Source organism: Equus quagga, chromosome 8 (genome assembly GCF_021613505.1).
Source record: "Equus quagga isolate Etosha38 chromosome 8, UCLA_HA_Equagga_1.0, whole genome shotgun sequence".
Taxonomy (NCBI): Eukaryota; Metazoa; Chordata; class Mammalia; order Perissodactyla; family Equidae; genus Equus; species Equus quagga.
In genome coordinates, this window is record NC_060274.1 from 76,548,773 (window position 1) to 76,692,951 (window position 144,179).

General features: G+C 36.3%; 2 protein-coding genes across 2 annotated transcripts; both read right to left on the reverse strand.

Annotated features, from left to right (window-relative positions):
* Positions 1-37,440: 37,440 nt before the first annotated feature.
* Positions 37,441-48,248, reverse strand: POLR1F (RNA polymerase I subunit F). The gene is made up of 4 exons (XM_046670671.1): positions 47,968-48,248; positions 42,689-42,830; positions 39,476-39,684; positions 37,441-38,196 (listed from the first exon to the last, which is right to left on the reverse strand). The coding sequence occupies exons 1-4, from the start codon at positions 48,219-48,221 to the stop codon at positions 37,791-37,793; spliced, it is 1,011 nt and encodes a 336-aa protein (XP_046526627.1). The 5' UTR covers positions 48,222-48,248; the 3' UTR covers positions 37,441-37,790.
* Positions 48,249-62,361: 14,113 nt separating this feature from the next.
* TMEM196 (transmembrane protein 196) lies at positions 62,362-113,632 on the reverse strand. The gene is made up of 4 exons (XM_046669038.1): positions 113,486-113,632; positions 70,525-70,581; positions 66,351-66,605; positions 62,362-62,421 (listed from the first exon to the last, which is right to left on the reverse strand). Exons 1-4 carry the CDS (start codon positions 113,630-113,632, stop codon positions 62,362-62,364), a joined length of 519 nt encoding a protein of 172 aa, XP_046524994.1.
* Positions 113,633-144,179: the final 30,547 nt, after the last annotated feature.

Sequence of the window (144,179 nt, forward strand, 5' to 3'; positions counted from 1 at the left end):
ACAGCCCAGAAATAGATGCACACTTACAGAGTCAACTGATTTTGGCAAAGGTGCAAGGCAATTCAAAGGGGAAAAGGTAAGTTTTGGTGCTGAAATAATTGGATGTCAATAAGCAAAAAAATATATACCTAGACACAGACATTACACAAAATTAACTCAAAATGGATCATAGATAGAAATGTAAAACACAGAAGTAAAAAACTTATAGAAAAAAACACAGGATAAAATATTTGAGTTTCAACTTGGTAGTGAGATTTCAGATGTGTTTACCAAAAGCATGATCATGAGAAAGAAACGCTGGACTTTATTAAAGCTAAAAGTTTCTGCTCTGTGACAGACACAAGAAAATGAAAATATAAGCCACAGATTGGGAGAAAATATTTGCAAAACACATATGTAATCAAGGACTTTTAGCTATATGCAAAAAAAAAAATCCCTTAAAACTCAACAATAAGAAAAAAAACCCTCTCAATTAACAAATTGGCAAAAGATCTAAACAGACAGCTCTCCAAAAAGATATACAGATGGCAACTAAGCATATGAAAAGATGCTCAATTTTTTTATCTTTAATTGAAAGTTTGTACCCTTTGACCACCATGATGACTACAGTTAAAAGTACTGTGGAAGTACTGTGTTGTATATTGGAAAGTTGCTAAGAGAGTAGATCTTAAAAGTTTTCATCACAAGAAAACATATTGTAACTATGCGTGGTGATGGATGTTAATTAAACCTATTGTTGTAATCATTTTGCAATGTCAACAAGTATCAAATAACTAAGTCATATACCCAAAATTAATACAATATTGTATGTCAATTATAAATTCAAAAATATTATGTCTGATATCATTTGTCATGAGGGAAATAGAAATTAAAATAACACTGAGATACTACTACATACCTATTAGAATAGCTAAAATAATAAAAAAAAAAAAAAACCTGAGAGTACTAATTGCTAGTGAGGATGCAGAGCAACAGGAACTCGTCCTCATTGCTGGTAGTAATGTAAATTGGTACAGCTATTTTGGAAGACAGTTTGGCAGTCACTTACAAACTTATATATAGTCTTATCACACAATCCAGCAATTGCACTCGTAGGTATTTACCCAACTAATTTGAAATGTTGTATCAGCCTTATTCATAATTGCCAAAAGTGGAAGCAACCAAGATGTCTCTCAAAGGGTGGATGGGTAAACAAACTATGACATATCCATACAGTGGGATGCTATTCAGCAATAAAAAGGAATGTGCTATCAAGCCATGAAAAGACATAGATGATATTAAAAGCATATTGCAATTGAAAGAAGCCAGTCTATATATTGTATGATTCCAGTTACAAGGCATACTTCATTTTATTGTGCTTCACTTTATTGTGCCTCCCAGATATTGCATTTTTTTTACAAAGTGAAGGTTTGTGGCAGCTCTGCATCAAACAAGTTTATTGGTGTCATTTTTCTAACAGCATTTGCTTACTTGGTGTCTCTGTGCCACATTTTGGTAATTCTCACCATATTTCAAACTTTATCATTTTATTAAATTTCTTTTTGTGTGCATGAGGAAGATTGGCCCTGAGCTTTTTTTTTCCTTTTTCTCCCCAGAGCACCAGCACATACTTGTATATCCTAGTTGTAAGTCATTCCAGTTGCTTCTGTGTGGGATGCCACCTCAGCATGGCTTGATGAGTGGTGCGTAGGTCTGCACCCAGGATCTAAACCAGTGAACCCCGGGCAGCCAAAGCAGAGCCTGCAAACTTAACCACTTGGCCACAGGGCCAGCCCCATATCATTTTACTATATTTCTTATGGTGATATGTGATCTTTGATGTTACTATTGTAATTTTTGGGGGGCACCATGAACTGTGCCCGTATAAGATGGCAAACTTTTTTTTTAAAGATTTTATTTTACCTTTTTCTCCCCAAAGCCCCCCCAGAACACAGTTGCATATTTTTAGTTGTGGGTCCTTCTAGTTGTGGCATGTGGGACGCCACCCCAGCATGACTTGATGAGCGGTGCCATGTCCGCGCCCAGGATCCAAACCGGCAAAACCCTGGATTGCCGAAGCAGAGCACATGGACTTCACCACTTTGCCATGGGGCTGGCCCCTAAAATGGCAAACTTAATCGATAAATATTGTATGGGTTTTGACTGATTTACCAGCCGACTGTTATGCCATCTCTCTCCCTCTCCTTGGGCTTCACTATTCCCTGAGACACAACAATATTGAAATTAGGCCTGTTGATAACTACAATGGCCTTTAAGTATTCAAGACTAGCACATCTCTCATTTTAAATCAAAAGCTGGAAATGATTAAGCTTAGTGAGGAAGGCATGTCAAAAGCCGAGATAGGCTTAAAGGTGGGCCTCTTGTGCCAGACAACTAGCCAAGTTGTGAATGCAAGGAAGTTCTTGAAGGAAATTAAAAGTGCTGTTCCAGTGAACGCACAAATGATAAGGAAGCAAATCAGCCTTATTGCTAATATGCAGAAAGTTTTCGTCGTCTGGATAGAAATCAAATCAGCCACATTCCCTTAAGCCAAAGCCTAATCCAGAGCAGGCCCCTAACTCTTCAGTTCTGTGAAGGCTGAGAGAGGTGGGCAGGCTGCCGAAGAAAAGTTTGAAGTTAGTAGAGGTTGGCTCATGAGGTTCAGTAAGAGAAGCCATCTCCATAACATAAAAGTGCAAGGTGAAGCTGCAGCAAGTTATTCAGAGGTGTAGGTGAGATAAACCATGAAGGTGGCTACACCAAACAACAGATTTTTGATGTAGACGAAATAGCCTTATGTTGGAAGAAGATGCCATCTAGATCTTTCATAGCTTGAGAGGAGAAGTCAACACTTGGCTTCAAATTTTCAAAGGACAGTCTGACTCCCTTATTAGGGGCTATTGCTGCTTGTGACTGTAAGTTGCCGGAAAATTCTAGGCCCCTTAAGAATTACGCTAAATCTGCTCTGCTGGTGCTCTATAAATGAAACAACAAAGCCTGGGTGACAGCACACCTGTTTACAACATAGTTTACTGAATATTTTAAGCCCACTTTTCAGACCTACTACTCAGAAAAATATTCCTTTCAAAATATTACTGCTCATGGACAATGCACCCGGTCACCCAAGAGCTCTGATGGAGATGTTCAATGAGATGAATGTTGTTTTCATGCCTGCTAACACAACAGCCATTCGGTAGCCCATGAATTAAGGAGTTATTTCAACTTTCAAGCCTTATTATTTAAGAAATACATTTTGTAATGCTATAGCTGCCATAAGTAGTAATTCTTCTGACGGATCTGATCAGTCAATTGAAAATGTTCTGGAAAGGATTTACCATTCTAGATGCTATGAAGAACATGCATGATTCCTGGGAAGAGGTCAAAATATCAACACTAACAGGAGATTGAAAGAGGTTGATTCCAGCCCTCATAGACGACATTGAGGGCTTCAAGACTTCAGTGGAGGAAGTAACTGCAGATGTGATGGAAATAGCAAGAGAACTAGAAGTAGAAGTGGACCCTGAAGACGTGACTGAGTTGCTGCAATCTCATAATAAAACTTTAACAGATGAGGAGTTGCTCCTTAGGGATGAGCAAAGAAAGTGGTTTCTTGAGATGGAATCTACTCCTGGTGAAGATGCTATGAAGATTGATGAAATGACAACAAAGGATTTAGACTATTACATAAACTTAGTTGATAAAGCAGTGGCAGGGTTTGAGAGGATTGATTCCAATTTTGAAAGTTCTACTGTGGGTAAAATGCTATCAAAGAGGATCGCATGCTACAGAGAAATTATTCATGAAAGGCAGAGTCAATCAATGCAGCAAACTTCATTGTTGTCATTTTAAGAAATTGCCACAGCCATCCTAATCTCCAGTGACCACCACCCTGATCAGTCAGCACCATCAACATCGAGGCAAGACCCTCCCCCAGCAAAAAGATTATGACTCACTGAAGGCTCAGATGACAGTTAGCATTTTTTAGCAATAAAATAATTTTTAATTAAGGTATGTACATTTTTTTTTAGACATAATACAATTGCATACTTAACAGACTACAGTATAATGTAAATATTACTTTCATATGCTCCGGGAAACCAAAAGCTTCGTGTGACTCACTTTATTGCTGTATTTGCTTTATTCTGGTAGTCTGGAACCAAATTGGCAATATCTCCAAGGTATGCCCGTATATGACATTCAAGAAAAGCCAAAACTATAGAGATAGCAAAAAGATCAGAGATTTAGGGGTAGGGGAAGTGTTGCATAAGCGGAGCACAGGGGATTTTTCTGATCAGTTACACTAGTTTTGTGTGATTCCATAAGGGTAGATACACGAAACTATGTATTTGTCAACACTCAAAGAACTTTACAGCAAAAAGAGAGAAGCTTAGTTTCTGAAAATTAAAAAAAAAAAAATCATTTTGGGGGCCGGCCCAGTGGCACAGCGGTTAAGTGTGCACGTTCTGCTTCAGCGGCCCAGGGTTCGCCAGTTCGAATCCTAGGTGTGGACATGGCACCACTTGGCAAGCCATGCTGTGGTAGGTGTCCCACATATAACATAGAGGAAGATGGGCATGGATGTTAGCTCAGGGCCAGTCTTCCTCAGCAAAAAGAGGAGGATTGGCAGATGTTAACTCAGGGCTAGTCTTCCTCAAAAAAAAGAAAAATCACTTACCAGTTCAAAGGAATCCTAGGATAGAATGCAGAATGTGACAAAACAATCTAAGTCTTACAAATGTATGAAACAACTGCATTGAAGGAGTGGAGAAAATGTGCTGACCTACGTAACTTTGGAGGTGAGAGGAACCTATAACACTTAAAAAAATAAGAAGCTGCACATAAGCACTGTACTCTAGTTGATAAAGTTGTTTCCAACAGTCATACGGGTTAACAATTCTGAAGCTACTGTATATACTGTACATGTATGCTGAAATTGAACAGTTAAGTAACTAGGCAGTGGAGTGAGGTTTCTCAGGTTGGAGAGGGAAGGTATAGAAAATACCTTCAGTACCACATAGTTTGAATACTATAGTGTTATATTAAGTATTAAAATGCGGTAGTGTCAGTTCTCCAGCAATTTTCTTCCTTTTCTATTTTATTTCCTCTGTCTTACCATATAAATTTTAAAATCAGCTTGCCTATAGTTTCAAAAAATATCCTGCTAGGATTTTTAATTGGATTTGCATTAAACTATAAATCAATTTGAAGAACTAAGAAGCTTATTTTTTAATTTTTCATTATTAGTATATAGAAATAGGATTGAATTTTTTATGTTGGTATATCCTGTAATGTAGTAAACTCAAATATCAGTTATATTGGTTTCTTTTGTGAATGTCTGGGGATTTTCTATGTAGACAATAATGGTATTTTCAAAAAGGAACCATTTTGTTTCTTCCTTTCTAGTTTGTACGCCTTTATGTCCCTTCTTTGCATCATTATTGCGCTGACTGGGACTTCCAGTACTATACTGATTAGGAGTGGCCAGAGTAAACATCTTTGCCTCTTTCCCAAACTTAGGAGGAAAGCATTCTCTCTTTCATCGTTATGTAAGATGTTAGCTGTGAGTATTTTGTAGATTCCATTTATCAGGAAAAGAAAGTTCTCTCTTCTTCCTAGTGTGGTGAGAGGTTTTATTTTTTGTAAATCATGAATAGATGTTGAATTTTGTCAAAGGATTTTTCTGCATCAACTAATAGATCATGAAGCTTTCTTTAGCTTGTTAAAATGATGAATTACATTGCTTATTTCTCAAATATCGAACACCTTGCATTCCTGGTATTAGCCCTAGGTGGTCATGGTGATCAGACTTTTTTTTTATATTGCTTGATTCAACTTTTCCTATTTCGTTGAGGATTTTGTATCTACGTTCATGAGAAATATTGGTTTGTAGACTCGTTTTCTTGCACTGTCTTTCTCTGGTTTTGGTACTAGAGTAAAGCTAGCTTCATAAAATGAATTGGAAAGTGCTTCCTCTTCTTCTATTTTCTGGAAGAGATTGTATAAAATGTATTATTTCTTCTTAAATGTTTGGTGACATTTGTTAAGTTGAAGCAATGATTCTTACCCACCTTCCATGGGCTATAATTTCAATGTCAGTTTCGTTTCAAAGTGCTACCCAATCACCAATATGAGATGGGAGTGGTAGTCTAAACACATAGTTTGGTTCTTGAAGCCTTTAGCATGCTCTTAAGGGTCAAATCCACACAGTAGTGGCTAGAGGGAAAGTGAAAAAAAGCTAATACAAAACTTTAGGGTATTGCTTTCTTGAGCTCCCTCCTCTCTGCACACTCCCAATCATTCCTGACTCTCAGAGGCCCCGCTTAATGGCCCCCTTTATAAAAAGCTGTGGCTTTAGTTTCCCTCCGCTCCCATGCATTCCTAAAAGTCTGTCTGCCTCCAGAGCCAAGTGGTGACGGGGATAGAGAGAGAAAAATAAAGCAACGGGAATTCTCCTCATGCTCTTGAGACCACAGTTCCTCTGGTCAAAGGAAAAAAATCCTCTTCCTTTGAGTTTTAGGCCCTTGTCCAGTCACCATGCTGTTGCTGCTACTGCCCTCACAGGCTTGCTTGCAAGTCAGAGCCAGTGAATTAAAGAAAATCAGGATTTCCTCTACTATCTTACAGGGCCCTCCTTTCCCACTCTTTGGATGGACCAAAAATAGAAATTTTCTCTTGCAACTCTTTTTATCTGCATCCAGTGCACAGTTCTGCATTTCAGGGTTATTAAGTCTAGATCAGGAGATACAAAGGGAAAAAGATATGGGAAACCCACCACTGGTTCCATGGCACATGACTTTCTGCTTTCCTTCCCCAGTCCACCAGCTACCATTACTCTCCAAAGTCATCGGATAGCTGCTCCGTGTATTCTTTTCGGGGCTTTTAATTAAATTCAGACAGGATGCATCTTCCTTATTTAATCTTGACGGTTACCAGAACCACCACTAAAAATGAAAACATCTAATTATTTTTAATGTGGTAGCATTTTGGTCAAGATATATTCCTGAAAACTTGGCATGTACTTCAAGAGCCAGTTTTTTGTTGTTTGTTCATTTTGTTTTTCTTTTTGTTTTTTTTCCGGTCTGCTAATTCTAAGGACAGAAGAGACAAAGTGGAAGTAATATTTAATTTCTCAGCAAAATTACATTAAACTTCCACATGTATTAAGGGTTTAGTAATGAAACATTAATAAACAAAACAATGATAAGTTCATTGCACTATGATTTGCAGGTGGAAAGACTAATCCAAACAAAATAACATGAAATAAATGAATAAATGAAGAACCGATTTGTACTTCAATTCTCCAAGTGAGAACAAGAGAGGAAAGTAGGAAGCTCTCATCAAGTATATTAGCATTTATCTATTGATTTTTTTTCCTTCGTAAATATTTCTTTTTAATTTTTTAAAAGACTATTTTCCTAGAGCAGTTTTAGGTTCACAGCAAAATTGAGGGGAAGGTACAGAGATTTCCCATACACTCCCTGCCCCTACACATGCATAGCCTCCCCCGTTATCAACATCCCCCACTAAAGTGGTACACTTGTTAAAATTGATGAATGTACATTGACACATCATTTTCACCCAAAGTTCATAGTTTACTTTAGGGTTCACTGTTTGTGTTGCACATTCTATGGGTTTGGACAAGTGTATAGTAACATGTACCCATCATTATAGTATCATACACACTATTTTAACTGCCGTAAAAATCCTTTCATCCCTCTCTTTCTGCTCCCACCCTAAACCCTTGGCTACCACTGATCTTATTATCATCTCCATTGCTTATCCTTTTCCAAAATGTCATTTGTTGGAACCACACAATGTGTAGCCTTTTTGTATTGGATGCTCTAGTTTAGTAATATGCATTTAAGGTTCCTCCATGTCTTTTCCTGGCTTGATAACTCATTAATTTTTAGCACTGGATGATAAGGATATTTTGAGTTCTTTCAAGTTTTGGCAATTTTGAATAAAGCAACCATAAATATCCGTGTGCAAGTTTTTGCGTGGATATAATTTTCAACTCCTTTGGGTAAATACCAAGGAGTGCAACTGAGCATGATTTCTATATTCTATTGTAAGAGTATGTTTAATTAAATAAGAAATGTTCTTTTTTAATATATGCATTCCATACTTTAAATTTCCCTTTAAGAACTCCTTTTACTTCATCCCACAAATTTTGATAAGTTGTTTTTGTTTCCATTTAATTCAAAATATTTTTAAATTTGTCCTGAGATTTATTCTTCAACCCATGTGTTATTTATAAGTCGGTTGTTTAATCTCTACATATTTTGGGATTTCCAGTTATCTTTCTGTTACTGATTTCTAGTTTAATTCCATTGTGGTCTGAGAGCAGAAATTGTATAATTTCTATTGTTTTAAATATGTTAAGATGCATTTTATGGCCCAGAATGTGGTCTATCCTGGTTAATATTCCATGTAAGCCTGAGAAAAAAATGTGTATTTTGCTGTTGCTGGATGAAGTAATCCATAGATGTGTATTATATCCAGTTGATTAATGGTGCTGTTGAGTTCAACTATGTCCTTACTGATTTCCTGCCTGCTAGATTTGTCCATTTCTAATAGAAGTATGTTGAAGTCTCCAACTATGATAGTGGATTCATCTATTTCTCCTTGGAGTTCTATCAGTTTTTGCCTCATGTATTTGGATGCTCTGTTTTTAGGCACACACACATTAAGTTATAACTTCTTGGAGGATTGACTCCTTTATCATTATGTAATCCCACCCCCTTTTTGTTTTTTGCTGAGAAAGATTCACCCTGAGCTAATATCTGTTGCCAATCTTCTTTTTGCTTAAGGAAGATTTGCCCTAAGCTAACATCCATGTCAGTCTTCCTCTATTTTGTGTGTGGGTTGCCACTACAGCATGGCTGCTGACAAGTGGTATAGGTCCATGCCCAGGAACTGAACCCAGGCCACTGAAGTGCAGCATGCTGAACTTAAACACTAGGCCATAGGGCTGTTCCCATGTAATGCCCTTCTTTATACCTGATAACTTTCCTTGCTTTGAGGTTTGCTCTGTCTGAAACTGGTTTAGCTACTTCTGCTTTTGTTGATTAGTGTTAGCATGGTATATTTTTCTCCATCCACTTACTTTTAGTTGATATGTGTTTTTATATTTAAAATGAGTTTCTTATAGACAACATACGCTTGGGTCTTGGTGTTTGATCCACTCCAACAATCCCTGTTTTTTTATTGGTGCATTCAGACCCTTAACATTCAAAGTGATTAGTGATATAGTTGGATTAATATCTACCATATTTGTTACTGTTTCTGTTTCTTGCCCTTGTTTTTTGTTCCTAAGTTTGTCTTCTCCTCTTTTTCTGCTTTTTGTGCTTATAAATGAGTGTTTTTTTTCTTTTTTATTGAGTTCATAATAGTTTACATCATTGAAAAATTTCAGTTGTACATTACTTCTTGTTTGTCATCATATAAGTGCTCCCCTTCATCCCCTGTCCCCATCCCTCACTCCCCTTCCCCTGGTAACCACTGAACTGTTTTTTTTTTTTGTCCATGTGCCATGTGTTTGTTTATATTCCACATATGAGTGAAATCATATGGTGTTTGTCTTTCTCAGTCTGGCTTATTTTGCTTAACATAATACCCTCCAGACCCATCCATGTTTTTGCAAATGGGATGATTTTGTCTTTTTTAATGGCTGAGGAGTATTCCATTGTGTGTGTGTATATATATATATATAATATATATATATACACACACACATCTTATTTATCCAATCATCAATCAATGGGCACTTGGGTTGCTTCCATGTCTTGGCTATTGTGAACAGTGCTGCAGTGAACATAGGGGTGCATATGTCACTTTGGATTGTTGATTTCAAGTTCTTTGGGTAGATATCCAGTAGTGGGATAGTTGGGTCATACGGTATTTCTATTTTTAGTTTTTTGAGGAATCTCCATACTGTTTTCCATAGTGGCTGCACCAGTTTGCATTTCCACGAGCAGTGTATGAGGGTTCCCTTTTCTCCACAACTTCTCCAACACTTGTTATTTTTAGTCTTAGTGATTATAGCCATTTCAACAAGTGTAAGGTGGTATCTTAGTGTAGTTTTGATTTGCATTTCCCTGATGATTAGTGATGTTGAACATCTTTTCATGTGCTTGTTGGCCATCTGTATATCTTTGGGAAAATGTCTGTTCATATCCTCTGCCCATTTTTTCATCAGGCTGTTGTTTTTTTGTTGTTCAGTTGTGTGAGTTCCTTATATATTATGAAGATTAACCCCTTGTTGGATATATGATTTGCAAATATTTTCTCCCAGTTGGTGGGTTGTCTGTTTTGATCCTAGTTTCTTTTGCCTTGCAGAAGCTCTTTTGTCTGATGAAGTCCCACTTGTTTATTTTTTCTTTTGTTTCCCTCTGAGAAGATATGGTATTTGAAAGGATCCTTTTAAGTTCGATGTCAAAGAGTGTACTATCTATATTATCTTCCAGGAGTTTTATGATTTCAGGACTTATTTTCAAGTCTTTGATCCATTTTGAGTTTATTTTTATGTATGGCATGAATAATGGTCTACTTTCACTCTTTTGCAAGTGGTTGTCCAGATTTCCCAACACGATTTATTAAAGAGACCATCTTTTCATAATTGAGCCTTTTATGATTCCATTTTCTCTCCTTTCTTAGCATATCAGTTCAACTTATTTTTTTAGTGGTTACTCTAGAGTTTGTAATATATGTTTACAACATATCAAGGTCCACTTTCAAAAAGTACTACACTGTCGGGGCTGGCCCCGTGGCCGAGTGGTTAAGTCTGTGCGCTCCGCTGCAGGCGGCCCAGTGTTTCGTTGGTTCGAATCCTGGGTGCGGACATGGCACTGCTCATCAGACCACGCTGAGGCAGCGTCCCACATGCCACAACTAGAAGGACCCACAATGAAGAATATACAACTATGTACTGGGGGGCTTTGGGGAGAAAAAGGAAAAAAATAAAATCTTTAAAAAAAAAAAGTACTACACTGTCATGCATCACTTAACCATGGGAATATGTTCTGAGAAATGCATCATTAGGCAATTTCATCATTGTGCAAACATCATAGAACATACTAAGGGGAACAAAATTTCCCACCCAAAATGTTTCTCTTTAATATGAGGGTTATTTTAGGCTGATTATTTTTCAGAAACAAAAGACTCGGAAAGTTTTTCTCATTTCCTTCCCCTTATTAAAAAGAAAAACCTGTCTCAGGAAGTGAACTATCATCTTAGCATGACATGAACTAGGTGCTAGACAGGGAGGAACCCAGAAAAGCCCGTTTGTGGGGCTCTCCTCTCTGTTCTTCTATTTCTGTGTGGCCAAACACTTGTTTTACAAATGTTTGCTCCTTTTCATCTACCTGTTAATTGGCTTCCTTCCCTTTGAAGTCCCTGACTCCCTCCACCCCCAAAATCTTCTTTTGTCTTTAGCTGAGGAAGTATTTAAGGTGAGGGCTTAAGCCATTTTGGTGAGTTACTCAGTTTTTCTCAGTTTCTCCTGTGTATGTGTGTTATTAATCTTTTGTTTATTTTTTTCCTGTTAATCTGACTCATATCAATTTAATTCTTTGACCAGCCAGAAGAACCTAGAAGGCAGGAGGAAAATTTCTTCCTCCTCAATAGTCCTTACACAAACTTAGATGGTATAGCCTACTACACACCTAGGAAATATGGTTCTAATCTTATGGGACCACCACCATATGTGAGGTCCATCACTGACTGAAATGTAGTTATGCAGAGCATGACTGTACTAATGCACGGGTATGGTAAGTAGCTTATAATAACAAAATAATTCTAATTACTACTTCCTATCCCTGTATCATTGTTTTCATTCATTTTACTTATGTATAAGCATATTTAAGTGTGTGTGTATATATATATATGAACAATAATAACATAATAATAATAGCAACAATGTATTTTATTAGGCATGCTTATGTTTTATATAAGTGAAATATTTATATATATGCTTACAAGTATTATATATAATACATAAGCATAGCTAATCAAGTACATTGTTGCCATTATTACTTTGAGCAAACTGTTATCTGTTAGATCAATGAAGAGTACGTAAAGTAAAAGTTTCATTTTACTTTCACTTATTCCTTCTTCAGTGTTCTTCCTTTCTTTATGTATATCGTCTGACCTGTATTATTTTCCTGCTCTCTGAAGAACTTCTTTTAATATTTCTTGCAAGGCAAGTCTACTGCCAATAAATTTCTCCAATTTTTGTTTCTCTGAGAAAGTTTTTGTGTCTCCTTCACTTTTGAAGGATAATTTCACAGGATGCAGAATTCTAGATTTGAGGTATTTTTCTCTCATCGCTTTAAATATTTCATTCCACTCTCTTCTTATTTGCATGGTGTCTGGAGAGAAATTGAATGTAATTCTTACATCTGTTCCTTTATAGGTAATGTGTTTTTTTCTTCTGGATTCTTTCAGAATTTTTTATTTTTCTTGGATTTTCTGTAAATTGAAAATGATATTCCTAGGTGTTGTTTTTCTGCATTTGTCCTGCTTTGTGTTCTCTGAGCTTCCTGGATCTGTGCTTTGGTGTCTGGTATTAATTTGGGTAAATTCTCAGTTGTTATTGTTTCAAATATTTCTTCTGTTCATTTCTCTTTTCTTCTTCTTCTAGTATTCCCATTACATATATCTTAGATTTTTGTAATTGTCCCACAGTCCTTGGATATTCTGCTTTGTTTTTTCAGTCTCTGTTGTCTTTGCTTTTCAGTTTTGGGTGTTTCTATTGAGACATTCTCAAGCTTTGAGAGTCTTTCCTCAGTTGTGCCTAGTCTCTAATAGGTCCATCAAAGGCATTCTTCATTTCTCTTAACAGTGTTTTGATCTCCAGCATTTCTTTTTCATTCTTTCTTTGAATTCTACCTCTCTGCTCACATTGCCCATCTGTTCTTTTGCTCTGTCTACTTTATCCATCAAAACTCTTAGCATATTAACATGGTTGTTTTAAATTCCTAGTCAGATAATTCTTACATCCCCGCTATGTCTGGTTCTGATGCTTGCTCTGTCTCTTCAAATTGTATTTTTTGCCTGTTAACATGCTTTGTAATTTTTTCTTGATATCTAACTTGATGATGTACCAGGTGAAAGGAACTACTGTAAATACGTCTTTAGTAATGTGGTGATAAGGGGAGAGGGGAAGTATTCTATATTCTTATGATTAGGGCTCAGTTTTGGTGAGCCTATGCCTCTGGACTATGAACCTCACAAGTTTCTTGGATTTTTTCCCCTCCCCTTAAATGGGACAGGATGGCTCGGGTGGGCTGGAGTTGAGTATTTCCCTTCTCCAACATGGAAGGCTAAAGCTGACTAATGTTGCTTATTTTCCTTCTCCTAAATCACTTAGGCTCTGATTATACCCCAGCAGATTGGGGTCTGGTTAGCTCATTTCCCCTGAGGGCGGGCCTTGTTAAGAAGAATAGAGTGCTCTGGCCTGTTTCAAAGTGGTTCCTTTTCCCCTCCCCCTACCAGAAGCATGAGGGGATTTTACTCTGATATTTACTGTGGGAACTTGGTCAAGCTCCTGAGGTAAATCTCACAATATTGTGGGGCCCCCTGTTTAGAACTGAGTCTCCTTGAAGTTTTTAACTTTCGGACTTATCCACACTGAGCTTCCAGCAATTCATCAATTACAGTTCAGCTTTTCTTACCCCAGTACTGGTTTCCCTGGGTGGTATGTGCTCCCGAGTCTCTGCTCCAGGAAGCCAGGAAGCTATGGCTCCCTGTATTCACCTGCCTGTCTCTCCAATCTTGGAGGCAGCAGGTTATCCTGTGTCCTCCCATCTCTTATGAATCCAAGAAGAATCATTGATTTTTCAGTCTTTTCAGCTTTTTACTTGTTAGGATGGAGTGGCAACTTCCAAGCTCCTTATATGTGAACCAGAAACTGGAAGTCCTCCCATTCGTTTATTGATTTTCAAGATTCTTTTGATTAAGTTTTTCATAATTTAAGTACATTTATGAGAAAGAGTAAATTAATGGGAAGGATATTATGAAAGAAATAATTATATTGTAGATTTAGTAACTAGAAGGAATTTCAAGGGATCATCTGCAATAAGAATGATTATTTCCTATCACAAAATGATTACTTCCTATACAAAAGATTCAAATGAGAAGAAGTGAAGGAAAATATGGGCGAGGTGGAGAAGTTGATAAAAGAGAGTAGCAATGGAAGAACATGAGAAAATGAGAGGCGTTAAGAGACAAGAACAATGGGAAAGGTGTTATTATTGTACCCTAGGAATCGTGAAATTGGAATGTTTATTTAAATTCTCTACAGAAGCAAACAATTAAAATAAAAATAGTGGAATGCATTCTTTCAAGTGCAAATATGAGAAATTAAAGACCCCTATTAATGTTCTCTCATCTTCATTCAGTGATAGTGTTGGGAGGGCTCAAGCATAGTTCTACTTCCTCAGCCTCATTCTTTTCACAGAAAACATGAGTTATTAGGACTTGTTTGCTGGTTACTTTCAAGAAAAATTGTACGATGTCTTATTAAATTTATTTCAGATCTTAAAAAGGATAATAATGGAGTTGACTTTGCATGAATAAAATCACTTCTTCTGGAAGATGATTATCAGTACAGTTAAATTTATCATTATGTTTTTACCTAATGTTTCATGTAAGTTTTTTGTCCAATTTTATACTATTATAATCAATTTTACTTCTGCCTTAATTTTTACATGTTCAAGTTATTTTAGTGATTACTTTTTCATCCACTTAACTGTAATTAAGTATTATTACTGAGTTATTAAGTTATTTTAATTGTGCATAAATCTCTCTGGTCCTTGATTATTTCTATTCTTCTCAAAATAAACTTCAATTTGTTAACTGTATCCATATCTTTGATATATGGCAACATACTTTTTACCGTAATAGCATGGCTTTTACTTTTAATTATAACTTCTTGAAAGTTTTTAAGATCTTTTTCATATTGACTTTTAAATTTGGACAGAGTTCTCATTAGGAAAAAACATATATAGATAAGGTCAAATATCTTCCCCACCCACATTCATCATATCATAAATTTGCAATCTGAACAACAAAAAGTTAGGACTGGGGGCCAGCCTCATGGCTGAATGGTTAAAGTTCCACACACTCTGCTTCAGTGGCCTGGGTTCACAGGTTAGGATCCCGGGTGCGGACCTACTCCATTCATCAGCCATGCTGTGGAGGCATTCCACATACAAAGTGGAGGAAGATTGGCATGGTTGTTAGTCAGAGGTAATCTTCCTCAAGCAAAGAAAAAAAAATTGGGACTGAAATTTAATTATGTTACAGACTGTCTTAGAGTATTGTAAGTGAGGGTAAATATTACTATAAGCATTGTTCCATCTTACAAAATAACTCATTTATCCTTCACTCCAGAAAGCATACAATATTTCTACAGTATCACTTACTAAGCCAATAATTGACTGATTGATGATTAAAAGCATTGTTAATCCCTTCCCTCCTCCCATATACATGTTTTATCTGTTTTTTGGTTTTGGCTTTTAAAAGACTGACCTAAATCTTGCTACTGGGTGAAGAGTTTCTTAGTTTCTTTGAGAAATTTATTAAATGTTTTATAAAAATAATATAATGAGTTTCAGATTTGTTCTACAAATCTTGCCCATTTTGTGAGAAAGGTGACATAATCACCTTTCTAAAGATGGGTCTCCACCATAAGAGAATATTAGCTGCTCTGCATCATTTGGCCATCATAGTGGAGCAAAGTTTGAGTGATAGTCACACAACCCAGAACACGGATCATTGCTTTTCAAAAGATTTTCTTTAGTTCAAAAATTCTTCGAGAGGGGAAGGAACAATGTGGATATCACCTGTTAATCACATTTGTAGCCCTCTTTATACTTAACATAAAACCTGCAAATAGTAAGCTTTTAATACACTATTTTTAAAGTTTTACAAATAAAAGGTAGTACAAAGCTTTGTCTCTCATTAATGTTCTCCATATAAATTTGGTCAGTCGGTTATCATAAAATGAGGAAAGAAAGAAAGAAAGGAGGTAGTTAAAAGGCAAATTGTTATATTTTCAAGTTGCTAAAGAAATGAGGCCCATTCACATCTAGATGATGGTAGTTATAAGTGTAGATAGTGAACATGCTACACACTCACAAGTGTAACTTGACAATGCCCAAATGCAGCAGAGTAGTAACTCAACTCAACTTTATTCAAATGAGGACAGTGAAGAGAGATGGCTTACTTATTTTTATTTCAGTTAAGGATATCTATCAGATATCTGAGCAACTTTCTATCATACTTAAACAATATTTTAAAGGCTGGTTTAAACAATGCAACAAGCTCACTTAATTAACATAAGTCAAATCCTTTCAAGAACCAGTTCCTAACAATAGTAAAGGGCTCTTTGGTTGCAAGAAACAGAACCCCTTCAAAAGGGTTCAAATTAAAAGGATGTTTATCATAAAGAGAATACTCTCATGGAAGCCAACAGCAGGAAATATAGCCAGACGGTACATGAAGTAGAAATTTGGCTGGCAGCCAGTCTCTCAAACTCTATTCTTCTGGGGACATACAATCTATCATCTTCTCACAGAAAACCAGCTCTCTTTGCAAGGTCCTAAATTTTGCTTGTCAGTAATTTTAGCTTACACTAGGATCTAGCTGGTTATTTTTTGACATTATCTCTACTCTCCATGAATTTACAGCTCCAATCTCCAAAGATGATAATTTAGTCTCTGTTCATATATCCCAAGTTCTTCAGAAAGAGAACATGATTATTTCAGCTTGGATCATTGTCCATCCTTGATCAAATCAACATGGCTAGAAAAGTGTAGTTGTATGATTCAAAGACTCCCCTTATTGAGACTATGGGCCAGACTTGATTGGGTTAAAAATGGTATACATGGGAAGAGAGGAACTTCATTTCTAGTTATACCTGAAGTGCATTTCTCTTACCCTTATTTGTGATGAGGATTTTAAATTACATACTCACTTCCTTATGCTATTAATTCATATCGTTTCATTGCAATGCTCACTATCAGACTAGGTATTTTTGTAGATTTTTAAGTATCATATATGTCTAAGAATATAAAATGAGCAGACCTGAATCAATAATTTAACTTATTGGAAGATAAAATAACCCAAAATTGACATCTGGAAGTTACTACATCATCTGTTAAACAGCAGTGATGTTATTTTATCTAATTATGGTATACAAGTTGAAACCCATGAATATCTATCTATTTATCTATAGATAGATAGATTTTTTTAATTTGAAACAAAAACAGATAAAGCATATTTAATGTGACACTTAACATTTTAAAGATTTTTTCAATTATAGGTTTTCAGTTATCCTGCAATAATTGATATTCAAATAATTATTAAGCAAACACCAATAATTCCTTCAAAGTAGTTTCTTTAATCTAGATTATTGACCAAGGTTAAATGATGTCAAAGATACAGAGATGTAAAATGAAAAATTAACTTTTTCTGAACTCATCATGTCTCATTCTCCACCTCGCTCACTCTGCTGGAGCCCCACAGGTAGGCTTGGTCTGGAAAACGTTCAGAAATCTGAAACTCAGGACATTCCTCCCACCGTTGGGTCTCTTCACTGACTGTTCTAACTCTGACATTCTCTACCTCTAGAATCCATCTCCTTCAGTATTTGCTCTAATTTCACCTTCTAAAGAGGCCTTTATTCACTATCTTATTTAAAACATTGTAACACTCATCACACTGACATGTTGTCTGCCTTATTTTTCTCCATAACATTTATCATCATCCAACATACTGTGGGGGGTGGGAATTGGCCACCCCAAGGTATGTCTCTTTGGCATGAGGATTATTTTAGGCTGGTTACTTTTAATAAACTGCAGAGAGGAAAGGAGGCTCTGAGAAGAAGAATTTACTTACCCTTTGTTAAGAGACATTTACATTGTAAAGGAAATCTCCATCTGTAAAGGTGTCTCCCTCTCTGTACCAGGAAGAATTGGGGCAGATGATCATATCTCTAGAAACTCTTATCAATGCCAAATATAAGGACTTAAATCTGCATTTGTTTACCGTACTTGAGTGGTAATCTCCCATGATCGACTCCCCCCCACCCCCAACATCCTCCTTTGTCTTTAGCTGAAGATGATATTTAAGGTGGTGGCTTCAGCCATTTTGGCGAGTTGCTCAGTTTGCCTGAGCCTCTCTCATATATACATGTTATAAAGCTCTGTTTAATTTTCTCCTGTTATTCTGTCTCATGTGAATTTAATTCGTTTTCCAGCCAGAAGAACCTAGGGAGGGTAGAGGAAATGTCTTTCTCCCCTACAATACCATCTATTTACTCCTATTTTCGTCTGTCTCTTGCAACTAAAATATGTCTTCCATTGACAGGAAATTTTGTCTGTTTTGTTCTCTGATATAATTCCAGTGCTTAATTCAGAGTCTGTCACATAGTAGGCATCCACTAAATATTTGTTGCATGAGTAAATGGCTCAGAGGAAAAAAAAAAAACCCTAAAAACTATCTAAATATAACAAAGCAAATGGCTTTTAAGGTGAGGGTATATTCACATTCAACCTCACAAAATAACTTGGGGCCACCAGACAGCTAAGTCTAGACTTTATGGTACACCATCACATGATATCAAATAGGATACGTAGCTTGAAACCAAAATTAACAGAAAATACAAGTTTTGGTTTAAAAAAACATATATTTACATGACAAATTAAATACAAAGCTCTTCAATTTTATTGGGATTATAAATATGCTCACAAGAAAAATTGAAATCAAGAAATCAAAACTCCTCAGTTATGATTTGTAGACCCATACTGCTCTCTATTTGAGATTAGAGCTGTCACTTTTATGATTTCAGTTGTTTCAGTCCATAAATTCTATTTGGAAAAAACTCAAAATCCACTTTAGAATGTAGTTGGAGAAATCTTACTTATTACTCCAACCTTCTCTTTTCTCTTCTCTTTAAATCATAGTTGATGTTCTAACAGCTAACAGAATAAATTGGGAAAGAAATATATGCATAGAAAAGACATTTAAAAATTTGTCTCACTACATAATCACTTTCAAGACATAAAAAAAAAAAGGTGTCCAAAAATAAAGTTTGTCATAGTCTTTTTTTTTTCTTTAAGCTTTAGCCATGTCTAGTCCAAGTCTGCTTTGAAGTGTTCATTTTGGACATTTTGGAGACCAAAGAGAAGTTTTCACCATTTGTTTTTTAAATGTGTTGGCAGTACAGGTTTTCCATATTTTGAAATAAATCAAGCTCAAATGTAGAGACAGTTAAGAAACGAAACTAAATTTAGGCTGCGTGCACATATTATTTCTCTCTCCCTGTCACATGTGGATTGGTAAAATATACAGAATCTCCAACATTTAGCTGGATGAAAACAATACCTCTCTTGGCTTTCTTTAATCTGCTGACTACACCCACAAAGGCACTTTGGCAGCCCTCTTTATGTTTTCATTTGTTTTTCTTGTACAGAGCAATAAACAGTGTGCCAGCACCGCAAGCCACAGCCTCCAGGGCAACGAAGGCGGAATCAAACAATTGAATGGGAAGACTGGAATAAACTGCACTGCCCCAGGGCTGGCTATAACTAATGAGTGATTTAAAAAAATAAATGGCTTCTTTGCCATTTTTTTAAATTTAGGATTTTTGAAAGGAGGAAATGGATGAGCCATGTATTTCATACAATAAAATACAAACGTTGAGTACTACAGCTTAATAAATGCCTCTCCTAAGCGTCCCACCACTTATGACTCCTTGTGATGACACAGGTATATCACTTCTGGGTTATAAAGACAGAACATACATCTTCTCAAAGCAGCATGCTCCCAATTTTACTGATTCATTTAGTCATAGCCTGAGCTTGCAATTTGCTGGTAGATTCAGATGCTAATAATATATGGATTAGGATGATTGTCCATGACTCTGCAATGTTGCTACTTCCATCTCATGCCTTTTTTTTTTTTTTTTTGAAAAGATTAGCCCTGAGCTAACTGCTGCCAATCCTCCTCTTTTTGCTGAGGAAGGCTGGCCCTGAGCTAACATCGGTGCTCATCTTCCTCTACTTTATATGCGGGACGCCTACCACAGCATGGTGTGCCAAGCGGGGCCATGTCTGCACCTGGGATCTGAACCAACAAACCTCAGGCCTCCGAAGCAGAATGTGCACACTTAACTGCTGTGCCACTAGGCTGGCCCCTATCTCATGCCTTTTTAACTGAATACAAGATACAACTCAGTCAAGAACTCTATAGGCAAAGAAAAGATACAAAAGAAAATTTCATCATTTCAAAATGCTTATTAAGATGAAAATATTATGTTTATTGGGTACGAGGGTATAGAAGTCAACTTTTAGAGTATCTGCCAGATAACAATGATCCCCTATTTTCTGGGACATGTTCTTACAAGTCCTCACAAGTCCTAACAAGTTCTCACAAGTCTGGGTACCACGCAACCATGTTAGTACTACCAGGAGTAGACACCTCCCCCTAACTGGGCCAGATTATCTCTCTTGAGAATTTACCATTGAGACTGAGAGCCAAGAAATCACTCTCCATATGGTTGGGACTGCAAAATATCTGTAAGGAATTCCCATGAGTGATCAAGAGAAATTCTTGGTACTTTCCAGTAACTTCCAATCTTTTTTGAGGTCAAGCTGGATTCTTGTCTTGAAATTACTATGGCATCCCTAAATTTTTATAGCGACTCTCATTCCCACTTTTTTTTTTTTTGAGGAAGTTTAGCCTTGAGCTAACATCTGCCACCAATCCTCCTCTTTTTGCTGAGGAAGACGGGCCCTGAGCTAACATCCATGCCCATCTTCCTCTGCTTTATATGTGGGATGCCTACCACAGCATGGCTTGACAAGCAGTGCCATGTCTGTACCCAGGATCCGAACCAGTGAACCCTGGGCCGCCGAAGTGGAATGTGCAAACTTAACCACTGCACCACTGGGCTGGCCCCCCAACTTTTTTTTTTAAGCTTAAGTAAATTCTAGTAGTCTTCATTCACTTGGGAAAAATTAATTCTAAATTATAATATCAGATTATGGGGAGATAAGTCAGTATGCTGTTTGTGAAACTTTTCTTTGCTCCAACAGAACCTGTCAAGGTGGAAAATGTTAATTTGATGGGATAACACAATGTGGCTCTGAAAAAAAAAAGCAAAACAAAAAATGTTTTTGTTGTTTTTATTGGCATATAGTTCAAGAGAGAGTAAAGCCTAAACCATAAACTATATAATATTAAGTAGACATAAGAAGTGCTCTTCTCTCCTAAGGGTAGATTACTCAGACACTTTGCCTGCGCTCCAAAGGGGAACAGAACAAAGATTCTACCCATTGGATCTCCTGGACTAAAGCAGTACACTTGGTTTCATGACTGTCCTTTGTACTTCCATAATAATTCAGCCTTCAAGTGCTTAGAGGTTACAAGGAGAGGAATTAGAGTGTAATTTTTTTCATTCATTCAACAAATATGTATTGAGTGCCTAGTAGGTGACCAGCAATGTACTAGTGCTTGGGATTCAGAGGCAATCTGGATCAACCATGTTTCTGCTTTCATGGAGGGAGATAGGCAATCTTCCTGCTCTCATGGAATAGGAGAGGGAGAGAAGTGAGAGGGGATTTCCTGGTTCATGGACTCCAGAAGCCCAAGATGGTTCTGGCTTCAGGTTGACTAGCTGTAGGAATTCAAAGAATATTATCAGTTCTCTCCATCTCTCTGGCTCCCTTGACCTTTGTCTTTTCCTACTTCTCAATAGGCTCATTCTATATAACAGTCAAAATAGTCACTATCAACTTTAGATCCTACTAACAGCTAGTGATATATCTTAGTCAGGTCCTCCAAGAAAAATACATCTAAACATGATTAAACATGCAAGGATTTTGTTAGGGGAAATGCCCGAGAAAGAAAATGGGGAGAGAACTAGAGAAGACAGGGTAAGCTGTCAAACCACAATTAAGTCAGACCCAGAAGAAAAGAGAGAGGAAAGGAAAGTTAGGCAGAAAAGTCCCAGGTTTCTGTGTAATCTAAAGAAGATTCAGGGAAAGGCCATCAGGATGTCCTTAAGTCAAAGTCAGTTGTTTAGAGAAGTCCTCTGTCTCCCAGGAATGAGTCTGCCTTAGTATTCATGCACCATGCTGTCACTGACTGGGAGCAGCAGTAGAGAGCAGGGCCTTGATGCAAATGTGGGGATGGATTTCAGAGGGCAACAGCTAGGGCACATAGCTAATTAAGCTCCCTGTTTTGGAGGTCTGTGAGGTATGTTCTTACGGAGGTTGAATGATTCCAGAGATAAGAACACAACCACCTCTCCTACAGGATCAAAATTAGTACTCCCAAAGCTCCCCCTGCCATTTATTTAATCACTTGGTCTTTTCAGAACCCATGATTCATGTGGGGTCACATGGGGCCCCAATACTGGGTCCCATGATTTCACAACCCCATGTGAATCCATGGAGTAGAGGAGAGCTGGTTTCTAAAAGGGATGTTAGAAAAATGAACAGATATCCACTAATAGGTGTGAGTGAATATGTGTTTAAATGTATGTATGTGTGGGTATAGCATACCAAGATGTTAGCACTTTATTTGACGTGTATTAGTTTCAAAATAAGAAAAAATTACATAAATATAAGCAACTTGAAGTTTTCTAAAGATAAATCTAAGAAATAAAAAGCATTAGTGAATAGTGAATAGTTTGATATTAAAGTTGAAATAATGGATTCTATAATATGAATATATTATTATATACATTAGCATAGGTTGTATCAATCTGTAGTGATATATAGCATATATAAAAATTATTTAGAGGATGTTAATTGACCTTACCTTTTGGGATGAGGTGATGTTGGGAGACAATTTTCCACAAATTTCTTGTATTTCTGCCCATCTTGTGAACAAGAGGCACTCACAGCTTTTGCTCCAGACTAACTTTTCAAGGATGTTTATATAGCTCAAGCTTTGGAAAATAAAAGTAGTTTCTCCCTCCATAGTAGTGGCCAGGCTTGTTTACTCTTCAGTGTAATAAAGATAATGTCTCCCTCTGGGGCAAAGGTTGGGCAGGTTTGCTTACAGCCATTATAAGTGATTAGTTTCCCAAAGCATAGGGATTCTCAGCTGTGACACAGGCTTGCTTCATGCACAGCATGGGGCCCTCAGTATTGTCCCCATGGGACTTGCAGGGCAAGGGGAACTCACACAAACAACAAGCTCATGCTGCTTGGTGTGCCATGAGTAATAAAAGTCCTGTGTCTCTGACCTAGGAATCTCATGTCTTATGCCAAAATCCATGAAACTGTGGCAGATAACTTATTAGCTTTCAAGTAGGTTAAAATTGCCGACTCTTCACAGTTCTCAATATAGATGCAAGTAAGTGAATGAGATTTCAAGTATGTAAATACACTATGTACAATACACAGCAGTATCAATGACATTCAGGATTTTATAAGTGAAAAAAATCTTTAGATCACCTAGCTCCCAATTGAATGTTCTCATTTCGTAGGTAAAGGAACACACCCTAGAGATAAGTAAAATTGTTTAAAGCAACAAATTACTAAGAATCAGGAAGATTCGCTATCAAGTTTGCTTTACTTCAACCCCATGGGATAAACCACCATCATTTAATACACAAAGGTTAAAAGTAATGAATAAAAAATTGGGTATGAATATCTTAGAACACTAGGCATTGAAATACTTTTGTATAATTATTCATTTTGGAGGGTTAGTATTCTTCTAGGCTCCCTTGTACATATGCATGAATACTCATGCTTACAAAATAGGATGTTTTTTGATGTTCACCCTAACTGGTGAACTGGCCTTCAGACAACCAAATCTGAAAGACATTAGACTGTAACAAAATACAGTGAGTTGGAGAATTAACAGGAACTTCCTTTCATGCATCAGACACATTGTGTTTAGATTTCTTTCCTTTCTTGCTCATTATCTCATAAATTTCTGGGTCATTTTATTTACTAATATATTTTAATTTTAAATTCTAAATTATGGTCCTCTTTAGTGGATCTATTACCTTGTATTTCCAACTGTTTACTAAGACAAGAATTGGCAAGATATTCCATTTTGTCTTGGTTTTCTCTTGAGTCAATAAGTACCAAAGAATTTTCTAATTATGTCCAACGAATGTGGAACTAATTACCTACAAGTATTCAGACTGCAGCTTATTTGCTATTGAAATCCTGGTTGCATTTGTATTTGCTGATTCTGCTTCTATTCTTAATTATTTCAATTTTTTAACTTACTAAATTTTGCCTTACTAAAACTTTCAAATAAATTCAGGATGAGTTATCAAATTAATGGGAATAAGTGGGAACAGGTTTATCAGTCTAATGTCCGAGGAAAGGCAACAGGGCTTTAAGATGACCCAGTGTCCTAAATATTTATTTGAAAAAAGTAGAAGACAAAACAATACCATGAAGTAATTTACTGCAGCCAAAGCAGAAGTTCGAGAGAAAAAACAGTTTAGACCAAATACAGTACCTGACTATGTTTGTTTTCAGTAAGAAGAGCCAATGACATACTGAATTGAACATTTATTGAAATTTCCATGAATTACCCAGGAGAAATGGCAGAAAAAAGTTAGATCATGTGCAAAGTTATCCACTATTTTTCAATTTTTTTCCTCAGTGATTTAAAAAAAGATATATATTCTTTTCAAGTGCCTAAAGAATATTTTTTAAACCTGCTAATGTACCGGGTCCCAAAGAAAATCTTAATTTCCAAAACAGAAATCCGAGCTTACCTTTGAAGACCACAACACACAAAACAGTTGGGAACTAACAATTAAATGATACCAATAAACATCAACAACAACCACAAAACCTCTTAGAAATTCTAACAATACCCTTCTAAATAAATCTTAGGTCAAAGAAGAATTCAAAGACATCTAGACATTAGAAACAGTGAGAACACTACGTATGCACCCTTTAGGATACATACAAGGCTGAAATCAGAGCAAGATTTTAGGGTCAAATGCTTCCAATAATAAATGAGAAAGCTTGAAATTAAGCGGGAACTAAGAATTTAACTTAAGAAGCAAAGGACCAAAACAGTAAACCAAAATATAGGATTTAGTGACAAGCAGGAATTAACAAAACAAAAATTGGCAAACCTGGTAAATAAAACCAGTGGTGGTTTGAGAAGGACAATAACATAGACAAAACTTTGACATATCTGGCCACGTAAGTTAGTATATAAAATCAATTACTTTCTTCTATGTCAGTGATTACTAGTTAGGAAATGTAATTTAAAAAAAACCATTAACAAAAGCAAGAAATACCATAAAATTCCTGAAAATAAACATAAGATATATAAAAGGCTTGAACAGACAAAAATTTAGTGCTGCTGAAGGATGTAACAGATTTAAATAAATGAATACCTAACATGTTTATTGGCTAGGAAAACTAAGTATTATACAGAGCTCAATTGTCCCTCAATTAATCCCTCAATTTAGAGCAATTCCATTAAAATCCCAAAAAGCTTCTTTTTCTACTTTGACAAAATTGATTTTTAAGTATATCCAGAAGACAATATGCAAGAAATGAACCAATGCAATTTTGAAAGTGCATAAATAAAGAATATTTTAACCAGATATCAAAATTTACCATAAGGCCATGTATATTAGTTTTCTATGGCTATTTAACAAGTTGCCACAAATTTAGTAGCTTCAGACAACATCCATTCAGTAGTTTACAGTTCTGTCAGTCAGAAGTCTGGCAAAATGTGGGTGAGTTCTCTGCTCAGGATTTTACAAGACTGAAATCAAGTGTTAGTTGTCTGAATTCTCTAGGACTTGAGGAAAAATCTGCTTCCGAGATCATTGGCAGAATTCAGTTTCTTGTGGATGTAGGACTGAGGTCCCTGCTTTCCTGCTGGCTGTTGGCCAGGAGTAGCTCTCAGCTGCTCAGACTTTTGCCACATTCCCCATCCATCTTCAGTAAGACAGACTCTCCCTACAGTCAAATTCTTCTCATGCATCAAAGCTCTCTCACTTCTGCCACCAGCTGGAGAAAACTCTGATTTTATAGGGCTCATGTTTCAGGTTAGGGCCATCCAGATCATCTCTCTTTCTTAAAGCCAACTGTACAATGTAATAATAATATAACATCTCTTGGAGGTGAAATTCATCATCTTCAGTTATGAGAATGAGGGTGGGAAATCTCAGGGGTCAGCTAAGAATTCTGCCTACAACAGGGTAACAAACAGTGTGGCCCTGTACCAGAATACATAAGTACATAAATCAGAAGAGAAAAAGAACCATTAATAGTATGTTGAAGGTAGTACAAGCTAAGATAGTTCCTCAAATCTATAGAGAAAATATGGATAAATTAATAGTTTGTGGTCATATGAACATCAATTTGAGGAAAAATAAATCTCTGCATCAAACCACATATCAAGTCCAGATGGATTAAAACTTTAAATGTAATATAAAAGTACTGGAAGAAAACATAGGAATATTTTATAATCTTGGGATGGGAAGAAACTTTGTAAAAACACTGAGACAAAACTCAAACAAAAGAAATCATTGATTACAGAAAAATAAACACTTCTGAAAAGCAAAATAAAAAGTTCAAATATAAATGATAAATTACAAAAACTGTTTGAATATGAATAGAGAAAACGTTACCATCCTTAATATGTAGAGAGCTCTTTTTTTTTTAAAAAAAAAAAAGAGCAATAAATGGAAATCCCATAAAGAATGATCAAAGGACACGAGAAATTCACAAGAAAACAAATTCATAGACAATAAACATACAAAAGTGATTCAAGTTCACTAATAACCAAATATAAATTTCACAAAATAATATTTTCACCTACCAGATTGTCAAAAATTAACAAAGTAATTCTCCATGTTGCCAACTATACATTACTGATAGGATTGTAAATTGGTACAACTTTCCTAGAAGACAATCTATACCAAAAAGTAAAATTATGCCCTTTCATACAGCAATTCCACTTCTAGGACTTTATGTCAGTCAAATAAGGATATATATACATATATAATTAATGCGTGTGTCTAATAAGAGGGAAAATATAAGGAGCCTAAATATTCAACAAGCCAGCCCTGGAGATCTAGTGGCTAAGATTCAGCCTTTTCACCACCGCAGCGTGGGTTCATTTCCTGATAAAGGAACCGCATCACCCATCTGTCAGTTGTCATACTGTGGTGGCTGCATGTTGCTGTCATGCTGAAAGCTATGCCACCGCTATTTCAAACACCAGCAGGTGGACAGGTTTCAGTGGAGTTTTCTGTCTTCTAGGAAGGACCTGGCCAACCACTTCTGAAAAAACTGGCCATGAAAACCTAAGGTGCAAGAGAGTATTGTCTGATACAGCACGAAAGGTTAGATGGCACAAAATGACCCGGCAGAGGACACAGTCACAAAGATTCAGAATTGACTGAATGGCACTAACAACAACAAAGTACTCATCATTAGGAAATGACACAAATGATCTACACACTGAAATTCTGCAGACATTAAACAGCATAGGAATCTCTCTCCATATTCATATGGAAAGTCCTCTTTCCATATGATGAAAGATGAAAGAAAGTAGATCCAAAGAGTATGAGCAGTTTGATTCCATTTATATTTTAAAATATTTTAAAATCCATTTAAAAACAGAACTTCAGAACTGTATACAGAATTGACAATAGTAGTTATTTCTGGGAAGTAGAACTGTCACGTGGGTGTACATGTCAGGGAGGGGTGTGTGGAGGAAGGGTAGGGAGATACTTTTGCTATCTGAAGTTTTTTTTTAAAAATGTATACACATTAACACAAAATGTCTTCTTTTTGGAAGAAAAATCTCCAAAGATGATCCATGTGGTGAATGTATAAAGTAAGTAGAGACTCAATTTCCACCATTTGGAAGTTTTTCATCTAAGTCATCACTGACACATTGCCGGGATAATAATACTTGCAAACCGCGTCATGTATAGGCAAAGCACTAAATGCATTTATTGAAATAATGTGTGAAAAGGTTAAGAATAATGCATCAGAGGTAAAGTGATACTATTTGAAACTGTGCTTTTCACTTTACCAATTTAAAAAGTATCCATTGATGCTTTCACTGTGCAAACAGCCCTCTGCTAAAAACTGTAGATATAGTTAAGGCATAATCTCAGCCTTCAGGAAATTTATTTGGTCAAGACAAATTTGATCAGGAGACAAGCTTTACAGACAGGTGAGCAGTTTGAAACAATAATGCAGAGTGCTACAAGTTAAAAAAAATCTAATAAAAACAATTATGATTATAAGGCAAACACATTTAGCCCACTTTAGTCTGAAAAAACTTTATGCACAAGGTACTGTCTGAGAAAGTTTTCTGAATTAGATACTTCTCAGACCTCTGCTAGGCTCTCCCCCTGGAATGCCACATCCCCTCCCCTTCTCCATGGGTCAAAATGCTGCTAATCCAGAAACCACCTCAAACATTACCTTCTGCCTTGATCTGCAAAAGTGGCATTACTCATGACTTGTCCCGCACTTGGTTAATACCTTTTGTACTTATCTTTGAGTCGCACTTAGTTGTGTATCTCACAGACAAATTTCTAAGTGGCCTGAGAGTAGAAACTGTTTAAACCATTTATTTATTTCCAATGATTAATGAAGTGCCTTGCAAAGCTGGTAAATGGCAGGAATTGGAGAGAGGATAAAGGGTTCAGTCCAGGCTAGAGGATTTTAACGAGCAAATTGAGATAGAAAAGATAAAATCTAGGTTAGCTGAGCATGTGACAAATGTTTTGAAGAATATATAGAGGACATCGAGTTTTTTGTATCAGATATAAACAACAGTTACTGTATTCCAGGCAAGGCATATGACTAGATCTGCCTTTTCAAAGCTACTCACATTGTGAAAAAACACAAATAAATCTAGTTTCAAGTACAGCATGCTGCTCCTTCATTTCTTCAAAGACACAAATTATTCTAAAATACAACACAATTGACAGAAGCATCAATTGAAGCAAAATATAAAAATATGGGAACTTGCTTACTGCACTAAGCTACAATATATTCTTCTATGAATAGCATAAATTTCACAGCTTTTTTGGTTTGTATGAATGGGGGTTTTAGAATTGTTTCACTAAAATTTTCTATATTAACCCAGACATGATTATAATTACGTATTCAAATTTAAAATTTTTAAGGAAGCATTTATTAAACATTTTCTGAGTAAGTCACTATATTAAGCCCAGAAAATATAACATAGCTCCTTGCAAACCTTTTTCAACTCATCATTCCTTTAAACCAGTGCTGTCCAAAAGAACAATAAAGTGAGCCTCATATACAATTATTAATCTTTTAGTAAAAAACTGAAAAAAAGCTGAACTTTAACATTTTACTTAAACCATCATAGGAAAAATATTATAATTTCAACATATACAAAACTGAGATATTTCACATTCATTTTTTGTGTATCTTCAAAATCTGGTATTTTATACTGACAGTACATCTCACTTGGGACTAGCCACATTTCAAGGGCTCAATAGCCATAGGAAACTAAACTAATGGAAAGACATTGCCCTGTACCCTTCTATTGTCTGGAAGTAGACAAACATTGTGAATGTCTGCCACTCTCCAAATTCTATATCCTATCATTATAGATTTCAATCAGAGATGTCGTCAAGATGGCAGCATAAGCAGACTCTGAACTCATCTCCTCCCATGAACACAACCAGGTTACAACTATTTTTGGAAAAATTACCCTGGGTAGAAAAATGAAAACTGGATAAAAAGAAACCCCACAACAAGGGACAGTCCTGACTAAGGCGGAAGAGGCAGAAATTCCTGCTGGAGAGAAAAAGCCACCTTTGGGAGCAGAGGAGTTTCTCAGCCGGCCAGGCAGGAGCCACTCTAAGGTTCACAGCCTTCCCTGGAGGAGTGAGGTCCAGTGTGTGGGCTGATACTGGTATAAGCATTCTTCAGACTCAGCATAACTGAGATGAGGGTCTTACTATCTGGCTTTGCTGGCTATTAACTGCAGCAGGGATACCCCCAAAAAAACTATTGGCAGAAAGCTGAAAAGACCCAGTTCTTAAAGGGCCCACACACAAACTCACTCACCTCACCAAACTAAAATCACCGGAGAGAAAGCTGACAGTTCTTTGGTGAAAAGAGACTCACATGGTGGGCTCTGGGGTCATCTTGGTGAGAGGAGGGACCTCTCTGGACACTGAGACATTGGTGGAGGCCATTGTTCTGACCTGGCCCAGGTGTGCTGACACAAACCCTGGCAGATGCTATTGAGGTTCTTCCCCTGGCCTGTTAGCCTGGGGTCTGCCACACCCATGAGAGTACAGATTTAATCCAGTTCAGCTAGGGCAGGCAGCCCACCCTGAGGACCAGCCCCACACAACAGCAAGCCCTCAAGGTACTTGTCACCCTGCATTGACTGGGTGCCTTGATCCTCTAAAGGCAGGCAAGTGTGTCTGCCTCTGTGAGGCAGGGCCTGTGTGAGAACCAGGTGAACTGTGGGGGGCATTGGTGTAGAGGAGGGGGCCTCTGCAGTGGGGTATTGGGGAACGCTCCAGGGGGTTGGGAAGTGTGCACCACCAGCACTGTGTTGACAGTGTCTGTAGTCCTGTGGGGGGTGAGGCTTATCAGAGGAAGAAGGCCTGTGTTTCACAAATAGTCATAAAAGGGATCAGCCCCACCTTCCAAAGCCTGAAACAATTGAGTGCTCCCAGGCCTAGGGCCAGCCCCACTCAGCTGCACTCCTAAGATAACTGACAACAGCCTTGTAGGCCTGAGGCCTACAGCAACTGTAAGCCCCTGAGCCTAGCAACCAGCTACACTGGGTACCTACCCACTTAACAGGAAAACTGCAACAGGAGTGTGCTGTCAGACCTTGCAGCCAACGGTGCTGAGGCTCCCCAAACAGGACTTACAAACAGCTCACCTGAGAAGGAAAGACTAAACTCCCTGGTTCCCTGCATTAAGAGCAATGCTGCTAGAGCAGAAGGACACAAGTAGCCCATAAAGGGGTCACTCCTGGATCATTTGGACTGGTGACAAGACAGAAGCACAATGCTGGGCACCAAACGCATTTCTTACATAAGGCCACTTCTCCAAGATCAGGAGACATAGTTGACCCACCTAATACACAGAAATAAGCACAGAGAAAGAAGCATAATGAGGAGACAAAGGGATAAGTTCCAAGCAAGGGAACAGGACAAAACCCCAGAAAAAGGACTAAATGAAACAGAAATAAGCAACCTATCCAACAAACAGTTCAAAGAAAATCTCATAAGGATGCTCACAGATAGTGGGAGAAGGCTGGATGAACACAGTGAGCTCATCAATAAAGAACTGGAAAATATAAAAAAGAACCAATTAGAAATGAAGTATACAATACTGGAAATGAAAAATTCACTAGAGGGACTCAATAGCAGAGTAGAGGATACAGAAGAATGGATCAGCGAGCTAGATGAAAGACTAGAGGAAATCAACCAAGCTGAACAGAAAAAAGAAAAAAGAAATAGACAGAAAGAGAACAGTCTAAGGGAACTCTGGGACAACATCAAGCACACTAACATTCATATTATAGGTGTCCCAGAAGGAGAAGAGAGAGACAAAGGGGCAGAAAATTTATTTGAAGAAGTAATAGATGAAAATTTTCCTAATTTAAGGAAAGAAACAGACATCCAAGTACAGGAAGCAGAGAAAGCTCCAAACAAGATAAGCCCAAAGAGGCCCACACCAAGATACATTATAATTAAAATGTCCAAAATTAAAGATAAAGAGAATCCTAAAAGCAGCAAAAGAAAGGCAACAAGTGACATACAAAGGAAAGCCCATAAGGCTATCAGTGGACTTCTCAGATGAAACCATGTAGGTGAGAAGAGAATGGCATGATGTATTTAAAGTGCTAAAAGGTAAAAAATCTACAGCCAAGAATACTCTATCCATCAAGATTGTCATTCAGAATGGAAGGAGAGAGAGGGAGCTTCCCAGACAACCAAAAATTAAAGCAGTTTATCACCAAGAAACCAATTCTACAAGAAATGCTGAGGGACTTATTGATGTTGGAAAGAGATGATCACAAATAGGGATAAAAAATTATCAAAACACTCCCCCAAAAAACCAGGCAATAAAATCACTGGTAAAGGTAGAAATATAGTAAAGGTAGCAAATCGACCACCTGTGAAGATAATATGAAAGTTAAAAGACAAAATTACTAATATTACCTATTTCAATGATAAGAGGGTAATGGATAGACACACCAAACAAGAGATTATATATGATTTCAAAAACAAAATGTGGGAGGACGGGAGTGAAAAAGTACAGCTTTCAGAGAGAGGTCAAGCGAAAGAGTATATCAACTCGATATAGACTGTAATATACATAGAATATTATATGGGATCCTCATGGTAATCAGAAACCTTCAATAAGTAAGCAAATAAGTAAGACAAAAGAAATCAAACATATTGCTAAAGAAAGCCATCAAACCACAAGGGAAGACAGCAAAAGAAAAAGAAAGGAACAGAGAAGAACTACTAAAACACCGAGAAAAAAAGTAACAAAATGGCAATAAATACATATTTATCAATAGCTACTTTAAGAGTCAATGGACTAACGCTCCAATCAAAAGGCATATGGTGGCCAAATGGATAACAAAATAAGTCCCATATATATATATATGTTGCATACAAGAGACACACTTCAGACCTAAAGCCACTCACAAACTTAAAGTGAAACGATGGAAAGAGATATTCCATGCAAATGGCAAAGAAAAGAAAGTGGGGGTAGCAATACTTATATCAGACAAAATAGACTTTAAAACAAAAACTATAACTAGAGACAAAGATGGGCACTACATAATGATAAAGGGAACAACCCAACAAGATATAACACTTGTAAATATTTATGGACCCAACATAGGAGCACCTAAACATATAAAGCAATTATTAACAGACATAAAAAGAGAAATAGACAGTAACACAATAAGAGTAGGGGAATTTAACACTCCACTTACACCAAAGGATAGATCATCCAAACAGAAGATCAATAAGGAAACACTGGCCTTAAATGACACATTTGACCAGATGGACTTAGTGGATATATAGAGAACATTCCATCCAAAAACCACAGAACACACATTCTTTTCAAATGCACATGGAACATTCTCCAGGATGGATCACACATTAGGCCACAAAACAAGCCTCAATAAATTCAAGAAGATCAAAATAATATTATGCATCTTTTCTGACCACAAAGGTATGAAACTAGAAATCAACTACAGGAAGAAAATCAGAAGAGCCACAAAAATGTGGAGATTAAACAAAATGCTATGAACAATGACTGGGTCAATGGAGAAATCAAAAAATTCCTGGAGACAAATGAAAATGAAAATATGACATGCCAAAATCTGTGCGATACAGCAAAAGCAGTTCTAAGAGGGAAGTTTATAGCAATTCACGTCTACCTCAACAAACAAGAAAAATCCCAAATAAACAGTCTAAAAGCACACCTAAGGGTACTGGAAAAAGAACAACAAACAAATCTCAAAATCAGCAGAAGGAAGGAAATAAAAATCAGAGCAGAAATAAATGAAACAGAGACTAAAAAGACAATAGAAAAAACTAATGAAATCAAGAGCTGGTTCTTTGAAAAGATAAACAAAATTGACAAACCCTTAGCCAGACTCACCAAGGAAAAAAGAGAGAAGGCTGAAATAAATAAAATCAGAAATGAAACAGGAGAAATTACAATGGACACCTCAGAAATACAAAACATAATAAAAGAATGCTATGAAAAGCTATATGCCAACAAATTGGATAATCTAGAAGAAATGGATAAATTCTTAGAATCAACAACCTTCCAAAACTGGACGAAGAGGTAGCAGAGAATTTGAATACACCAATCACCAGTAAGGAGATCGAAACAGCAATCAAAAACCTCCCAAAACATAAAAGTTCAAGACCAGTTGGCTTCCACGGTGAATTCTACCAAACATTCAAAGAAGACTTAATACCTATCTTTCTCAAACACTTCCAAAAAATTGAAGAGGAGGGGAGGCTTCCTAACTCATTCTACGAAGTCAACATTATTCTGATACCAAAACCAGACAAGGACAACACAAAAAATGAAAATTACTGGCCAATATCACTGAGGACCATCGATGCAAAAATCCTCAACAAAATACTAGCAAATCGAATACAACAATAGATTAAAAAGATCATACATCATGATCAAGTAGGTTTCATTCCAGGAATGCAGGGATGGTTCAACATCTGCAAATCTATGTGATACACCATATTAACAAAATGAAGAATAAAAATCACATGATCATCTCAATAGATGTAGAGAAAGCATTTGACAAGATACAGCACCCATTTATGATAAAAAAAAATCTAAATAAAATGGGTATATAAGGAAAACACCTCAACATAATAAAGGCCATATATGACAAACCCATAGCAAATATCATTCTCAATGGAGAAAAACTGAAAGCTATCCCTCTAAGAACAGGAACCAGACAAGGATGCTCACTGTCATCACTCTTATTTAACACAGTGCTGGAAGTCCTATCCAGAGCAATCAGCAAGAAAAAGAAATAAAAGGGATCCAAATTGGAAAGGAAGTAGTGAAACTGTCACTCTTTACAGACAACATGATTTTATATGTAGAAAAACCTAAAGAATCCAATAAAAAAACTTTTAGAAATAATAAATGGAGTCAAGTTGCAGAATACAAAAATCTGCTGCATGTCCATACACTAACAATGAAGTAGCAGAAAGAGAAATCAAGAATACAATCCCACTTGCAACTGCAACAAAAAGAATAAAATACCTAGGAATAAACTTAACCAAAGAGGTGAAAGATCTGCACACGAAAAACTATAAAACGTTGTTGAAAGAAATCGAAGAAGACACAAAGAAATGGAAAGATATTCCGTGCTCTTGGATTGGAAGAATTAACATCGTTAAAACGCTCATAGTTCCTAAAGCAATCTATATATTCAATGCAATCCCTATCAAAGTTCCAACAACATTGTTCACAGAAATAGAACAAAGAATCCTAAAATTTATATGGAACAACAAAAGACCCCAAATAGCCAAAGGATTCCTGAGTAAAAAGAAGAAAGCTGTAGGTATCACACTCCCTGATTTCAAAAACTATTACAAAGCCATAGTAACCAAAACAGCATGGTACTGGCTCAAAAACAGACACACAGATCAATGAAACAGAATCAAGAGCCCAGAAATAAACCCACACATTTACAGACAGATAATATTCAACAAGGAAGCCAAGAGTATACAATAGAGAAACGATAGTCTCTTCAATAAATGGTGTTGGGAAAACTGGACAGCCACATGCAAAAGAATGAAAGTAGACCATTACCTTACACCATGCACAAAAATGAACTCAGAATGGATTAAAGACTTGAGTGTAAGACCTGAAACCATGAAACTTATAGAAGAAAACATAGGCAGTATGCTTTTTGACATCGGTCTGAGCAGCATATTTTTAAGTACCATGTCTGACTGGGCAAGGGACAAAAGAAAAAATGAACAAATGGGACTATATCAAACTAAAAAGCTTCTATACAGCAAAGGAAACCATCAACAAAACAAAAAGACAACCTAACAATTGGGAGAAGATTTTTGCCAACCATATATGAGATAAAGGGTTAATATCCAAAATATACAAAGAACTCATCATCTCAACAACATAAAAAACCAACAACCCAATTAGAAGAAGGGCAAAAGATCTGAACAGAGATTTCTCCAAAGAAGATATGCAGTGGTCAACAGGCATATGGAAAGATGCTCAACATCATTAGCTATCAGGGAAATGCAAATCAAAACTACAATGAGGTACCACCTCACTCCAGTCAGAATGGTTATACAGGACAGGAAAGAACAAGTGTTGGAGACGATGTGGAGAGAAGGGAACCCGGGTACATTGCTGGTGGGAGTGCAAACTGGTGCTGCCACTATGGAAAGCTATATGAAGTATCTTCAGAAAATTAAGAATAGATCTACCATATAATGTAGCTATCCCACTGCCGGGTATTTATCCAAAGAACTTGCAACACACAAATACATAATGATACATGTACCCCTATGTTCACTGCAGCATTATTCACAACAGCCAAAACTCGAAAGTAACCTAGGTGCCCATCAAGGGATGAATGGATAAAGAACACGTGGTATACATACACAATGGACTACTCCTCAGCCATAAGAAACGATGAAATCCAGTCATTTGTGACAACATGGATGGACCTTGAGGGTATTATGCTAAGTGAAGCAAGTCAGAGGGAGAAAGTCAAACACCATATGATCTCACTCACAAGTAGAAAAACAACAACACACAAATACATAGCAACAGAGATTGGACTGGTGCTTACCACAGGGGAAGGGGGAGGGAGGAAGGCAAAAGGGGTGATTAGGCTCACATGTGAGGGGATGGACTATAATTAGTTTTTGGGTGGTGAACCTGATGTAATCTACACAGAATTCGAAATATATTACGATGTACATCTGAAAGCTATATAATGTTATAATCCAATGTTACTGCAATAAAATAAAAAGATTTCAATCAACATATACCACTAGCAGAATTTATACATGATAAAAAATTAAACAATGTGTCTATGTCTGATACTACATATATGGCAACAAAAATGGCTGACATGGGGAGTTCAATTCAACCATTCATCCATTTACAGATGCTAATACAACTAACAGTGAGTAGGCAATCTCCTTTTTTTGGTAGCACTTACCACAATTACTGATTTTCTTCCTTATACTGTGTGTATCTGTTTCTCCTATGACATTCCATGAGCAAAGGAAATACATCTAACTTGTTTGCCATTACATCCCTGGACCTTTGTAAAATGTGTTAGACATAGTAGATGGTCAAATACATGTGAAATGAATGAATAGGACATGTGATTATCAGCTCAAACCAGTTTGTCATTTAATTACTCAGTGTTTTTCAATTAGTTAAGACACAGTCCACATTTTCTCACTGAAAGCAGTGAACAGCTGTTTTCTCTTCAGAACAACTTCTAGTGGCCTAATCCAATTATTGAAAAGTAATCACATTATCCTGTCCTCATCGACTCTTTCTCCAACACACAAGAAAAGCAGAATGGCTGAGGCACAAATGAACAAGTACAAGAGAGCAGCCCTCTCCATCAACCTCTTAGACTTAAAGAAATAAGAAAACACCACCACATATGCACCTGGAAGAAAGAATACTGAATACTGCTTCTTACCACAGAGCAGTGGCAGGGTTCTCAAGAGCTCTGGAGACTTCAGAAGCTCTTTGGCAAAACATTCTAAGTCAAACGACAGCAATACGACGGTAGCCATGATAAAGGAAAATCTAAAACTGGTAAATGCTTTGAATTTTTAAAAAAGTGAAGTAAAACGGCATGTACTATCATGACTAAAGATAAAATCTATTATAAAAAACACAACAAACCAAAAACTCAAGCTCAAACTCATTCTTTAATGATATGAACAATACTGTATTATAAAGTCCTTTTGTTGGTCCTGACATTGTAGAAATAATTTTTTTAGAATGTAAAAACTGCAAGAATGCAAGAGTTGAGAGTGAGAGCAGCTCTTACCTTTTTATTCTGTGTACAATAAAATGGCACTTTAACAATATTGGTATTTCCCTAATTATCAGTTTTGTAATTTTAGCATCAAAAACTCAATTCCTAAGCAAATGTTTCCTGCTTTGCAAACTATGGAAATACACAAGCATTTCACATCATTCAAACACTTATTCATCTATTGTATATAAATCAATCATTTAAAAACACACTAAAGAAAATTACTTCTTCCTTCTCTTTTTAGGTGAGTGTTCCAAAAGTGGGCTAAGTTCAATCTCCTCACTGTGCTTTCTTTTCTTCTTTTTCTTTTTATGGTCACTCTGGTAACCACTGGAGTCACTGCCTTGGAAAACAGGGTCCTGGTCCTGAACTTCCTGGTGCTTTTTCTTCTTTTTCTTCTTCTTCGGCTCTTCTTCCCAGAGGCCATTCACATTATTAATCTGCAGGTCTGTCTTGTCTTTCACGGTGCCATCTGCAAAATCTGCTAACTCTGTGGTACCACCTTCCACCTCATATGGCTCTGGGTCTTTCTTCTTTTTCTTTTTCTTCTTTGGAGGTTTTTCAACAGCTTCTTCCATGCCCGTTTCTGTTACTTCTTCAGAAACTGCAGAGCACTTGGTTTGTAAACTATAGATTAACAGTTTAAAAATTTTACAGAGCAATAAGCAAAAATAAAAGAATAAAATGAGACGAAAAATATGTCAACATGCTAAGATTTTTCTAAATAATGGCAGTAGTACAAGATACATAACTATGGCATAAACTTCAAATACTCTATCCTATTATCCCTCACTCCACCGAAATGTCTTGGAAATGTTAAAACTTTTGTTTCCAAAGTACTTCTCCCAAACTGTTTTTACACATAAAAATGACATGAAAATTTTATCAAAACATGGCTTCTAAATTTTGGTTTAAGAAAAATTTGGGTACTCAACATTAAAGATCACAGTATCCAGGCTTATTAGCCATATCACTGACACTTGATAGAGAGAAAATATACTTCTGGTATCGATTAAAGTAATGGAGTTTCCCACCTACTCTCAATCCTTGTTTCAAATAATAGTTCATTGCTATTCTTAGCCTACGCTGACCAGTATTACTTCACAATTGTGAATTATTTTATATCACGAAAATAAAAACAAAGATCAATGAAGTAACCCTCTCTCTAGAACTGCACAGTCCTAGCCACGTATAACTATTTAAATTTAAAGAATTTCAATGAGATAACTTTAAAAATTCTGTTCCTCAAATTGCGCTAGTCACATTTGAAGTGCTGAATGGTGAGGCTACTGTATTGCACAAATACAGCACATTTCTATCATCACAGAAAGTTCTATTATCTGCTCTAGAACATTAACCCATACTCTTGTTACTTATCAAGGCAGAATCTAGAAAAAAATGTTAACACCAGCAGTATTCCAAGTTTTTTTCCTTCTCCCCATTAAACCTGGCTCCTGTGGAACCAAGCTCAAGATCAGAGTAATTCTTATAAGAATTTCAATACAGAAAAATATAGAAATTATCTACCTGGCAAACTGATAATAATCAAATTATTTTTGTTTCAACTGCATAAAAATAAAAGCAGACTAATAGTTATACAATATGATTAAGCTTTTAGTAGTTTCAAGCTCAGGGATCAATTCTTTAAAAACTTAACAAACTAGAAAATAGTCGGCAAAATTGAGTTATTAAAACACACACTGGTTAGTTAGACACAGAGCTTTAGAATATTTAATACATTGTCATAGCACTTAAGATTCCTATTTACACTGACTTTATGGTTTGAAAGCATAAATATTCTAATAAAAAAATTAATTTTTAAAAAGAGGGGCTTATGTTCTCTAAATTCAGAATTAAATAGAACTGATTAAGTATGAAAATGATAATAAAGTGATTAGGAACTGACCTACTGATATTCAGTTTTCCCCGAATGCAGAATACTCCAGCAGCATCTGAGTCTAAACGAAATACTTCAAATTCTAGTTCATCACCCACATTAATCTCCAGAGTCTGCCACTGCTCAGATGGCATCTGCTCAGGTTTAGGGATGGAGGCGTTGAAACACCCATGTACTAAACAGCCAATGTGGCTGGAAGACACTTTATTAACTGTACCCTGGGAAGAAGAAGGAAAAAAGAGAATAACATAAGGAAGAGATGCAACGAATAAAAAGTGGATCACACTTTAGGAGCTTCAAACCAATCTTCAAAGAGAAAACTTAAAAATAACAGTATAATTTGATATGGAAAAAAGTTTACCTCAATTAAAACTTACCATGTTATACTAAAACATCGTTTTATATGACCTTCTGGAAAACACAAAACTATGGGGAGAGTACAAAGATCAGTGGTTGCTGGGGTTTTAAGGGGAAGGAGGGATGAATAGGCGGCACACAGAGGATTTTTAGGGCAGTGACCAATTATTCTATAGGAGAATGTAACAGTGGATACACGTCATTATACATTTGTCAAAACCCACAGAAGGTACAACACAAAGAGTCCACTCTAATATAAACTACAGACTTTATTTAGTAACAATGTATTGATATTGGCTCAATAATTGTAACAAATGTACCACACTAACGCAAGATGATGTCAGTAACAAGAGAACAGTGTGTTTGTGTGTATGTTGGGGGAAAGTGAGGAAAGGTATATGAGAACACTACTTTCCACTTGATTTTGCTATAAAGCTAACACTGCTGTAAAAAATAAAGTCTTATCAATTAAAAAAATATTCTCTGGAAAGAAAAGTCTTTTCAACATATGGGTCCAGAACAACTGAATAGCTATATGGACAAAAAAATGGTTCTCCAGGGCCTACCTCACACTACACACAAAAAATTAAAGATTTATCACAGACCTAAATGGAAAAGCAAAAACTACAAAAACTCTAGAAGCTTAAAGAAGAATATCTTCACAACCTAGAGGGAAGCAAGTTTCTTAGATAGGATCCAGAAAGCAATAACCATAAAAGTGTACAATAAATTGGATCTCATCAAAATTAAAAGCTTGTTTATCAAATGATAACATTAAAAGTTAAGAGACACGTCATAGACTGAGAGGAAATATTCACAGTACATTTATCTGAAAAGGATTTGTATTAAGACTACAAAAAGTACTACACCTCAATAATAACAATACAAAAAGCCAACTAAAAATGAGCAAAGTACTTTAACAGGCCCTTATTATTGAAACACATGAAAAAGAGTTCATGAGGGAAATGCAAATTAAAACCATAATGAGAAACTACTATATGCCTATCAGTAACATTAAAAGACTGCGGCAGCCTGAGGTTCACCGGCTTGGATCTTGGGCATGGACCTAGACACTGCACGTAAGGTCATGCTGTGGCAGCATCCCACATAGAAGAACCAGAATGACCTACAACTAGGATATACAACTAGGTACTGGGGGTTTGAGGAGAAAAAAAAAAGAGGAAGATTGGCAATAAATGAATGTTAGCTCAGGGGCCAATCTTCCTCACCAAAAACAAAAAACATGCTGAACAAAAGAGGCCAAATTTTACAACAGTGTATAATGAAAAATTCCATTAATATACAAGTACAGAACAAGCAAACCTAATTTATGATAAAGGAAATCAGAACAGTGGTTGCACCTCGGATAGAGAGAAGTGACCAGGCAAGGGCATGAGGCTCATTTCTAAGGAGACAGAATGGTAACATGTACTTGTCAAAAGTCACTGAACCGCAGACTATGATCTGTGCATTTTACTGTACATAAATTATATCTTACACACTTCAATGCATGTAAATCATGCCCTATTACTAAAAATAAATAAAAATTGGAATAAACTAAAGGGTCAAATATATTTGAGGACTGCATTTTGTTGTAGGGGATAGAGTAAAAGGGATAATTTTACTTTTCCTTTCATACTTTCTGTAAAATTTGAATGTTATTTCCATGTACATGTTTACATTTATGATAATTTATCCAAAGCAGATGACAGTTAAATATGGGAATTTTTAAGTACAAATCTACTGCCAACCTTAAGATTATGGAGGCTGGTTGTAGGATCCCAGTTTGACAGGCCAAGGATACTATTTCTACCTGTTTAAGTGACACTGAAAAATTAAAAAAATTTTTCAAAGTCTTGTAGATTTTGTTATAGTGAAATCTAACCTACAGATTTATTAACAGTATCAACGGTTAGTTAACAGTTCTTATCTTTTAGATTAAGCAATTCCTATAAAAATTTTTCTTTTTTAGTTAAAGAAAAACTATATATACACACATAATATAAATATATAAATATATATGCACATATAAACATATATACACATAGAACTTCTGGCAGAAGAGAGGAGGAAGTGAAGAAGATAAAGGGATACATTTCAGTGGCCTTCACATCAGCTTCTGTATTTCTAGCTTCTTTTCAACTGAAAGACCTTCCCCGCAGGGCCCTCATTCCCATGGTATAATATGGGTTCCCTGATGCCCAAGCTTCATTCATTTTCTTTATCTGCCTGGTCCCACAACCATTTGAATTTGCAACTCCTGTTTTATATACTGCTATACTGTTTGAATCCTTTATAAAAAAAAACCTTTATTTGTGTATAATTGAGAAATTACAAAAATTGATCTTTTACCCCATAAGATGATTCTGGTGCTATACTAAGAAAAGAAAAATTAGATGGGACACATACTCTGTACATGCATGGAGAGGAGGATGCAGTTTAAAAACTTATCTAGGTTAAACTGATGGAAAATAATTTCTCTTTTAAAATTATTTTTAGGGGGTGGCCTGGCTGCCTAGCAGTTAAGTTCAGCACACTACGCTTCAGTGGCCCAGGTTTGGTTCCCAGGTGTGGACCTACACCACTCATCAGTGGCCAAGTTGTGGTGGCGACCCACACACAAAATAGAGGCAGACTGGCACAGATGTTAGCTCAGGGTGAATCTTCTTCAGGCAAAGGGAGGAAGACTGGTGACGGATGTTAGCTCAGGGCGAATCTTCCTCAGCAAAAATAATAACAATAATAATTTTTAATTACCCACAATAGCAATCTATTTGAGTCCCAAGGTATACAGTCTCTTAAAATTTTCTGAATTACACAATTATATAACTACACAAAGAAAGCTAGAAAAAAAGACATACATACCATAAGCTTTTGCCCCGGTTCAGGGCAGAAAATAACAAAATCTGCTTCAATGTTAAGATGAATGTGGCCTTGATCATCATAAATATCTCCCAGTTCACCCACCACTTTGATGTTATCATATGCAATGGGGACACCTAAAAGGCTGTAAAACAACAACAACAACAACAACAAAAAACCCAAAGAAAAAACACAACAGCATATGATTAGCCTGTAACAACTTCAGTAGTACAATTTCACCAAAGAGTTCCAATATTGGCTAAACTAAAAATGATTATTCAGGATAGGTACCCAGAGACAAAATGTCCTATTATGCAGGAGCAATAAGTTGACCTTCTTCCCTATTTGCTACTCATTTGAATTCTAGTCATGCTAGAATGAGAGAAAAAATAGGAGTTGGCAAGAAAAATGTCTGTGTATTTCTGTATGAGTGAATCAAGGCAATTTTGGTATTAGCCACCATTACCGAGTTTCTGTACTAGATGGTATACAGCAAGAGAAGCTGAAGCCCGTGAATATTAAAGCCAATGACTTAGTGGAGAAAAATCCTCAAGCTACAACTGTTGCTAGTCAATGAAAATGTTAAGAAATACAACTATACCAGTTATTGAGCACTGACTCTAACGCTTTAGATTAGTTTACATGTTTCACAGTCAAAATTAGCGGGCAACAACTATTTCAAAATGTCATTTCCAACCTCTTAAGGAATTACAACTACTAAGGAGGCAGACCAGGTGGCTTCACTACCACACCCCCTACTTGTTCCAGGAAACTTCCCTAACTCCCCCAGGAAAGGCTGAAATCACTCCTCCTCTACTCCTACAGCACTTCATGCACACTGTGATCACTGTTCTTAACCTCATTTTATTGAATCTATTGGTATATATGCGTGGATTCCACACACAACTCTAAGGGCCTGGGGAGCAGAAAACATTTTTGTTGAACTCAATTAAATTTCTAGAATGATTCACAAAGAATAAGAGAAAGAATTTACTCCTAAGAGTTGTTAAGTAAAACAGCTAGGAGCCACTGGAAAGGAACTTTAATAAGTACCAAATTAGGAAAACCAGAAATTCAGAGACTTAGTCCAGAAAGTACTCTTTTACTTTGTTAATTTCTGCTTGTGGCTTTCCTAAGCAGTAACTATACCATCACTAAGAAAATACTAGGGGCACAGAAAACACAGAGTTAGTGAACAAGAAGGAAGGGGAAAAAAGGTAATTACCATATTAGATAGAAAAATAAAATGAAGAATTTGTTTCTCCTAATCAACAATTAGAATCTCAAGTGGGGGGAAATTTGTTGTCCCCTACGAGGAACTTTGGAATCTGTGGTACTAATCATGGTTATCACAATCACTGGCAAAGGCCAAGGATGGGAGACATTCTGTCATGTACAGGACAGTCCTATACAATGAACAAATATCCCTGGTCTTACCTGACTTTTGAATGAGGGGACAAACCTATTTATAAAAAGCTGGGCATAGAATCTAACTTAAAAAAAAATCAATATAATGTCATCTTTGCAGTTTTACAAATTTCCAGGAATGTAGCTAATACCTAAATGCAAGGGTAGATTGTTCTGTGTAGAACTTTACCAAGAATTACTCATTATTTCAGAAAAGCATTTCACCAATGGAGATACTGTGTGTGTTATCTGTTGTCAACTCAAAACCCTTGCATCAATCCACACTGGGGACTGACACTTGCAATGGTTCTAGGTATAGGTACGGGAGGCATCTAACTACTTCAGTCTTCCCAGGTAGTCATACTTGAGCATCATCATATTGAAATATTTTACTGTATGGTATTAGAGCACTATACAGATTTCTTATTTTGCAATTGTGTAGGTAGCTTATATTAAGTTTCATTTCAGCACAGTAAAGAGTGTTTTCATGATAGTAAAGGTAGTACTGCTAAATATTTCTCATAAGAGGGAGGTATTGGGTTCTGGGGGTTCAGAAGTTCAGAACTACTGACCAGGGAATGAGACCATAGAGCCTAAGTGCAAAAGGATTGGTGTAAATCCATCAAAACTTTGGGAAAGCAACTCAAAGTATGAAACTTACTAAAAGTCATCAGATATACAAAGACAGACACCTCAACGCTACATATCTTTTCCTCTTTCACTTGTGTTTTTCTGAAACCATCCTAAGTAGGTTTCAGAGCAGGGTGGTAGCCTCACTTGAGATCTTCAGAGAACAATTAAAGCAAGTTTAAGAGATGCTTAGATTGCACACTTAAGACTTCTCTGGAACTACTGGGAGGGAACATATTTGCCACTTTCAACTCAAGAGCTGTCATATACAAGAGGGATAAGTTTTTTTTTCCCTAATGGCCTCTCAAAGGTACATCTTAGAAGTTATAATGTGATTTTAGAAAACTACTTACTTTCTCTAAGCAGATTTTCCAAAATCAAAATGGGATCTCTAAGTCAAATACTTTGTGATCTCACTCATCAGTAAAAGATAAAAACAAGGACAAATACACACATAGCAATGAAGACTGGATTGGTGGTTACCACAGGGGAAGGCGGGGGAGGGCAAAAGGGGTGATTAGGCTCACATGTGAGGGGATGGACTATAACCAGTTTTTGGATGGTGAACATGATGTAATCTACACAGAATTCAAAATATATTACGATGTACATCTGAAAGCTATATATTTGTTATAACTGAATGTTACTGCAATTAAAAAAATTTTAAAAAAAGGGATCTCTGTTTTTTTAGAATGATTGTTTTTTTTTTTTTTAAAGATTGGCCCTGAGCTAACATCTGTTGCCAATCTTTTTTTCCCCTTCTCCCCAAAGTCCCCCAGTACATAGTTGTATGATCTAGTTGCAGGCCTTTCTAGTTCTACTATGTGGGACACTGCCTCAGCATGGCTTGATGAGTGGTGCTAGGTCTGCACCCAAGATCCGAATCGGTGAAACCCCGGCCCGCCGAAGCAGAATGTGCAAATTTAACCACTGGGCCACAGGGCTGGCCCGAAATGGGATCTCTTTTAAAAAATTCTGTCACTGGGGGAAAAAAAGTGCACAGTCTGTCAAATAGGGGATATGCTGAGACAACTTAGACTAATGAGAGCCATTCTCAATACCTCTCTTCTCCTCATTTCTTAAATAAAGAGAAGCCAGTCCTCCTGATTCTACAGGACGGCCCCAAAGTCTGGAAACATGAACAACTATACATGATAAATGGTTTGATTAATATTACAATTCTTTACGTTCAATGTTTTGTCCCTCATTAGTAATGCATAGTTCAATGTGTGGTGCCTGATTTGCACTGAATAAACGAGAGTCTTTAGCACACCTCACAAGTAATAGGGGTTGGGGAATCCAGAGCTGTTCAGAATGCAACCTGCTCCACACGGCCACAGTGTCCAATTCAGTTATAGAAATTATCATTCAATCAGTTCCTCATCTCTCTGGTGTAACGGGTTCCTATTGGAGCCACTTCGGGCAACTTTCCCTTAGCTGTCAAGTGGAGGTTTTAATTGGTTAAAGAAAGTAGTAAAATAAAGCAAACAGTTGCCTACGTTTTCAGATTTTATGACCACCTTGTGTATCCTTAAATCTTTCAAATCTATCCTCTCTAGTCACTTTTCTCTTGGAAAATTACTTCCAATTTTCCAATTACTTTCTCTTGGAAAATTTCTCTTAACTGGTCTCTGTGTCTACTGTCTCACCCTCCTTAAACCATTATCTAATGCTACCAAGTGCTGGTTCTTAAACTGCAAATCTGATTATGTCTCAGAGATCAGGGACATATACTACTCTCTTAAGAGTATGCCAGTTTCAAAGTTGGAGGGTAGTGAGAGGATGAAATGCTAACCCTGCTTAAGCCAAAAACACACAAACAAAAAACTGGCACAGGTAGCAAGGGAAGAGCAAAATGGCTATCCTCTCTCAGTTGTCCCCTACCCCATCTTTGACCCACTGCCCTCCTCTCCACCTGCACCCAACATCTTTCCCTTGACATAAACCTTCCTCCAGTTACACAGTACTTCCACTTCTCTGGTCAAAGCATTCTATTTCACATCTACCATCCACTTGTTTATGCCACTCTTTTTGCCTGAAATGCCACCATCTCAAAGAACCCTCCTCCTCTCAAGTTGTTCTCAAAAGGCCTAGGATTCCATTCAACACTGCTTCTCATACTATAACTTACTTTAGATTTGTCAAATTTTAACACTTCATTGGATTTATTTAGCTTACACTGATTTATCTCTACTAGAGCTTAACGTTCCTCGAAACAGGGATCTTGTTTTTACTTTGTTTTTATATCCCAAATCCCTGGTATACAAAATAACAACTGTGTGTTGGTGCTTGGAGGAAGCTGTATACTCGATTTGCTTAATTCTTAACCTGTCTAGGGTTTAGAATCACTTGAGAAAGCGGTCAAAGCTTTGGATACTTTGCCCAAAAAAACTGACAGGAAATTTCTGCAATTGTCGGGGGGGGGGGGGGGGGTCATGAAATTTCTTAAGGGAAATAACAAATCCCTAGGGACTCCACTCACCCTAGTTCTGGAAGCCTTACCTTTGAGCTAAAGTAATCTGGAGGAGTATTAAGGCGCATCGGCCCCTGCTCCTCCACCCTTGTAATTCTGAGAGTTTAAGCTACTTTTGAATATCTTCGTTTAAACGCACCAGGTTTTCTTCACCCTCAAGAGCAATAGGCAGGCCAGTTAGACTAAACAAACTGCTCTTAAAAAGAAAACTAACTGTATTTCTCTCATTCCTGATTAGATCCAAGAAAAGAGAACCCAGGGAAAGTACCAGGGCCCAAACAAACAACAAAAACTGCCCTTTATGGTTTACAAATAAACGATTGTACTAAGGCTTCGTGCGCAATTTTCTACAGAATGAGAGAGAATCTACTGAAGTACTGCATTCCAAACTTTCATCATCTAATGAGAAACTGGTCCTACTGAGTCTCCAGACCCCTGGTCTATTCCCACCCCTACACCCCGGTTCGGGAGCAAGCTTCCGCACTCCGTCCGCCGACACAATTCATGCCACCTTTAAGTTTTCTTTCTTGCCTACGAAAGGGTCCCTATACAGATCTTGACCAGGGAAGTAGTGGCCTTTCGGGGAGCATCGCGCCTCCATAACGCCTCGGGGCTAAGCTCGCGGTGGCCAGTGCGACTTTTCCCTATCGCCCCCTTTCTGCTGCGCCATCAGCGGGTCCACTCGCTGTCCCCTCCCATGACCAAAAGAATGGACGGCAGGCTACTTCTGGCGTTGTCCGCTCGGCAAAACAAAAGGCTAAGAGGCTGATACCTCTCGGAATAGCGCAGGAGCTCCGCGTCGAGCTGTTCTCGGATACCGGTGCGTTTCCTGTTAAGGTAGCGCGGCGACAATGCGATGTGCCTTCGGTGCGGCCCCGCCACCAGGCAGGAGTAGCGGCTATTCAAAAGCGCACACGCGGCAGCGTAGGTCGGCAGCTCTAGGCAAGGCAGGACGCCGGCGGGGCCCACCACCGGCCCCTCAGAGGCCGCATTCGGCCGCGGAGCCTGTGAACAACCGGCAGCCATGCGGCTTGTCAGGTTTCCCACGGCGCGCGCCACTGACGCACTCATAACCACCTATCTCTCCGGACGCCCGGTTTCTACGTCATTCACCAGCTACCACGCCCCTAGGAAATTTCTCTCCTTGAGCTGCACTACCCAGTTCTGACCAGCAGCGGGCAACCGCTTTTTTTCGCACTTGGCCGACTTCAGGAGCTCGGAGCCTTTGGTCACGTACTGAGCATGCTCGAAAGCCAACCACCACCTGTCTCTTAAGAGCGGGCAAGCCTGTATTTTCGTAAATGTCCTGATAGGATTTAGTCTGTAGATTTAATAGAGGATCACACTTTGATCACTTCCAGTAGTAATGTGGTTTCCTAGACTTTACAAGCTTGGATAACACAATAAGAAGTTAAAAAATATTTATGGAATATATTTTCTGCAGGGAATCCAATCCTGAAAAGCAGCCCGGATGCCTCAAGTCTGAAAACGAACCCCTCCTGTCTCTCTGGTACTGCTCCTCTTCTCATTCCGTAATGACTAATTCAGGAAATCGTACCACCGCTTTACAAATGGCAGTCTAGCTGTCATCCTCGGGACCTCTCTTGTACCCCTAAACACCAAATCAGCCCCAAAGCCTGTGGGGCCCAAAGCCGAAACATCGCTCTCTTCGGACACTTCTCTCCTTCCTCACTTCCAAAACTGCAGAAATTGCCGCTGGAAGCCAGGTCATGAGGACGCGGAGGAGCAGTCAGATCTTCTGAAACACAAATATGACCAAGACTTGCGCAGTTTTAAGATTCACATAGGCGTCCCATTTTACTCAGGACAATTCAAACTCTAATACAAAATGGCTCTTAAATTACAAGGCCATTTTAGGATCCTCCCCCAGCAGCTTCACTGAGGGCACTCCCCACTTTAAGAATCCGCTAGCCACGACGCATGCTCATTGATCCACTTTCAGCTCGCGCTCTTCCTCTTCAGTCTTTTGCTGTTCCTTCTACTTGGGAATACGGTAGCTTCTCTTATATGAGAAAATTCTACTTATGGGTCAAATTTTAGCTCAGATTTTACATTATCTTCCTGGGCAGAGTTTACTACCGCGCTGCCCCTCTGCCCCCATAAGGGTTAGGTAGTTGTCCATCTTTGTAAATTACCACCATCAAGAGCTTGTTTTTATGTTAATTTTATGTTACTTGCCTATTTGTTTGTGGGTTCCTAGACTAGACTTCAAGCTCAGTAAGGCAGGGACCACGATATCTGCCTCATTCAGCAGTGCAACCTCCAAATGGCTCCAAAAAAAAAAAAAAAACCCAATGCATCTTGAATGAATGAATGAAATAACAGGTAATAAAGAGCTCACGGTCTATGTGAGGAAATAGGATCTAAAGATAAACATATAACATGGACTGCACTGCGTAAGTGACAAGAGAAACGTATAGCACGTGGTGGCGTGAGTACAAACACTCCTGCCTTCACTTGGTACCTGCAAAAAGCCTGTAACCTCTCTCAACCTGTTTTCCCACTTGTAAAATAATACTTGCCCTGCCTACTACAGAGATGATAGGAGGTTGAAATAAAATAAATAAAAAGCATTTTCTTTAGTATTCATTAATTGACTTCAAATTCAGCATGAGAGGATAATGGGATGAAACTGCTCCCAAAGTCCAATGATAAACATATTAAATTCCATACACGGGAAATGTAACAGCCTTACCTTGATGTTATTGCACAGTCCTGCAACAGATCTGTGCAATAAAACAATCAAAACCTCTCCTTGCAGTCAAGATGCATCGAGATTGTCTGCAAATGATTTCAATAAAAACAATTTGTCAGAAAGCAATTTAGTAAAACAAGCTGGACATGAGGACAAATCAGTCAAAACAAAACTTCACCTGAATTCAGGTACCCCAGTTATGATTTTCCACAAATTTTAAATATGGAGTGGTTTTGTCATCCTTTTTGTGTTCATAAGCAATTTAGAGATTTGCTTGTTTGATTTGCAAAGTATTTTCTACCTTTTAGTTTCCTAAGTTCTGGCTTGATTGTTAGCCTCTCTCCACACTCTGTGTGATTTGAAAGAGTGACAAGGTGATTCAGCCTCCTTGTAAGTGTTCACCATTGTGCAATTACTGTACCAAATTAACCTGTTCCTCCCACCACCCAGGGAAGAAGAAAATAGAAGTACAGTGAGATCCTTCCCACCTGTCTCCCATCCCACACACATACACAAAGCTCATTTGATCAGGACCTATAACTGGACTGCACCATTGTCTTTTTCTCTAAAAATTTGGTCAAAGTGCCACAAAGTCAGGCAGTGGTGGCCTCTGTCTCGTGAAAAGTCCTTGTCAAGCCAAAGGCAAGTAGGTACTAAGAAAATCCCCTTTCTACAAGGAGAAGAGAGAAGGTTAGAAATGACTTTGACCCCATGTCCACTGACCCCCAAGGAAGAGAGAAAAGTGTTCCCACAACTCTCTTTTTTTTTTGGACCCTTGTCCTCTCTCTTGCCAACATGCATGCACATACACTGTGTTCTGTTACTGTGTTTCTATTCCTCACAATCAGAGTATCACTGGAGCAATGTAACCATGCAATAATTGGTGGTTTGCTGAAATAAATTACAAAGTAATTTGTGCCGTATGCTCCGATTTTTATAGGAAATATGTACACTTTTATGATTAGAAGAGAATCTAGATGTATAAATGCCATATGTGAGTATTAGTTATCTCTTGAGGGTGGGTTTATGGTATTTTTTTAGTTGTGCAAATTTTCATGTGTTATTGTAATGAGTGTAAACTATTTTATGCTAAAAAAAGTCAGAAAATCAACAAAAGGATCACTATTGTTGGAGATTTTGGTTGTTAACAGAAATCCGCTATTTTTAGGTGGTTTAATATAGTACAAGGTGAAGAGCCGGCTTGCTAAAGTCACATTGTTTGAGTCTGAATCCTGACTCTACCACTTACTAGATGTGTGACATTAGGCAAATTTCTTTCTTTTTTAAGAAAGCTGATATTATTGGAATAGATTTTAATTAAAAAAACGGAATTAGGAAGTTTGTGTGAAAAGGTTTACGTAAAAGAGTTTCATGTAAAAGGCATTCCAGGTAAAAACACCATTGCATCAGTTGGCTTTTGCTGTGTAACAAACCATCCCCAAATTTAGTGGCTTTAAATAACAACCATTAATTTAGCTCATAATTCTGTCGGTACAAATTTGGGCTGGGCTCAGCTGGACTCACTCCTGTATCTGCAATCAGATGTGGCTCCATGTGTCTCATCTTTCAACAGGCTAGAGTGGTCTTCCTTTCCTGGCAGCTGTGCAGGTTTCTGAGAGAAAGAGGGAAATACATATGACCTCTTGCCTAGACTCAGGAACTTACACAATGGCAATCCAATGCATGAAATTGTTCTCATCTCAAGTATTTTGTCTTTTGCCTAAGAGAGGACCAGGGGCTACTTCTATCATATACTAAATGTGCATTGAAAGTCCCTAAAAATGCCCACCCTGGACAAAGAGTAATAATAGTACTGACAGGAAGAGTTCATCGCCCTTATGGGTTGATTTTTATCAAATTGGTAGAATGAATGATGATTTCATCAATATCACAACAACAACTAAGATCATCATAGCTAAGCTTTATTACAAACCTACCAGGCACTGTGGTAAGTGCTTTATACAAATCACCGACCAGAATCTTTATGCACTTATTATAATTATCATATATATTTACAGATGTGGAAACTAGATTCTAGGGAAGATCAAAAAATATCACACCCATGATGGTGGAAATCCTATCAGTATTGTTAACAGCTACAAGCCTAGTGCCTAACACATATTTCTTGAGTGAGAGAATGACTGACTTTCCCAAGGATACATAGCTATTAATCAGTCAAAGAATCTAAACCAGGCTAGACTTATTTCAAGGCTCACGCTGGTCACATGACCAAAGCTGATAAAGGAAGAAATTGTAAGAGTCAGGAAAATGGGTGGCTTATTTTATTTAGCCTTTGTCTAAAAAATGTTAAAGTTGGAATCAGACCAAACTGGAAAATACTACCATTTTAACAGGCTTGGGAAGATGTCAAAGAAGTACTGGTTTTGGCCAAAGTGTGACTGCTGATAGTCTTGCGGAAAATAATTCGGGCAATATGGCGTGGCTAGTAGGAGCCAGGTGCTAGAATCAGGTCATCTGGGTGTCAGTCTCGGCTCTGTCACCTTGGACATCTTGCCTAGTCTTTTTAAACTTCAACCTCCTAGTCTGTAGTGTAGAGATATGATGATATGAAGAAGTTGTGACGATTAAATGAAACAATGATCATACAATACTAAGCACAGTGACTGGCCTATATTAATTAAATACTCAGTAATATATCCTTTTTTGAGTCCGTGATTGACACTTCAGTTACAATATGCTTGATTCAGCCTGATTAATTCTGTAAAGCTGAACTTGAGAGCAGGAACATACGACCTTTTTGAATGAATAGTGAGGTAGAGCCCTGGACTTAGGAAAATTTGCATAAAAGCATGAATAAAAGTGGAGAATGCTTTAGTTCTGTCTCTGGGAATGATTTTTTTGCTTCGTTTTGGAGTTATTAACAGGATTAATTTCAGCTCCTCTTCAATGTACTGCCATTATAAGCAATCAATATACATAAACATTTGATTCAATTTAAAATAATGAAAGACTTCAATATCGTATCTTCTTAAAGTATTTTATTGATAAAATTCACTGTAGATATGAAGTATGTACACTGAGATACAAATTTGCAGTTTCATTTGTCAGTCGGCAGAATTAAAATAGCTTCAATACAAACTAGTTGCTTAAAATGAATGTGTTTAGTTTCTTTTAGTAGTTCAACAAATTGTGAAGTACAGTGCTTCTAGGGAAAATACATGTTTAAAATTTGCATGATGGGTTTTGGAAATGAAGAAGCAAAAACCAAACAAATCCGAACACAGTATACATCAACCAGCTATTGGTTGATGCAGACCACTTGTAATTTGCAAATATGTCAGCAGATGGCAAACATGAGCTTTAAATTTGTAATGTTTCCCTTTGTCCAATAGACTGTAAGAACGATAAAACACCAAAGTAACTGTTTATTGATGGCTTGGTTTTGCCTACATTCCTTCTTCATAAGAGGACTTAGGGTCAGTTTTTGACTCTGAAAGTCCCTGTTACTTCCTTATTGGATTGTTGAACTAACAGATGTACACCATGCTTACAATGTGGAAAAAAAATAATAGAGCACATTAAATTACATTTTATTGAATAGATTTTACATTTTTCAAGCTAAGGTGTTGCTGAAAATATGTAGAAATGAGATGACTCAAATGTATCTGTCTATTAGTTAAGATCCCACTGCTTTAATAAGGTGATATTTTATTGGTGGTCCTCAAAGTCAGGTCCCTGGACTAGCAACCTCAGCATCACCTGGGAAGTGGTTAGAAATGCACCTTCAGGCCCCCCCCCCCCGCAAGCTTACTGAATCAGAACTCTGGGGATGGAGCCCAGCAATCTGTTTTACCAAGAACCCCAGGTAATTTTACCCAGGAATGTTTGAGAACTAGCGTCTCTAAAGAGACTTGAAATACAAGAAAGGGGTTCTAAATTGATAATTTTTATTCCAATATAACTGATGTAAATGCAGTGATAATTAACAGTGTATTTGATTATTTCTTTCATTTAATTTAGGGTTCAAACACAGTAAAGTTTGCTAAATAATGAACATAAAGTAGCACACAATTTATGTAGACTCGGAAAGCTGAACCGTTACTTAATTTCTACACATTTCGTATACTGAATGAAGATTTTCAGTTTATGTTCCCCTTTAGATTAAACTGAAAGTGATAGCATTAATGTAAGTTTTGCAATTGTAACATAACTAATGAAACAAATTAAAACTAAGTCAAAATATTATTATTTCTGAGAAGTATAGAGCAATCTTCAGGAAGGAAAACAATTATCTATAAACCATGTGTTATTCTTATTTGTATGTATGTGTATGTTCCATTCTCTCCTAGGTATAACCAAATCCTCCTGCAATTCTCCTGTCACTGAAATAAGAGGAACGAGCATTTTAAATTAACAGTAAATATCCTCCGGCCACATTTTCATTTGTAAATAAGAGAAGGCAGGCCTAGTGGTTAATTTTGGTGCCCTCTGCTTAGGCAGCATGGGTTCCATTCTGGGACATGAACCTACACCACTCATCGGTGGCCATGCTGTGGTGATGACCCACATGCAAAATAGAGGAAGATTAGCACAGATGTTAGCTCAGGGTGAATCTTCCTCAGGAAAAAAAAAAGCTATACAAAAATTGCTTATCTATGTGAGTGATAATTTTATCCTAAACACTACTTTGCCTCAGTTATCTTACTATCTGAAATTTTTTATTAATTCAGAATTTCTCAAAGAACATATAAACTAACAGTTTCCATGAGAAGGCAGTGTTTATTCAACTTCTGCAGTCTATAGGCAACATTTCTTCTTGCTCATAATGTATAAATACAGTTTTCACACAGTTTTAATGAACGGATTATTTGTAAATCACATTAAGAGCTTATGAGGGTAGCAACAAGAGCAAAAAGCATAAGTAATCATTGTATTTTCATCTCTCTCTATGTAATTATTTGCATCTTTCTCACTTTTGTAATAATCAGACATAATAAGGTTGAAACAGCTGGATCTCTATGCTTGGATTTTGTTTCTTGGCCATAGTTTAGATGTTCTGAATATTCCCTAAGAATGTGTGTGTTAGAATTCTCTCTCTCTCTATATAGTTATTTATTAGTATAGATATATAGATAAATATATACATATTTAACCTTAAACTTTAAAATATGGACTTACATAAAATCATACCAATTTCTTAGCCCCACCTACCTGAGATTGCAAGGATCTGTCAATCTAGATATCTCTCTAGGTATCTCTCACTCCTTACCAGGAAGGCAACTATGTAGCCCTTTTGGATGAAAGATTCTAGTTAAGAAGGATTGGCTTAAATAATAAAATTAATTTTGGAGATGTGTTTGTGTATGGGCACGTGTGCATCTAGCTGTGAGCACTGAGGCTGGTTGGGAAGCAATAAAGAAGGCATCAGAAAGGGGTGGGACCACTCTGAGGATATGATGCCATCTTTATGTAATTTACTGTCCTTTTATGAAAACTAGGGTCAGTATTTCTTTTAAGGTCCTATTTTTTTCCCAATTAGAACTTACTGCAACAGAGTTTCAACACCCCTCTTTCAAGGTTTTCAAATCCAAGAAATCTAGCCAGTAAAATTAAACACAGTGCTTGCAAGGGTACCTATGGAAATTCTCGTTTACTTCCATCTGTCTTTTGCTCACTGCAGAACAAAATAAGAAAGCTGTTTCCTTTTCTATTTTTTGAATATTACTTTAAAGCTATAGCTTAATAAACTACATACTGGCTGCAGAGTTTGTGTGGGTGTGAACTCACAGATCCTTAACATTAAATATATTCCAAAGGACATAGTATGAAAAATTTGAGGGCGAAAAGTAAATAAAAATGAAATTAGACATGGTGTATTTTGGTATGCAATTAGAAATTTAATGACTTTAATGACTAGAGTCATTAAAGAAAATACATATTAATGAATCATATTCTAGACTCCCTCTTAAGGCCACGGGGTGTTCTTAATACTTCTATGCTTCAGAAATTATTACAATATTGAATTTATCTTTATCCAGTGGCAAAGTAGACTTTCCCAGTTGTGAAAGAACAAAACAGCACGCAGAACTTTACAAGGGAAGACACTACATAAAAGCCACATTTGTTAGTAAAATAAAAATCTGAGACTCCAAGATTCACGCTGAACAGGGTATTTCTCTGTGAGGAGGACCAATGACCAAATGAAAGTAACTCCCCTCGTGTCTCACTTTCTTGTGATTCCTGCTGTCAGGCACCATATCACCTTTACAGTGGTACTGACAGTGTTAGCTCTGCTTGAATAAAACCTCTTCCTCTGATGTTCTTTGGCATAGGTGAGTAGGCTAAACTAGAAATTTAAAAGAAGAAAAACACAGATACTACAAGAAATGAACATATGTGACATACAAAGGCAGAATTTGGTCATGACAAAAGTAGTTTTCTCTACAGCTTACTGATCCAATCCCGTTATGAAGCCCAGGGAAAAAATGATCTTGCCTCAGTTTCTCACTTATAGCTCCCTGTCTCCGATGACCTCCTAGATTTTCCAACCTTTCTACATTCAAGTTATAGGGAACTCACATTTTATATTTAGTTATCTGAGATCCTTCCTTTGAATTCCTGTTTCCAATTTGAGTACATGCCTGTTTGCCAGGTGACTAACATTGTTGAAACTTCTACTGTCACTCGCTGTTGCTGGCTCAGTGGCCAAGGCTGAATTTCACTGACTGGCCCAGGAGTAGTGAGTCCTGTTAAACAATCCTGAGTGTCTAGAGTGGAGTGAGTGACTGTAGCCATCAAGGCTTGACAACTAGAGAGATGAGGTCTCAGGTTCAAACAGAGGGGCCAAAAACTGAAATCAAGGCAGCACCACAGAACCAGAAATTTGGATTTGAAATTAGAAGAAGCAGAACAAGAAAAGGCGAGTGGTTGATGTGGGATGGAGCTGTGGTCTGTTTAACAGACTTAAGTGTATAGAAGTTACATGATTTGATTGAATGGCTTTAAGATTCATGGGTACAGACAGAAATGACCTCACCTTTCAGCTGAAATACTGATGTCTTCCCCCTTTTTTCTTATTTCATATTAAATAAATGATATTAATATGACAAAGGAATAGTCACATTTATAGACAATGTACATTATAATAGCACTTGATAAATGGTTGTCTTTTACCTCCTGCACTGCCATCCTGTTTGCTGAAAGATAGCAATAGACTAATATTACTATCACTTACTCTATGACGGAAACTTGACATTCTCTCCAACAATTCTTTTTATTCTGAAGGACGTAGAACCTTTAGTTTATTTTATTTTTCTCGGAGATTGATGTAAAAGTATTAATATACTTAAAAGACTGAAAGACAGAGAAGTCTAGATCTCAAAAGACTTTTTGGATAGTAATGAGGACGGTGGACATCTAGACAGCTTAGGGTCCTTGAGTACGTTTATGTGAATAAGATTGGGTGTTGCCTCTTTCCTTGGCTTACTTATAATGAGGGACAGTGTTGGCTGGTAGAGTTGCCACAAAGGAATCCTCAGCTTTTCCTTCCTGGGCAATGACCTTGGAGGAAATCCCACAGGATTTCTTCTAGCCCTCCCTCTGGATGTTGTGGAATGATGTTTGAGGACCTCTGTCTTAGGTAGGTAGGGACCAGTATCCTGACTGATTAATAACAAGGAGCAGTCATGAGTCTTGATTCCTCATGGTTAATAAAAGACTTGATGCAAATTTGACAAGATTTAAGGTTTTTCTGTGAAGCTTCAGCTGAGTTCTAGAGTCTCTCTGGCAATTTTCAGTAACACAACACATTTTGGCTTTTGGGGTAGAGCTTGCAATATATAGTGTGACCAAAGAAGTATAGCCTTTGTGTTAATGACAGAGAAACTTTGAAATAAATAGTCCCTAGTTCATATGAAGGACAGTAAAGATGGATCCTAGTTCTTAAACATTTCCAATAAAATGAAGTGTATCTGCCTATAATTAGTTGATGTAGATAATATTGAACTATTAAGATATTGGAATAAACTTTTTCAGATCTAGAGTTTGACTTTTTACAATATATTCCTTGAGAAATACATTCCTAGTAAAAGACTTTTATATTCAGTAAACAATTTTCTTGGCAAAAAGAGTAAAAAAGATATCCTTTTGTATAATTTTAGTAGGCATCCACATTTCCAGCAATTTCTGAATTGGTTTTCTCTGCTATGAATAACTGACAACCTGTGATTTATGGATTTGGAACAATTGATTTTCTTGGCTGTCATATACTTTGAGTAAGAAATATTACATACATTTTCAGAAAAATGATTTAAGGGCGAAAAGAATGAAGTAATGCCAAGTTCTGAAACTTTATTTGGAAACTGTGTTCTAACCAAATGGTACTTGAGATGCTCTCTCTAAGTTTTTGAAGCGTGTTTGCTAAATAATTTTTAGACACAAGATTTCTAAACATGCCGCTTCGAGCTAAGTCAGTGAAAATAGTGGAGGGGAGCATATTGTTCTCACCTTCCCAAGAACTAGAAATGCAGAATTTTTCATTGATGCGTGGTAATATTCTGAGTAAATTTCTTCAAAAATAGGAATTATACAACATCTCATTTTACCTGTCAAACATAAAATATATAGTGATTTAGTGGACTCTTTCTATGAAAAGAATCTTTTTAAACATGAATCTCTAAAGCAACTTCTCAATTTTATTAAAGGTTTGGCCTACACTGTATTTTTGCTAGTTTTGCTTAGTCCATGGGTTTAACTGATCCATCAACTTCAAATTCCATGGAGCATTTACCAACTCTTTTCATACATTCTATTATAATGGTAATTGGTTGACTGTGTAAGAACTAGGGGTTAGGAATAGTTCCCGTCTATGTGTTTTTGACTAGCATTGTCCAATAGGACTTTCTGAGATGATAGAAATATTCTTTAACATTTGTCCATATGTGGCTAGCACTTGGAATGTGTCTAGTTCAACTGAGAAACTGAATATTTGATTTTAATTGATTTATACTTAAATTTAAATAATCACGCATGGATAGGATAGTGGCTATAGTACAGATAATATAGGTTTACCTTAGAACAGTGAGTTTATGACCCTGAGCAATTCAAGTCTACACTTGTGGGTAGCATTCACATTGGCTGCTCTGGATCATGTTCAAGGGTTTTCCTTAGTGGTTATAAATTAGGAGGCAATACTTCCCTACCAAAGTGACAGATAAAATTTGTTAGGACATTTTTGGTTGCCATACCTGGGGTGTCCTCCTGGCATTTAGTTGGTGGAGACCAAAGATGCTTAATGGCCTGAAATGCATAGGACAGTCTGCACAATGAATTATTGTCCATCTCAAATGCCAGTAGCAACTAATTTGGTAAACCCAAATAGGTGAGCAGAGTTCCCTAAACATTGTGGATTCATTTGTGAGTCCTATCTCAGTCCTATCTATAGTTAATTTTGTCTCCTATGATCTGTATCTTATTTCCCCCGCCTCCTCAGGGACCTCACTTTCTTATTATGCTCATTTTGTCCTGTATCTTCAACTACTCCCTCTCTACATTTGAACATGCTTTAATCTTTTATATCTCAAGTAATACCCTTTCTTAATTCCATATCCTCTGGCTGGGACTATCTCTGCCTCCTTGTTCACAACGTCCTGTCCCCTGCCAATCTCAGAACAGCACATGTATTCATCTAGCTGTTGGGGGACACTACTTTTTGTACTATGATGAAAAGAAAGCTCACACCATATGCAGTTTCAAAACACACCATTTTATTACATAGACATATCAATAGAAATCATCATACCATGTTTCACTTCTAAACAATTGTATATATGTGTGTGTGTGTGTGTGTGTGTGTGTGGGTGGGTGGGTCCACACACACACACATGTTTAAAAATTTCCAGAGTCCACTTTTATTCTTTTATGCTTATAATAACTGCACCTTTTTGTAGCTAGTCTCTACAGCACGCCACCACACTAGTGTCACATATTTTTCTAATTTAGTATCACATCACTTTTTCCTCAAGATAGGCTCATACTAAAACTGTAATGTAATCACTTAAAATATTCTAGTTCATAGTTCAACGTATTATGAAAATTAAATTTTCAAGTACTTGAACAATGTCTTCCTAACTTCCCCTACTTACCTCAAAAAGAATCACTACACGTCCCAAATAAATCACTCTAAATAACTGAGCCCTGAAAGTATTTGGATAAAATAATTACATTTAAAGATATATCTATACTTAGTTAAATACATTGTAGACTATTTGGCTAATTGTGTTGATTGCATCTTTTCTTAACTCTATGCCAAAGCAATGATATGCCTACATTCATCCTTAATGGGTGATTTCATAAATTATTTCAAAAGTCATTAAAACATCTTACTGATGTATTATAACTCTGTATTGTACAAATATGTTTACAAAGAAAGGCCACCTAAAATTAGAGTAGGTGGTTACTCTTTCAGTACAAAACTACACCCTTGCGTAAACTCAGTAGAACCATATACACCCAAAATATCTTCATTATATAGTTTAGATTTTCAGTGATGGAGATCATTCCTGCTTGTGGCATCAAATGAACAGTGATGATGCTGATTCATTATTTGAGGTTGCATTTATGGGCAACTTCTGCAATCTATTGGATAATGAAGTTATTCATCTGAGCTGGGAGACTTCAAAAACTGCACCAAACAACCACAGTCCAGTTATTGCAGCCAGAATTTTTTAATGAGCTGATTTAAATAGGGTTGGTGGTGATCATGATGCTCTAAAACTAAAAGACCTTCAGATTTCCATTATCTGGAATTATTGTTATTTTGTTAGCACAATTAAAACCCATATCTTGCTTCTAAATTATAACGTTCTCATACTGAATATGTTCAATATGAGTATGGTTCAATAAGTAACTCATAAAAAATGACTTGAAAATTGATTACCTTTGGGGAAAAAATAAAAGTATACAATACAGTGAGAGTTATATATTTAAAAATTTTAGAGTTCTTTTTCTGTTTCCAGAGGTTATATCCTCATAAATATTTTCTTGCCTACATGTATTGTTGTAGGTTGCTATTTTAACATTTCATTATGGAAGATAAGGATTGACTCCAGCTGTGTAAATGTAAGCCCATCTTTTTATTTCCTTCTACAGAGAACTCTTTTGCGTTCTTTGGATATATGTGTTCTTAAAAACTGTCTGTCTGTATTATAAACAAACAAAGCAAAAAACCTAAATTAAATTCCAGCAAACCTAATTGTAACTTCATCTTTTGAGCATCTGTCCTTTTTATAACTTAATTGGGCTGTAAAGTGTTTGAAATATAAATATCATGAATAATCACAAGTTATTATGTCTATACTTATAAAAGTGGAAGTATGTGATTTAAAGTTATGTTTATAAATTAATCTCAATAATTGTTATTACATAAATACCATAATAATGGTAAAATAACCAAATAGTTAAGTAATCTGTCTTCATATTACATTATTCAGGTCACTCAACTCCATGAATATCAGCCACAATGCCATTTACACTCAGCAGACATAACAAAAGAATAAAAATGAACAAGTTTAGTAGAAATTAAATATGTGATTTTGTGGACATAGAAAAGCCTTGAACAACAGCTTTCCCATCTCTATGGGAATAGAATCTTAATAATACGCTGCAGCATCACAATTTCTTTTCTACTACCTATTTACATTCATGAATGCTACAAATATATGCTATATATATTTTCTATATTTACAGTATATATATGCACACATACACACACGCATACTTTATTTAATTCTTAGGCTCATTCGTGAGCATGCAGATCAATCTGCACAGCATGATTAAAACATTTGTTTTCCTTAAATGATATTCATTTACAACTTCTCACTCTTGCGCAAAAATGCAAAAATATCATACAGATTAGTATTTTCTCTCTCTAAAAAAACCTATTTTGTATGCTTTAGGTTTTTTGTTGTTTACAAATAAATTATGAAATATAGCTCATTCACAAGTTGAAAATAATTACAATGTTTTTACAACAAGGCATTGCTGAGGTTTTGAATTGTGGCATTCTTGAAGCCAGCGTCTTTCAAAACAAAGACATCAGTAAGTTATTGTTATTTCTTAATAGTTGCACTTTTTAATTACTTATATGAAATATGTCATTGCAAATCTAATGCTCATGCTAGTGAAATAGCGTTTGTGTAGAATATGAATTTTTCTTTTTATCTATTCCTCTTATTTTTTCCTAGAAAGTCTTCATTAGAATAATCTGGAAAGTCTATTGAAATTACTGTACTAGAACATTTCTGGAAAGTTCTTCACCCAATAAGAAAAACTGAAGAAATAAGTGAGGCAAATCGAGGAAGAATAATTTTAGTGGGTGCTCAGGAGAGACAACAGCAAATGCAAGAACTGTTTTAATTTTATCTTCTAGTCCTTTGGTATTTCCTTGCGTCGTGAAAGTCCTAAAAAATATTCCATTCTTTAAAACATTGGTTATACTCTTCCATTAAATATCAGTTGTGGTCCTCCGTTGCTCATGTTGTCTGTCATTTCCTGTTAGGAAAATAACATGAATTAATTAAAATTCACTTTCAGAGTAAGACATTGATTTGGTTAATGGGTTTGCAAAGCAGAAATTTCAAGCCATTGAAAAACTTGCTGAGTTTTGGGGAAGAACAAGGATTGATACAGTTGTGCTTGAGGAAATGAAATTTCATGGCATCTTGGAGCACATGACAAGGCTGAAGTGACAGTCTGTTAGACCGAAGTCTTCTATTCACAAAAACAATTCAATCTGTCCCCAGTCCCCTGAGTCTCCCCTTTCGTTCCTCAACTCTATTTTGGAAAGACCTCACCTAGAAAGAAGAAGATGATTAAATGCCCACATTTTTCCCATTGCATAGGCTCCTCTGCTGAACCTGTCAACAAAGTGCCGACAGATTCTAGGGGTTATCTTTATTCTGTAGAAAAAAGTGTGGCCTTTTTGCAAAGAACTGAAAAAGGCCCAAGGGGATCACTGCTTATTTCTAACTGTGGATCACTGATAAATCACAGTGGGAAGACTTTTCATGACACTATCACTCATACAGTAAAAACACCAATAGTAAAACCTCTTAATGTGTTTTTTAAGGTATCAATTACTAAGAAGTTGATAAGGAAAACTCATGGGAAGGCAATGATAATTTAGATATAAAAAATATAAAACTAACATAAAAATTCCATTTGCAATTATAGAAAATACCTTAATTTAAGAACAATTTAGATGCTTTGAGTTCATGTTTCATTAAACATTAAACTCTTCTCTACATGATTAAAGGTAGTGAGATGTGAGGCCCATTCACGTTTGTAATGGTTAGTGCACCATATTATAAGTAATATTTAGGCAAAACTATCTGAAAATAGATGACAACATCTTTCCACACTTGAACAAGCCTATTTGCAAAAATATATTAAAGGAAATTCAAATGAAAGTTATTTTCTCAATTGTCTCCAGCCTATCAGTTTATATCTAATATCTGTGTGGGTAAATTAAAAATTAAAAACTAATATGTTTGCTTTTGTAACCTTTAGAAATTCTTCCAAGTATTTATTTGAAAGGTGAAAAGGAATCCATGCCTCATTTTTCTCTCTTCTCTTTGAAAATTCAATACAGGATATAAAATAGAATAAAGAGACTTGCTTCTTGTGTTGGGTGGTATTGAAAGTTGCTTAGGAGGATCAATGAGGGACTAGAAAGTAGGAATTGGCCTGGTTTTCCAACTTCGCTTTTGAAAACTTTGTAGTCTTTTAGGAGATAGGGTAGAATTTCTTCCAAGAAAATTCTGAGAAAGGAGATAATATGCATTGGAAATCTTTCCTACTCTCACATTCAGACCCGTCTCTCCACGCAAAGTGCCTGGCCCCTTCCAGGTCCTGGGGTGTTGTTTTGTACCTGGGTATACATGATATCTCCCCTAGTAAGGTGCTGAGAAATTACCAGAAGGAAAGACTTAAAACTCAAACCCCTTTGGGGTAATGGCTCTGACAGAAGCTGGAGAAGAACATTTGGAGCCAGCAGCCTGCCTTTATGGTCTGGTGTGGTTCAGTGTAATTGAGATGCTGGCTCTGCTAGAGATATATGTGGTAAAAGTTGGTCTGAAAACATTGGGGTTATTGGGCTGAGGTTAAGTTTATGGAGAAGAACCTGATTTGAGGCTTCATTCAAAAGCTCACTGTTGGTGGAAAGATGAGTATAAATGATCCCTCCACAATGATCTTTAACAAGATTTACTCATACATATTTTTCTATTCTTTCTACTGGGACAAAAACACATTTTCCTTATGAATTTATAGAAGTAAGATTCTTGGGTACCTTTTCTTCCTCTAAAATGACTTTGCATTCAAAAAGTACCTTAAAAAACATAGAAAGCTAATTTAATGTATAATCTTTTATTGCAGGATTAAGAAAAAATCCAGTTTTTAAAAATCTTACACAAGAATTTTCCTAATTAAATGCATCTTAACATGGACACAGTAAAATCACTGATAGGAAAAACAGTGAAAATTAGTTTTTAAATGGATGAATATCTTCAGGTTGTTTGCAAATAGGTATGTCCAATTTAACAAGATTATACTCTAAATTTGAGCAGGACCAAATATGACTATTTGCAAATGGATATACTTTCTGCAATTGGGCCATAGTATCTATGTGACTTTCTATATTTCCAGTTATATTGTTTAACCAAAGCAAGAATGGCAACTATTTATTTTCAGCAATCCAAAATATGGGAAAAAGTTTGATGTATCACATTAGATGTTTTACAAGGAGAAAGCTTTCATACAGAATTTTTACTGTATTAGTGTCAAATCTAGGTTATCTGCTCATGCAATTTTGGCATGAGGCAGATACACAGTTTCTCTTTGTCAGACACATCTATTATTAAAAACAAAATTCTGGTCTGTGAATGATGATACTGAGTCAGAACCATGATGTAGCAGAGATTAAAGGAGTCATGAATCATCCAAGCAGAAGTGTGTTTGGATGCTTACAGGGAGGCTGAATATTTTAAATACTCAACCAACTTTCAAGCTGCAAGACTGCCATGTAGGTTTATGTCAGGTCCTCAAAGCAGTTCTCATGAAAGTTATACTTTGAGGAGCAACATCACAGCATCAGTCCAGACTGATCTGCTGGCATCATGGCTTCCTACAAGAGGCAGTGCTTCCTGCAGTGACATTACAACATGGTAACTCCCTAGAAATCAGCGTACCTTGTAGGTAACTCGGGTGTCGGGGGCACCACCGGGCAGCTGGGCAAGTCGGTTATTTCAATAGCCCTCAATCTCTAATATAAATATAACAATCATACAATAAATATTGCACAAACATATATACAGAAAACTAAATTACACTAATATAAAAATAGAACACAGAAGAGCCACTACCCAATTATACAATGATAATCTATTTTTAACAACCCATTTCTTTAAATAACCAGTCCTGCTTTTTGTACTGTTAACTCTTTTTTTTGAAAGACACATGTAGATCTGTTTAAAATTGCTTTCTTGGAACAATTTAAGAGCAGCTACTCTCCTTATTTGAATGTATATTGTATATGAAATGCAAACACATAAAACTACAGAATATTTTTTTTTTCAAAATAACATAAAGAAATACTCAGTAGTAACTCCTGCTACTCCTTCTTTTATTCTGTGGTTAAGCAGTTCTATTTCCATGATATCAAGTAAAATATGATGTGGCTCGTATCTTAGTGAGTTTATTTTACAGATATTTTATCTTTCCTTAACAGATCCAGAAGCAGGAACTGAATTAAGAAATATGTGCAAAATGTAGTAGAAACACAGACAGCCCACTATGTCATTTGTCCTTTTATGCAAAAAATGTAACTTCCTGTTTGAACGGGCTTCATGAAACAATTATGCAAGGAACATTATTTAAAATACAGGCAAAGCTACCCAAAGATGCATGAAGTTTAGATGAGAATTAAATGAAGCTTTATGTGGATTGTAATATCTGCACTGATAAGCAAGGCTTTTTTGTTGCCTTATTAAAAGGCCCCTTTATGTTTGAAAATTCAATTTACATAATCAAATGCATCTACTTACAAGCATAAGGGGTGAGCTAGAAAGGGGAATTCATCCGATTTCTAAAACTGGCATTACTGAGTTGAGTGTGTATTTAGTTTATGTGTTTTTCCTTAGTACAATACATGAAATCCATATTTATAAGGCATTCAATATTTCATGAAATGCTATTTTAGGAACTGTGTTTTGTACAGATAGATTACAAAATCATGTTGAAAATAGGTGTATCTAGAATTGCAGAGAAAAAAATAATAAATTCCTATTCTTAGCCTAATAGGACCAAACTTTTATAAAATCCAGTTCCTTAAATTCTCATCTAAAGCTGCAAATTGATTCACCTAGATTTGACTGTCATCTTCATCACAGGATAGCAGTGAGAGGAAAAGGTACAAAACTCACTTTCTCGGCCATTTCATGAGAGTGATGCAGCGAATGCTCCCTTTCTGAGAACATCCTCCTCTGTTCATAGCTGGCTAGTCGACAAGTGAGCCATGAAGAGAGGGTGCAGCCCCCGATCCCAATGCACGCAAGAGACATGGAGGCAAGATGCAGAGGATAGAGGGAAGAGGTCTTCTTTGTCACTGCCCGAAGGAATTGAAAATTCAGGATGCCCCCAATGAGTCCACAGATGCAGCAGGCAGAAAAGAGGATCATCTGATAGGAAAAAGAAAGAAGGCGTTAAAGTTTAGGAAGCAAAGTTGACCCCAACACAGCGCACTGTCCTGCTGCAAGTCAAGGATGGCAGAACTACAATAAAGAGAAGATGCATGTGATGCTTCCTAAAGGACAGGAGCTATCCTTTCACCAAGATTCTATGCAATCTGACTCAATGGAGAGGACACAGACCATAGTGTTTCGGGAATTAATAGCTAACTATATAAAAGCTAGGGATACAGCTTATAAAAACTCTGAAGTAAGAAAATTTGTCTTCATCTCACTTACCCCAGCCAGTAATCCTCTGAGAGAGATAGTAATACACATTTTGGAAAATGAATGGTGAGCAGATAACACTTAAATTTAGGCACTGAATCCAGATTTTCTGTCTCCAAATCCAGTTCACTATGTGAATCCTCCCAAAATGTCTAAATACCTTCTCATTGAATTGTTATTAGTTCCACTGAGCCTCAAATCTTTATATTTCTCTGGCTGTGTGAGCTTAGGGAATTAGTTAACTGCTGTTTTCATTCATAAGAATTTTATTATGTGTGTATCTACTTCCCCCACAGATAGTTTAGGAACTCCCTACAAACTGGCCCTTTATCTTACAAATCTTTTGTTACTCAGTGGCACCACAATGACAAATACACAAGAGATATTCCAAAAATACTGTTTGGTTGGTTGTTTTGGAGAAACACCAAATGTTGCTTTCCTTTTGTTCCTATTGGTTTGCTCTAGGTCTCTATCAATAGAACGGGACGTTTTATTCAACCTAAATATCCTAAGATCCTTGGCCGAAACAAGCACAATGCTTTCTGCATAGTTAATATTCTGTGAATATTTAATAAATTTAATTGAATATTCCAATAGCTTTAATAATTTTATTTTGTAGTTGCATCTAGTCTAAATTCTTCTATGGGATCTCATGATACTAAATTCTCCTATGGGCTCTCATAATACTAGCATCTCATGATACTAACTTAATTATCCAACCTTATTTCTATTTTTCTCTGGAACACAGTCTCTATTCCAGTCACCTCTCTTGTCCATCAGTATAGCTTGTTCATTCCCACTGCAATGATATTTTTCATCTCCTGGAAATTATTTCGCTTCTTTCTTGGACTCCTAGATGTAAGGCCCAAATCTAGTCCTAACTTCCTCAGAAAGCCTTCCTAGACTTTACTGATCTCCTCCTTTCCCATAATTCTACAGAACAAGCAGCTATATAACTTCAGCATTTAATTGTACATTATCAGGTATTATTTGTTGCTGACAGTTAGCTGAGTTTATCAAGTGCTTATTGAGCACCTAGCATCTGTTAAGCCCTGAGTGAGGCAGCAGTTGGCATTACGAAAAACAATAGCTCATAGTTATTCCCTTTGAGTACATTGCAGTCTTGCGTGAGAGAAGTTACAACATTCCAACATGACATGGCAAATATTAAAAAAGAAGGGTAAATGGGTTGCCTTCAGAGTAGGGAGAAGGGGAATTTAGCCCAACCACAAGTTTCAGACAAGGTTTCCTTGAAAACACGTCATCCAAGCTAAGGGCACGCAGTTCCCAGTGAAGAGTAAGGCCATGGATGTATGAAACAGCACAACGAAATAGCATGACAAGCAGAAAGAAGCACAAGTAGTTAGTTTTATTTCTCTAACTTAATCAGCATTCCTTACTGTGAATGTCTCATAGTACTTATCACCAAGATTGAAAACCCAGTGATGGATTAGGATAAATTTTATAGTTGATTAATGTAATACTGAATATCAATTACCAAATAATTGAATCATCCCAAGTGGGAACTTACAGCTCCCAATTTCAAATACAATTAACCAGTTATATTTCTTTCTAAAGTATATTCACATGGCATGCAGTTCCTTGGGAATATATTTTGGTATTTATTCATTCTCTGAAAATATGGAAAGATGTTACATTCCAGCCTTCAAATAATGAATTACTGTTAATTAAGAAAATAAATGACAAATTTAATTGAATATTACAGGAAAACAGATATCTCTCCTGATGTTATTCTCATTACGTCTTAAAAGCATGACAATTTATTAACATATGCAGACAGAACATTCTTACCTGGGAATTAAAATGTTAAAATTTGTACCCAAGTTTATAACCATATACTGTTTTCAAATCTCACCAGACTGGAGATTCTAGACTGCAGAGATTTTTGGAGTGGAGAAATCTTCACACAATTTGATCGAAGGGTGCAGAACCCCTTGATAGCTAAATATCATCTATTGGAACCTCAGATGGCACAGGATGATAAAGTGGATGGAGGTTTCTAAAATGTTCAGATCTTACGATTTGTAAATAATTTATAAGAGAGTTAGAAAGACAGCAAAAAGAGACCAGTGTCTTTTAAAAAAATCCCTTCCCTCCTCTTCTGCTATGAACTGAATGTTTGTGTCTCTCCAAAATTCTATGTTGAAGCCTAATCCCCAATATGATGGTATTTGGAGGTGGAACCTTTGGGAGATAATTAGGTCGTGAGGGTGGAGCCGTCATGACTGGGGTCAGTGCCCTTATAAAAGAGATTTCAGAGAGCTCTCTTCTCCCTTTTGCCATGTGAAGACACAGCCAGAAATGTGTAAGCCGGAAGAGAGCCTTATCAGAATCCAACCATGCTGGCACTCTGATCTGGGACTTCCAGCCTCCAGAACTGTGAGAAAGAAATTTCTGTTGTTTATAAGCCTCCCTCTCCTCTCCTCCCTGCCCTCTTCTCCTCCCTTCCTCTCTCTTTCCTTCCTTCCATTCTCGCTTCCTTTCTCTCTGTCTCTGTCTCTCTCTTTCTCTTTCTTTGCTTCATCCAAGTTCCAAGAAATTGTTACTATATAGCCATAAAGAGTCTTGGTAAAAGAAAGCGTGCAAAGAATGAAGGCCATGTCTAAAGAATGATGGGAGAATCATAAATGCAAATTGTAAGCCTTCAAAAAGTTTTTTATCCAAAGGTTTCCCTTTATGTAATTTTTAAAAATTGCATCTTGCATGTCTAAAGCAATGGGGGCTTCACCATTTCTGTCACAATAGATATTCTCACAAAGAAAGATGTGATTAGAAAAAAAGAGTTAAATAAAAATAACTGCAATACCCTCCTATTCCTTGCCTCCTCAGATCACTCACCTTGGACAACTCTTTTTAGGGTCAAAGACCACTTTCTAGAGTCCATGTGTAGGATTAAGTTTGCAAATTTATAAAGGTCTATGATCTTTCCTATGGTACTCAATTAAAAAAAAATTGTTTTTTCCTTCTTTCCAACCATCAGAAAATGTTATGGAAAGTAATGGGGAATCCACACTTCAGCATGCAGTTCTTCTCCAGCCAATATCAGGATTAACTGGGAGCATGTTCCATGCCCCCGAAAACCGCGATAGTACCATAAAACATCTGAAAACACTTACATTTGCATGCACTGTAATAAAATAAAATTAAATAAAAAATCTCGGGAATTAACTGTAACTATAACAACACAGCTGTTTTGCTGCTTTGCAAAATTAACTTCACAGTCAAAGCCAGTAATCTTTAGGCCCAGTTCCATATTTAAATAGTTAAATTTCCCATGAAATCAAGCTACGTCTTTACCAACTTACTAAAGGATTCATGTGAGTGTCTGGGAATCTCTAAACTGGAAAAGTGGAGACTGCCATCCACAGCAGTCATTAAGGGTTGCATACTCATTAATTTAAAGAGTATATCAAAACTTTTCTCTCTTTTCTTCTTGTCATAGTCTCTAATAATCTTGATGGTTTTCATTGACAATAAAAAAGCCAGAGTTTATTTGCCAGTCTCTTTTTTATCCAAAATTAGCAACATTCAGCATATGAAAGTTGGCTACTCATCATTTCCATTTTTGAGTTCTGATATTTTAAATATTTCAATGCATAACACAAACAAGGCAGAAACTTACAACAAGTCCAGATTTTTTTTTGGCGCACAATATTCCACATATGCCACAAAGAAGAAACTGAAAAGGAAAAGAATAACAATTATTCCATATCCAAAGATAAGAGAACCCCTAGTTTTTAGTTTATGGTTCACTCATGACACTTGCTCTAGGAAAGCTTGAAAATTTTACATTCCCATCAAAATCTGAAAAGGAAAATACCTCATTCTAGAATACTAAGGGATAAAAATGCAAATGCTAATGAAAATTTATTTTTTGCAAGGTTGATATAGGTAAGTGTGGTATTTCAGCAAAACTTGAATCAGTTTTACCGCCAGAGAAAATAATGAAGTAAATGAATTTAGAGTTCTGTTCCTCCTATTTTCTTTCATTGTCTTCTTGTCCCTTTTTACTTTCTCAGGGAGAAAAGTGGTGTATACATTCATTCATCCTAAGCAATCATAAATCAGTGGGCTATTCTATGGGTAGGGAATCCAGCACGAAGGAAAAGATAAGGTGTCAGACAGGGAGATATTTTTCTATAGAGACAGTCTTTGTACCTCTGAAACTACATCAGGTAAAATGGCTACCTTCTCATTCTACCAGAAATATTGTCCTTGTGGTTATGACAGAAGAACATAAGGGGATGACCTTATTGGTGGCATGTAATTTCTTGTAAATAAGCACATTGGTGACATAATTGCTTTACAAAAGTAATTGCATTGAATCATCTACCAATGACAGCCTATTAGACATTTTGGTTATCAAAACACAGTAAACTGTTAACTTGGATAGAACCATTTAGGACCATTTGAGTGCGCATTTGTAGATACTTCTGGCTGGAAGTAAACCACATAAATAAAATAATATATTCATTAATAAATAATAAGCCCATGAAGGGCTTTCAGATTAGCAAAGAAAACTTTGAATGTGGTTAAACTTATTTCTATTTCATTTCTCTTTTAAATTTTGCTATCTCAAGTCAGAACTAATAATATACATGGTTTTAACTGAGTATCTCACATATGGATTGATTTTTAAATATACACATCAAAATATTCTAAGAATTATCTGAAATAAGCAATATGCGTGTGAGAAGCACCAACAAAATTTGATAAAAATTAATGGGTAAGGGAGGTTTCCCTTTGCAGGAAATTTCTGTATAAGAGAACAAAATGATTATAAAGCAGGCAATGAGGCCAGAAGACAGATCAGCAAACACAACAATACATAAGAATTTGGTATAAAATGTAGATGGCCTTTCAAATTAATGGGGAAAAGATCCAAATCATTTATTCAATAAATGGAATTAGGACAATCTGTTAACCTTCTCCAATATCATATACCAGAGTGTCTATGAAACAGTTTGAATAGTTAAATGCATTAAAAAAATACAAATGTAGTAGGAGATAATAAAGTTAAATATTTATATAATTTTAGAGGAGTGGGAGGGATTTTCTAAACATAGCAGCAAAGCTATAGACCAAAATGGAAAATAGTTATAAATATTAATACACAAAATTGTAATTCCCATAGTCAAAAATATCATAACTATCAAAGGCAAAATATAAATTGGGATTATATTCAGAAAGCATATGACAGACATAGGGTTAACATACTATATAAATAGATCTAACAAAATAATTTTAATACCATAAAACCATGAGAAGATAGAAACTCAGAATTTTATAAAATTTGAATACTAGCATAATTTTTAGAAACCTTAAAAAGCTACTTCTGAGTGACCATTTCTCACCCTCTCTGTGGCCTAGGTCTAGATAATTTTTGTCCCCACATGGGCTCTTTCTTATTGATCCCATCTCACATCTTTCAAGGCTGTGCACCAGCCATTCCAGTTTGAACCAGTTCTGTACCTCTCGCGCTTCCAAGCTTCAGTTGGAATCCTCAGCATGCCCTTCTCCTTGCTTCCCTCGCTAACCCATTGTCCACCCTGAAAGTCCACTCACCCGGAACTCATTCTTGACATAATTTGAAACTATTGTAGTTTTGTGTTCCTTGGATCTCTTTTGAAACCTATAAACATTGCCACTATTTATTCACAACAAAGCCCCAGGGGACCTCAGGAGCATAAGCACAGTTCATCCCAGCTCCTCAGTGGGAACATCTAGGTGACAATAAAATTGCTTCTTTCTATTGTCCCAATAAGGAAAGGAAGTTGAGGCCTTGAGAGGGGGAAGGTAGACTAGGAGGGAAGTCAAACAATATTTTTCTACTCTCAGTCAGGCCTGCAGGGTAAATACTCCCCATAGTTACTTCTGTTAGGTTATCCAAAATCCACATTCCTTACAGGAAACCTGTAATCTGAGAAAAACAAACCTGGGTAATGGGAAGTATATAAAATCGTGGAATTTCTGAGGAGGCTCTATGGGATCTTGGCTGAAGTTTAGCCATGACAGTTTATAGAAAAGAGTAAAAGAAGCACAAAAACTCAGTTAAGCAATCTTTTATTTCACTGGCTATCTTTACCCCAAATCATAGCACTGCAAAGGATTTTAAAAGATGACTCAATTCAGCCCTCCCAGTTTGCACTTGGGGAACTGGAAGTCCAGACAGGTTTAGTGACTTGCTCAAGGTCACACATCAAGGTTACCAATCACACATATAATCTACCTATAATCTAAGGCTTTATTAAGTGTCTAAGTTAGTTAATTTATTTCTAACAATGTAATGGAAATGATTTTCAAGAGGATTTTTCAGGGCTAGTACAGTGTGCATTATACTTGCAAATCCAACTAGAAGTGTTCAATGAACACCTGATCATCTATAATTGCCATTGTTAACTTTTGTTGTAATAAAAATAATCATAAGATTAGTTAATGGTACTATAGTCTAAAATTAACTGTACCTTATTATATAGGGAATTTGTTATAATATTTTAAGATATGTTTTTGTTCCCCATAACTTTATTCAGGATGCAAAGCAGTTATCCACATTATGGAAATTATGAAACAAGTGGAAAACAAATTAGTTAAAAAAAAGTAAGATGGATGGCTACATATGTGTATGTGTGTGCGTACTGAATTAGATATACAACTTTACATGAGAAAATATAATTTTACTTCTGAGAAAATGTGCTGTCCAGGGAGTTATTTGTTTTGCTCTCAATATGAAGTTATATAAATGGAGCAATCTAACGCTAGAGCATCAAGGGTAATTATGTAATAAAACTAGGTAGTCCTCCAAGCAGAATTTATTTGATTCCAATTTAGATTAAATTTATTAGATAACTAAGGTTGTGACTCATTGTAGGATGAAATGGAGCTATTATTAAAATAGCATTCTATATTTTGAGTGGATTTTCTTAATGAAAGGTCCACAGAGCCTCCTTCTTTTGCTTAGGATATCGAAAGACCACCTTAACAATATGAAAAAACAGATAACTACAAACTGATAACTTTTCTAGAGCCCATCAGAGAGCTTAGGTTCCAAGGCAGTGGAATAACTGCAATTCAAAGAGGGACAAACCCCTACAGGGATAGTCTGGATACACAAGCTATGTCACCTGCTGCAGAGATGGGAGGAGGAGGTGCTGGTTGTCATACAAGTGTGGGAGGAAGAGTGGAAAGCCCTGCTTCTCCCTTAGGCTTTCTCTCTTAGGAATCAAATATTTTAAGCCCTTAGCAGAAGGGTAGCAAAGCCTATTATTTCCAGGGTATATGCAAATATGGATTGCGACTGTAACTGGAGGAAAAGTAGGCGAAAAAATTCTTTGTACAGGAGGAGAAGCAAAAATTCATCTTGGGACTAACATCCTATGCCTATACTAAAGGGGAGTCATCATCCACTGCGGGAGAGGCAGGACCTCCTACTCAAGACTAACCATCAACACGAGGCCAAGTCTGGCTTTTGAGGAGGATACAGAATACTGAGAAAGTCCTGCCCACGAGGCCAGATGCACAGGGCCATCCCAAGCTGAGACTGGCCTAGAAGAAGAAAGAAGCTTCTCCTCGACCCCCACCTGCCCTACACCATGAGTCTAACAGGTGGGAGTAACACGCAACAGCAGTCTACAGTGAGGGAGAGGCAAGAGCATGGAAGGTGATCCCCTCTTTGATGGAGGTGAGCAGGGACAAGCTGACAGTGAGCTACTGACACAGAAAAAAGTTACGGCAACCACAGGCCACTATTAACGGAATTTGAAGACTACAGCGCACCAAAGATAATCATTGAAATCATGAAGTCAATTCCTCAATAGAATGACTCCACCTTTCACACTAACAGCCTAAAAGAAGGTATTAAGATAAAATAGTCACATGTTTCTGAAAACCAGTCTTTTAATCTTTGAGCTGTATATCCAGCCAAACTCTCATTCACTCAAGAGATTACAGGAAAGACAGGCTCATTTGGGCAAAAACAGCATGGTAGACTGAATTATGGCTCTCTAAAGATATATGTTTCTTAACCCCCAGAATCCATGAACGTTACCCTATAGGGCGAAAAAGCCTTTGCTGATGTGATTAAATTAAGAATCTCGAGATATGGAGATTATTGTGGATTAACCAGGTAGGGCCTAAACATAATCACAGGGATCCTTTAAGAGAAAGACATGAAGGTCAAAAGAGACAGAAGGCTATATGAAGACACAAAGAGACAGAGAGAAGGAGATTTGAAGAGGCTACAGTGATGGCTTCGAAGGTGAGGAAAGAGAGCGGTGAGGCAAAGCATGTAGGAAGCCTCTGGAAATGGGAAAGGACAAAAAAATGGGACTCTCTCCTGGAGCCTCCAGAAGGAATGCAGCCCTGCAGGCTGATTTTAGACTTCTGGCCTCCAGAACTGTGAGAGAAGACATTTCTGTTTTATCCACTAAGTTTGTGGTCACTTGTTCCAGCAGCAATAGGAAACTAACAGTCTCTAAAACGTTGTTTCATGTGAGACTCTCTAAAGGGGCTACTAAAAGCTGCTCTTCATGAAAACAAATAGGGAAAGACATGAGATAAGCAAGGGATAAAGTAGCAAAAGTACAAAGTAAAACAAAACAGTAAATCTTTTTAATTGAAAAGTATTGATCAGAAAAATTAACATCTGCTTAGAAAGAACATGCCAAGGGATTTTGATGTTAGAGATGGTGGGTTGAGGGTAAAGAAGATGTAAGTAATATGTTCTAAGCTTCTTACATCATTTAGCAGAAGAAAAAGGGGAGCTAACTACTTCTAGCTATTGATAGAAAAGTATAACTTTAAATTTGTGCATTAAAATATAGAAGACCAGAAAATAAAGAGAAAAATACAATAATGGTAATAAAGATTGAACCAACAGGTGTCTTTTTTTTAAAAAAAGAAAGAAAGAAAGTGAAACTATAAAATAAGTTGGTATAAATAATTTCAATCATGTAAGCAGACTAAATGTGAATGTATTCGATTTTCCTAATAAGAGAGAAAATAGAGAGAGGGAGAGACACTCTGCTAGGTTAAAAATATAAGGGATTTGCTAAAGCTTCCCTAAAATGAATAAAAATCTTTTGTTTCCTTACTGGTTTTCTTTCTCTCTCCCTTCTCTCTCTCAGCACTAACTTAGGTTCTAGTTAATGAGTTCCTTATTAGTATTTCTTTCTGTTTAAGAAAGTTTATTTCAGAGAGGACTAAGAGTAAAACAAGTCTATTATAAAATTTCTCCGTTTAAACTATGTAATGGAAAATTTTGAAACCATAGCTCTAATGGAAGCAGATAAAAGCAGTGGTTCTATCAACTGACCAGGAGATTAAGCGAGGGTTGAGTAGATGGGATTATGAAAGACGGTGGGCCAAACTTGCCTAAAGAACAGCTTATTAAAATTTTTGCCACCTAACATTTAACCACCTCAGATGAAATAATTTTCACGACATTCACCAGCCATTATAGAAGATAAATACATTAGAAAATAGAAATGGCGCTACCTTTCTTTCCCCTCAAGATAATGAGCTAAAGCACAAATTGAACTTGATACTTTGATAACCTTTAACAATTTCTACAATTTCATCAAAATTAGTAAGTTTCTTTAAAATGTATAGAAAAGTTATCAGGAAAACAGACAAATATTAAATGTTGAGAAATTGATTCAAAAGACATCTATCTCTGGTTAAACAGTGTATTTCTTCTCGTACCTGGCTGAAAAGTTTGATGATTTGCTTTGCTACCTCCAGTCCTTGAACACCTTTACTTACTCCAATCACCTGTTAAGGAATGATAACTGCAGTCTCTTGAAGGATTATTTTGTAGCTGAGCACAGAAAATGCTAGTGCGCTAAAGTAATTCATACTTTTCCTGATAGTGTGCTGATATGACTGTGATTTTCTTACATGACACCCTGGCTAGACTCCTAATGATATCCTGTCTATCATGGGCTTCCTTTCCTTAGGGATCCCATTTCCACAGCGACTCAAGGAAAAATTATCTGTGTAAAACAGGGAAAGTTTATCAAGTTGGAAAGCCTGCCAGAAGGCAGTGGTCCTCAAACTTGGCTGTGTATTAGTTTCTAAAATTCCTGATCTCTTGACCAATTGAAAATCAGAATTTCCAGGTTGGAACTCAGGCATCAGTGTTTTTAAATCTTCCAATGTGATTCTGACGTGCTCTGAAGGTCCAGAATTGCACGCAGGGCTTTCGCCAGCGCTTTATCAGCAGAGCTACTGCCTCAGAGCTCTCCACTGAAGCACCGATGTTCCCCTTAATTACTCTCAGTGAGATGCGAACAAACATGAAGCCAAATAAGGTGCTCTTCAAGGGAGAAACATGAAGTCCTTGTTTATAACGTAGAGTCAAAGTGTCAGAGCTATTTGGTCTTTAATGGATCTTAGAAATAAGGATCATTATTTCATCATCTTTTAACTTATTCTATCCAGTGCCTTTCATCATTGCTAATAGATTTTTCCCCTAAACCCCTAATCTTTTCTAAACTTTCTTCAAATTTTCTGTTTTTCTATAGTTAACTAGATGTAGAATTGTGCATGATACACTATTGTCTGAAAGAACCTGACTAATTTTGTATTGGGAATTGAGAAAATAGGCCTAAGAAAGACACCAATACAAATAGTCATCATTGTAAAAATATATTGGAAGGAAATAGATTGAAATCAAGCAAGATGAACAATAAGAAAACAAATAACAGTTAAAATATGAGCAAAGGATCTGAACAGACGCCTGACTCAAGAAGATCCACAGGTGGCCAGTAAAAGTGTGAAACGATATTCAACATCATTTGTCATTAAAATGCTATGGACTTAAACAACAATGAAATATGACTACACACTTCTTAGAATGACTAAAATCCAAAATTCTGCTGACACCAATTACTAGTGGTGTGGAGCAACAGGAATTTTCATTCATCGTTTGTACGAATGGAAAATGGTACAACATTGGAAGACAGTGTGGCAGTTTCTTACAAAGCTAAACGCAGTCTTCCCATATGATCCAACAATTGTGATTTTAGGTATTTAGTCAACTAATTTCAAATGTTTCACCAGTGTTATTCATCATTGACGAAAACTGGAAGCAACCAAGATGTCCTTCAATAGGTGTATGGATAAACTGTGGTACATCCATACAATGATATACTATTCAGTGATAAAAAGAAATGAGATATCAAGATATTTAAAAACATGGAAGAAATTTAAATGTATACTGCTAAAGGAAAAAAGCCAGTCTAAAAAGGCTGCATACTGTATGATTCCAAATATATGACATTCTGAAAACAATAGATAATAGGGACAGTGAAAAGATCAGTAGTTTCCAGTGTTTAGGGGCAGGGGGAAGATAAAAGGAGTTGAATAGATGAATAGGGGATACTATTAAGGCAATGAAACTATTTTGTATTATACCGTAATTGTGGATACATGCTAATATGAATTTGTTAAAACTCATAGAACATTACAGCACAAGGAATAAACCTTAATTATGCAAATTTAAAAAATCATTTAGGGGATCAGAAGAATCCCAGGATAGAATGCCGAATGTGACAAAACAATGTAACTGTATAGCAAACATGTGAAATGGTTTCACTGAAGGAGGTGGGGGAAAAGATACTGACCAAAGTAACTCTGGAAATGAATAGAGTCTATAAAACTAAAGGCAAAAGAAACTATACATATCACTGTACTCACTTTAACAAAGTTGTTTCCTACAAGACTACTGATTAACAATTCTGATACTACTACATATGTATACTGAAATTGAACAACTAGATTAAATGGATGGTGGATGGTGGGAGTCAGGTTTCTTACTGTTGGAATGAGCGTAGATAAGTAAGGGAAACAAGCTAGAATGATCCATATGGTAATGGACTAGACTTGTAGATAACAGTATGAACTAATTTTTAGCTTAATATTTATGAATATAGTCATAATAGAGCTATTTATAGATCTGTGCATATCCACATTAGTATATGCACATGCTTTCTTGCTCAGTCACCTGAGAGGGTCTAGGAACAGTGATAGCTTGACAGCAAAGAACATCCCTATCACTCAGATCTTGGTTTCTAATACCATCCTGCAGTAAAAGGAATTACAGACCCTTGGAGAACTGGCTGTTCCTTGGGCTGCAGCAGGAAATATACAAGATGAGCTTGGAGCATAATATAGTGTCAGAAGATAAAGAGATGCTCAAAAAACAGACAAAAACCCCACATCAACTGAGGTTTGTCAGAAGGACATAGGAGCCAACTGAAAGAGCTTCTAATGACTAAAGCTAGAATGACTTGAGCAACAAAACAAACACAGTGATATTGGATTATGACTATGTGTATAATAAATATCCATGGTGCCATACTGATATAAATAAATGATTGGATAAATAAATAAATAAATAGGGAGAAGAGACAAATCTTCTATTTGGAAAAATTCTAAATAATTTATGTACATACTTCGCTCTCAAAGAGAGAAACATAACTCCCCACTCCCTAAGAGTGGGGCACACATAATGACTTCCTTCCAAAGAGTGCCATATGGAAAGGGGGAATAAAGAGCAACTTTAGAGAAGAAGAGACTGAAGAAGCACTACCTCAGCCAGTGATCAATGTCAACACCAAGAGTGGTAGTTAGGTTGATAGTATGTATTCTTGATATGATGTGATGAAAATGGCAAGAATGCACACTATCACCACTTTTCTTGAACATTGGAATGGAGCTACTTTACAATTAGATAACACAATTAGATAATAGAAAGAAATTAAAGGTATTGAAATTGGAAAAGAGGAGGTAAAACTGTCATGGTTTGCGGACAATATGATTGACACATGAAATTCCCAAGAGAATCAACTCTAAAATTTACTACAAAAAATAAGGTAATTTAGTTAGGTAACAAGACACAAATTAATATACGGAAACTAATAAGATTCATGTATACAAATAACATCCTATTGGAAGCTGTAATGGAAGAAACTCCACTTTCAATAAAAAATAACAGAATTCCTAAAAGTAAATTTATAATACAAGTGTAAACCAATAAAGATAAAACCTAGAAACATGAATAAAGAACATAATAGAAAATTTGCACAAATGGCAAAATATAACATCATCTTGGATAAAAAAAGATTCATTATAAAAGGTAAGCTAATACTTTTTGATCTGATTTGTTAATTTAACATAATTCAATAAAAATAGCAAAAGGATCCATTTTTTAACTAGAAAGATGATCTCAAAATTAGTATAAAAGAATAACTATCTAAACATTGTCAGAAAACTCTGGTAAAGATGAGTTATGAGGATAAATGTTAACATCAGTTAACAAAATATATTATAAAACTTCAATAATTAAAACAGAATGACATTTCCACATGAACAGAAAAATTGAACTAAATAATAGAATTGTAAAGTCTAGAAATAAATAAATTATATGAAAATTAGTATATAACAAAATGGCATCTCTAAACAATTATCAAAAGATAGATCATTCCATAAGTGGTGTTTGGACATCTGACATCTATATATCCATCTGGAGCAAAAATGAAATTAGATCTACACACTCCACCTTATAACAGAGAAATAGCCTAATGAGCTAATGAATAAAATTTTAAAATAAACCATAAAATACTAGAAGAAAGTGGAACTTTTACAATCATTTTGGCCTGGCAAAGATTTTTTAGTTATGATTTAAATTTCATGAAATAAAAGACTGGTTTATTAAAAAACTAAAAGCAAGAAAGTAAACAAAAAAAATTCTGCATGGTAAAATATTATTATGAGCAGCTTCAATACGAAAAACTGGAGAAAATATTTGCAGTTTATAAACAAAAGACTAATCTTCCTAAAGTAAGATGAACTCCTAGAAATCAATACGGAAAAGACTAATAATTTGATGGAAAAATAGGCAAAAGGTATGACCAGATAATTCTCTGAAAAACAAATGACTCCTAAACATGGAAATGCTCAACTTCATCTATAATGAGAGAAATGCAATTTCAAACTAACTCAAATGCATTTTTTCACCTATCAGCTTAATCCTAAAGTTTGATAATCTTGGCAAAGATATGGAGAACCAGATCGTCACACATCGCTTTGGGAAGATAAATCAATACGACCTCTACTGAGAGGAAGTTGGCAACAATTATCAAAATTATTTATATATATATATATACACACATATATACACACACACACACACACATGTACACATGTGTATATCTCCTTTGCCTCAGCAACCTTACATTTGAGAATTTATCCAGCAGATATAGTTGCAAGTGTGCAAAATGATCTATGTGTCAAATTATTTATTTTAGCCTTGTTAGTAACAACACAAGAGGAATCTCAGATGTCAGTCAGTAGAGACTTGATTAAATTCAATGGACTTCTCTGCATCTATTAAAAAAAATGTGAGAAACTTCTCTATACACTGATAGGGAAAGCTTGCTAACATATATGGCTAAGTGAAAAAAGCAAGGCACAGAATTGTGTATGTAACAAACTACTTTTTGTGTAAAAAGGCAAGAAATATATAATAATCTATATACATATTTGATCTTACATGTATAAACTAATTCTGGAAAAACACGTAAGAAACAAATAGGTGTGATCACCTGGGTTGGAGGAGTGATGGCAGCTGGATGAAGGGGACCATAATTTCTGAAAACATATGGATTCCTGAATGACTCAAAGGTCTGTGCTCCCTGTGGGTATTTAAAAAAACACAAACTAATAAAAACTCTTCAATCTATGTTTTCAGAATGCGTATTTGAAAAGTAGGATGCCAGCCTGTATTTTTGAGTCAGGGAGCTTTGCTAGTGTTTCTTCAATCACAATACTAAGCCATCATCTTGCCTGCTTTTACACAAGGCTGGTTTTGATGTTTAATTGAACAGAATTTGGAACCTGCTATGGTCAGACCTTTCAGGCACAAATCTCAAAATGCTACAGAGTAGTTCACAGAATTGAATTCAGTTCTTTTGAAATAAATGGAGCCTATCATGGAGGCCGAATACGGTTTTATTCTCAGTTAAGCACAATGAATCACAAACCACTACAACATTAAAGCAGATGCAGCTTCATCTTCACTGACCACCTTCTTTCATCTTTATTTACAAAAGATTTCCTAGTCCTATACACTCATAGTAGTTACTGAAATAAAGCTCTTATTTTGCAAAGCAGTTTGATAGTCTCAACCTTCTAGAAAAAAATGGATTGAAAAAGGGAATTTTGCTCCATGATGGGCAAGTCAACGAAGAAAAGAAACTGTGAACCAAAGAAACAGCTTTAAACCTCATATTATACAAAAGTGGAATTGAATGCGTTATTTCATTTGCCATTACTGGTACTTTTAGGGTGAGAGATCATCTATTTTTATATCCAACTTTGCCGTAGCTCCTCAGACAAAGCTGAGCTTTTGAAATAAAGTTTCTAGATGACATAATGGAATTTCAAACTGAATGAATTAGTAGATGGATGGATGAATGTATTTACAGTATACATGAGGAGGGGCAGAAATTAATCAAATTTAGCCAATTCCAAGACACATAACTGAGTGTGATTAGTCTTTTCACTGAATAAAACACAGTTAACTTCTTTTTTGTTTTTCTGAAACTCTCGTGATTGGTCAGATTAGGTTAATTCTCTTCTCAATGGTAGCATTTGAAAATAATTTGATGATGTTGCCCTTTTAAGTGTCACAATCATAGCTTTGTGGGTTTCAAAAGTTTCCTTCTCAAACCTCAGATGCTCTTGAGATGTCAGCATCAGTAGACATTTCTACATGAAAATCACTGAGAAAGGTATTACCTTGGCACTGAGTGATAATCGTCAGAAGATTCTTTTTAAAGGTGAGAATTGACTTCCCAAAGTAGAAAAGGTTGTGGGTTTTTTTGGTTAATTTTTTTGTTGAGGTATGGTTGGCGTAAAACATTATATTAATTTGTGTTCTTAATTATATGAGACAGAAAATGATTTGGGAAAGTAACCTATGAGTCTATATCCCAGATATTGATTAATTTCCTCTCAGAGCACCAGGCTTGGCTTCAGAATAGACACAGAATAGCTTTTCCCCCCTTGATGAATGTAGAAGTCGGGCAGTGTCTCAGCACTGTCCTCTGAATGCTATTATCTACTCTTGACTGGCCCGTTCTGTAGTAAACTGTTTTGAGTAATTGTAGTTCAATCTTTCCTTTAACCTTAAGGCACACACTATCCCAATCCCATTCAGAAATTTGCTCATGGAAGAAATCCAGATACTTTTCATTCTGTCAAGATCAGATAATGTAAAAACAGTCAAATGATGCCACAAAAAGCTCCAGGACATCAAAATATCAGAATATGAGTTTTTAAAACATAGGGTCAATTGCTTTATTACATTGTGGTTCGTTTAAGCCATAGGTACTATACCTGGCAAGCCAAGCCTGTCTGAAAGCAGAGATTCTAAAAGAAGGAGAGGGGTACCTCATTTTCTGGTTATAAGCAATGGCCCATCCTGGAAGGGCTATGACTAAAGGCAGGTAATTACTATCTTTATGTGTTCCTTCTGGGGAAATAAAAGAATACTGTGGCAGGCAGAGTAGGGTCCCTAAAAATAACTTCACCAAACCTTAGGCCTTATGTCACAATTACAGTAATCTTGACGTTGTGGACTTGAAATCCTTTGTAAGATCTCACTCAGAGTGAAGGGATTCCTCCCCAAGTGAGAACATGTGTTTCATGCAATAATCCCATCTGAATACGTATCTATCCAGTTTCAAGTAACAAGCTTTCCCTCAGCTCTCTTGGGATTTAGGCACACTATAAAAGTTGCCTATGCTACCTCCTTTTTTCTTCTTCAAAGAGAATCTTTGAGAATATGCATTTGGCTGTCTGAACTTTAGCCCAAATGACCTGAGTTACAAAGCACTGACAAGAATTTTTCAAAGGATGACATAAGTAAACCATTTTTATCAGAATGGCATGGGGATGCTTGTTACAAACGCAGAGTCATGGGCCCCCATTGAATCAAATTTTGGTAGGATGGGATCCAAGGATCCGCAGTTTGGATAAATTCCAAGGGAACTGTTATACTCTTTATAGTTTGGAAACCTTAGCTGGAGGATCACAGGACTGATTTAATTCTCTAGTTTGGCTTAGATGAGCTGGCTCTATCAGGAGCTGGCTGGATGTGGGACTTACCATGGGACGAGTAGCCCTGAAGGGAGCTGCAACGGATGTCTAACATCAGACCCCAAAGACTCCTTAGGCTTATATGATGAACCAGGCATCTTTTTCTGGAAGAGTTTAAACTCTCATAGCAAACATTTCTCTCTCCATTCCCTGGCGTTAAGCCAGTTGTCAGAAGCATTCTAGCAGAAGTAAGAGTGTTTTGTTCGTACATATTTCCATCAACCACAGGGGGAAGGAGGTTGATGTTGCTTTCTCTGAGTCCTACTGCAGACATTTTATGCCTTTGCACGGCGAGTTTAAGTGGTTTGTCTTTGACAGGTTCATTTCCCTCATCAAAGAACTGGTAGTACATTTTGGCTTTTAAGGTCTTTTAAGCTTTATTTTTTTCTCTGTTTCCCATGATGATGAATCATTTCTGGGGATCAGAACACTTAGATTGAAGCAAAGGTGGGGCTTTTAGTATACCCACATTAAAGCCTCGAAGGAATGAGAGAATTGCTTCTTTAAAAGGCATAAACAAAAGGAAAGTTTTTTTGCCCAACTTTTTCTGTTCCTCTCTTTCTCTGTCTGTCTCTCTCTCTCTTAGCCTGGAGCAGTTGATTAGAGTCTTGCAAAATAAACACAGAGATGACTTTTACTTCAATTCTGTGGTTCAGCATTATAGTTTATATTATTTAGCAAGCCTTTCTCTGTTTGTTACACTTCTTATAATGAATATTTTGGATGAAGTAGGAAATTATAGTTTTCTTCCTAAATATATTTATGCCACAGTCTGTCAGGATACATAATTGGACTGTGAAAACCAAGATGTTGGAAAGAGTAAAAGAGAATAAAGTGTTTCCAATCTCCATAGGCGACCAACAAGTTGCTGAGCACTATTTATAGCTCACCTGAAATTTCCTGAGGGTGAAGTGTCCCGTTTCTCCACACACTTACTTAGTTAACTTCGAACTGATTTTAAACGACGGCAAACGTGTGTTATATCTTTTCCATACCTAGTTCAGTTGGATTGCCAGACAGCCCTAAAACCTTGACAAGGTAAATAAGGAGACTTATCACTCAATTCTCCAAATAGGTCATTGGAAAACTTACAAGATTTAAAACTGATTGTAAATTTCCCATTGCCTTAACAAAGTTTTAAATAACATTTTACAAGAACATGAATCAGGCTGTTAAAGCTAGCAGATTCTGGGAAACGAATCTGGAGAGTGAGGTTTTTGAGGACTAAATTTTGGAAGGAATCATTGTAATTGAATAATGCAATAACAGTGCAGAAGATTTATAAACTTAAGCTAACAAAGGACTCAGGGAAGATGCTGAGTTTCTGAATTGTTTCAGAATAGCTCTGAATGGTGGTTTCTGAGCGGCACTGATTTATTTTATTAATGTGATGGCTTTCTGCTTTCTCTGGATAAAGAAGACCATCATAAAATAATTTCAGCCTTCCACGGATTCATTTCTTCTTTACTCAGCAACTTTATTATGCCAGTGTAGTCGCATAGACACTTACATGTCTTTGTAGTACTATAAGGTGATACTATAGTGAATAAAAAATACTTATACTTTTGAACAGAGCCAAACAGTAGGTGCTGGCCCATAAAGAAGCAAAAAGATTAAACCTGACAGTTTTTCTATTTCCTGGCTTTAAGGTGCACTTTTACTGAGAAACCCACAAAGATGGCAGGAAGAAATAATAATGAGGCAAAAGGAAATAATTTCAGAGCATTAAAAAAACCACTTGGGTTATGGACTTTGGAGAAAATATTAAACACTGCACTCTCCATCAATACCATTCAGCACAAAGGTTATTTGCCTTACTGGAAGAAAGTTTATAAGACGTCTCAGCAGACAGACCTTTACCCCCATCATCCAATTCCTTTGTTTTAATTCCTGTTTAAGGACCCCAAACGGGAACACTTTCACAAGTATTCAGTTGGGATAAATTCGCAAATTTCCATAGTTTACTTTTTCAAAAGTTTGTAACGCTTACTATTTGGGTTCTCTTTCCCAGTATTTCTGGGAAGGCTGAAAAACTCTTTACTATTTCCATTTTGTGGATGGAGAGATTAAGATGCCAAAGTAAAAAAAAAAAATTACACAGCAAGTCAGTGGCAGAAATTCAATGAGAATTGAAGACTGGGGCTCCCAAATCATTGCTTGTTGCACGCTATACCCCATTTCACATTAACACTAAGAATAGTAGAAACACCTTGTCAAAAAATATTCTTTTTAACAAACAAGTCATAAAATGTTCCCATGAAAAGCTTTTGAGGGAAATCTCTCTGGTAGGAAGGAGGACAGCTATACAAGTATGCCCATCACCTTTACTTTTAACCTCCCCCTTGAAATTGCTTTCTCTTTTTCCTCACAGTCACTATCATACTCAGCCTCAGGTATCCCGGCTGTATCTCTAGTCCAATTTGTGGATAAAACAAAACATAAAATAAAATTCTTCCTATTTATCCCCTCAACACAACTAAAATAAGCTGATATTTTCAAAGGAACTTGATAAGAAAACAAAGGGATACAAGAGCAAAATTAGCAAAGAAAGTGTAAGATGCATGGCAATGGTCCCCTTCCTGGCGAATAACTCATCTAACATGCAGGCTGCGTGCCATCCTACATCCCGTCTGAAGGACTCAGTACTAATGCCAGGAGGATATCAAACCTTAGAAGACAAAGGGCCAGAGGCCACTTCCGTGATCATCTGCTCCCAAACGAAATTATCTTTTGGAGTATTCTGTGAGCTGACAATAAAAATGGTGACACTTTTACATTTAATTCTAATTTCTATCCAGATTTTGAAAAATCAAATACACAGAAAATCTTTCTTTTTATTTATTTTGAAGTGTTGAGACCATAAAAATACCTGTCCGTGAGATTATATGATTGCTGAAAGATAAGCTATACAGAACAGGTACGTTTTGTGCTGCAGGATGTGTATATTTATAGAATGAAGGTAGTACTATCAAAAATTCTGTGGTTTGGCCTATCTGGGAAACGGGAGAAGTCTAAAATATTGCGTATTATTTTTGGATTTAAATGCTAGAACCAAGAATACTGGATAGGAGTTGCATGGAGTGAGATTTCCACTCATTACCAGGAAAATTTTTCTAACGAATAGACCTGTCCACAAAGTATCTTGGGCTTCCTCATAACATTAATAAGGTCTCTTTGGAAATGGTTGAGGAGCGACTGAATGACCACCTTCCAGGGTACAGAGGAAAAGTTGGTACAATTCTGACAAGGGGTTGAAGTAGGATCTTATGAAATATATTGACATTATGGTTGAGAGTAATTTACCACATGGTTAGATGATCAATTTTCAAAGAACTGGAGTTCGGTGACAAACATATGGCACTGTGCAATCTATCTCTGATGAAACAAGATATTTTAGGCTCCGCAGTGTCCTGGGCTATTTATTGTTGTGACCATACATTAGACAAGACAATGTTTAAATGTATGGACCTACTGGTTAATTGAAGCTGCTGAATATAGTATGCCAGATAGCGGTTTACCGTAACTGCAGAAACAGCCATGCTATTTTTACCTTTCTTTTTATTTAAGGTTAATAATAGATGATTCTTTATGGTTCCTAGTGTTTAAATTATTATAGGCATCTATATACAGATTTTATATTCTAGGCCACTTTCCAAAGAATTAATTAATTCATATTCTTTATAGCACTGTGTGTGTTAGGGGAGCTAAAAGTGGACTTGATTGCTTTGCCCAGAACCTCAGCAGGAAGGAACTACCGCCAGGTCCAGATTTAGAATTTGGTGAGTGTCTTCATTGCTGTCTTCTCATCCAGTTCTCTCTTGGGGACTAGAGAAATCATAGATCATCCCTACCATGATTGGCAGTTTATTGTTACAGTGATTTTACCCTCTTAGCATGTGCCTTTTTAGGGTTGGGTTGAATTATATTAGTAACAATTGTAATGATAATAAAAATTTATTTAGGTTTAGGGAAAGGAAATGCAGTATAAAAGTTATAGTAATAAAAAGAATGGGCTAACATTTCTTGAGCACTTGCTAAATCCTAGGCTCTGGGCTAAACACTTTACATACGTCATCTAATTTAATCCTCAAATTCAGTTGAGAAAACTGATGCTGAGACCAGTGTTTTTACATCATACAGCTGGTAAGAGGCAGAACTGACATTCAGACATCAGCCTTTCTAACTCCAGAGGCTGAAGTAAATTAGGATTTTCTAATCATGATTTTACCCCAACTCTCTGAGCTTCATTGCAGTTATGTTTCTTTTTTCTTTCTGTATTAGAGGCTGCTCCTCAAGCAGAGATCATAATAAGCCTTAAGTTTTCTCTTTTGACAGGAAGATGCTTTGGGAGTGTGGTAATAGAGATCAAAGACAGTTTGCCAGTTAATGAAGATCAGGTCTTGGGTGGTTATGATGCGGTGGGAAGAGACAGAATAAATTCGAGTCCACTGGTAAATACTAAGTGTGATAAGGGAGCTTTCCCTCTAAAGGCTATTGGATACTAGTCGCTGAAGAAGTATTTTTCTACCACTTGGTGGCAGTAGCTACTAATTAATTGATAGCATTGTTTTTTATTTTACAACTAAAATTCTTGTCTGTTTCTCTAGCTGGCAGTGATTTTTTAAAAGATTTCTCCTTTCAATTAATTAACATTTTCATGTAATATATTTGCTTCTACCAGTTCCTTTCCCATATATATTTATGATGATGACGATGATGTCTTGGACATCACTGAAGTAATGCCCTCTTGCCTCTCCTAAGTTAAAGTCCTTTGACTTCCTTTTAGAATAAAGACCATAGATAATGACAATAGAAAAGTTTCTTCCATTCAACATTATAGCTTTAGAGGTGTTTTTTGTGTGGCTGACCAAAACAGGGTGATGACAGAGCTTGGTAAGAATGGATAGCAGGGCTCTTCAAACAATAAGTGGAAGGGAATTTGCAATCACTGAGTGTTAACTTATTAATATTGGCTTACAATAATCAGGAAACTTCAAGCATATTGTCTCAATTCACAAGACCAGTCCATTTTACAGAAGGAGAAACTGAGGTTGAAAGAAATGTAAGTGGTCGTATCCAAGATATACTTAGTTGGCAAATACAGTCAATAAATGGCAGAATCAGGATTCAAATTCAGAACTGTCTGACTCTACAGCACGTGCACTCTCCACTGTCTCATGCTAACTCTCTGATAATGGTATTACCAAGTCTAAGGAAAGAAGCAGTTGTGAAAGACTTCTAATTTTCAAGTTCAAATGGGAATATTAAAATTCTAAGGATGCTTAATTCTCTGACATAGAGACAAGAAGAAGTGAATTAGTTGTGATAAAGAATACATTTTCTTACCTTTGAAGTCAGGCAGAAGATTGGAGTGGTGGACTGAAATGAGCTGAGGCAAACCTTTTTTAAGAACTGTAGGTAATATTAGACTTGAATAATTGTATAGAAGTATCTGAAAGCAGAAGCCTGGACTAAATAACTAAATAAGTCTTTCTGATCATGTTTTTTAGAATGTGTTAGACCATGATGAAATGTTTATAACCATACTTTCACAAAACAGCAGAATACAAAACTTTATGCACATTTTCTTTTTATATTCCAAAAAGTATTATTTTCGACCATACAAAGCTAAGGCAATATATCACAATATAAACAGTGGTGGTGGGATCATTGGTGACTTCAATGTCATTTTTACTCTTTTGTATTTTCCCAATTGTCTACAGTAGACTTACGTAAAATAATAGGATATTTCATTTAGTATTTCCAGAACTTTGTTCTGATCACATCATATGTGACTTTGGCCTACGGCTTTAGCATTTGGAGGAGTTAATGAATATGAATAAGATGGAAAATAAGCCAGAAGAGACAATTCTTCTTAAAATAGAGGACCTACTTATAAAGTGTAATATGGAAAGAGTTAATCAAAATATGTCCCTTGCTGGCTTTAAGTTCCCACCATGGGAATGATATATTTGAATTGTCACAGAATTCCCAAAGGTCATCCATTTAAAATCCAACATATAACTTGGGTGCATTTTACACACACAAAGTTAGTATCCATATGGGGAAAACACCATTTCTTGCTTTATGTGTATGTCAGAACTCTTGATACTAATCCAGAGCAGTGATAAATGTCCTAGAGAGTTCTGTTTTCAGTGAAAGAGAAGATCACGGCTTTTTGTGAGTTAGCCTTGCATTCATTAACTACCCCTCCAAATTCTTCTCTTCCGTTTATCCTCCCTCCTGCTTTCAAATGAACAACATTAACAAACAATTCTCCTAATTGCTGGGGCTAAGCTCAGCCTGTTGCTGTCGAAACAAGGAAATAAGTGAATCATATAATCATAACATGTCCAACATCACTATATTATTTGCATTACTTGCTTGAGAAGAGTCTTTACAGTTTAGGATCAATCTCTTCCATTAAGAGAGTTAGCTTTTCTCTTTAACTTTGTCAGAAAGTTCTTTCCTTCGTTAAGCCTGAAGCCTTTATCCCTGTGGAGTCTATCCATTGTCCACATTTTAAGACAAGTACACCATTAACCTTGTGTTTTCTCTAGGGCAAGTATGCTCTGGCTCCTCAGCCATCTTCATGATCATTCTTTCCTGAATGTTCTGTTGTCTTTCTCTCTCTGTCTCTTTAAGAAAAAAGTGTCAGCAATGGAATTACCTGGAAAGCAAATCAATAAATTGGCAGACCTTCCTCTTCTAGTCAGGAGATTTCTTTCTAGCAAATTTTCAGATTGTTGATGTTCCTAATCGTCACCATAGCATTTACCCCCCTCCTTACAGGTATTTGTATCTCAGAAGAATTAACACGTCAGTCAAACCGGTGGAAGTGTGCCATTGGGTGGTGGATAATTTTAAGCAGTGACCCTCTGGTGTTGTCTATTCCAGGCCATTTTCCTCTCTCAAACAGAACAACAGAGATGAAAATATATGAGGTCCACAAGGTTTAGAAGTCTATAAACAAATATCACCCATTATCCAATTCCTTTCCCTTATGGATAATTCTATACTTTACAGAGCTCGGTAAAAATAACATCATTCCCTCAGAAATAAAGTGAAGCTTGCACAATTTGGAACCAAAATACAGCTTCAGAATCTCTGAAGGAGGAACAATGGCGTATTATGTCTTTCTAAATATTTGTTTTAAAGGTTACAGTTTTCCAATGCTCACTTCCTTGAATAGTGTTTCGTTTCCAAAGTTGTCTGTGAGGAATAACTGCAATACTGGGAACAAGTTAAGGGTGATGGTTAAATATGTAATGCAATTTTAAGTGTTACTTTGATTACTGAGGGGAAAAAATAAAGAGAGCATCTGATTAGCGAAAAAGGACATCGTGGTTATTTTGGTTTTTAGTGTAGAACTAAGAAGAAGCAAGTTGGCATGGTTTTTCTGCTAAATGACGTGAAAAGGAAGCACAAATATTGGGAGAGGAAATAATCCCTTTCCCCTGACAAGACAGATAGCATGATGGCTGTGCATCAGCTGGCAGAATGAAATTACAAGCAGGAGAAAGGTATCTGCAATGACTGTTCACATTGAGCTGCTGGGTACTCCGAAGCATTAGAAAAGCCATATTTATGCTCCAGGGCATTTCTCACTCTGGGAAAATGTGAATGGATGGGTGTTGTCCACTAAGGTCTGGGATATAGAACCAGCACTGCTCTTTACAGCCAGGACTTAAAAGAAATGGATGAAGTATAGCATAATGGTTAAGAATACAGACCGTGGAGTCAGGAAAACATAGGCTTTAAATTTGGCTATGCGACATATTAGTGGGACTTACAGTAGCTGCTTAAACTCTCTGAATCGCAACTTCCCCATCCGTAAAACGGATATATTACTACAAGGATTCTAACACTTATCTTGTAGTGCTATTAAAAAGATTAATGAGATAATGCCTATGATGTGCTTGGTGTAATTTCTAATGCCAAATAAACCATAAATAAAAGGAGCTATTGACAATTATTAAAATTGCATAATATTTTTGAGTGTCTGATTAGTACAGACCAGTGCCTGAATTCCTGATAGTAATTATAAAAAATTTTTTATGCATTCATTCTTTATTGCTTTTTTTTCTCATTCACAGAATCTTGTCTTTTGCCCAAACTGTGTTTATATTTGCTCATGTTGCCTCCTTCGTGGAGGCGGGTTGTCTCACATCAATATGTACTCAGGGATTTGGGCACTATTTTTCTCTCCAACTTCTAGCCCTGATATACTGAGCTGCAATTAACAAGACTTCAAGGCTTACAAGTGGACTACCTTCTAGAAAATAATTATCAAATATATTAATGTCTATTTGATGTAAAGGAAGTCTTCTAAGTGTTGCCAATACTTGCCTCGGAATGTGATATTTCAAAGCAAAATGTCATGTCTAAAGTGGGTCCATGTTCCAAGAGACCAGAGAATAACACAGGATGTTGGTCATCATAAAAGCTTCGTCTATTTTTAGTTCAGCCCACAATCATTCTGCAATTCATTGTGCTCACAGCCAGATGCATGGGAGTCAACAAAAGAGATCCAGCGGGGATACTCACAAAATGAGTTTCAAATCTGCTTCCACTCATCACTTTCCTATTTCTATCACTCCTACTACAATTCTCTCGTAACTCAGAGGCACTTTTGATATTTTCCCCCTTTCCGTATCATTCCCATCAAATCAGTTACTGTGTGCCATTAGTTCTGCATTCACAATGAACCTTTTATTTCCCTCAGACCAGTCTTCACCTGGATTATACAAGAGCTTTCCGGAGTGTCTCTCTGCCTTCTGTTTCTCCAATTTCATTCTAAGTTCATTCTTATTTTAGTATCTCACTCCTTCGTACAATTTGTTTTCAATGGCTCAACAAATTTCTTGGGCTGTCATCAGGACCCAGATGGATAGTTCCAACTCAATTTGTGAACTGGTCTCGTGCTCATATCTTACAGCCAAAGTGGACATAATAATTCCTGTATACTCTCAGTTTACCATCTTTGCTTGCATCCACTTGTCTTCTGGCAAAATTTGTTCTTATTCTTACCTGTTCTCCCTGGTCCCTCTCAAATTTTCTCACCAGTGTGGTTTCATCTTTTTTTTTGAATTCTCATAGTACCTTATGTGCATCTTTTTACGGACCTTATAACATTTTCACTCATATTACAGTTATTTACATGTTTATTATCTCTATCACTAGACATTATGCTCTTTAAGGGCATGACTACTTTTTATTCATGTTTATAGCTACCACCAGAACCCTACTCCTACCTAGAACACTTGGTCCCTGGTTTATAGTACACATTTATTAAATTGTTGGAATGGAAGAGTAAGGTCCTTGGCCACAATACTTAACAATCAGTGGGTTCTCAATAATTATTTGTTGAGCAAATCAAGTAATGCAGTTTTTTTCCCCTGCTTTTTTCTCCCCAAATCCCCCCAGAACATAGTTGTGTATTCTTAGTTGTAGGTCCTTCTAGTTGTGGCACGTGGGACGCCACCTCAACGTGGCCTCACCAGCGGTGCCATGTCTGTGCTCAGGATCCGAACCAGCGAAACCCTGGGCAGCGGGAAGCTGAGCATGAAAACTTAACCTCTCAACCATGGGGCTGACCCCAGTAATGCAGTTTTTATCCCCACACATCATTAAAATTGCTTATTCAAAGATTATCAAGGACACCTTGTTGACCATTCCTTTATTTTTGAAATAGTTTCCTCACTAGATTCCATGACACTGAACTCTCCTGATTGCTCTCCTACTTTTCTGCCCATCACTCCTCACTCTCTATTGTTGGATTCTTTTTTTCCTCGTCATGCTATAAGCTGGTATTCCTGAAGTTTCAATTCTGTTCTCATTCTATGCTATTTGTGGCTTTAACTATTACTTCTCTGCCAAAAACTTTTCATGTCTGTATATTGGGAATCAACCTCTATCTGAGCTCAGAAACGGAGTTTCAGCTGTCTTTTTAACAACAATGCCCTCCCCAAATTTCAAACTATACATTTTTATTTTTATTTCATTCACTTCTATGGTATCAATTATTATATATGATGGTAGAAATATGTTATTTTGCTCTTCAGAATTTATTTATTCATCTTCTGGCAATTATACCTCATTTTTCTGCTGAGAAAATCATCTATCCCTCACTGTCAGTCATCTGCTTCTCATCTCCCACAGCACTGTGAACCACATTTAATGAAGTAGGATGTTCTGTCCTCCTCATCACAGTGATTGCTTCAGATATGACCATAAGATACAAGTAAGGTTAATCATAGGAGAAGAGAATAAATTCTAGAAATTTTGTTTAATCAGACAGGGAGGGAGACTGTCTTTTCTACTGGCCTAGGTATGGTGCTGATGTGACCTGAGAACTGTTGGGGGCCACAATGTGGAAACTAAGAATGAAGCCAACTAGAAGAATCAGGCACTCAGGTATGTTACAAAAATACTTTATACTCAGAATGTCCAAATCATCTCCCCTGAAAATATTGTGAAAATATTCTCCTGAAAATACTGTTGTCTTCCTCCTGAGAATATTTTCCTCCTCCAATATTTCTCACTTCTGGAAATAGCACAGCCATCCACTCAGTTTTCATTCTTGACATCTGGGACTCCTCATTGACACCGCCTTCATACCCTCATGCACCACAGTCACTGAACCACACAGTGTTCTTTTTGTCTCCAGAATATAACTGAAATGTATCTGCTTCTGTTCACTTCCGTTGCTTCCTCTCTATTCCAAACCACTATCATCTCTCATCAGTGTTACAGCAAAGTTTCAAATTGTTCTTTCCACCCTTGCTTCCATCAAATCCACTCTTCTCTGAACTTGTGACTTCCACTTTTCAAATATTTCAATGCTATCCCATTACCTTTAAGAGAAAGTCAAAAATCTTTACCTGTCTATGAAGTGTTTCATGATCTGCCTTCTACAGCTTAAGCCTTCACTGAACTATCTCTTAACTACTTGGAACTCATCAAATTCCTCTACTCCTCCACAAATATGCCTCCATTTTTGTTTTTCTGATCTCAGTGTACTCAATATCTCTCATTCTCTTTAAACCAGGCAGAAAGTCAGCCTTAATTTCCAGTCTCTATCACCCTTATTTTTCATAGCCTGCTTCTCACCACGGTTTGTTAAATCTGCCTCCATGAAGTTTTTCACGTGTGCCCTTTTTATTTCTATTCCCACTGGAGTTACCTTCATCCTGATTCTAAATTTTAATATGAAAGATGTGCATAATCCCCTGGCTCTAATTGTTCACTCTGCTGCCTAGGTGATTATTCCTAAAATATATTAACTCATGTTACTTCCATCCTCAAAAGGTTTCAATCATTTTTAGTACCTGTCCATTTCTTAAAAAGTATATAATTCAAATTCCATAGTATAGAACTCAAGTTCCTCACAGTTAGGTCAAGCCAGCCTCTTCAGACTCTCTTCTTTCTGCACATTCTGTGCTCTGAAACCAAGATTCTCTTTACCGTTCTCCAGCTTTACATGGATCATGTCTCCACCAACCTGGAATGCCTTTCTCTCCTCACCTCCCATCAAGCCTTCCTTACTTCATTTTTCCAGACTTGCCACCAACTGCACATCCCCCATGCAGTCATCTGTCTCCCACTTCTGTTTTCTTTGTGCATCCACAGGATTTTCATACACTGAATTCTTTATTTAACTATATTTATTTGGATTTAGTAGGAGGCAATGTAGTTTAGTGATGGAGTGACTGCTCTAGAGACAAATTGGCTGGATTTAAATCCTGGCTCCATCGTTTTCCAGCTGTGTGACTTTGAGAAAGTTAATTAAATTATTTTGCCACAGTGTTCCCTTTAATTAGATGCATAAGAGAACATATTTCATAGAATTGCTGTAAATATTAGATAAAATAGTAAGTGTAAAGCACTGAGAAGATCTCACGTGCTCAATATCTGTTATTTTTTGCATACATTTCCCCCAACAGCTATAAAGCCCTTGAATCCAGAGTCCAGATAATTATCTATCTTTAAATTATCAGCAAAGTGTTTCATTTAAAGTGAGCCCAGTTATTATTTGTCAGATTGATTTATTGGGAAGCTCTAGGGTCCTATATATTTGAGGCTGTGTATTAACATAACTACCTCAATAAGATCAGTCCTGTTAAAGGAACAAATATGTAGGAAGGCAAAGAAAGAGGAGGGAAAATCATCAGAATTTCAAAAAAGGGATATTATGTGAAAAAATTGCCAACAATACTATAATTGCAACTCTAAATAGTAGAATACAGAAACGAATCTTGTTTAAACAAGCTGGGAGCTTGCAGTAAAGGATGAGTAGGGTTTGACATGTATTGTTACCAAAGTGCAGCTTCTGATGGAACTGTCTTCTGTATCATGGGCTGGGAGGCTGTGGCCATCCACTTTTGCTGGAAAAGTTCTGCACTTGAGAGCAGAGCCCCTAGGTTCCCATTCAGTCTTCCTTTGTCCTTAAATTATACTGGGCAAGTCAATTGAATTCTCTGGGCTTCACCTTTCAAAGGAAGGAGTTGGCTTGGATGGGATTTGCGAGTGCCTCCCTGCTCTGACATTCTCTCCTCACTAATCTAAGTGGACTTATTTTGTCTCTACTCATTTTTAGCAGACATTTCTCCAGTATTGCCATAACATATATCACAGCTCTCTGACACTGAACTTATCATTTATAATGCAATGATATTCTCCATTCCTTTTATAAGAATGAGGAGACTCATACTAATACCACATGATTGTAGAATTTAAAGAGACAACCCATGTGAGAGTGGTTAGCCTTGGCTATGGGACAGGGCAGGTGCCAATAAATCTTTATTTTCTCCCTTTATTTGGAAAATTATTTCTTAAATATCAAGATCCAGTGTAAATATTAACTTTATTTGTGAAGCTTTTTGCAACACTGCTATGTGCTCCTAGTCAGAACCTAACAAAGCATGTTATATTCATGTCTATTATAACACTGATGCATTTGATAATATTTTATGGTAACTATTAACTATATATCAGTCACTCCAAAAGGTTTTAAACTCCTCTTAGTCAGGTGTCATACATTATTAGTCTTTAAAAGTTTAGCACTAACACAGGACCTTGCACATACAGAAATACAGAATGGATAAGTGAATGAATGACTTCAGGTTGGTAGGAGAAGTGAGAAAAAGCCTCTCCTCTCCCAAAACACTTTTGGTACCTGCCAAATGATAGTTGGAATCTCTTTAATAAAAAGTCACACAGAGTATTTGATTTCACCATTTAAAAAATAAAGTTTGGGGTCTAGTCCCGTGGCCAAGTGGTTAAAGTTCTTCATGCTCTGTGTCAGTGTCCTGGGTTTGTGGGTTCAGGTCCCAGGCGTAGACCTACTCAACTCACTAGCCATGCTGTGGTGGTGTCCCACATACAAAATAGAGTAAGATTGGCACAGACAATAGCTCAGAGTGAATCTTCCTCAGCAAAAATAAATAAATAAATAAAAATAAAGTTTGCAAATCTTGTGTCACAGGAGCAGGTAACTTAGTGTCCATTTTGGGAAATGCTCCACTGTATCACTCAGAAACTTCTAGTGTCTCTACCAACCAACTAAGCCAATTCAGCCTTCCCAGTTCACTAATAACTCAAATTGTCTCAGAGTCTTTCCTCATCTATAGCTCATAATTTAGGTAGAAAAAGCATGAAGATTTTCCTGATCAGCTAATTACTTCTTTTGATAAAAAAAGTATCTAGACAAGAGCTGAACAAAAGAAATCGGACTTAATCCCCAAATTAGAGCCACATATACAACTTCCAATTTTCTAGTAGTCATGTTAAAAAAGAAAAAGGTGAATATAATATATTTTACTTAACAATGCATTCAAGTTGTCATTTCTCCATGGAATCAACATTAAAAAAACTCAAGATATTTTAAATTCTTTTTTCCATACTCAGTCCTTGAAATCCAGTGTTCATTTTTTACTTATAACACATCTTAATTCAGACTAGTCACATTTAAAGTACTTAATAGCCACATGTGGCTAGTGGCTATTTTAACTGTGTAAATCTAGATTGTACCCAATTCTAGTTGTGGTCAAAAGTCAAAGAAAAACAAGTTTTCTGCTCAATATCTTATCACCAGGAGACCCAATCCTTCCCTAAATTAGTTAATTTCAGTTATATGAGCGCTCTAGAGGCGATTTGCTCTCTGATGGCTTAACTTTCTTGGCAACTCATTGCATGATGTCTCCAAAACTTGTATCTTTTCAACAAAGCAGATACTTTCAACTTGACATTTCATAAACTCGTCATGACTCCCTCTAAAAGACTATTCTGAAGGTCTGAAGGCCTAAGATGTTTGATGATACCTTTTAGCTATAGCTGAAAAGACATTAGCAAAATCATGGATTAAAGTTATGCTTCTTTCTCTGAAAGAACTGTTCCTTTGAGAAAATCCTTTATTTTAATTACAAGTGATTGGGGTATAAAGCTGGTGGACATTGCTTGTCTTTCATAATGATATTTAAGTTCTTAACATCACATTAAAAACTCATCTCACTCCATCAGTGATAAGTACCCTCTGCTACATCCATGGTCAAGGATACATTTATGGAAAAAAAGCACCTTTTTTAATGTGGCCCTTTTAAAGGCATCTATCTTTCTGAAACATTTGACAATTTTTAAAGCAATGTTGGATGAAGGCACAATATATATACATATGTTCGTTCCTAACTGTTTTAGTACAATTGTGTACTAAATCTGACTGTTAGCTTTGATTCCTATATGTTTTAATTAAAAAGAAAACACTCAGTCAGAAAATATTCAGAACTACAGAATGTTGCCATTCCCTGGCCAAGCTCTTCAACTGTGTCCAGTTTGATAAATGAGCTTTGGAATCTGTTTTTAAAGCCTTCTTGAAAGCAATTTGCTTACTTACCTACATTGATCAATAGCTCTTGTGGGTTTGGAAATATTAGCTAACTTCTAAACATTAGCTACCATTTCCCAGTTGCTCAGGAAAAGCATCATGGAGAACATGCCACAAGTTTTGTAGAAAACTGCTTCCTTGAAACTCCCAACTGGGAGGAAACTCCTGAAATTTGTTGAAACACTTATTACATTTCCATGATAGTTTACTAGTGCTACTAATTTGAAATGATTTCTGATCAATTTGGGGCAGTAGCCAGACAGTGTCATTTTCCTTTTGGTTGACCACTTATTTTAGGGATACTTAATATTTTGAGGCATCTGTGGAAACAGTCTTAGACTAAGAACTAGACAACTTGGACCCTTGCCCAATTCTATAGTTAGCCAGCTAATTCTCTGAGCTTCAGTTTACTTATCTATGAAATGATATATCTGGAATAAATTACTCCTGCATCTCTAACCAGTTTACATTTTGTACCTTAATTATAATTCTCAATCAATGGGGAAAGAAAACATTTTAATGATGTTCTCAGTACTCCTCAGACCAGACTTCTATCTCTTCTTTACCCTTAGCTATTGAAAGGGCTTGGATTAAGTAGAAAACACAGAAGCCATCAGAGACTCTTCTCACCGTTCGCCATTAAGTGTGACAAACTATCTGCATCTTCACTCATATTTGTCTTGCTCTCTCTTTTTTTCTTTTACAGTAGACAAAGATAAAACTCATCAACATGAAACCTCCCACTGTAGCTCTAAATTCAATCACCCTTCACCTACTCAAAGACTTTCTCTCCCTTTCTACTCCATTATTCATATCAGCATGCAGAAGTGTTCCAAAATCTCCCTTAAAACCAAAAACCTTCCTTGACTCCAAATACTTTTACATCAATCGCTCTCTTTCCCTTCACCATCAAGCTTCTACACTTATTATTTCCATATTCTTACTTCCCATTCTCTCTTTAGAGACTTCAGACTGGCTTCAGTAAGCGAGACTACAAGCAGCCTTCAAACTGACTTATACTCCCGTTGTTTTTGTTCAACTGCTTTTACTAAGGTAAGCAATGACCTCCACATTTCAGTCCTCATCTTACAGGGAAGCTCCCTCCTTCGGACTTCTCTGACACCATACTCTCCTGGTCTTCAGCATATTTCCCTAGTCACAACTTCTCAGTCTATTTTTTCTACCTCCTCATCATTATCCAGCTTTTGGATATTCTAGCAACTAAAGGCTTTGTTTCGGGTAGTTTTAACCAGTCATGTGGCTTTAAATACTTTTTATTTATGGACTACTCACACATTTGGATTTCCACACAGTCCTATCTTCTAAACTCTAGACCCATCTAACAGTCCACAGCATCTCTCCATTTGGCTATCTCACAGGCACCTCTAATTTAACAGATCACAAATAAATTCATGATCTCTCTCCACCCTATACCACACACACACACACACACACACACACGATTTTTCCTTTTCTAATAGTCTGATTTTCGAAAGAGTAAATGGGAACACTACCTTACCATTTGCTGGATCCCAAAATCTAAGAGTCATTCTTAATACTTTACAATGGCATCTAATCAAACATGATCTTTTCGACTCTTTGTCTCAAATATTGGTGCTTCTTTTATTTTTACCACCTCCACTCTCATCCAAGTAACCATCGTATCATACATCCCAGTAGCCTCTTAACTAGACTTGTGACTTCTTAACCTGTCTACCTCCAACATGTTTTCTAAACTGCAGCCCCAAATGAGCTTTGTCTTTCTTTCTTTTTTTTTTTTTGAGGAAGATTAGCGCTGAGCTAACTACTGTCAGTCCTCCTCTTTTTGCTGAGGAAGGCTGGCCCTGAGCTAACATTCATGCCCATTTTCCTCTACTTTATATGTGGGACGCCTGCCACAGCATGGCGTGCCAACCAGTGCCATGTCCACACCCAGGATCCGAACCAGCGAACCCCTGGCTGCCGAGAAGTGGAACATGGGAATTTAACTGCTGCGCCACCCAGCCGGCCCCTCAGATGAGCTTTTTTAAAGGCGAATATAATCTTTCCACTTTCCTGCTTAAAATCTTTCAATGAATCCTATTATAATTAGGGAAAAATCAAAATATTGTAGCATTTGTATAAAGCCTTAAGTGATTTTTACCTCTTTTTGCCTCTTACCTCAACTAGCACCTTCTACCTCCTCCTCCTCACTTGCGATGCTCCAGTCACCCTGGCCTTATTTCAGTTTCTCAAACACACTAAACTTTTCCTATCTCTAGGTCTTAACCCATGCTGTCCACTCTGCTTGGAACAATGCTCTTCCTCCTCTTCCTCTGGATAATGCCTCATTGTTGTCAGAAAATATTGCTTCCTTAGAGATCCTTTTACTGATTTCCCCCATTATTAATAAAAGTTATCTTATATTCTTCATAAGCCTGTGTTCCTGCTTAACATGTCACAACCTGTAATTGTTAATTTAAGCCTTATTTTTTCATTTTCTACATATTTTTTAAATTAAGCTTCAGATGAGGGGGGGATCATGACTATTTGTTCACTGCTAGATCCTCAGAACCTAACTCAGAGAATAGAATGTCACAGCTGTGGAATCAATATTTGTTGAATAAATCTTATAGGAAAGAGAACTGAGGAGAGTGAACAACAGGCTCATGAGAATGGGAAAAGAAACCTGACTCCTCTGACTTTCCATAGCTCTTTCTCCACATTGTGCTGTCGTTCTTCTTCTTGACTCCTCCCAACCCAATGCAGATAATGGAGCTCAGATCCATCAAGTGTCATTGCCATTGACTTCCACATTGATTTGGCCCCATCTCCATAAGCCTAACCCCTGGGGATCCCGGGCCCTGAGTTGTGCTACCTCACAACCCAGATCCTTGAGCTTTCCCTACCTTTATTAGATGTACAGATCTCCTCAATGGCCTTTGCTTTCCCTTCTCCCAGTTCTCATGCATTTTTGCATAGTGTTCATCTTTAAAAGAAGCCACTTTTCCACTTTCCTATTTATATTTCTTTCTTTTCTTAGTCCATGGAAAACCCTGCTAATTATGCAGTGTTCTTTTTTCCCTTAAGCTCTAACTAATTTCTTATTTTCCACCCGAGAACAAAGCAGTGAAATAAAATAAGGCACTTAGATCCATATACTATTGTTCTTGTATTCTAGAAAATTTCAAAACCAGTTCAACTGAAAAAGGGTAAATGTACATCTTTGTAGCAGAGCTATTATCTCTCACAAATATAATCAACTTCACAGAAAAATAAAATACAAGAGGATAAAATGTACAACACATATGTTGATGTGATAAGCACTCCTCCATTAGCGCCATTTTGGTGACTTAGCAGACAGCATGGGATAAGAGGCAACCACAGGAAAGAAAGAAATTAAAGCAAAAGCACTCAAAGGAGACATGGAAAGAAAACCACACAGTGGTCAATGGGGTGGAAGTAGGGAGAGAAATCTTTTCAGAGACTCTAAAGTAACTGAAAGAAACCAACAATACGCAAGAATGAATTTCAGAAGAAATTGTCAGACATAGCATATAGTTGATTGGCCTGCCAAACTCTTCTAAATGAATCGAAGTCCAAAAATCTTAGAAACTTCCCACTGATCTGGACCCAAAGCCTTCAGAGTAGAGAAAAACTCAGCCTTGATTCTTAGAATGTCATTCGTTCACATCTTTCCCTTGGTGTTCACATAATGCACTCATTCTTGTATTTAGTGCATTATGCATTGTGCTCTGATCCAATTCTATTTTGTGTTCATTTTTCTTTTTCAAAAATAATCTGTCAAATATTTTCAGTGTGCTAAGTAAGTAAGGCTTTTTGATGTTACAGATGTTTCTACTCTAAAAGTAGGAAGAAATTTGTAACTAAACTCACAATTTTGGGGTAAGAGGAACTTTGAATTTGCAGTTTATTTAAGTGTCAATTGTCCAAATAAATCTTAGATATAGTCATTTTTCATGTTAGTCCTTAAAATGAAACAAAGTAAAACTGTCTCAGATAACAGTAACAAAACCAGAAGAGTTTATCTCCTCTGTCCAAATTTTTGTTATTTTAGCCAAATACAATAAATAAATAAATTTTAAACTTCAAACTTATACAAATATTTAAGAATGGTTAATTTGGAGGGAAGTGAAGGAAGATGCAGTCAATATTGAGCATCCAGGTATTGATAATGTCAATAACATTTCATTTATTAAGGTAGCTTAAACTTTTTATAGACGTTGTACAAGACCTCTGTATGAGATATTTCATAATAACAATTTGATAAGTATTTTTGTACGACTTAAGGAAGTTTTACCTTAATGTGCGTTATCCCAACTTGCATGATTTTTTTTTTTTTTGAGGAAGATTAGCCCTGAGCCAACTACTGCCAGTCCTCCTCTTTTTGCTGAGAAGACTGGCCCTGAGCTAACATCCATGCCCACCTTCCTCTACTTTATATGTGGGACGCCTACCACAGCATGGCCCACCAAGCGGTGCCATGTCTACACCAGGGATCTGAACTGGCGAACCCCTGGCCGCGGAGAAGCAGAATGTGTGAACTTAACCCCTGCGCCACGGGGCGGCCCCCTGTTTATATTCTTTTCTTTAAGATTCTCTCACGATATATATATGTAAAATTAACTTAGATGCTGTAATATATTTTGGTAACATTCAAATATAATGCTCACAACTTGATACATGTGTGAAATATAGCAGAGTTTAAAATGTAGAAGATGGGTTTGGTAAAGAGGAGAGAAAAAAAAAGAACTCCCTTGGGTACATGCCAGCTTTGACTCTATGATTTGCGACCTGTCCTTATCCTCACAGAGTTGAAAATAGCCAGTGATCCCAGGGGACTAGAAGATAGAAGTTATGTTCTTCCCAAGAATTGTCAACACCACAAGTGAATGTCCATCCAACATGCCTGGCGGTTTCCGAAAGCCAATCAGTTAGGAGATAAGCTGTAGCTGATAGAGGGTCACAAAAGTTGTGAACTTGCCCCCAAATCAGGGCACTGGCAGCCTAAATGCAGCTAACATTGCATATCAGTGACAATTATCAACTTCCTCCTAGGAATTTCTTCTCTCTCCATCTCCCCTGTGCATGTGTATGACTGCATGCATGCATGTGTGCACACATCCACAACCACATATGCATTCTTTCTTCAGGTGATTTAGGTTTTTATCCTACTCCTGTTACTGATTTCACTTTCTGATCTAGAATCACTGAATCCTAAATCCTCTAAGCGAAGAAACTCATCTGCTGGGATAGATGGTATTACAAAAGCAGTTGGAATTCTTACGCAATGTAGTGTATCATAAACATAAGCTGCCATTGCTGTTCTTATTAAGTCATCATTATTATCGTTATTATTTTAATTCCTCAGAGTAATCCATGTAGGAAAATAATTGGCAGAAAACAAGTAGAAAATTAGCTAGGAATTTCAATAGCTCAGCCAAAAATAATGAGAAAAATCAAACACACATCTCTATTTAGTAGAACAAACAAAATTATACCTCTTTATCCGAATATTGACCTAGCACTGAATCACAACTGAATATTACTGTCCAAAATAGGTTATGAAAAGTCCACATTTTCTAAGAGAGGGTATTTGACCTAAATATTACCAAGCCTTCAGTCCAAGATCAATTTCATCAATGGTCTTACAATAAGCTCCTCTTCAGAAATGTATGAAAATAAAAAGTCTGTAACACACAAGGAGAATTCACATACAGAAAATGGATTTTCCAGAAATATGGAAAAAGCATACCATCGTGGTGGGTCAGTCATAGTTCTTGAATACCTAAGATAAGTAAAACCCTTTAAAAAGTATTACATTTAATTTGTAGAACAACCCCATGAGATAGGTAATAGTCTTGTTATTTTACAGATGAGTTAGCTGGTTTCTCAGTGAGATAATGTAACTCACTTAAACTTCAACTAGAAAACACCAGAGCCAGAATTTGAACTGAAGTCTTAATACCTCCAAAACCTATTTTCATTTCTTTGTGTCAGGTTGATACTTCCAATTAAATAACTGAGCTCTTATCTTAGTATGTCAGGCAGCTGTAAGAATAATTGAACAAAAGGAACTTAGGATCTTACAAACCCACCATCAACAGGAAAGTCACTTGAAGTTGGGGTTAGGTTTGTTGTGGTAGATTTACGCTTCCTTCAAGTCCCAAGATTTCACTCAACTCTTTCTTTTGATCCAGGATACGCATCTTGGAAGCAAGGGCTGATGTTTTGCTTTGAAATTGAGCAGGCATGCCTGGCCCAAGTGGCTTGGCCTCATGATCCTCAGGTTCTACCCTGCAGAGCTCATCAAGATTAGTTGGAAATCAAAAGCAGCCTAGTCTCGCCATTCTTTCAGGACCCTTTTAAAGCTGGTCCCATCCGATTTGGATGAGGTTGATCTTCACTTACCAGTTTTTATGTGAGGACATCTTTGCTCTAACAAGTTCAGTCTCCTCAGTCTCCCCAAAACTCTCCACTTTATTATCCCTTCCATGAGTTTACACATGTTAATAGCTTTGCTTAGCACAACTTCTTCTCTCCTCTGTCCACTGGAAACCTTCCCAATCTCCAAGGCCTGGATAAAATTCTTCCTCTATGAAGAAGTCACCCTTGACACCTCAGTGTTACCTCTCATTTTGAACTATGTTTAAATATGTTGTCTCGTGTCTTCCTGATTTGCTCTCGATCATTTGAGATGCATACTTTAGCTTTATCTTTTAAGGCTAGACTTAAGCTTTAGGGGTAGGAAAAATTTAGTCTAATATCTCACCCTCTTCTGAGAACATGGGGGTTGTGCTTGTTAACCTGTTGACTATGACTATGTCTTCTAGGAAACGGATACGAACAGTGATTGGGACCTGGCATTTATGCCATCCTGCCTGACTCATATATTCTGGGGTGGGAGCAAATAATAAAAGTAGTAAGTAATAGTAAAAAGTAATAAAGGTAATAATAAAAGTTAGTAAACGACTTTTTCATGAAAATTTCCCATGTTCCACGTAATGCAATAGAAAAATTACAGATTTTAAATAAAGCCTACCTTGGCTTTAAATACAAACTCAGCTGATTAAATAACAGTGAACTCCAGGCAGTTCTTTTTCCTATATAAACTTTATAAAATACTACATTATTCACAAAGTTGTTAAGATTTGAAATAATAATGTATATTAATGTATGTGAAAGCATTTGGACCATAATTAACTATTAATAAATGATATCTAGTATTATTTCTATAGGATAAATAGCTCAAGTCACCCTGTCTCCCAAGATGACCTATTTAACCACTAACACTTTCTTTTTTGCCTTGACCACATAATTTGTCCAGTATTTAATAATATATTACAAACTAATGGAACTTAGAATTGTTTCTCAGGAGTGTTAACACTGGTGCTAAAAATCATCAGTACTGGGGCTGGCCCCGTGGCCGAGTGGTTAAGTTCGCGCGCTCCGCTGCAGGCGGCCCAGTGTTTCGTTAGTTCGGATCCTGGGCGCGGACATGGCACTGCTCATCGGACCACCTGAGACAGCGTCCCACATGCCACAACTAGAAGAACCCCACAACGAAGAATACACAACTATGTACCGGGGGGCTTTGGGGAGAAAAAGGAAAAGATAAAATCTTTAAAAAAAAAATTTTTTTTTAAAAATCATCAGTACTAATTAAGGTTATAAGATTCATTGTTGTAATGTAGATACTTCATTGCTGCATCTGTTAGTAATGCAATGTGTAATAAACATTGCTTCAAAAGCTGTTTGGGTAGTTCAAGCAAAACCATACAAGTCTCCAAGATATTAAGTATCTGTATTAGGAGTATTAATTTGTACTTTTATTTTGAGTTTATGACAAGAACTTATATAGTTTTATGTGTTTTGCAAGGACTTGGTTTTGTGGCATAAATAGTAGTTACTGTACCCCACTCTCTGACTTGCCTAACTCTCTAATTGTCTAATTTTTCTGATTACTGAATATGTTTAAGATAGAGTTTCTACCATCTTCTCCACCTTGAAGACAAAAACAAAGAGAGAGGTATCTTACAGCAGCAACTGTTTTCCTATTCAGTTTTAAGCTGAATATTTACATGACCTCTCTAATGTTGATATTTTGGTACATTTTTGTAGTTGCTAATGTATATACCTGAATTAAATCAAAACCTATCTAGACACATACTATATGTGAAAAAAAAAAGCTGAAGTAAACTGGAGTTAATGAAGGGTGTTGGAGAAATGTTGAGAACCAGGGCACTACTGGTGTGCTTTAGGTTCCAGGCAGTTAAGGAACAGCACAAGGGTAGGAGAAGAAAGGAGAAGCGAATGCTCACTGAACACTTACTCTGTGCCAGGCTTGGTACTGACAGACTTACAAGCATTGTCTTAGCTGCACAACTGCGTGAGATAGGTACCGGCATTTCTCTCCTTGACTTAGTGAAGAAAGATAAGTTATCCAGTGCCACAGTTATATTGAGATGTATCAATCCAATCTGTCATTCGATTTGAATAAAGTATATGTAGATTAGATCTGCATTCATGAGAAGGACTGCATGGCTTTGTACATCATAGAGAAAAGTAGTCACATGGTTTCTTCTCTCACTCTCCTAGAAATATGCTCAGTGAGAGTCTTTATATGCTATCATCTAATTATTCTAGCATTGTCTATTTTGCATGTTGAAAAAAACCTCTGTCTGTAGAGTGGCTACCTGGTAATTTGACAAAATTACTAATACAATAAAGTAAAATATTTTTATCAACTCTGGGATTAGATATTTAAGTATAGAAAAATCAATTGAAGGAATATTATGTATATTATATTATATATATATAATGCAGTAGTAAAATGAAATTTGGTTCACTTCATAACTGAATGGCCCAACATCATTTGAACATAAAATTTTGGGTTTTTTCCCCTGTTGGTAAGTGTGCATGCACACATACACCAAATTCTATTCTAGTTTTTATTGAATTTTACAGACAGGCATTTCAGCTTGAATGACTGGGCTATGCCTCCTATCTACCAATAAAATTAAGTATTATGTGAGGACTAAGTGAATATACAAAAAAGTTAAATTGGCCATATTGGAAGCACATATTGGATGATCTGGCTAATGATTAAGCCAATCCAGACAACTAACGCATATTTTAGGCAAAAGCGTCCAAAAGAAGAGACTTGACTTATTCAGATCATGTTTATATCAAACAAGTTGTCAACAAATAAATTATTCTCTCTTATCCTCTAATCTTTCCATGGCAAAATCTTCAAGACCAGTTATACCCTTGGATAAAGCCAAATCCCAAAGCAGAATTTGTCATGGCCTCTGAATAGAAATTCCAACATACGCCGTTTATACGTGGATGGAATATGGACAAAAAAAAATCTCGTTAGATAATGGCAAAACTCATCATTTTTCTTTCATCATACCATTATAAGTCAACACCAGAAATGGACATTATATTCACGATTATTTTAACACATGGTATGTTTTCTTGAATGATAACTGTATTTCCAAATAGTTTAGCTGGTCTAACTTATCCAATTGCCAATTATCTAGTTGCCTAACCTGAGTAGATAACAAGTAGCACCTGAGAATGAGTGTGTGCGTCATAAGGAAAAGAGTCTTTACCTGGGCTTTATTATATCCAGAAACTTGATCGAAATTGATCTGTATGCTCAAACAATACTATTTATGCATGGAGAAATGTTCATGAGATTATCCACTAAATTTATAACAGTGGCTAATTTTGGTGAAGTGGTACGGAAAAGAACTTCAGTTTTGATCCTTTTTAAAAATCATTTGAAAGGAGAATTTATTTAAGAATTAATGGTATAATTAAAATTAATTTTTAAATGGGGCACAAATGTACACTTGTAAATTTTTTCTGAGAATAGGAACAATGTTTTCATCTCATGCTAAAGGATATGAGTCCCTTATGTTATGTATTTTGACTCTGGAGAAAAATGATATATTAGCTGATCAGAGACACACTAACTTCAAATTGTGGACATTTGAAGTAACTGTTTGAGGGGCTACTTTCACTTTATTGTTTTTTCATTTTTCATTAAATTAATTGGACAGATTCAAATATTAAAAATGATGCTTTAGAGGGGCTGTCCTGGTGGTTTAGTAGTTAAGTTCGTGTGCTCTGCTTTGGCAGCCTGGGGTTTGTGGGTTCGGATCCAAGGCATGGACCTATGTGCTGCTCATCAAGCCATGCTGTGGCAGCATCCCACATACGAAATAGAGGAAGATTGGCAACAGATGTTAGCTCAGGGCCAATCTTCCTCACCAAAAATAAATAAATAAATAAATAAATCAATAAATCAATAAATCATCAGCTATCATCTATATATATCACCTCATTCACGTTGCTGTGATATGGATCAGAATGTATAGTAGGTGAATTTCAGCACAGTCTTACAATTGGCTGAGTTGTTACCATAGTGAATCAAGAGTTCACATAATAGATATATGCCTTAATCATACTACTATAAATTTCACGCACCCAAAGTATCTGACTTATTAAGCAGATAAAGTTATGATATACAAACCAAATATGCTCCAGAAAAATAAGCAATAATAATCACTCAAACTTTATATGATTTAGACAATAAAATTTTTGAATATTTTAAAAGACCATGTTTACATGTGGGGTAAAAGTTATTTTAATAAATTAAATTTATAGAATGATTATCAGATATAAATGGATAGAATTAGGATGGTATTTATCAAATACAACTCAGCATCAAGTGTTGTTCTGGACACCACCATTTGAATCTCTGGATATCCAAGTGTCAATTTATAGCAACAAAATAAAATTCTCTTGGATCCAGGAATCTGTGTACTATTAAATACAGGCCATTCCCATTACAGATGATGCACTGGACACTGACTGTTTTGCAAAACAACTTAGAACATAGCCCTGTCTATTTAACTCCCTGTCAGTACATCTCACACATCAATTATATTTCATATAGCTATGTTCTTTCCAAAGCAGTTTACTCAATGGTTCATTCATTGTTATCTAACAGTAATGTCTTCCTTTACGCTTTCAATGAGGGGACTATGTCAGCTATAACAAAGAATCAAGAAGAAGCAAAAATCCTATAAAGGAATTTATAGCTTCCTTTCTCTATGAAATTATAGTTAAATGACTTTTTTTATTCTAATTGCCCACATTTCTTAGATCATAGGAATGTATCATTTGCCTGATTATGAAATAGTGACTGGAAATAATCCGTGTGAACACACATTTCATGGACTTTTAAGCCCTTTATCTAGTACTACTTTATTTTCAAAGCCACTTTTTTGAAATTTGTATATATGGGTCCAAATAATTGAAATAGTTGCCTGAATTCTTAGTGTATTTGACCTAGATGAAAAAGTTATGATTTGGGGGTCTGTATATAAGAAGTAATCCCGTCATAGTACAGTTTTTATTTCCATTGACTTCTAAAATTTAATCAGAAATCCTGTAATAATGATATTGATATGTTAGGAAAAACTTGATGGAACCAATCAAAACACACTGTGATTATAGACTATGGTTATCCTGACAGGTTATAAAATCTCATCTACCATTCATAAATAATACAGATTTTTAATTCATAAAATACCAGAGAGATTAACAACTCTTAATCTAGTTTTCCTCTGCATCTTTCTGGATTCTCTCTGGGAGGTAAAAATTGGTATTATTATTATTATTATTATTGAAAATAAGAGGAAATAAATCTTTGCCTGAGTCTGGCACACAGCCTCCCATGATTTGGCCCCAACCACTCTTTGCATCCTTATCTCCCCCTCACCCACCTAAACCACAGAAAAATAGAAGAGCCTGCGCTTCTTGGAACACAACCTGTCCTGTCCCATGTCTTTGCCTTCATCCATGCTCTCTGAAACGCTCTCCTTTCTCATATCTTTCACTGCCAGTCTGCGCACCCAGTATTAGCTGCCCACATTTATTCAGTGCTTACTACATACCACACACTTTACTAAGAACATTACTTCATTTGTGCCTGCTAACTACTCTGTTTTATGGAGTATGAGGAAACTGGCTAATCACCCAGATAGCAAATGGCAGATCTGGGATTTGCACCCGGGTAGACTCCAAACTTCACACTGTGATATGCTACTTAACACTGTGATACATTAACTCCAAGTCCCGATAAACTTTCAAGATCAAGAGAAAAATGATAATTCTCCCATGGAAATTTCATTGACCACCCACCTCTCTCCTCTTTATCTGCCCCTGTATCTCTCTGAGGTCAAACTCTAATTCCTCTCTGCTGATAAATTTTGCAATGTACCCATCTTGTTTCCTCTGCTAGACATTCTGATTCCTCTGAAAAGTCTTTGTGTTAAATATGTGCTAAAAAGTAAAACGCCCTATACATGGTAAGCCCTCTATAAATATTGGTTATATGAATTCATCATTGTCAGAATTGGGATAATTCAAACTGTATCACAAATGACCTCTTAAAAATAATTTAAAAATCAATTTAACAAGCCTATAATTTGATAAACAATGATCACAACTGGGTATTTATTTCTTCATATATTTGATTATTTTAACTTTAGTTTATAAAAGTGACCAACTGTTTGGACTCTAGTTTCAAAGCCATTCATTCAATCACATGTATTTTTTTTTATTTTACTGAGTCAGACAATAGAATTCCAGACTATCGTTTGAGGATCCTAGGTAAATTTTGGCTACTCTAAAGAACCAGTTAAAATGGAAATAATTCTTTATGATAATGAGTGTACATATATGTATATATTTTTACTGTTTTATTTGCTCTTCACTGAACTGATTCAAAGTTTTCGTTTTCTGTACGTACACATATGTTGACTAATCTAGATAATAGTCTGAGAAAAGAGAAAAAATCATTTATTTTTTTACATGATGTCAAGCAAATGTCATCTTTTTCTTAATTCTTGAAGAAAAACTGGATATTTTAATACTGTTTAGAGACAATCTAAGTTTGCTCATTCAATTTCTGGAATTTCAGAGGGAAAGTGATTTGAAGAGTATTTGAGGCTTCTCCCTCATAAGTCATCAAAAGATCACATTTTCTTCCTCTTGCTTTAAATGTTGACATTTCATTTTAACAATTGTCTGATAGAAATTTTAGTCTGACTATTTCTGTTTAAACAATAATAGCAATAATAATAACTGCAATTCTCAAAATAATTGCTACTATTATAAGATGTGAAATCATCAGATTTAAGATTTGCTTTTTAGCCTTCCATATTAAATTTAAAATACAGATTGATAAAAATTACATAATTAAGATAGAGGTAATTATTTGGAGATTGGTAGTAACTTATTATTGAATTCAGAACAAGGGTTCTTGGAGGATTTCAATGTTAGAATTGAACACCATTTTTCTTTTTTCTTCGAATTTCTGCAATTTAAAAACATTCGCCTCACTTTGAAAAATTAAAATATAAAAACTAATTTTCTAAAGCATAATTATACCAGTTTAAAGAATGCTAGAACTTTCCTCAAAAACGAACTACTTTGGAGTGATTTTTCTTGAACTCTTAAATGATCATTTTTTTTCTCAGTGACTTAAAGCACAAGTAACTAACCCACGATTGTTAATTATACCTATTGATTATCAGCGACAGAATAATATCCTATTAAATTATCTTGGAATGTATAATCAAGCTAGAGACCCAGAGGGATATAGAAGCTATTTAACTTAAAGCAGAAGAAAATATGATTTTCACAATTAGGCCCACACTTGGAATAGTGCTGAGTTATTTTATTGATCCTTGGTGGAAGGAATGGGTCTCAAAGGCTTTCCTGGAGATTCGCCTAAACTAGATAAACAAGAATCTTCTTGGGTCTGCCATCTGACCCAGTGAAAATTATGACATTTTCTCCAAGCATTAGGTACTCTTCAAGCTGAGTTACTCTCCTATTAGACTGTTCTTACATATCATACCATTTGTTGTTTAACTTATTGCCTAGAACTTACAAAAGAGTTTTTAGACATGAAGCATCAGAAACCTAGCAAGGGAAAATTAAGAGCAATGTTTTCTGGGATAAAATGCTCCTTGCTCACTCATACCACATCTCTCTTTTTGTCTTATCTGTGTTGCCTTTGGTGTACTTGGGGTGCTGCTACCCAGATATAAATGTATAACTCTATTCTTGCTTGTTCCGGGTACAAGAAAATGATGTAACACTTTCATTTTGATTTTCCTTGTAAAAGAAACAAGAGGCTAAGTGAGCTTGCCCTTGACAGGTGTGACTCCCTAAGCAGCACCACTGGGCAGCATTTTGCAGATTCAGCCCCCTCCAACTTTAAACAAAGCCATTTAATTTGGTCTTAAGCCAAGGTAAGGAAAAAAAAACCCAACTAATAATTAAGAGAACAGCATAAAGAAGCATAGCCTGCCAACATGAACCCACACGCAAGCCAGAGGAGATTTATGATTTTCTTCCCCAGGGAAGGAGCGACTAACGCACGCACACTGACCATCACCGTAAAGAGGTAAAGAGAGAGTGAAATGGCTCAACGTACACACACCCCGCTCCATACCGGGGACGAGTCTCCGAGCTGCGGCTTGTGATCTCGGAGGGCCAGGCTGAAGCTGACCGCCCCCACGGCCACGCTGGACACCCCCAGCCCTATCTCCAGCACAGAGAGCACCAAGAGGCTCCCAATAATCTGGCCGCTGGTGCACATCCTTCCTCGGTCATCATTCCTTCCAGATCAGAGAGGGAAACCAACAATCCACCTTGTTTCTTCCACTATTCTCCTTACCCCTCTGCCCCCTACCAGACCCCAAAACTTTTCTTTCTTCACCAGCGAAGCATTATCCACAAGGACTGGATTTCCGGAACCGCAGACCTTCTTCCCTGACCGGACAAGAGGCAAAAGAGCCACTCTACACCCTGGCACGTTCATACAGGGATCGTAGAAGGATTTTTTTGGGTTCGGTGGTCGGAGTCCAGGAGAGGAGAGCACATCAGTAGAAGGGCTTTCAAGAGGGAGCCTGAAACCTTGGACGAGCCAGGAAGCTCCGAGCCCGACTCGCAAGGCGCTGTCCAGAGTTCTGCCGCGTCCCGAGTCTCCGTAGGGAAACCCCGCTCCCTCCTCAGCCTTCCAGACCCTTTCAGGTTCCCCTTTCTTTCCTTGCCAAGGAGAAGAGCTTTGCTTCCCGGAGATCCAAAGCGGAACTGCCCCGAGCTTCCCTCTTACTCTGCCTCTCGTCTCCTTTCCTTTGTTTTCCTGATAACACAAAGTGCTTCTGCGAGTCCCTCGGTCCCCAGGCTGAGCGGGCGGATGATATTCAGCACCACGCTCCTCGCAGTTGCTGTGTCGCCAGAAAAAGCGACCTTGTCTGATGGCCTTTTTCCGTCTGGGTTTCTTCTCCCTCGTCGTCGTCCTCTTCCTCGCCCTCTCTCTTGATCTGATTCTCTCTCATTGCACTGACCTCATTGGGATTTAAGAGGTTGATGGAGGAGGGAAAAATCTTGATCTATTTGTGGGTCTAGAACCAATACTCCTGGCTGGCACTTGATCGGCTCCACCTCAGGACCCTAACCTTAGCAATGCAAGCGATCCCTAGCTCTGCATCTCCCCCACTCGTTCCCTTCTGCCCAGATGGGAGGGGAGGCAATGCCTACGTCAACGTGGGGCTCAGTCTGTGTAAAACTTTCTTCTGCGTGTACGCGGGGTGGGGTGGGGGCGCAGTGGGCAAAGGAAGGCAGACAGAAAGCAGGGGATGGAGAGAGGCCAGACTCCTAAATTCATTAAAACTCTGAAGGACCGTCACGAAGGAGCTCCTCTCTGTATAAGAGCTACACTGAAGCTTGCTCTTAAGGAGCGTGTACTCCCTGCTGTCTCGACCTGTCAGCTTCCGTGTTGGAGGCAGGTGGGTGGGAAACGCAATTGACTGGGGCTGTAATTCTGTGGGGATGTGGTCGCAGTTCCTCCCCAGCCCGCAGACCGTTGCTCTCCCCTAGCTGCGCTGCTTGGCTGCTTCACGTTCTGGGATGCGTCGTCAGACCGAGGACCACTGGGGTCGCATGTTCTCACTCAAATTCAAGAGACGTGTACATTTAAGTACTCTATTGGAAAGGGCATTATTAAAGTAAAAAATCTGACTCATTGCATGACTGTTTATGACAGTAGCCCTCCTCAGAATCATTAAGGCAGGGGTCAAGCTTGGCTTGGGCATTTTCGTGCTGTAATCTGATGCACATGGGACTCTAGAAGTCTGGGAATCGCTGTGTCTGGACCTCATTTTCAAATACCTGATTTTACCTCATAAATAATCACGAGGTATTCCATCAGAAAGATCCAAGAAGTAGAGGGAGGAGAAGGTGTTTTGGGCTGTGGGTCACCTCTCTCAAAAACTGGATTCCTCATTTGGAGATGTCCGGAAGAAGGAGGAGGATTAGAAGAAAGGAGGACTGAGTTAGGACACATTAGACAAGACCAGGACATCTTGACCTCCGATTACATGCAGACTCGTGCAGTGCATTAGTGCAACTCTGACTAGAAGCTTCTTTTTCTAAAGCCCCAATGCTGAGAACACTAAAGCTGAGTGTTACACAATCTATAAGATAAGTACAAGTTTCAGTTTTCTTAAATGTGATTCAGGGCTTGTTTCATAGTTTAAGTTCAATTCTACACTGTAATTTACTTTCCTTATGATATATTTGTATTCTATATTTGAAAAAATTTGAATACTCTTCTCTTAAAAATAAAATAGCAAAGAAGGAAGAAGTATAAGTTATTTGGCCTTGGGTCTCCAGTTATTGTGATGTCTGGAGAACAACTCAACCACTTATGTTGAGTAATTAGCGGATTCACTTTCCTCTTCTTGAAAAATCAGTCCACCAAATAGCCAATTCTTAGAATCTTTCTAATAGTTTTTGGCTTTAATAAAGCATAGTTTATTTTATTTAAACCTTGTTGAAGTCATCTAAGTGATCCAATTTGTATGTAGAAATAATGAAGCATCTATTTGCCTAAACTTCGGTTGGTTTTTAGTCACTGCTTTACTTTTTAAAGAATTCTTCCCCATTAGAAAGAGAATAACAAGCTATAGTCATTGTTAAAGCAGATTGGTTAATGTAGACATACAGGAAGAAGTGTAATTTATAGAAAGGGAAATTAATTTGTAGAGAACCTAGAGGTAGTGTTAACAATAGATGAATTTCAGAGAGAGGAAGAAATGCATAAATCACGTATTATGGTTGAATTTTCATCTGTGAATGTGATGGCTGGAAATATGTTTACTTAAATACGCCAAAACCTAATCATATGCCTGAATATAACCAATATTGATTGATCCTGTGTCATTGTTACAAAATCCAAAACTTGAAAATCAAATGCAAGTATAAGAAGTTAAATTCATCTTCACTTACAAATGACTATCAATGCGTCACACTAAAACAGAAATATTTATAGGAATAAAATAAAGACAATCACTACCCACAAAAAAAAAATTTCTGTTTTATGTTTAAAAACATGAGAATCAATGTTGTTAGAACTTACAAAAGCATATTACATTATCTGTTGCAGGAGATAACGTATATTTTGCATGCCTTTTTAAGTGATGTAAAGATCCTCCCAAAGTAAATGCAAGGACAGCTGATTTACTCTTAATTGTGGAAATCATAGCAAAAGATGGGTTCAAATTTGCATCCACTATCTCTCAAAAAGAATTATAGGATAAAACACTAAATCAAGAGAAAACTAAATAAAGTGCATTGCTATCCAAATACCAGTGACCCCACAGTTAATATTTAATTTTTCTCATGCCATGAGACACCAAAAGAGCTATTCATGAGATCCAGGGATACATGGTTCAAAACCTGTGCATCTTCAACAAGAGCAATAGTATAAAAAATCTGATGGCTCGTATATGATGCAGGGAAATACGAATGTGCGGGGAACCTTAAAATATTTCTTAGTAAACTTACTAGCTAATCAGAAAAATTCTTCACAATTGCTTTCTTTAAGGACCTAAGTTCTGCCAATAAATAGTTAAGAGTTCTGAGATCCTCATGCATCTATTTACCCAAATAAGATTTGTAGACATTTTAATGTGTGAATAAAAGAAAATCCAGGAGTTGGTAAATAAATACTACCTGTCTTAATATAATGAAGTAAGTTGAGGAAATAATCAATTCAATCACTAGTATAGGTTTAGTAACTAAACTGGTCAAAATTTTAAACTGATTTAAACTAATTCTGAGATCTGATTTAAAGTGTTCAAGCTATTATAAACTAAATTTATAAGGTGACCTTAGGTGCTGGACAGAATGACCAATGTAGTATAGAAGATTAAGGAAAAGAAAAATCACAAAACTATTCCAAAGCATTTTGCACATCTTAAATGCTAAAAGTTTATTTAATATTTTAATACTTTCGTCAGTGTAGTTAGAAATGATTGTCTCTAAAGACTCAGCTGAGATTTAATAAGGTGATCCTGCTAAAAAAAGAAAACAACATTTTGAAGATTTTTTCCTAATTTAAAGATCAAGAAGCAGAGATAATTAAACCTGAATTTATTTTTTGCCTTTTTTTGTCTTCTAGTGATAATATAGCCTAGAATTAATTATCTAATAGTAACACTATTAGTAATAGTGTTTATGAAAATTAATTAGAGGAAATATAGTACTTAGTACTTTATTACAATTTTGATTGATGTCTGAAATATCTTTTGATTATTAGTGACTTTTAAACACGTGAAAAACCCACAAGCAATGTATTTTATAGTGATTTCTGCTTTTAATAAATAGTGTGGGTATTTCCACTACAGGCCATTATGGAGTAATTGGGACTAGACTTGCTCTCCTACTACATATAATGTATTCAAATAAACAGTATTCAGATACTGTACAACAGACAGTGCAGAATTGTAATCCCTGAGAGAGGGGAAACAAGCAAGGTTTTCTGTCCTAGTCTTGACTTTAGGCACTTAACAAACTGTGCTATGAGAAGAGGGGTACTAAGCAAAGCATGGTGGTCTTACAGAATTCATGGGACAAAAAGAAGAATTCTTGGGAGGGCGAGGTAGCCAACACTTTCAGAGCAGAGTACTGGAGAGAAGGGTGTTTCACGGAGAAAGAGATACATAAATCTCCACAGGAATCCCTTGGGCCTGTTGCTAAATCTAAGTCACAGAATCAAGGGGGCAATTCCACAAGGCTAGAAATGGAAGGGCTAGAGAACTAAAATCCGAAGCTTACAAGAGATCTGGCAAACATTCAGGTTCCTAATAGCCTGCAAGCGTCCCATGGAACACCTAGCCTTCAGTGGAGAATACAGGTGGGGCACCCCTAAGTAGTGGGGCTAAACGATGCCTAGAGTAAAGGCAATTCTATATCTGACCTAAAAATGCTTTCAAACAGGCCTCTAAAGTATCACTTTGTTCTGTAAGTAGCTTAACAGAGTCTAACACATCTTAAAGAAGGTGATAAAACCAGCATTCAACAATATACACTACTCAATTTATATATGAAATATGAAGATGCAAGAAAATGTGATCCATAACTAGGATATCAGAGATGATGGAATTAGCTAATGCTTTAAAACCTCTATTTAAATATTAGAAGGGCTGGCCCAGTGGCATGTAGGGGTTAAGTTCATGTTCTCTGCTTCAAGGTATGGGGTTTGTGGGTTAGGATGCCAGGCGGGACATACACACTGCTCATTAAGCCATGCTGTGGTGGCATCCCACACACAAAATAGAGGAGGATTGGCACAGATATTAGGTCAGTGACAATCTTCCTCACCAAAAATAAATAAATATTAGAAATATGTTCAAAATTAAGGAGAAAAATATTAATGTAATAAGTATATAAAGTAAAAATATAACAAAGAACAAAATATAATTTTCGCAGATGAAAAATTGTATATCTGAAATGAAAAATAGTACATATGAGATTAATAGCAGATGAAACACTGAAGAAAAAAGGATCAGTGAACCTTAAGACACAGCAATCGAAATTAAAATTACAAAGAGAAAAATCATAATACAAATTAAATCACAGAAAGAAAAGAAGACTAAAAAATAAATGAATGGAGACTCAGTGACCTATAGGACAATCCAAGAAGTGAGACATAGGTACAGTATAAGTTCTAGAAGAAGAAGTAACTAAAAATATTTGAAGTAATAATGGCCAATTATTTTCCAAATTTGGTGAAATCTAGAAAATCACATGTCAAAGAAGCTCAATAAACTGCAAGTAGGATAAACTCAACAAGGCATATCACAGTCAAATTGCTGGAAATGAGTGATAAGGATCAAAATTAAAAGCAGCCGGAGGAAAAAGGGTATATCATGTACATTGGAAAAGAGGCAAGAATTTCAGACTCATCTAAAGTTATTCAATCCAGAGGACAAGTGAATGACATTTTAAAGTACTGAAATTTAAAAACAAGCAAAAAACTCTATTAACCTAGAATTATATACCCAGCAAAAACATTTAAAAAATTAAAGAGGAAACAAATTTTTTCATATCAACGAGCCGAAGGAATTCCATTACTAAATCTATTTAGTAAAGACATAAAATCTTCATCATAAGAAATATTAAAAGATATATTTTTCAAGCAGAATTAAGTATTCCAAAGAGAAACTTGGGTCTACACAAAGGAATGCTGGGAATCATGATGGTACATATATAGGCAACTGTAAACAATATTTTCTCTCAGTTTTAATATCAAACAGATTCAAAGACATGCATGAAACCAGAGCTGCCATGCAAGAATCCAAATTTGCAGTTCCAACACAGCCAAGAAAATTAACTGCTAAAACAAAAAAGGTAATTCTTACTGGGAAAAAAAAAACCGAGTTCAGAATATTTAAAAATTAGTGTTCATAATAACCTGGATATAATAAAAAATTGCCCAACATATAAAGAGCAAAAAAATAAGGAATATTCTCTCAAAAGAAAATAAATCCAGCATCTGACCACAAAATAAACTAGATGTTGAAACTAACAGATAAGGATTTTAAGGCAAGATTTACGATTATCCCCAATGAACTAAAAGAGAACAATTTTTCAACCAATGTATATTCCAATAGAGAAATGGGTAATTTTAGTGAAGATAAAACTCAGTACAAAAAGGAAATACTAGAAGTAAAAAATATAATTTTTGAAATAAAAAATATTGGAAAGATTTAGCTGAATGGACTTGACAGAGAAAAGAGTAAACTTATCTGAAGATAGATCAATAAAAATTGATAATTGTAACAAAAAAGATAAATATTTAAAAAATGAATGAATGTCCAGGGACCTGTTAAATGATATCAAGTGGTAAAATATAAGTATAATTGGAATGGAAGAAGAAGGGGAAAGAAAATTGGACAGAAAAATATTTGAGAATATAATGGCCAAAATTTGACAAATTAATGAAAGAGAGAAATTCATATATTTAAGATGCTCAGTCAACATCGAGCAGAGAAAACCCAAAGAAACTAACGACAAGGCACAACAAAGCAAAGTCAAATTGTTAAAATCCAAAGGTAAAGAGAATCTCTTAAAAGCAGCGAGAGAAAAATAGCATATTACGTGTCAGAATCAATGACTTCTTATCAGAAACCATGGAAACCAGAAGATAGAGTAATAACATACTTTAAGTGCTTAAATAATAAAAAAAACAAACAACCATTTTATATATAGCTAAAATATCTTTTAAAAATAAAGGCAAAATAAAGACATTTTCAGATTAAAAAAACCCTAAAAATTCATGTTCTTCAGACCTGAATTACAAGAAATCACAAATTCTTCAAATTGAGGAAAATGATACTCAGATCCTAAGAAAGGAATAGAGAACGACAGAAATTGTCAATATCTGGGTTAATGCAAAAGACTGTTTTTTTCTTTTCTCCTTTTTCCTCTAAATATCTTTATAAACCATATAACTGTTTATAGCAAAAATCATAACATTGTCTTGTCGCATTTATAGTATATGTAGATATATATAACAAACTATAATGTAAAGGATGGGAACTACGGTCTCATGTTTACAAGATTTTTATACTTACATCAAGTAGTAGAGTCATGTGCCACATAGCAATGTTTTGGGCAGTGTTGGATCCCATGTACCACAGTGGTCCCACAAGATTAGTACAATAGAGCCTAGGTGTGTAGTAGTCTATACCATCTAGGTTTGTGTAAGTACACTCTATGATGTTTGCACAAAATTGCCTAATGACACATTTCTCAGAAAGTATCCTCATCATTAACTGCCACATGACTATACATAATTCACTATAAGTGGACTATGAAAATTTAAGAATGTTTCGAAGTTCCTGAAGTAACAAAAAGAAAATGCAGAATATATGACTAAGCACAGAAATATAGCTAAGAAGCCAAATGAAAAACTTAAATGAAATTCTAAAAAATATTTTAAAGTCCAAATAAATGGCAAGAAAGGAGAAACACAGAAACAAAACATAGAGGAGTCAAGTATAAGACAAAAAATAAGATGGCACACCACTATTCATCAATATTAATAATTAAATTAAATGTATAAAAAATTAATGAAATAAACATTACAACTAAAAGGCAGAGATGAATGGAAGGAAACCAAAAGACCCAAGTATATGTTGTATACAAGATACACACTTTAAATAAGAATACAGATAGATTGAAAGTGAATGGAAGAAAAAGGATATTTCATGCAAACTGTGTCTGTGTTAATAAAAGACAAAATATACATCGAAACAAAATTATTACCAGAGACAGAAAAGGACATAATAAAAGGATAAAAGGGTTAATTCAACAAATAGATTCTGGTAGTTAGCTTCGGACATGTCTCCCAAAGATTTCTACCTCTCGGTGTTCAAATCCTTGCATAATATCCTCCCCTTGAGTGTGGACCAGACCAGTGACTTACTTCTAGCTAATAGAAACTGGTAAAAGTGATGGAATGTCACCTCTGTGATTAGGTTACAAAAGGCTCTGACTACCATCTTATGGTCATTTCTCTCGTCTTCCCTGATTGTATGTTTTAAGAAAGCATGCTGATATGTGTAGAGGCCCACAAGATAAGGAATTGAATGTGGCCTCAGACCAACAGTCAATGAGGAACTGACACCCTCAGTCCAACAGCTGAGGAAGGACTGAATCCTGCCGATGATCACCTGAGTGAGCTTGGAAGCAGATTCTTGACCAGACAAGCCTTGAGATGGCTGCAGACCTAATCAACACCTCGACTGCGAGAGACGACTCACCTAAGCTGCACTCGAATTCCTGAGCTCCAGAAATTGTAAGATAATACGTGTTGCTTCAAGCCCTTAAGTTTTGGTATAATGTTTTACAGAGTAATAGACTAATTAATACAAAGACATAACAATCCTAAGTGTGGAAACTCCCAGTAACAGAATGTCAAAACATATGAGGCAAAATAGATAGACTTTAAAAGAGAAAAGGAAAATTCTATAATCATATTTGGAGATTTTTTAATACCAAACTGACAGAACAAGTAGAGAAAAAAATCAGCAAAGACATAGAAGAAACAAACAGCACTATCAACCAACTGTTCTAATCTACAAACCAGGGATAATAATATCTGCTGGGACTTGCTTTCTATCTTAAGAAGAATCAGCTGCCTGGCTATTGAAGTTCAGTAAAATGGAGTGTTCTGCCCAAATTCTTGCAGCCAGGAAGAGATAGTTTTCACCTCCATTCTGATTTCTTAGACTTCCTTGAACACTTTAAAAAGTGAATACTAAGACATTTACTAGTCATTGTTATGTATTTAATAACTGAGCAACTCTTTACATAGTTATTTCAAAGACAGAAATTGATGAGAAGAAGCTAAGTTACATTAACAAATATGAAAACTAGATTAGCATAGAACGGTGAGTTGATGAGGCAATGAGAATCCCTCTTGTTAGATCTTATGCTATAGTTAAGTCCTTTCTAACACATTCTTGACCCTTTTTTCAATTTTTCCAGAGATCAGGAGCACACTGTATTAAAAATCGTCTGAATATTAAAACAGCATCTATATTTTTGTGAATTCCATCCACTGCATTCAGTTCTAACTTCTGGAACTATAGAGAACAAGTAAAAACTATTTCTATTATCATAGTGTTCAAATATTTTACAATTTTCATGCCTTTTGTTGAGTGCAACATTTACAGGAGAAATTTCATTGATACTTTTTGTTGTTAGTGTTCTCGAGTTGATTCTGACTCCTAACGACCCTGTGTATGGCAGAGCAGAACCCTACCCAGTCTTTTTGCGCCATCCTTTCACCTCTGGTGCTATATCAGACAATGCTGTACTGCTATTCATAAGGTTTTCATGGCCAATGTTTTTGGAAGTGGGTGGCCAGCTCCTTCTTCCTCGTCTGTCTTAGTTTGGAAGCTTCTGTGAAACCTGTTCACCTTGGGTGACCCAGCTGATATTTGAAATACTGGTGGCATAGCTTTCAGCATCACAGCAATACGCAGTTGCCACAGTGTGACAATTGACAGATGGGTAGTGTGGTTCCTTGATCAGGAAACAAACCAGGGCCACGCAGCCAAATCTTAATCACTAGCCTGCCAGGGCTGACCACTGATACTAGTAAGTCTTAACTTCTCCTGTTTCTCTAAAGTAAAATGCCTATAACTCTGTAAAGTATAATAGGTGTGTTCTGATAAGGACCAAGTACTAGAGGATAATTATCTCTGTAATTTTGTATTTTTGTAAATGTACCCAATAATGATTGTGGCCATTTTTGGCCACACTCTGAACTTCTGATTCATACTGTTTTCAATCAAGTGAAAACCCCAGAGTACTCTTCATGTGGACTGTCCTGTTTTCCCAATCTTGTACTTGTACAGTTGATTTTTTTAACCTAAGGGCAAGTTGATTCATTTATCACTATCTAATTTCATCTTGTTAGTTTTGGCCCTTCATTCTTTCCTGCTGAAATCTTTTTGAATTCTCTTTCTGTCATCCCATGCAGTAGCTATTCCTTCCAGAATTATGTAATATGCCCCCAAGCAGTGGGTTTATTCTGACCTCATTTTTCTTCTTCTCAACATTTCTAAAAATGTCATTTTTATTGTCTTTGGCATTTTTAACAAGCCTCTGCTCATTTATGCCTCTTGCTTTTCTGTCTCTCTATTTCCAGACTCCTGTCACACTACAGTTTATCACTGTGTGTATGTTCCACCTTCCAGCTTTCCATATTTCCCTCAAAATATACGTTTATAAGAGTAGTTCCTGAGCAGGCACCAGATTTAATAATTTTTATTCTTTTACTTTCCCTCAAATGAGGAATTTGTAGTTAGAATTTTGGTTTCAAGAGATGACCGTGCAGTTCAGCTATTTTAGAACTAAAGTATCCAGTCAGTGGCTCATCTTACATCTTCTAGAGACTTGGGTGTGTATCTCACTGTGTCAATGCTTATTTCCCCATTTGGAGTTGATGCTAATTTATCATCTCAATGAACAAATACTTAATAAATATCTGTTGAACAAATACATAAAAAATTAAAAGAAAAACGAATTAATGAAAAACGGAGAGAGAAGCTGTTATTTTTCCAAGACTTTATCCACTTCAGCTTCTTCAACTACTTATATTTAATTACAAGAAATCAAATGGCATGATGATTCCTCTTCTTGCTTCCTTCACTAATTCATTTAAAAATAAAAAGGCAAATAATAACCTGGCAAAAATGTGAAACATTTATGACAAAGTTTTATTCTACACATATAAATAGTTATTTCAAACCAAAAAGAAAGCAGTCTGCTTGAAAAGGTCACAATGTATGAACAGGTATTTTTCATATGAAACAAAATGTTACAAATGGCTAGTTAACATGTTAAAAAATGTCCAGTCTCAATAGTAACCAAAAAGTGCAATTGGTCATTAATTCTTCTATTTGACTATCAAATGTTTATTTTATTTTTTATTTATTTTTTAATTTTTTTTTTGAGGAGGATTAGCCCTGAGCTAACTACTACCAATCCTCCTCTTGTTTCTGAGGAAGACTGGCCCTGAGCTAACATCCATGCCCATCTTCCCCTACTTTATACGTGGGACGCCTACCGCAGCATGGCGTTTGCCAAGCTGTGCCATGTGCACGGCCAGGATCCGAACCGGTGAACCTCGGGCCTCTGAGAAGCAGAATGCGGAACTTAACTGCTGCACCACCGGGCCAGCCCCACAAATGTTTATTTTAAAATGATAATTAGTGTTGTTGGGGTGAAGTTAAATGGTTATTCTCATAATTATGGAAATATAAATGAGTACAATATTTTTAAAAGGTATTTGGCAACATATATGAAGAGGATTAAAAATATACTTTGACTCAGTAATTTAACTTTCTCATTTTTACTCTAATAAAATACTCAATGATGATCAAAAGGATTTACATATGAGAGTGTTCATAGCAGTATTATTTTAGGGAAAAAGTTAAAATCAGTGTAATTTTCTAGTTAAAGGCTAATAGTGAAATAAATGGCAGTTATAAGACAGAATAATTCATAGTCATTAAAATTATATATGTATTATCTAGCTATAAATATGACTGAAACTATGCTTTAAAAATCATATAAGTAAACAAAACAATCCTAATTGTCTTTAAAAGTATGAATATAAAGAATAATATTAGGAATTACACAATCATTTTGTTAGTGCTCTAGCTGGTGATTATGATCTTTTTAATTTTGTCCTCTATACTTTTTGTACTTTTCAATTTGTGAATAAAAACTTTGTATTAATTTTTAATCAGAAAAAGTCATGCAATGAGAAACAAGAATTAAAAAGCACAGCAGCCTGGGGTCACTTAATGTGGGTGGGAAAATGCCTATGAATCTCAATACCTCCAGAGAACATCATTATATTAAAATTTAATTTAAAAATTTAAGTTAATAATGATAATATTTGGAAATTAAAGCTATAGCATATTAAATATTCCCAGCTTAACAAGGCAGCAGAATAAATCATAAGTTTTAAAAAGGTTTTTTTATCAGTAATCTTCAAGCTTTTAAAAAAAGCATTCTTCTACCCTTAAGGAATGATAAGGGAATATGAAAAATCCAATAATTTGAAAGGGTTTATTCCTCCTGTAATAGGTCATAACTGTAGTATATCATATGCCACAGGGGTTGAATAAGCATAAAGTTTCTGAGATTTCAAAGGAAATCCTTTCTGCTAAGCCAACACTATATTCTCTCAGCACATATGCCAATTGCTGGGAATAAATAAGAAACGCCAGAAGTTCTCTTCATTTTTTCAGGCCATTGAGATAAAAATAAAATTAGTATTTTATTTCACTTCTTGCATCTTCAATTAGTAAGTCTTGAGGAATAAAAGTAGTTTTTACATTTTCTTGGTAACTTAGAAATGGTTCTTAGTTCAGAACTCTTATTTGAGAACTCTGTTCGTAGCCAATGGCAACTAAAGATTTTGAGTTTATTGATTGGACAATTGCATTGTCTATAACAGTAGAAGATTTAAAGAAGTGGTCAAATTTTATATTGAGGGGCTTGGGTTAGGAAGAGAGATGCCACGCAATATCAATAAATTTGATTAACTAAATCTTTCTTCTGAAGTATTCTAATTAGTTTACCCTCACTCACACACCAGATCTTGACTTGAGGTTCTATGCATGGGCTCAGACCCTGGAAACATTTTCTGAGCAGGAGGACAGGGCAATACTGATTTATGAAATAATATTGAATATGAAAAATAGCTAATGTATTTGGAGGGCTTACTATCTACCAGACACCATTCTAGCCACTGAGGATACCCCATAAATGAAAGAAAATATTTGACCTATAGCAGCTTACATTCAGTGGAGTATTCATACAACAAACAAATCAACAAATAATTGTATGATATAATTTCAGATAGTGAAGTAAAGTAAATCAAGATATGGGAATGAAGTGATAGATGGGTATTTTAGATAGAGAGTCCAGCAGATGACACATAAGTAGAGAGACCTGAATGGAGAAATGAGCGCATGAAGCTGAGGAAGAACTGGGGGAAGATCATAGAAGGCAAAGGGCAGAAAGGAGTGTGGAGTGTTTCTAGAATGCCTAAAGCCTAGTGAGTTGGGGGAAAGAAGTTGGAAATGAGGTTGAAGAAGTAGCTAGGGACTAGATTATTTAAGGCCACATGACCACGGTAATGTTTTGTATTTAGTTATAAGTGGATAGATTAGAGGGTTTGAGAAGGCGGGTGACATGATATGCTTAATATGTTAATAAAATCAATCTCCTAATCTGCTGGCTCCAGATACAATCCACTAAGGGATGGGGTGGAGATGGAAACAATAGGAGTCTATCACAGTCATAAATGAAGGCTTGGATGAAGGAGGTAGTGTTGGAGGTGGTGAGAAGGACATTTAGACAATATCATGCATGGAAAAAATCCGAATTAAACAAAAAAAGTCGAGCATTCAACTGCAATATTATTTTATAGCGCTGGATTGAGAAATTGAAACCAGGCCAAGGAACGAAAGAGGAGACGTAGGAAGAGTGGCTCCACAAAATTGCCTAAGGCAGAGGTTGGTACTGGTATTTTACCACTTTGCAAAACAGTAAATGCATTACACACGTGACAGGAAAGATTTGTCTTCTCAGTCTTTAGAGGGGTTCATGGGGTGGAGCATAGAGTGGGTGGAGCTCTTCCTCCATCCTCTCATCACCTTTCCCATCCCCACTGCTGACACTTCCCACTGCTCGATGAATCTGCAGGTGTTGCAGGCAGCAGAGTATTCAGCATCCTCCAGTTCGTACTGCTATAGTATGTGATACTGAGCATTGCCAAGGAGGTGCTCTATCTTTTGAGCTTCTGTTTCAGTTGCCAGATGCAAACATACTCCATGGAAAAAGTGGCCCTTGGAGGATCCTTTGCTCCAGGTGCCTGAGGATCTCTGAAGCAGCACAAGGTGATAAAGTCAGGGGAGGGGGAATCAGTGGCCATGTGGAAGCTTCTGGAGGGTACAGCTTTAGGTAGCAGTCTCTTCATATTTAGTGGAAAATTCTTTTTTGTGCCATGCAAGCTAGTTGCAAGCAGTTTTGTGATTACAGATGGTTGTTAGGAAATGCCTCATTCAAAAAACTACTTGAATTTGAAGGGCATTCACATTACTACAGGAAATTTCAAAAGTATGTTTGTAAATTACAGAAAAGAAATAGCTGTCAGAATTTTTACATTTCAAACATTATCATTTATAATGATTCATAGCAATGATTTAAAATTATTATCAACTATTGATCCAAATATAGTTTCTTCAAGAACTTGAAAAGATCATTTTGGCAAAGTTTTGAAGAGAAATTATCTATCAATTTCACTGGAAAAAAGCTTGATATAATCTTATGTTCCATAAAATTTTTGTTAGATTATATTTGGACATTTTATGCAAATTCAAAATGTAATATTTTCTCTAATACTTTATATGTTTTTAAATCACAATTATGCCATATAAAGGAGTGTAATGATTTATCTTTTTATCAGATCCCATAGAGTTGTCCCCAAATTCCCTCCATTTTTCCCCAACAGCCCATATCCCATAATTTTCTCTATATGCCACGATTTGAAGAAGGTCAAGAAACTCAGGAAATACTGTCCCTCAGGAAGGAGCAAGGAGCAAGGAGCCAGTTGAGATGTTCATGTCTAAACAGATTAACTGAGAAATTATCTTGCCCTGTTGCTACTTAGACTCTTCAAGAAAGAATAGGAGGTAATTTCTCTTTTCTCTTTCAAAAGAGAAAATTGTGCTTGAGACTTCCTTTGCTCCAGTAGAATCAAGAGGCTTTGTTTTGGTAGAGTAGAATTAGAGGGCTCTTGGAAGGGTTGAAAGAGAGATGGAGGAAGACTAGATTTGCCAGAATTAAGGGACAGTGGAGGAGATAATTTCCCTGTGAGTGATGAAATCTGGCCCCCATTCTCATGCAGGGCTCTGGAAGATGGAAAGACATCTGATGGAGTTGTATAAATGACTGCTGTAACAGGGGTCTTGGAAATGTCAAAAGGTCCCAGTGGCTGAGAGGACATGAATGGATGCTGTGAGTAGTCAAGGAATGGGCTTAAAATGGACTACCCGAAGTTAAACCTCCTTTTCTCAACCAAGGTTCTGCAAGAGAATTAAGCTCCGTAAGAAATGAATATTTTGTCAATTCTCCCAGGGATGTCTTATAGGTAGTACCATTCTAGAAGCATAGGAGAAAAGTCAATTCATTATATACAATGAATGCCTTAGGGTTTTAGGGCTTAACTCTTTCAATACTCTCAATTGAGAAGGGCTGATTTGGGCAATGATCTTCTCAGGGTAGACCATGATGGATAAAGGGCAAAATCATTTTCCAACTTTTTGAAATGGGTGTTCTCTCTTGAACTCCTATACCACAATTCTTGGATAGAAAAAAATGTCTCCCCACCTCCCCATCCCAATGACTTTTATTGGAAACTCTGGAAATGGTGATTTAAGTCAAAGTATTTAAATTAAAAAGCAATGTGATGTTTCTTACATAGAGATTTTGAGAATGTTTATATCAATTTTACCTAATAGACAATTTATAAACCAGAAGACAGCAAAAGAGTGAACAAATGCTGCTTTCATGAGAATTTAATTGCCCCATAAGTTATAAATTGGTCTTAGATTCTTACTATCATCCTTTGTGTTATATGTATAACATTCATTTACAAAAGAAGATTGTGAAGAACCTGGCAAAACAGGTTTCCGCCACGAGGAAAAGTGATAGGCCAGCAAAATGTTAACGCGTCCATTTCACCCAGAATGGTTTTGTTTGTTGTTCTATACAGTCTATGATATTTACAAAATATTTGGTAAGTAGAGCTTGGTAGGATCTGAAATTCTTACTGTAATTTCATTTTTACCTAGGAAATTTAATACTGTATTACTGTTAGACCTTCAAAGAGCTTTAAGGAACAAGAAAAATCAAAATAATTGAGTTCCAAATATATCAGGATTGAATTTATTCCATAGCACTTAAATACCCTAACAGAATCTGGGATTCAATATGGTGCTGAAAATTGGATTTGGCATGGCATAATAATTTCTCCATTTTGTATTTAAATACTGAGCCTAATTTAGGTACGTGTATTTTCCTCTAAGCTTAATATTTTCATCAGTTACCCAAAAAATATTTACTGCCTGCCTACAAGATGCCAGGCCCTGTTTTATGAGCTGAGAATAGAACAGGAAAACCTGGAGGGCTTTTTTTTTTCTTTTTTTTGGTCAAAGCTGTCATTAGTTTTACTGACACTACAGAAACACATTAACATGTTCCATGAAACAGATCTTTCATCTTTCTTATCCACTTACTCAGAGACAAATAATTGTTAATAACACAAGCTAAAGACAAAAAAAATTATCTGAAATTAAGTATCTCTTAGTATATTTTTAAATGAGACCAATTTCAGTATTTTGGATGCTAAACCAAACCAACATCTCGTCAGCAAAACATTATTCCCTGTAACTACCCTCTGGCTGCTTAATCTGTTTTGCTTGCACTATCTTGAGATATAGAGCTTACCGTTGCCTCTCTTAAATGAGCATTCCATAGTTGAATAGTTGTTATCCTCAGGAGGTGTTTTCTTTTCAATGTTTAACATAAATTGTTCCTTTAAAAAATGATATCCTACTACTCATAGATATACCTTCTTATACTTGACTGTAATCATTTATCCTCTTATTTTAGAATTTATGCCTTTCTCATGTTTGTGAGTTATTACGTTCATTCTCACTGACAAAGCAAAACCAGATGCATTTTTAACCCATCATCTTTCCTTCTTTTTTTCTTACAGGCATGGAATTTCATAGATTCTTTGAACCACTTCCTAGGCTTCCTACCATTTGGTGTACTGCTGGAGGTTCCTGAGCGACCAAAAGTTGAAAAAAATTTTTGTTTCCAGGTGCAATCTTAACACAGTCATGTTGAAATTGACAATAATCATCTCACCATGAAATACTGCCCAAAATAGCATTGTCACCTTTTGACACTGTGAGGAAGCAACATGTATTTATTTTGTCTTATTTCACTTTATATCCACCTGGCAGTCATGCTATGTGAAACAAACTCATAAATACAGGAACCCCTTGATGACTGAGCTTGAGATAATCATTCTCTGGATAAAGAATATAGAAAATAATTGAAAACGAGTAATGCACCATTTATTTCTCCACATTGGTGATAATGACAATACAGCAGTCGGAAAGCCATTACATTAAGAAAGCGTGGTTAATACTGGTCAAGTTTCTTTGTGATACCTTCACATACTTTGATTTTATTTAATTCTCACAATAACCCTATGATATACTGTAAATGGGGAAACTCAATTTCAGAAGTTAAGTAGCTCAGGCTCTTATAGCTAATTATTGGCAGTTTCTATAAGGCAGTGACTTTTCCACGACATCATAGTGCCCCTCTATGTTTTTAACCTTTTTTTTGAAGTATAATATGCAAACAGAAAAGTGAACATAAGTGCACAGATTGATGGGGTTTTTGTAAATTGAACACACCCATGTAACCAGCACCCAGACCAAGAGCCTCAGAAGCTCCCCATGCCCACTTCTAGTAACTATCCACCCCACCACGCTCCAAGGGTAACCAGAATTCTGTCTTCTAACAACATATTTTTGCCTGTTTTTGTAGTTTATATCACTGGAACTCTCATTTAGTGTACTCTCTTTTATACTTGGCTTCTTTAACTTACATAATTTTATGTAATTGTTCAATTTTAGTATAAATGTATAGCAGTATCAGAATTGTTAACTGGTTAATTGTTAACAGGTGTTCCTGTAGAAACAAACTTTATCAACCAAAGTACAGTGCCTATGTGCAGTTATTTTTGCCTTTAGTTTTACAGAATCCACTAAATTTGAAAGTTACTTATCGGCACCATTTCCCCCACTCCATTCAGGGAGATTGTTTTCTACATTAGTAATGCAGTTAGATTTTCTTGTCACAATCTGCATTCCTTCATAGGATCCCCAGCCTCCTAAATGAATTTTATAACACTTGCAAGCATTGTTAGTTCTCTTTGCTGTAAATTGTTATGGGTTTTGAAAAATTCATAATATCATGTCTCTACCCTGAGACAATTATACAGAACAGCTTTACTGCTCCCAACAAATCGCCATGTTTCACCTAATCAACGCTACCTGCGAACCTATAGCTATCATTGATCTACTTACTGTCTCTACAGTTTTCCCTTTTCCAGAATGTCATATAATTCTAGTCATATAATCACATAGAATTTCAGACTGGCTTCTTCCATTTAGCAATATGCATTTAAAATTCGTCAACGTCTTTTCATGGCTTGACAGCTCATTTCTTTTATGACTGAATAATCTTCCGTTGCATGGATATATCAGTTTGTTTATTCATTCACCTGTTGGAGGTTTGGAAGTTGCTTCTATCTTTTGGCAAACATAAACAACACTGTTATAAATATTTATGTGCAGTTTTTGTGGACGTAAGATTTTTGAATCAGTTGAATCTTCAAATCACTTGAAACTTTCAGTCATTGATCATGAAATATCTCTTCGTTTATTGATATCTGTGATTTTTTCATCAGGGTTGTGTAGTTTTCTGAAGTTCTGATCACAGGTAGATCTAGGAACTCAGCAATAACTTCAGGAAATGTTTCTTTCTCCAGATTTGAGTTCTGTGTTCTTCTGCATTGGCTCTTTTCTCACGTTGGTTGTCTCCAAGCAATGACCTTGAAAAATTCACTTATTTTTGAGAAGTTTAGGAACATGAGGAGAAAAGGATGCCTTTTCCAAGCAGTGAAAGTTTAGGGCGAGACTCTTGAGCCCAAGTTGCATCCTGTACCTATTCTGGACCAATCATAGTTACTCTGCTTGGCCAGTGAAGCTGGGGGATGAGGACAGTCTCATTATGACCACATAGACTGAGAGTGGGAGAAGATTGGTTTGCCAAAGGAAAATTGAAGTTCTCTTACCAGAAATGGGGTAGGGGATTATAGATACTGGTCAGGCAAGAGTCTACCACAGTGGGGATCTTTGACAACCAGTCACAATCTAAACACACATGCTTTTTTTTTTTTTTTTTTTTTTAAATAGTAAAGAAATTTGGGTTGTATCTATATAAAGAAGATATAAGTGGTTGAAAAGAGAAAATAGTTCCATGGTGGTCAATCTATCTATATGACAATAAACAACTGGTTTGGCAGATTTCTATTCTTAATTGATTCAATTATCATTAGATTTTTCTATTCTTAATTGATTCAATTATTATCTTAGATTTTTAACTGCTCATGATTAATTTCTGATTCATAACTGTGTCTTTTTTGACAATTTGCCTTTAGAAATTTTCCAAAGAAATGAAAGCTTGACAAATGAGTATTAGCTAATCTGAAGGACCTGGAACCTGGATAAAGGAAATAGATCCAACTTATATAATGAGACTCTAATTTCTTGCACTTTAAAAAACTATACAAAATTTGGGCTCTTGAATTCTTAAGAATATGGTTTAGATTTGGATTTGGTAGTAAATATTCACATTTACATTCATTATGTATAATTATTAGTCCAGTAGAACAGATGAGGTCTGAGATTTCTTTTTAATTAAGATATAATTGACATATTGTATTAGTTGTAAGTGTACGAAGTAATGGTTTTATATATGTATATATCACAAAATGATTACCACAATATGTTTAGTTAATGTCCATCACCACACATAGTTACAATGGCTTTCATCTTGTAATGAGAACTTTTAAGATCTATCCTCTTAGCAATTTTCAAACATACAATAGAGTATTGTTAACTATAGTCACCATGTTGTACATTCCATCCTCAGGACTTATTTATCTTATAACTGTAAGTTTGTACCTTTTAACCATCTTCACCCATTTTGCCAATCCACCCTGTCCTCTGCCTCTGGCAACTACCAATTTGTTCTCTGTATCTATGGATTTTTTTTTTCAGATTCCACAAGGAAGTGAGATACAGTATTTGTCTTTCTTTGTCTGACTTATTTCATTATGCATATTTTTTAAAACAAGTCTTACTTAAGGTATTCTTCCCTCGGAAGAAGCATGGATAAGCCCCATTCTTACCTTTATAAGCAATCACAAATAAAGTTCCTAAGTGTAGTAGACTAAAGAGTAGTCAATTAATATCTAATCAAAGTAGTGTTACTTCACATTAAGAGGGCAGATATGGATGAATCAGAAATACTCTACCAAATGAATGAGCAAGTTCATTTTAGAAATATCGATACAAATGTTTCCTGTGTGTGGCAGACTCCCTTGAGCATAGGCAAAGTCAAGAGAGAAAGAGGCATGCACTTAAAAATAGCCCTCATAAAATGTGAATTAGTCAAGAGGAGAGATACCACATTATTCGTTGAGCTGAAATTTGCATGGTAAACATTTCATTGCTCATTCTATTCCCTTCACTCTCATTGAGCTCCTCCAGTATCCTTAGGAGGGAGAACACAAGGAATGTGCTATTTTTAAAAGAGTCCAGAAAGCAATAAGCAGGTTACAGAACAGTTTACAAATAGGCAGTGATCTGAAATGCAACGCACACATTATTTTTTCCCTTGGCATTATTTCAACTCTTTGTCTATAGTGATATTTCACATTTAGGAACATAATAATAATATATCCTGTCAGGTGCAAAGAATGGAGAAGTGATCCTTTTATCTCATTAAATATTCTTCCCTAGAGTCAGGCTTAAGCCTTGTGCTTTGACAAATAACAACCCTATCATGTTGTGACTACTAATGAAGTAACTTCTTTCCATTGTCTGGGAAGCCATCTTTTTAGAGGCTATCATTGTGGGGTCTACAGAGACCATGGCCTTGCTCTTAGCTACTTGATGACTATGGTGCCTTTTAAGAATAAATCCAAGACACATCGTAGGAGAAAGGGTCCATTAAAAATAACCCAATTAAGGAAGTGTTTGAATTTTGGAGGGAGTGTTTCACTCTTTCCCAAACCAGGTGGTGATTCAAGGCATATTTCAGCTCACTGTCCTTGATGTTTCCTCAATGAAACAAAAATCATTAAATCCTTGCTTCACTCCATTCATGGGTGCTTAAAAATGCAGCAGAATGGATGATGAATAACTTACAATTTGCTTTTAAACATAAAGTAGAAAGTTTCTGTATAAGTTTCTCAAGGGAGATTATTTATCATATCCGGTCATTTGTCACCTCAGCATTCACTCCATCTCACTCTTTTAATTCAATGAACATTACTTATCATGGACTAGGTGGAAGACATTCTGCTGAGATGAATGACACACGGTTCTTTCACTTACAGTCCAGAGGAAAAAGGATAGACTAATACATTCTATACACCTAATTATACTATACAACTAATTATAACAGGAGGTAGAATAGAATGCTACACATATTTGTTCAGATTGAGCCTCACAAAAATCATTTAAGGTAAGAAGAGAGCCCCCAAATCCAGTCATTCACCTTTATTTCTCTCTTTTCCTCCATGACAGCAGGCACCAAACCTGTCTTTGTCTCTTATTTTCCTCAACGTATCTGGAACATAATAGTAACCCTGCACAACATACACATTGAATAACTGAATGAATGAACATGTAAATACATGATTTAGTAAAGGATATAAAGCGCAAGTCTTATCTGGGGGTAGAGGTGGTGAGAGAGAGGAATTTCGTTTGGTTCTTAGGTTTCTGATTTTGTAACTAGATAGGTATTAAGAGCAGGATTTGGTCAGGGGAGGTGATGCACATCTTTCGAAATGTGGAAGGGGAGGGGAAATAATGCTGTTGAGACATTCAGGATGAGATAATCAGTATAAAGAAATATGTGTGTGGATTGCAGAAGAAGAGCACATGGTACAGATGTAGAATTGGGAGACATCACTTGAAATCATGGATATAGATAAGAGTATGAAGCAAGTGAAAGAATTTGGCTAAGAACAGATCCTTTGGGAACAATCCTTTAAGGGCTGGGTGTTGCAAGAAGAAAAGGAATTTCCATGGAATTACACTGCAGGTTTAATTTTATAAGACAAAGTGTTCTGAACCATTATCTAAAGGCATTTCTTGAGGTTTCAGATATATAACCATGATGAAAATCAGCCACAAATACAAAGTTTAGAGAAGAAGGAAAGCATAAAACAGGATTTAGGATAACGATAACAAAAAAAAATTGCAAATAAAAATATATTGCTCATCTGTTTATTTGGAAACAGAGATTTTTTTTCCTTTGGACAATTTCTTTAGATTAGCCCATTAAAGAAGTAGAGGCTGAAGAAACAGAAAGAAAAGAACCAATGCAGGGGCCATGAGGAGTGAAGAATAGCATCCAAGACGGTGCCTGCTTTGTGTCAGCAGCTATGAGGCCCTAGTCACACATTAACGTAGTCCTCATAAATGTCTGAAGAGTAGGTGTTATGGACCCTGCTTCCACAGGAGAAAATGGATTCTGAGAGGTAACGGGTTACTTGAGAATGTGTAGCTCCAAGCTGAGAGCATGAAGCCTACATCTCTCCAAAGTCCCTCCACTGCTCCTTCAACAAATCCTTCAAGAGTCAGAATTTGTTATGACAATTCAGTAGATAAAAGATGAGAGATGCAGTCAACAGGGAATTTGTTTGAATGGCAATACTGTTTATCAATTCCTATGATATTGACAAGAGATATATTTTAGCTGGTCTGTATCAGAGCTGCCATTTCTGTTTATTTATGGCTGAGTCCGATTGCCTGCTGCCTGACTGATTGCTGCCATGCCATATCAGTTATTAAGTATTTTGGATATTTCCTCTAGGAACCACAAATATCACGTAAGTTACAGAGTCTGAAGCAATTAATCTTGATAAATGTTGAAAAGAGCCATATTATATGCAGAGAATAAAGAGGAAAAGAGGAATTTCATCTAAGATCTCTATTATGGAAATTCAAATGACAGAACTAATTGAAAGATACAATTCAAACTAAAAAAATTCACTGGCTTTTTATGCAAGAAAGATCAGTGGTTGAATTTACCGCATTTTCAGTCAGTCATAGTGAATAGACTATGCTTATTTTGGAGTCAAAATATTCTGTGTTCGAATCTTATTTCTCTTAACGTGCTAGTTATAAGACAATGAAGGAGTGATTTTGTCTCTCAGATCCTCAGTTTCACTATGTGAAATTAGTATAAAAATATTATACTTGTAGACTTGTTATGATAATTAAATGAAATGATATATTTTAACTGGCTTGTCATAGTGTCTGGGATATTACAGACACTCAATGAATCACACTTTTATTATAATATCATTGCTAGTTGAAATTATTTTTTTGAAAGACAGAAATTTTGGCATGAGTATATAAACAAATTCCTACTATGGGAGAAGAAATGTTAAATAATTGAAGGTGATACATTCTTGCTTTAGTAAACTAAGAGAAATAAGAAATGAGAATAAAGGGCCAAGTAATATCTCAGGCCCTTTCCAATGTTGACTCGAGAAGCGTTCGTCTTTGGAGCCCCTCTGAAGAGGACTGTTACCTCTTTAACAGAGAGCTTGCCCTTATCCTGATCTGAACTATTGTATTCTTAGGGTAGCTCTCAACCAAATTCATTATCTGACTCAAACTTTAGCCACTGTTCCTGAATTGAAGAACTACACTTACCATGCTATTCAAGGTCCTCTAAAGTCTGGGTCCAATCTGTGTTTCCGAACATCGTCTACTATTGCATTTCAATCTTTCTATGCTCTATGTCAACTGAACTGTTTGCTCTTTTCCATCTATTTCCATATTTTTCGCTCTTATTCCTATTCCTTTGCTCAAGTTGTTGCTTTTCCCTAATGTAACATGCTCATAATCTCCATCTGTATGTACCCACACCCGAAGGCCCCGCTCAGCAGCCCGGATCTACAGACCTCCTGCAAGCAGAAGTAACCCTCCTCGCTCTACATTACTCTAACACTTTATCTTTGTCCCTCTCATGGCATTTGTCACATAGATTATATTTAAGTATTTTTAGAATCTCTGTGAAGCATTATTAGCACCCAGAGGTGAAGATTTATAGCTAATTCACTTTTGTACTCCCACAATGCCTAACATAGTACCTGGATGCAGCACAGTAAATAGATAAAGAAAAACTGGAAGAAATAGTTTATGCAGGTTTCATTGTATAGACTGTATCCATTACCATTTTAACTTTATTTCTAGGACTTTGAGATCACCCATTTCCCTCAGGACATACAATAAATACAGACTCTGTCTTTTTGGAAAGCATATGCAATTTATATGCCATAGAACCTTCATTTGACTTGGCAAGTATCACCTGAGTTAAACAGATATTGAGGAATTCTCAAGTCCTTGATTACTTGGGCTGTTGCTTTTATGTTTTCTGAAATTTGGTTTCCTCTTTTGTAGGGTCTTTCTCAGTGTTATAAGAAATAATTTGCAAACAATTTTGCAAATTCTAAGTTCTTTGAAAATTTTTCTTTCAAGTGTTAAAATTTCCTGTACTGCTTGCTCTTCTTCACACATATTTTCAGTACTTTTTCATAAAAATCAGACGTTTGAATACATTATAGATGTATTTAAAGACCAGTCCTCATGTGTTTCAAGTGGATTCATGGTTCATTATCCCTCCAATGCAATTAAACTACACTTTTACATTTGATGTGTTAATCTGAAATTTTATGAAGAATATAAAAACAATGTACACACTCTAGCGCATAATTTATATTGAATAGCATTACATATTGTCTTTTGTTTAGTAAACAAAGTCTTATTTAAGACAGAATTATATTTGTTGTTATTTATATATGGAGTATATAAAATATGCACTGTTATCAAATGAGAAGAGGCAGCTTTTATAAACTGTAAAGTGATACTTAAAATTAAGTATTCCACTACACCTTTATTAGAATGGCCAAAATCCAGAGCACTGACCATAAGAAATGTCAACGAGGATGTGGAGCAACAGAAACTCTCATTCATTGCTGGTGGGAATGCAAAATGGTACATCCACCTTGAAAGGCACTTTGTTGGTTGCTTACAAAACTATGCAACTTTTGCTACATGATCCAGCAATTGTGCTCCTTGGTATTTACCCAAAAGGGATGAAAAAGCATATGTCCATACAAAATCCTGCACATGGATGTTTATAGAAGCTTGACTCATAATTTCCAAAACGTGGAAGCAGCTGAGATGCCCGTCAGTATGTGAATGGATAAGTAAACTGTAGTACGTACAGACAATGGAATATTGAGCAATCAAGCCATGGATGGACCTCGAAAGCATTATGTTATGTGAAAAGTCAGACAGAGAAAGACAAATACTGTATGATTTCATTTATATGTGAAATCTAAAAATAAAATGAGCCAAATTTATAGAAACAGAGAATAGAATGGTGGTTACCAGGGCCTGGGAGTTGGGGAAAAGCGGAGATGTTGATCAAAGAGTACAACTTCTAGTTATAAGATGAATAAGTTCTGGGGATCTAACGTACAGCATGGTGACTATAGCTAAAAACACTGTATCATATCCTGGAAAGTTGCTAAGAAAGTAGATCTTAAATATTCTCACCACACACACAAAAATTGGAATTATGTGAAGTGATGGATGTGTTAACTAACCTTATTGTATAGTCATTTCACAATATATACTTACATCAAATCGTCATATTGTACACCTTAAACTTACACAATATTATCTGTCAATTATATCTCAATAAAGCTGGAAAATAATTTTAAAATAAATAAGAAAAGAATGAAGTAGGAAATGATGACATCAAGGCTGGAGAAGTAAGTAGGGGTGAGATTGTGAAGGTCCTTGGATTTTAGGACTCCATTCAAAAGTGGTTAAAGTGGTTTAAGAATAAGAATGACAGAGGGCTGGGCCCTTAGCCGAGTGTTTAAGTTCGTGTGCTCCGCTTCGGTGGCCCGGAGTTTCACCAGTTTGATCCCGAGCACAGACATGGCACAGCTCATCAGGCCACACTGTGGCGGCATCCCACATAGCACAACCAGAGGCACTCACAACTAGAATACACAACTATGTACTGGAGGGCTTTGGGGAGAAGAAGAAAGAAAAATAAAAAAATATTGGCAACAGCTGTTAGCTCAGATGTCAATCTTTCAAAAAAAAAGGAAGAGTGACAGGATGAGATTTCCATTTAGAGAGTTTTCTGGGATTGTAGTATAATTTTGAGAGACTATATTGGATGCAGGGAGCTCATTTAGGAGGATACTTTGGAAACCCTGGGGAGAGATTGGTTTCTTGGACTAGGAGAGTATCTTTGAGTTGCTATAAAAAGTCAAGTAAGTAGATGAATGGACAGTTGGATAGTCAGATGTATATTTGAGATGGAAATTTTGATTTGGGAGTCATATATATGGCACCTGAAGACTTAGAAGTGGATGAAATACCCAATGAGAGAAGAAGGCCCTGGCTACACAGAACTCAGAGAATTGTCAATAAGTAAGGGATTGGCAGAGGAAGCAGTGATTACGATGAAGACTGAGCACCAGCAGTTAGAAATCTAAGGAAAGGAAAACCAGGGGGATATGGGATTCTTGAAAACAAGATAAAAAAAGCACTTCAAGAAGAATAGAGCAGGTATCAGTTAATTATTGAGAAGTTAAACTAAATATGTTCTTCAAGGTATGCATTGTATTTGTACCATATTTATTAAAATCTATTATCAGTACGAACATAGATGATTATAATAATGGCACATTATTATCCTTATTGTTTTTATTATCAATACCATTGTTAATAATAATAAGTCCTAACTAGTGATATCATTTTATTTTTAACTGTTTTGTAAGTTCAATTTTATAGACATATTTCTGTCCATTTATCCTCCTGAAGTAGCATAAACACCCTTTATAAGTGAACTAAAACTGGCAATCATGCATACTTCAAAATCCAAGTAATAATATTCAGCTAATTATCTGATAATAATCTGAAGATACCTATGGTGCACTCAAAGTTTTAAATATCAAATAGCTGTTGTTCTAGAATTTAAATTTAGCCAATATTCTTAGAATGTGCTATATTGTCTGTGTAGTGACTTACTTCAAAATGCTTCGGAATAAATAGTGTGCTGTATGTGTCTGATTTGCTTTAATCTAAACCCAGGGAGTGGTTTTTAGCATCTGAATTACCCTAATTAGGAATCAATGCTCTGGAGGTGGCTTTATAAACACTATAAATATCATTATCAAAATTGCTATCAGGAGTATGTTAATTAGCAGAAAGGATGCTAGAAATAATTCAAGATGTGTTGTTGGCAGTAAAACTCTAAGAAATTTAAAAGCTTTATTTTTAAATTATAGAATGGAATAAGCTGATGTAACCTTTTTTAATATACAGATGTTGATATTCTAAAACACATCTAGAAATAAACAAATGCTTATTTTCTGTGTAAACAAAATGCCCAAATATATTTAGAGGTCATTGACAATATTCTTTAGAGAGAAGAATTAAAAATCAATTTCTGATTATGACTTTGCTGAATTCAGTGACACTATAATTTAAATGATAAATTAAATTATAAATTACATGTCCCAAAAATGTACATTATGAAGTTAAAACTGTTTTCCAATTTGAAGGCAGCACGGTATAGGTTTTAGAGTGTGTGCTACACTGGTTTTAATCCTGAAGCTCAATGGGGATGTCTGATAAAAGTTTGTAGTTCAGAAACCATGATCCTTCACCCCTTCCCCTCCCTGATCTTTGGCTCTTATGTTAAGGAGCCCAAAGATGTTTAGCCTTTATGGGTAAGCAAGAGAAGTCCAGGTCAAGAGAATCATTCCCAGCTGGTAAAGGGAAATAAGTGGAAGAAAACGTAACTTTCACAGCTCTAATTTCTCTCTCTGATTTCTGGCAGAATTTCGTGTTAACCACCCCAGAGACTTCCAGAGAAAGATATTCACATTCAGTGTTTTATAATCCTCACTGTCAAAAGTTTTTCTACATGTAATGTAAATGCTTAACTGACAAAATCATTAAAGATACTTCCTCTTTTTCTACCTCCGGGCAACATGCTATACTCAGGAAGATGGCGTGTACTTAGAGGTTATTATTTAGCTCCTCCTCTCAATGGATGGTGGCCAATGCTGACAGTAGTCTAACACTAGCTTAGAAATTCCAAATCAGGGATCAATCAATCATTCCTGTGGAGCTGAGGAAGATGACTGGACAGAAGGCAGATAGGAAAAATCATAGAAGACAGCAGTCCATGTAGGAACTGACAAGCCAGGTCAGAAGTTTTCTGGCGGAGAGGAAGGAGGCAACCAGCAGGCTAGCCAGAAATAGCGTACCCTAGACTATAACGTAAAAGACAACCCTGTGGACTTCTTAGGAAGATAAACTTGTAACAATCATAAATTCAAGAAAATTTTGCCTTTGAAGGTTCTTAATACTGGAGACCATTCACTTAATGTAATGTTGGTGTTATTGCCCGAAACTGTTTTGGAATTTTTTTGGAAAAGTCTTCAAAGCCTTTGGCATGCTCATCCAGCTTTCCGTAATGGAAGCAGATTTCCATCCATTAATGGAATGTTAATCAATATGTATTGTTCTTCACAAACTACCTCAAAATCATCAAAGATACCTAGACGAGTAAGAATTTCTCACGTTAGGGTCCGGGGCTTTGCATTTTGTACGCTTTTCAGATTCTCAATAAACCACTGCATTAAAAGATGATTTGGTAAACATATAAAATGCTATGGGGACAAATCCAGTGGCTATGCACAATAAAATAAATATGGGTCACAGGTGTATATGACTGTAAAGGAAAGAGATGGATTTTCTTTCTTGCTTGCTAGTTACATTAGACTTTTCCAGATGAAAATTTCCAAATGTTTTGAGCAGCATTGTAAAGGTGACGTTTAGGTCATAGTTCTTTGAAAACTTTGAAGGCCCTTGAAAACATATAAAATGTGATATGTCTACTTAAAAAAATAAATGCCATTTAAAAATAGTTCTACCTTGCAGTCAATTATTTTTAGCCTTTTAAAACTTTTGTGTGACTATTGTGATAGTATAAACACAGCACGTTTCTCCCCCAGGAGATTTTGATGGATCCCCTTATGAAGGGTTATTTTTTCCCAAAATTATAACAGTTCATTTGAATGTACTTTATTAAACAGGTTATACTTGCTTCCTGTCGAGATTCTGATACTTTCCTGGAGGGAACGGTTTTTTCCCAATTGGGAACATTGTCATACTGAGAATGTGGAAAGGAAACTGGAAAGTAAACATTCATTTATGTGCATTTTTTTTTTCCAGGCAAGTGGTATTAGTAAACTTAACACATCCATCAAAGACAACGTTCCTGCACATTGGAGGTACCATGTAGCCAGAATTTTCCACGCCTACTGGGATCAAGTTCGTAAGATGATTATTTAATTTCTTTTCATTTTATTAAAGACCACACTTATTAAAGACAATGATAGAACTTATCTCCTCCACTGAATTAAAAGTGTTGTCAGCTAAGCAGTGGCCACAGGCAGTGAGGTTTCTTTTTTATTTTTTTTTTCTTTTTTTGCCTTATGTGAAAAAATAGTGGCATACATTTAGAGAACAAAATTTTTTAAATTTACATTTTCAGCAATGTTGTTCCAGGTGGCTGCTCAATCTTGAGTGACCAAGATCAGCCCAGATTCTGTCTTGGCATAAACAATGATACGAAATTTAATGACATCCAGGTGTGGAGATGGCTGCTACTCTCCTGAGAGTTGGAGTCCTGCTTGGCAACTCTGAAAATTAGTTTCTGAATTCCACGTATTTGCATTTCCTTCTTTCTGTTCAGCACAATCTTTCTGCTGTGCCAAGAAAACTTCTCTAACATCTAATTTAAGAGCTGGCGAATGGTATTCACAGAACAGGCAAGATTGAAATTGAAATCTTAGTGGGATGGCAGCAAGGGCTCAGAGAGAAAGTTTGCTCGAGACTTCAAGTTCCCTCATTTGGACTTTGACGCTTGGGGAAAAGTCCCACGAATGTGTCACTGTGGAAGCACATGGGCCTCATCAACATTTGGCTAAATCTGCTGCATTTGGGGGCATATTAATGAGGATTTTAGGTTGTCAATTCAGTCTTTGGCATTCTAGCTATTTGTATTGACTGATTTTCAATTTTCTCTAGACACACTTCATAATGCTGAATTCCTTGCAGCGGTTTCTAGCTAAGGCAATAATTTCTCATAAGTTAGTTTTTGTTTGTTTTGGTGGGCTTAATAATTAAATTATATATTATGATAGAAAGCATCTTAGTAGTGCATGAAGTCCTTTTTTAAAATTGTTATTACAAAATGGAAAGCCTCTCCTC

Bases quoted from the DNA above. Each gene is read 5' to 3' on its own strand.
- POLR1F (XM_046670671.1), bottom strand. From the start codon at position 48,221: ATGGCTGCCGGTTGTTCACAGGCTCCGCGGCCGAATGCGGCCTCTGAG. The intron at 42,831-47,967 runs GTATCAGCCTCT...GTTGTTTTACAG, and splicing joins CTCCTGCGCTATTCCGAGAG to CCTTTTAGGTGTCCCCATTG. The intron at 39,685-42,688 runs GTATGTATGTCT...TCTTCTTCCCAG, and splicing joins AACCGGGGCAAAAGCTTATG to GGTACAGTTAATAAAGTGTC.
- TMEM196 (XM_046669038.1), bottom strand. From the start codon at position 113,632: ATGTGCACCAGCGGCCAGATTATTGGGAGCCTCTTGGTGCTCTCTGTG. The intron at 66,606-70,524 runs GTAAGTTTCTGC...TTTTCCTATCAG, and splicing joins AAAAAAAATCTGGACTTGTT to ATGATCCTCTTTTCTGCCTG. The intron at 62,422-66,350 runs GTGAGTTTTGTA...TTTTCCTAACAG, and splicing joins CTCATGAAATGGCCGAGAAA to GAAATGACAGACAACATGAG.